Here is a 144,179-nt window from a genome sequence, read left to right as displayed (position 1 = left end):
ACCCTAAACATCACCCTAAAGCTAACTCTCACCCTCACCCTAATCCTCACTGTAACCCTCACCCTCACCCTAACCCTCACCCTCACCCTCACCCTAAACATCACCCTAACCCTAAACCTCAGCCTAACCCTAACCCTAACCATCACCCTAAACCAAACCTCAGCTTAACCCTCAACCTCACCCTAATCCTAACCCTAAACCTAACCCTTACCTAAACGAAACCCTCACCCTCACCTAAACCCTAACTCTAACCCTAACAATAACCCTAACTCTAACCCTAACACTAACCCTAAAAATCACTTTAAACCTAATCCTAACCCTAACCCTCACCCTCACCCTCACCCACATTCTAACCCTCACTCTCACTCTGACCATAACCGTCACACTAACCCTCACACTAACCCTAACCCCACCCTAACCCTAACCCTCACCCTCACTTTCACCCTCACCCTCAGCCTAACCCTAACCCTCACCCTCACCCTCACCCTCACACAAACCCTTAACCTCGCCCTAAACATCACCCTAACCCTAACCCTCACCCTCACCCTAACCCTTATCCTCACACTAACCCTAACCATAACCCTAACCCTCACACTAACCCTATCCCTCACCATAACCGTATCCCGACACCTCACCCTAACCCTCAGTCTAACACTTATCCTCACACTAACCCTCACTCTAACTCTAACCATAAACGTAACCCTCACCGTCACCCTAACCCTCACCATCACCCTAACCCTCATCCTAAACCTAAGCCTCAACCATACCCTAACCCTCACCTGAAACCAAACCTGAACCCTCACCCGAACACTAACCCTTACCCTAACACTCACCCTCACAGTAAACATCACCCTAACCATAGCTCTCACCCTAACACTAACCCTAAACTTCACCCTAAACCTAAGCCTCAACCTAACCCTAACCCACACCCTGACACTCACACTAACCCAACCCAAACACTAACACTCACCCTAACCCCTACCCTAACCTTAACACTCACGTGAAACCTAACCCTCACTCTAACAATAACCCACACACTATACCTAAACCTAACACTCATCCTCACCCTCTGCCTCACCCTCACCCTAACCCTAACTCTCACCCTAACTCTAACCCTAAACCTAATGCTGACCCTAAATCTCAACCTCAGCCTAACCTTCACGCTAACCCTTACCCTCACCCTAATCCTAACCCTAACCATCAGACTAAACCTAACCCTCACCCTAACTCTAACCTTAAACCTCACACTAAACCTAACACTCACCCTAATCCTAACCCTACCCCTCATCCTAACACTCACCCTAACCCTAACACTAACCCTAACCCTAACCCTATCCCTAAACTTAACACTAACCCTAACACTCACCCTCACCCTAAACCTAATTCTAACCCTAAGCTTTACCCTCACCCTAACCCTTATTCTAAACCTAAACCTAAATCTCACACTAAGCCTAACCATAGCCCTCAGCCTTACACTTATCCTAATCCTAAACCAAACCATAACCCTCACCCTAACCCGAAACTTAACCCTCAAACTAATCCTAACCCTAACCCTAAACCTAATGCTAACCCTAAATCTCACCCTCAGCCTAACCCTCACCCTAACCCTACCCTCACCCTTATCCTTTCCCTCACCCTCACCCTAACACTCACCCTCACCCTAACCCTCACCCTAAAACTTACCCACACCCTAAAGCTCACCCTAACACTAACCCTAAACCAAACCTCACCCTAAAACTCACCATAACCCTAAACATAACCCTAAACCTAACCCTCACCCTAACCCTCACCCTAACCCTCACTCTAACCCTAACCCTCACCCTCACCCTAACTGTCACCCTAAACTTTACCCTCATCCTAAACCTTATCCTAAACCTAAACCTAAATCTCACACTAACCCTAACTCTAACCCTCAGCCTAACCCTTATCCTAAGCCTAAACCTAACCCTAACCCTTACCATCACCATAACCCTAACACTAACACTAACCCTAATAATCACCCTAACCATAACTTTCACAGACAACCTAACCCTCACCCTCACACTCACCCTCACCCTAACAATCTCCCTAACCATAACTCTAACACTAACCCTAACTTTCAACCTCACCCTGACCCTCAAATTTAGCCTAACCCTAAAACTAACCCTAGTCCTAATCCTAACCCGCATACTCACCCTCACCCTAACCTAACCCTAAACCTCACCCTGACCCTCAAAATCAGCCTAAACCTCACCCTCACCCTAACCCAACCCTCAACCTAAACCTAAACTCATCTTAACCCTCACCATCACCCTAATCCTCACCCTAACCCTAACCCATTCCTAACTGAAACCCTCACCCTGACACTCAACCTCACCCTGACCCTCAAAATCAGCCTAAACCTCACCCTCACCCTAACCCAACCCTCAACCTAAACCTAAACTCAGCTTAACCCTCACCATCACCCTAATCCTCACCCTAACCCTAACCCTTTCCTAACTGAAACCCTCACCCTGACACTCAACCTCACCCTAACCCTCACCTAAATCTAACCCTAACTCTAACCCTAACCTTCAACCCCACCCTCACTCTAACCCTAATGCTAACACTATCGCTAAGTTTCACCCTCACCCTAACCTTAAACCTAAACTAACAATAACCCTAACCCTAACCTTAACCCTAAAACTCACCCTAACCCTAATCCTAACCCTAACCCTCATCCTCACCCTCACCCTCCTTCTAACACTACCCCTCCCCCTGACTCTCACCATCACAGTAACCCTCACACTAAACCTAACCTTCTCCCTAACCCTAACCCTAACCTTCATCCTTCAATTTCAACCTCAACCTCAGCCTAACCTTAAACCTAACCCTAATCCAAACCTAACACTCACCCTCAGCTTCACCCTAACCCTAAACGTAACCCTAACCCTCAACCTAACCCTCACCTAAACCCTAACCCTCACCCTCACCCTCACACTAACACCCAACCTCACACTAAACCGCACCCTAACCCTAACACTCACCCTAACAATTACCCTAACACTCACCCTAACGCAAAACCTCACCCAAACACTTACCCTAACCCTAACGCTAACCCTAAACCTCACCATTACCCTAAACCTCACCGTAACCCTTTTCCTCACACTAACCCTAACCCTCACCCTAACACTATCCTGACACCTCACCCTAACTCTCACCCTAACCCTAACCCTAACTCTAAACCTAACCCTAACCCTCACCATAACCCTCACCATCACCCTATTCATCACCCCAACCCTAACCCTCAACCACAACCTAACCTTCACCCTCACCCTAACCCTCACCCTCACCTGAACACTCAGCCTCACCCTAACCCTCACCCTCACAATAAACATCACCCTAAACCTAACTCTCACCCTAACCCTAACCCTAACCCTCACCCTAAACCTAACCCTCAACCTAAACCTAACACTCACTCTGACCCTCACCCTAACACTAAACCTATCCCAAACCCTTACCCTAAACCTAACCCTCACCCTAAACCTAACCCTCACCATAACAGTAACCGTCAAACTAACCCTAACACTAACCCTCACCCTCACCCTCACCCTAACCCTAAACCTCATCCTAACCCTAACGGTAAAACTAATGCTAACCCTAAAACTCACCCTCACCCTAACCCTTACCCTCAACCTAACCCTAACCCTAATCCTCACACTAAACCTAACACTCAAACTAACCCTAAACCTACACTTCAGCCTAACCCTCACGCTAAACCCAACCCTAAACCCTAATCCTCACCCTATCCCTAAACTTAACCCTAACCCTCACCGTCACCCTAACCCTCATGGTAACCCTAAATCTCACCCTCACCATAACCCTCACGCTAACCCTTACCCTCACCCTAAAACTAAACCTCACTCTTATCCTAACCCTCACCCTAAACCTTACCTACACCCTATCCCTCACCCTAGCCCTCATCCTAAACCTATCCCTAACCCTAACCCTCTCCCTCACCCTTAACCTCACCCTAACCCTTCCCCTCACCCTAAACCTAACCTTAACACTAATCATAATCCTCACACTAACCTTAACCCTTACCCTCACTCTAACCCTAACCCTAACACTAAACTTCACCCTCATGCTGACCCCTACCCTCAGCCTAACCCTAACCCTAAATGTATTTGTAATCCTAAACCTCACAACCACGCTCACCCTAAACCTAACCCTAACACTAACCCACACCCTCACCCTCACCGAACGCTCAACCTCACCCTAAACATCACCCTAAACCAAACCTCAGCTTAACCCAAAACCTCACCCTAACCCTAACCCTAACCCTCCCGTTCACCCTAAACCTCACTGTCACCCTAAACCTCCCCCTAACCCTTACCCTAACCCTATCCCTAACAGTAACACTAACCCTCACCATAACAATCACCCTAACCCTTACCCTAACCCTCACCCTAACCCTAATGCTAACCCTAACCCTAACACTAACCCTCACCCTAACCCTCACCCTAACCCTAAGGCCTAACCCTAACCCTCACCCTCACCTTAACCCTCACACTAACCCTTACCCTCCATCGAACCTAAACCTAACCTTCAGCCTAAACCTCATATTAAACTTAATCCTAACCCTAACGCTCACCTTACCCTTAACCCTAACCCTAATCCTAAACCTCACGTTAACGCTACCCCTCACACTCACCTTCTACCTCACCCTCAGCCTAACACTAACACTATTGCTAATCCAAACCGTAACCCTCACCCTCACCCTCACCCTAACTCTAACCCTAACCCTAAACAAACCCTCACCCTAACCCTAAAACTATCCCTAAACTTCACCCTAACCCTAACCCTAATCCTAAATCTAAACCTCACCCTCAACCTAACCTTAACACTAACCCTCAGCCTAACCATCATCTTAAAACTAACCCTAACCCTAAAACTCACCCTAACCTTAACCCTAGCCCTAACCTTAACCCTCACCCAAACCCTAACCCTCACCCTCACCCTCAACCTCACCATCACCCTCACCCTACCCCTCACCCTCACACTCATTCTAACCCTAACCATAACCCTAAACCTAACCCTCAATGTCACCATCACCCTCACCATCACCCTCAACCTAATCCTCACCCTCACCCTCAGCCTAACCCTAACCCTAACCCTAACCCTCACCCTAATCTTTTTTTCAAATTTAATTTAATTTTATTTGTGAACATACTGTACAGAGTGGTTACAATTACATGGGCAGGTTAATGCGTACATTTCTTACCAAGCATTGCAGCCTCCTCCTTTGGTTTACCCTTCTTACCAAACACCTAAGCCTAATCCTAAAACTAACCCTCATCTTCACCCTCACCCTAAACCTAAACCCTAACCCTAACCATAACCCTAACCCTCACATTCACCCTAACCCTCACCGTCACCCTAACACTCAGCCAAATCCTAACTCTCACCCTTACCCTACCCCAATCCTAACTCTAAAACCCACCCAAAACATAATACTAACCCTAACACACACCATCACCCTCACCCTCACACTAACCCTCACCCTCACCCTCACCCTCAGCCTAAACCTAACCCTAAACCCAATCCTAACCCTAACCCTCACCCTCACCCTAACACTAACCCTAAACCTAACCCTCACCCTCACCGTCACCTTAACACTAACTCTCAACCTCACCCTCACCCTAACCCTCACACTCACCCTAAGCAGTACTCTCACCCTAAGTCTCACCCTAACCCTAACCAAAACCCTCATCCTAACCCTAACCCTCACCCTAAACCTCACCCTAAACTAACCCAAAGCCCCACTATAACCCTCACACTAACCCTAATGCTAACCCTAACCCTAACCCTCACCATAAACCTCACCCTAACCCTTAAACTCAACAAAACCCTGACCCTAACCCCAACCCTAATATGCACTCTAACACTAACCCTCACACAAAACCTAACACTCGATTTCACCCAAATCATCAAGCGAACCCTTACAATCACCCTACCCCTAACACTAACCCTAATCCTATCCCTATCCCTCACCCTAACCTTATCCCTAACCCTAAACCTAACCATCACCCTCACCCTAAAGTTCACCCTCAACCTAAATAACAACTTAAACCTAACCATCACCCTAAGCCTAACCCTAACACTCACCCTAACTCTAACACTCATGGTAAACATCACCCTAACCCTAACACTAACCATAGCCCTCACCCTCATCTTCACCCTAATCCTCACCCTCACCCTTTCCTAACACTAATCCTAAACTTAACCATCACACTAACCCTAACCCTGAACCTAACCCTAAACCTAAACCTCACCCTAACACTAACCATAACCCTAACGCTCACCATCACCCTCACCCTCACCCTCAACCTCACTCTCACACTAAACATCAACATGACCCTAACCTTCACACGAACCCCTAACCTAACCCTCACACTAACCCTAACCCTCACCCAACTCTAAACCTCACCCTAAACCTAACACTAACCCTCACCCTCAACGTCACCCTCAACCTAACACTAAACCTAACCCTAACCCTCACCCTAAACCTAACACTAACCCTCACCCTAAACCTAACCCTAATCCTAAACCTCAACCAAAACCTAACCCTCACCCTCACCCTAAACCTAATCCTTTCCGTAACCGTAACCCCAACACTCACCCTAACGCTAACCCTAACACTAACCCTCACCCTCACCCTCAACCTAACCCTAACCCTAACCCTAACCCTAAACCTAATCCTAACCCTCACCCTCACCCTCACCCTCAACCTCACCCTGACCCTAACACTCACTCTCAACCTAACCCTAAACCTAAAGCTAAACGTCACCCTCACACTCACCCTAACCCTAACCCTAACCCTAACAATAACAATAACCCTAACCCTAACCATAATCCTAACAATAACACTCACCCTAACCCTAACCATAACACCCAACCTAACCCTAACCCTCACCATAAACCTCACTCTAACCCTTATGCTAACCCTAAACTTCAGCCTCACCCTAACCCTTATCCTCACACTAACACTAACCCTATACATAACCCTGACCCTCACACTAACCTAACCCTCACCTTAACCATAACACTAACCCTCCTCCTAACACTCCCCCTAACCCTAAACCTAACGCTAACCCTCACCCTACCCATAATATTAACCCTAACACTCAAACTCACCCTAATCCTCACCGTCACCCTAAAACTGACCCGAACCCTAAACATCACCCACACCCTAACCCTCAACCTCACCGAACCCAAACACGAACCCGAACCCTAACCCTCAGCCTCAATCTAAATATTGCCCTAACCCTAACCCTCACCCTAATCCCCACACTAACCCTCACCCTAACCCTAAACCTCAACCTAAACCTCACCCTCAGCTTACCCCTCACCCTAACCCTATCCCTCAACCTCAACCTCACCCTCACCCTAAGCCTAACCCTAACTCTAACCCTAATTCTAAACCAAACCTCACCCTCATCCTCACCCTAACCCTAAAACTAACCCTCACCCTCACCCTCAACCTAACCCTAAACCTAAACCTAACCCTCACCCTAACTCTAACCCTTACCCTAACCCTCACCCAACCCCTAAACCTAACACTCAGCCTAAACCTCATCCTAACCATCATATTAACACTAACCCTCACCCTAACCCTAACCTAACAGTTCACGCTCACCCTCACCCTCAACCTCACCGTCAGCCTAACCCTAACACTAAACCTAATCCTAACCTTAACACTCACCCTCACCCTAACCCTCACCCTAACCTTTAACGTGACACTAACTCTAACCCTAACCCTAACCCTAACCCTCACACTAACCCTAACTTTCAGCCTAACCCAAACCCTACCCCTCAACCTAACCCTAACCCTCACCCTAACACTCACCCTGACCCTAACGCCAACCCTCACCCTTACCCTAAACCTCACAGTTGCCCTAACCCCAACCTAACCATAACCCTAACCCACACCCTTACCCGAACCCTCAGACTCACCCTCAACCTCACCGTAAACCTCACCCTCACCCTAATCCTCAGCCTAAGCCTAACCCTCACCCTAACCCTAAACCTTACCCTAACCTTAACCCTAACTCTAACCCTAACCCTACCCCTAACCCTCACACTAAACATCGCCCTAATCCTAACGCTAAACCTAACCCTCATTTCACACTAACCCTAACCCTAACCCTAACCCTAACCCTCACCTTAACCCTAAACCTTACCCTAAACCTAACACTAACCCTCACCCTAACCCTCAACCCAACCGTCACCCTATCCCTAACCCTAACCCTAACCCACACCATAACCCGAACCCTCAAACGAACCCTCATCCTCACCCAAAACCTCACCCTCAACATAAACCTCACCCTAACCTTTATACTTATTCTAACCCTAACTCTAACCCTAACCCTAACCCTCACCCTTACCCTAACCCTAACCCTAACCCTCACCTTAAACCTAACCCTAACCCTCACTCTCACCCTAACCCTCACCGTCACCTTAACCCTCACAATAAACCTAACAATAACCCACACCCTAACCCTCCCCGTCACCCGAACCCTCATGCTCACCCTCACCCTCACCCTCACCCTAACCCTCAGCCTCACCCTAAACATCACCCTAATCCTAACCCTCAAACTAACCCTCACCCCCACCCTAATTGTCACCCTAACCCTAACCCTAATCCTTACCTAACCGAAAACCTCAACCTCACACTCACCCAAAACCTCACCCTCACCATAGCCCTCATCCTAAATCTAAACCTCACCCTAACCCTAACCCTAAACCTCACCCTCATCCTCACACTAAACCTAACGATAACCCTAAACCTCAGCCTAAACCTAACCCTTATGCTTACCCTAACCCTAACCCTCACACTCACCCTAAACCTCACCCTAAATCTAAACATAATCCTAACCCTAAACTTCACCCTTACCCTCACCATCACCCTCACCCTAACCCTAACCGTAACTCTAACACTAACACTAAACTTTACTCTCACCCTAACCCTAACAATAACCCTAAATCTAACCCTAACCCTAATCCTAACACTAACCCTCAACCAATTCTAAACCTAACCCTAAAAGTCACCCTAACCCTAATCCTAACCCTATCACTCACCATCACCCTCACCCTCACCCTAACCCTCACCCTCAGCCTAAAACTAACCCTAACCCTAATCCTAAACCTAACTCTCAACCTCACCCTAACCCTAACCCTAAACCTAACCCACAAGTCACTGTCACACTCACTGTCACCTTAACACTCACCTTCAAACTCACCCTCACCCTAAAACTCACCCTCAACCTAAGCAGTACACTCACCCTAACCCTCACCCTAAACCTAACCATAACACTCAACACTAACCCTCACCTTAAACCTCACCCTAATCATAACCATAACAATTAACCTCACCCTCACCCTAAGCGACACCCTAACCTGCAACCTTACACTAACCCTAACTCTAACCCTAACCCTACCCCTCTCCCTAACCCTCAGCCTAAACCTAATCCTAACCCTAAACCTCACCCTCAACCTAACCCTAACCCTCACCCTTACCCTACACCTAACCCTCAACCTCAACCTAACCCTGACCCTAACCCTCACCCTAAACCACACTCTCACCCTAAACCTCACCCTAACTCTAACCCTAACCCACAAACTAACAGTCACCATCACCCAAAACCTCTCGCTCACCCGAAACCTCAATCTCACTCCAACCCTCAGCCTCACCCTAAACATAACCCTAACACTAACCCTCACTCTAACCCTAACCCTAACCCTCACCCTAAACCTAAACCTCAACCTAAAGCTCACCCTCACCCTAATCTTCACCATAACCCTAACCCTAACCCTTACCTAACTGAAACCCTCACCCTCACCCTAACCCTCACCCTAACCCTAACCCTAACCCTCACCCTCACCCTCACAGTAAACCTAACCCTAACCCTAACCGTAACCCTAACCCTAATGCTAAACTAACCCTCACCCTAACACTGACCCTAACCCTCAGCCTAACCCTAACCCTTACCCTTACCCTAAACCTAACCCTCACACTCACCCTAACCCTCACCCTAAACCTAAACCTAATCCTAACCCTAAACTTCACCCTCACCCTCACTGGCACCCTCCGCCTAACCCTAACCCTAATCCTAACCCTAACCCTAATCCTAACCCTAATCCTAACCCTAACCCTCAATCTAAAGCTAAACCTAACGCTAAAATTCACTCTAACCCTAATCCTAAACCTAACACTCATCATCACCCACACCCTCACCCTAACCCTCATGCTCACCCTCACCATCACCCTCAGCCTAAACCTAATGCTAACCCTAATCCTAACCCTAACCCTCAATCTCACCCTAACCGTAACCCTAATCCTAAACCTCACTGTCACCGTCACCCACACCGTCACCTTAACACTCACCCTCAACCTCACCCTCATCCTAAGCAGTACTCTCACCCTAACTCTCACCCAAACCCTAACCATAACCCTCATCCTAAATCTAATCCTCACTCTAACCCTCACCCTAACCCTAACCATAACACTTAACCTCACCCTCACCCTAACCCCCACCCTAACCTTCAACCTCAAACTAACCCTAACTCTAACCCTAACCCTAACCCTCACACTAACACTAACCCTCAACCTAACCCTAAACCTACCCCTCAACCTAACCCTCAGCCTAAACCTAACCCTAACCCTAAACCTCACCCTCACCCTAACTCTAACCCTCAACCTCACCCTAACCCTAACCCTTACCCTCAACCTAACCCTAAACCTACCGCTCAACCTAACCCTCATCCTAACCCTCACTTTCACCCTAAACCTCACCCTAACCCTAACCTTAACCCACAAACTAACCGTCACCCTCACCCGAACTCTCACCCTCAACCGAACACTCAATCTCACCCCAACCCACAGCCTCACCCTAAATATCACCCTAACCCTAACCCTAACTCTAACCCTAACCCTAAACCTCAACCTAAACCTCAACCTCACCCTAATCCTCACCCGAAACCCTCACCCTCACCCTCACTATCACCCTAACCCTCACCCTAACCCTAACCCTAACCCTCACCCTCACCCTCACAGTAACCCTAACCATAACCCTAACACTCACCCTAACCGTAACGCTAACCTAAACCTCACCCTAACCCTTTCCCTAACCCTAATGCTAAACCTAACCCTTACCCACCCACTAACCCTCACCCTAACCCTTACCCTCAACCTAACCCTAACCCGAACCCTAACCCTCACAGTCACCCTAACCCTCACCGTCACCCTAACCCTCATCCTTACCCTAAACCTCAGCCACACCCAATCGCTCAACATCACCCGAACCCTACACTCACCCTAAACCCCACCCATACTCTAAACCTCAGTCTAAACCTAACCCTCATCAAAACTGTAACGCTAACACTAAACCTCACACAAACCCTCACCCTCAACCTATTCCTCACCCTAAAAATATCCCTAACCCTTACCTAACCGAAACACTTACTCTCACCCTCACCCCAAACCTCACCCTCATCCTAGCACTCACATTCAACATCACCCTCACCCTCAGGCTAACCCTAAACCTAACCCTAAACCTAAACCTACACCTCAAACTCACCCTCACCCTAACTCTAACCCTCACCCTAACCCTGACCCTCACCCTAACTCCAACCCTATCCCTAACCCTCAACCTAATACTAACCCTCACCCTTACCCTAACCCTAACCCTCACCCTAACCCTAACCCTATCCCTAATGCTATCCCTAAACCTCACCCTCACCCTAACCCTAACACTAACACTAAACCTCACTCTAATCCTCACCCTAACCCTAAACCTAAACCTAACTCTCACCATAACGCTCACCCTAACATTCAACTTAACCCTAACTCTCACCCTAAACCTAACCCTTACCCTAAACCTTACCCTCACCTTAACACTAACCCTAACACTAACCCTAACCCTGACTCTTACCCTAAGCCTAACCTGAACTCTAACCCTCACCTAACTCTAACGCTATCTCTAAACCTCATCCTCACCCTAAACCTCATCCTAACACCTACCCTCAACATAACCATAACCCTAACCCTAATCCTAATCCTCAACGCAACCCTAACCCTCACCCTCACCCTAACAATCACCGTAACGTTAACGCTCACCCTAACCCTAACCCTCACCCACACCCTAAAACTCACCCTCACCTAAACTCTCACACTCACCCTAACCTTACCCTAAAGCCAACCTAACCCTAACCCTCACCCTAAACCTAACTCTAACACTCACCCTCAAACTAACCCTAATGCTCACCTAAACCCTCACCCTATCCATCACCCTAACCCTTATCCTCAAACTAAACTTAACCCTAACCCTAAATTGCACATTAACGCTAAAACTCAACCTAACCCTAACCCTACACCTCAACCTAACCCTCACCCTAACTCTAACACTAACCCTCACTCTAAACCTAACCCTAGCCCTCACCTTCACCCTAACCCTCAACTACACCCTCACCCTCACCCTCAACATAACCCTAAACCTAGCCCTAAACCTAAATCTCACCCTAACCCTATAACTCACCCTCACCCTGACTCTCACCCTCAGCCTAACCCTAATCCTAACCCTAACCCTCTCACTCACACTCACCCTAACTCTATTCCTAACCCTAAAGCAGATTTTCACACTAACCCCAACCATATCCCTAACCCTCAAACTTACCCTAACCCTCACCCTTAGCCTAAACCTAACCCTCACCCTAACGCTAATGCTATCCCTAACCCTCACCCTCACCCGAACCCTCACTCTAACCCTTACCCTCACCCTAACCCTCACCATAACCCTAACCCTAACACTAACACTAAACCTAACCCTAAACCTCACCCTAAACCTAACCGTCACCCTAAAACTTAGCCTTACCCTAACGCTAATCCTAACCCTAACTCTAACCCTCAACCTCACCCTAAGTGTAACCTGAACCCTAAACCTCACACTAACCCTCACCCTAACTCTAACGCTGTCCCTAAACCTCACCCTCAACCTTATTCTAACCCTTGCCCTCACCATAACATTACCCCTAACCTTAACCCTAATCCTCACCACAAACCTAACCCTCAACCTCACCCTAACCCTCACTGTCACCTTAACCCTCAACCTAACCCTCACCGTCAAACACACCCTAAAATTCCCCCTCACCTACAAGCTCACCCTCACCATAAGTTTACCCTAAACCTCACCCTAAACCTAACCCTCACCCTAAACCTAACTATAACCCTCATCCTCATACTAACCCTAACCCTCACCTTAACCCTCACCCTAACCCTCAACCCTAAACCTAACGCTAACCCTAACCCTCAATCTCAACCTAAACCTCACCTTAACCCTTATCCTCTCACTAACCCGAACCCTAACCCAAACTCTCACATTAACCCTAACACTCACGCTAACCCTAACCTTACCCCTCAGTCTACCCCTCACCCTAACCCTAACACTAACCCTCACCTTGACCCTAACCCTCACCCTAAAACATACCCTCACCATAACCCTAACCCTTAACCCAACCCTCAGCCAAACCCTAGTCCTAACCCTAAACCTAACACTCAAACTAAACCTAACCCTAACCCTAAACCTAAAACTCACCCTAAAACTAACCCTCACCCTAACCATCAGCCTAACCCTAAACTTAACCCTAATCTGAACCCTAACCCTCACCATCAACCTAACTCTAACACTAACACTAACCCTGACCCTCACCCTAACCCCAACCCTCAGCCTAACCCCAATCCTCACCCTCACCCTAACCCTAGCACTAACCTTAAACCTCACCCTTACTCTAACGCTAACCCTAACCCTCACCCTCACCCTAAACCTTAACCGTAACCCTTACCTTCACACGAACCCTAAACCTAGCCGACATCCTAAACCTCATCCTAAAACTAACCCTAACCCTAATCCTCACCCTAACCTTAACCATAACCATAACCCTATCCCTCAACCTCACCCTAAGCCTCACCCTCACCCTCAACCTAAACCTCAGCCTAACCCTAAACCTAACACTTATTCAAACCCTAACCCGCACCCTCACTCTAATTCTAATCCTAAGCCTAACCAAAATTCTCACCCTAACCCTGAAACTAACCCTGTGCCTAACCCTCACCCTCACCCTAACACTTACCCTCACCCTAACCCTAAGCCTAACCCTCATCTTAACCCTAACCCTAACCCTAACCCTCACCCTAACATTAACTCTAACCCTAACCATCACCCAAACCCTAACCCTCACCCTCACCCTCAACCTCACCATCACCCTCATCCTAAAACTCACCCTCACCCCCAACCTAACCCTAACCATAACCGTAATCCTCACCCTCACCCTCACCCTCAACCTATTCCTTACCCTCATGCTAACCCTAAGCCTAACCTGAACCCTAACCCTCACCCTAACTCTAACCATATCCGTAAACCTCACCCTCACCCTAAACCTCATCGTAACCCTTACTGTCACCGTAAACCTAAACATAACCCTAAACCTAATCCTAACCAAATCCCTAAAACTCACCCTCACCCTAACCCTCACCATCACCTTAAACCTCTCTCTAACCCTAACTGCCACCCACACCCTAAAACTCACCCTAAGCCGAACCCTCACATTCACCCTAACCCTACCCTAAACCTCACCCTAACCCTAAACCTCACCCTAAACCTAACTCTAACCCTCACCCTCATACTAACTCTTGCCCTCATCTTAACCATCACCCTAACCCTTAAGCTCACCCTAACCCTCAGTCTCACCCTATCCCTCACCCTAACCCTAACCCTAACGCTCACCCGAATGCTCACCCTCACCCTAAAACTCACCCTCACCATAAACATCACCCTAACCCTAACCCTCACCCTAACCCTAACCTTAATCCTCACATAACCCTAACCTTCACATTAAACCTCACCCTCACCCTAATCCTCACCCTAAACCTAACCCTAAGCCTTTACTATCATAAAACCCTCACCCTCAACCTAACCCTCACACTCACCCAAGCCCTCACCCTAAAACTAACCCTAACCCTAACCCTCACCCTAAACGTCAACCCCAACTTCAGCCTAACCCTAACCCTAAACCTAATCCTAAACGTAACCCTAACCCTCACACTCACCCTCACCCTAACCCTAATCCCAACACTAACACTAAAGCTAACACGAGCCCTCACCCCGTCCATAACACTAATCCTAACCGTAACCCTCACCCTAAACCTAATGCTAACCCTAAACCTAAACCTCACCCTAACGCTCACGCTAACCCTTACCCTCACCCTCAACCTCAAACTAACACAAATCCTAACCCTAACCCTAACCCTCACCCTAACCCTCACCCTAAACCTAACCGTAACCCCAATCCTCACAGTATAGCTAAACCTAACCCTCACCCTCACCCAAAACCTCGCCCTCACCGTATCCCTAATGCTAACAAATAACCCTCAACCTCAACCTAAACCTCACCCTAACCCTTACTCTCACCTTAACTCTATCCCTCACCTTCACCCTAAGCTTAACCATAACCCTAACACTAATCCTCACACTAACCCAAACCCTCACCCTAAACCTAACCGTACATGTCACCCTAACGCTAACTTTAACCTAACCCTAAATCACAACCTAACCCTAACACTAAGCCTCACCCTAAACCTAAGCCTAACCTTAACCCTCACATTACACTCACCCTTACCGTTACCCTCCCCTGAACCCTAATCCTAACCCTCAGCCTAAACATCATCCTAACCCTAACCCTAACCCTAACCCTCACCCTAACCTTACCCCTAACCCTAACCCTAAACCTCACACTAACCCTAACCCTAACCCTAAACCTAACTGTAAACATCACTCTAACCCTAATTTTAACCTAACCCTATCCCTAACCCTCACCCTATCCCTTACCCTAACCCTAAACCTCAAATTCACCCTAACCCTCACCGTCACCCTAAACCTCACTCTAACCCTAAACCTCAGCCACACCCTAATCCTCACCGTAACCCTAACCCTAACCCTAATCCTAACCCTTACCCTCACCCTAACCCTAACCCTAACCCTAAATCTAAAGCTCTCCCTAACCCTAAACCTAACACTATCCCTCACCCTAACCCTTACCCGCACCGTCACACTAACCATCACCCTAACCATAACCCTCATCCCAAACCTAACCCTAACCTTAACCCTCACCCTAACACTAACCCTAACCGTAACCCTAACCCTCAACATAACCCTGAACCTCAAACTCACCCTAACCCTAACCTTAACCCTAACCCTCACCCTCACCCTAATCATTACCTTAACCCTAATGCTATCCTTATCCCTCACCCTCACCCTAAATCTCACTCTAATCCTTACCCTCACCCTAACCCTAACCCTAACCCTAAAACTAAACCTCAACCTAACCCTCAAATTAACCCAAAACATAACCTAACCCTCACCCTAACGCTCACCCTAACCCTCACCCTAACCCTAACACTCACCGTCACCCTAACCCTCAACCGAAAACTTCTCTCACCCTAATCCTAACCCTAACCATAATCCTAACCCTCACAATAACCCTATCCCTCACACTAACCCTAACCCTAAACCTCAGCCAAACCCTTTTCCTAACCTTTACCCTAATCCTCAACCTAACCCTAAAACTAAACCTTATTCTCACCCTAACCCTAAACCTCACCCTCACCTTCACCCTCATCCTCAGCCTAACCGTAACCCTAACCCTAATCCTAACCTTAACTGTCACACTCACCCTAACCCTAAACCTAACCCTGATGCTATTCCTAACCCTCACTCTCAGCCTAACCCTCACTCTAATTCTTACTCTTACCCTAACCCTCACCCTAACCCTAAACCTAAACCTACCCCTCACCCTAACGGTCACCCTATCCCTCAACCTAAACCTAACGCTAACGCTAAATCTCACTTTCACCCTAATCCTCACACTAACCCTTTTCCCCACAGCAACCCTAACCCTAACCCGCACATTAACGCTTACCTTCACCCTAACAGTAATCCTAACCTTCACCCTACCCCTCACCCTAACCCTAAACCTAACCCTCACCCTATGCTAACCCTAACTCTCACCTTCACCCTAACCCTCACCTACACCCTCACCCTCACCCTTAGCCTAACCCTAACCCAAACCCTAAACCTGACCCTCACCCTAACCCTAAACCTCACCCTCACCCACACCCTCACCCTACCCTAACACTAACCCAAACCTAATCCTAACCCTAAACCTCACACTCCCCCTCACCCTATCTCTAACGCTAATCCTAACGCTGACTTTCACCCTAACACGAAACCTATCCCTAACCCTCAACCTAACCCTAACCCTCACACTAACCCTAATCCTAAACCTCACCTTAACCCTAAACCTAACCCTAATTCTAATCCTCAACCTCAACCTAACCCTAAGGTGAACCCCAACCCTCACCCTAACACTAACGCTGTCCCTAAACTGCAACCTCACCCTAGGCCTCATCCTAACCCTGACCCTCACCATAAACCTAACCCTAACCATAACCATAATCCTATCTCAACCCTAACCCTCACCCTCACCCTCACCCTCACCATCACCTTAACCCTATCCCTAAACCTAACTGTCACCCACACCCTAAAACTCACCCTCAACCGAACCCTCACCATCACCATAACCTTACCCTAAACCTCACCCTAATCCTAACCCTCATCCTAAACCTAAATCTAACACTCACCCTCATACTAAACCTAACCCTCACCTTAACCCTCACCCTAACCCTCACCCTAACCCTAAAGCTAACCCTAACAATCAATCTCACCCTAACCCTTATCCTCACACTAACCCTAACCCTAACCCTAACCCTTACATTAACCCTAACCCTCACCCTAACCCTAACCCTACCCCTCACCCTAGCACTCACCCTAACCATAACCTTAACCCTCACCTTCACCCTAACCCTCACCCTAACACTCATCCTCACCCTAAACATCATCCTAAACCTAACACTTGTAGGGAGCCGAGGCGAGACTCCGCCCACTCCCTTGCAGCTTTGAGGTAACCACCACAGACGGTGCTTGGCGGGACGCCTGGGCTGTGCGCGTGCGCGAGCCAGGTAGAGTCCCCAGCCAATCCCATGACACCTGGTGACGGTGAAAGGCAGGCGACCAACAATAGAAAGACCCGTGTTCCTATTCCCTATATAAGTGGCCATGTTTCGGGTGCAAGCTCTCTCGTGCCCAAGCTCTCCTACAACTAAAAGGCTCTCCAATAAAGCGTGATCTGAGAAGACTCCTGGTGTGGTGGTCGTTTTTTCTCGCTGGTCGAGTAGACGGTCGCTACAAACACTCACCCTAACCCTAACCCTAATCCTCACCCTAACCCTAACCCTCACCTTAAATCTCACTCTCAACCTGATCCTCACCCTAACACTAACCCTAAGCCTTGCCTAACCAAAAACCTCATCCTCACCCTAACCCTCACAGTAACCCTCAACCTCAACCTAGCCCTCACCCTAAAATTAACCATAAACCTAACCCTCACCCTCAACCTCACCCCCACCCTCAAACTACCCCTACCCTTAACCCTAACCCTCACCCTAACCCTAACCCTAATGCTAACCCTAAACCTCAAACTCACCCTAACCCTCACCCTAACCCTTACCCTCAACCTCAACCTCAACCTAAACGTAACACTAACCGTAACCCTAAACCTAACCCTTACCGTAACACTCACCCTAACATTCAGGCTAACCCTAACCCTCACTCTCACCCTAACCCTCAACCTCACTCTTACCCTCACCCTAACCCTAACCTTCACACTAACCCTCACACTAAACCTAACCCTCACCCTAATCCTAAACTTAACCCTAGACATCAACCTCACCCTAGTCCTCACCCTAAACCTAAACCTAAAACTAACCATAACCCTAAAACTAAACCTAACTCTCACCCTCACCCTCGCTCTCACCATCACCCTCACACTAACCCTCACACTCACCCTCACCTTAACCCTAACCATAACCCTAACCCTCACCCTAAACCTAACTCTGACCCTCACCCTCACCATAAGCCTAACCCTAAACCTAAGCCTAGTCCAAAACTTAACCCTCACCCTCACCCTCAACCTAAATCTATACCTCAACCTAACACTAACCCTAAAACTAGCCCTCAACCTACCCATTAACCTCACCTTCACTCTAACCCTCACCCTAACGCTAACCCTCACCCTAACCCTAAACCTTAGCCTCACCCTCACCCTCACCCTAACCCTAACCCTCACCCTAACCCTAAACCTAAACCTAACCCTACACCTCAACATAACCCTCAATCACACCCTAACCCTAACGGTAACCGTAACCTTCACCCTAACCCTAACCCTAACACTAATATTATCCTTAACCCTCACGCTCACCATAAATCTCACTCTAACCCTTATCCTTACCCTAACACTAACCCTAACTCTAAAACTAAACCTCAACCTAACCCTCACCTTAACCCTAAACCTAAACCTAACCCTCACCCTAATGCTCACCCTAAACCTAACACTCACCATCACCCTAACCCTCAACCTAAAACTTTCCCTCACTCTAATCCTAACCGTAACCCTAAGACTAACCCTCACACTAACCCTATCCCTCACCCTAACCCTAACCCTAACCTCAGCCAAATCCTCTTCCTAACCCTAACCCTAACCCTCACCCTAACCCTAACCGTAAACCTAATTCTCACAATAACCATAAACCTCACCCTCACCCTCACCCTCACCCTCAGCCTAACCCTAACCCTAACACAAATCCTAAACCGAACCCTCACACTCACCCTCACCCTAACTCTAACCTTAATCGTAATCCTGACTCTCACCCTAACCCCAACCTTATATCTAACCCTCAACCTAACTCTAACCCTCACCCTAAACCTTACCGTAACCCTCACCCTAACCCTAACCCTAATGCTATCCCTAACCCTCACCCTCACCCTTACCCTCATTCTAACACTTACCCTCACCCTAACCCTAAACCTAAACCTAACCCTAAACCTAACGCTCAACCTATCCCTCAACCTAACCCTAACGCTAACCCTAACCGTCACTCTCAACGTAATCCTCACACTAACACTTATCCTCACAGTAACCCTAACCCTAAACCAAACACGCACATTAAGGATAACCCTCACCTTAAGTCTAACCCCACCCTTCACCCTACCCCTCACCCTAACCCTAACCCTAACCCTAACCTGCACTGTCTCCCTAAACCTCACCTACACCCTCACCCTCGCCGTCATCATAACCCTAACATTAACCCTAAACCTCACCCTCACCCACACCCTCACCCTCAGCCTAAACCTAACCCTAACCCTAATCCTAACCCTAACACTCACGCTCCCGCTCAACCTAACTCTACCCCTAACCCTAACGCTGACTTTCACCCTAACACCAACCCTATTCCTAACCCTCATCCTAACCCTAACCCTCAACCTTAACCTAACCCTAAACCTCAACCTAACCCTAACCCTAACCCTAAGGCTAACCCTAACCCTCACCATCACCCTACCCCTCATCTAACCTTTACCCTCACCGTAACCCTCCCCCAGACCTTCACCCTAACCTTAACCCTCAACCTAACCTTAACCCGAACCCTAACCCGAATCCTAACCCTAACGCTAACTCTATCCTTCACCCTCAACCGAACCCTAACCTGAACCCTAACCCTCACCCTAACCCTCACGCAAACTCTAAAGCTGTCCCTAAACCTCACTCTGAACCTAAACCTCATTATAACCCTTAACCTCACCATAACCCTAACCCTAACCCTAACCCTAATCCTACCGCAACCCTAACCTTTACCCTCACCCTAACCGTCACCGTCACCGTCACCTTTACCCTCACCCTAACCCTAACCATCACCCACACCTAAAACTCACCCTTACCCGAACCGTCACCCTCACCATAACCTTACCCTATACCTCACCCTAAACCTAACCCTCACCCTAAACCTAACTCTAACACTCACCCTCATACTAACCTTAACCCTCACCTTAACCCTCACCCTAACCCTGACCCTAACACTAACGCTAACCCTAACCCTCAATCTCACCCTAACCCTCACCCTAACCCTTATCCTCACACTAACCCTAACCCTAAACCTAACCCTCACATTAAACCTAACCCTCACCCTAACCCTAACACTACTCCTCACACTCACCCTCACCCTAACCCTAACCATAAAACTAACCCACACACTAATCCTAAACATCACCCTCACCCTCACCATGACCCTCACCCTAACCCTCACCCTCACCCTCACCCTAACCCTAACCATAACCCTAAACCTAACTCTGACCCTCACCCTCAACCTCACCCTAAGCCTAACCCTACACCTAAGCCTAATCCTGAACCTAACCCTCACCCTCACCCTCACCCAAACCTAAAACTCAGCCTAACCCTAAGCCTAACCCTAGCTCTCACCTAACCCTTACCCTCACTGTCACTCTAAACCTAATCCTCAACCTAAACCTAACCCCCATCCTAACCCTAACCCTCACCCTCACTTTCACCCTAACCCTAACCATACCCCTCACCCTAACACTCACCGTAACCTTAATCCTCACCCTAATCCTAAACTTAACCCTAGACCTCAGCCTCACCCTAGCCCTCACACTAACCCTAAGCCTAAAACAAAACATAACCCTAACCTTAAACCTAACTCTCAACCTCACCCTCATCCTCACCATCATCCTCACCCTAACCTTCACCCTCACCCTAACCCTAACCATAACCATAACCATAACAATCACCCTAAACCTGACTCTGACCCTCAACCTCACCCTCATCCTAAGCCTAACCCTAAACCTAAGCCTAATCCTAAAATGAACCCTCACCCTCAACCCCACCCTAAACCTAAACCTCACCCTACACCTCAAGATAACCCTCACACTCAACCTAATTTAACGGTAACCTAACCCTCAGCCTAAGCCTAAACCTAACCCTCACCCTCACCTTAACCATAACCCTAACCCTAACCCTCACCCTAACCCTATCCCTAACCATAAAACTAAACCTCACCATAACCCTAACTCTAACACTAATGCTATCGTTAACCCTGACCCTCACCCTAAATCTCACTCTAACCCTTACCCTCACCCAAACCCTAACCCTAACCATAAAACTAAACCTCACCCAAACCCTCACCCTAATCCTAACCCTGTCCCTAACGCTCAGCCTAATCCTAACACTCACCGTCACCCTAACCCTCACCCTAAACCTTTCTTTCACCCTAAATATAACCCTAACCCTAACCTTCACACTAACCCTATCCCTCACCCTAACCCTAACCGTAACCCTCAGCCAAACCCTCTTCCTAACCCTAACCCTAACCCTAACTCTAACCCTCACCCACACCCTAAGGCTAAACTGAACCCTAACCCTCACCCTCACCCTAACTCTAACGCTATCCCTAAACCTCACCCTCACCCTAAACCCCATCCTAACCCTTACCCTGACCATAACCTTATCCATAACCCTAACCGTAATCCTCACCGCAAACCTAACCCTCAACCTCACCCTAAACCTCACCGTCACCTTTCCCCTCACCCTTACCCTAACAGTCACCCACACCCTAAAATTCACCCTCACCCGAACCCTCACATTCAGCCGAAACTTACCCTAGTCCTCACCCTAACCCTTCCCCTCACCGTCACTCTAACCCTCACATTAACCCTAATTCTCACCCTAACCCTAACCCTCACCCTCACGCTTACCCTCACCCTAACCCTATAACTAACCCTCACCCTAACCCTAAACCTACACCTCAACATAACCCTCAACCTCAACCTAACCCGAAAGGTAACTCTAACCCTCACCCTAACCCTAACCCTAAAACTAAAGCTATCCCTAACCAACACCCTCACCCTAACACTCACTCTAACCCTTACCCACACCCTAACCCTAACTGTCACCCTAAACCTAAACCTCACCCTAACACTAACCCTCACCCTAAACCTAATTCTAACGCTCACCCTCATACTAACCCTAACCCTCAACTTAAACCTCACCCTAACCCTCACGCTAACCTTAAAGCTAACCCTAAATCTCACACTCAGCCTAACCCCCACCCTAACCCTTACCCTCACACTAACCCTAAAACTAACACTAAACCTAACCCTCACCCGAACCGAAACCCTAAACCTAACCCTACCCCTCAACATAAACCTCACCCTCACCCTCACCCTAACCCTAACCATAAACTTAACCCTTCCCCTAACTCTAACCTAAACCCTAATGCTACCCCTAAACCTCACCCTCACCCTAACCCTCACTCTAACCCTTACCCTCACCCTAACCCGAAACCTAACCCTAACAATCACCCTAACACTCACCCTAACCCTAACCATCACAGTCACCCTAACACCGACCCTAAAACTTTCCCTTACCCTAATCCTAACCCTAACCCTAACCCTAACCCTTACTCTAATCCTAACCCTCACCCTAACCATAAAATAAACCTCAGCTAAAACCTCTTCCTAACCCTAACCCTAACCCTCAACCTAACCTTAACCCTAACCCTCACCCTAAACCTAAGTCTAACGCTCACCCTCATACTAACACTAACCCTCAACTTAACCCTCACCCTAACCCTCACCCTAACCTTAACGCTAACCCTAACCCTCACACTCACCCTAACCCTCACCCTAACCCTTACCCTCACCCTAACCCTAACCCTAACCCTAACCCTCACACTAAACCTAACCCTCACCCTAACCCCTAACCCTAACCCTCAACATAACCCTCACCCTCACCCTCACCCTAAACCTAACCGTATACCTAACACTCCCCCTAACTCTAACCTACACCCTAATGCTATCCCTAAACCTCACCCTCACCCTAACCCTCCCTCTAACCGTTACCCTCACCCTAACTCTAACCCTAACCCTGAAACTAAACCTCATCCTAACCCTCACCCTAACCCTAAACCTAACCCTAACAATCACCTTAACGCTCACCCAAAACCTAACCCTAACCCTAACACTACAGTCACCCTAATACTGACCCTAAACCTTTCCCTTACCCTAATCCTAATCCTAACACTAATCCTAAACCTTACTCTAACCCTAACCCTCACCCTAATCGTAACCCTCAGCCAAACCCTCTTCCTAATCCTAACCCTAACCCTCAACCTAACACTAAATCTAACCCTCAACCTATCCCTTACCCTAAACCTAAAACTCACCCTCACCCTCACACTCACCCTCACCTTCACCCTAAATCTAACCCTAATCTTAACCCTCACCCTGACCCTAACTCCAACCCAATACCTAACCCGCAAACTAACACTAACCCTCACCCTTACCCTAACCCAACCCTCACCCTAACTCTAACGCTAACCCTAATGCTATCCCTAAACCTCACCCTCACCCTAACCGTAGCACTAACACGAAACCTTACCCTAACCCTCACCCTCACCCTAACCCTACCCCTCACCATACCCCTCATCCTAACCCTAAACCTAACCCTCACCCAAACCCTAACCTTCACCTTCACCCTAAACCTCACGTACACTCTCGCCCTCACCCTCAGCGTAACCCTAAAACTAACCCTAAATCTAACCCTCACCCTAACCCTAAACTTCACCCTCACCCTCACACTTACCCTCAGCATAACCCAAACACTAGCCCTAATCCTAACCCTAACCCTCACACTCACCCTCACCCTAACTCTAACCCAAACCCTAAAGCTGACTTTCACACTAAGCCCAACCCTATCCCTAACCCTCATCCTAACCCTAACCCTCACTCTAACCCTCACCCTAACCCTCACCCTATCCCTAACCCTAACCCTCAACCTCACCCTAACATTCACCCTTACCCTAACAATAATGCTAACCCTAACCCTCAACCTTACCCTTACCCTCGCCCTATCCCTTACCCTGACCATAACACTATACCTCACCCTCACCTAACCCTCATGCTAAACCTTATGCTCACCCTAATCCTCACCTAACCCCAACCCTAACCCTAACATTAACCCTCAACCTAACCCCCACTTTAACCTTAACCCTAACCCTCAGGCTAACCCTAACCCTCATTCTCACCCTAACCCTTATACTCACACTAACACTAATCCTAACCCTAACCCTAACCCTCATCTTAACCCTAAGTGTAAACCTCACACTAAACCTAACCCTAACCCTAATCCTCACACTAACCATAACCCTAACCCTATCCCCATCCTTCTCCCTAAACCTCACCCTAATTCGAACCCTATCCCTAACCCTCATGCTAATGCTACCCCTAACCGGAACCCACACCCTTACCCTAACACTCACAGACACCCTAACTCTCACCCTTACCATCACCCTCACCCTAACTTTAAAAATAATCCAAACCCTCACACTAACCCTAACCCTCACCTTCACCCTCACCCTCACACTCACTCTCAACCTAACCCTAACCCTAACAATAACAATAACCCTAACCCTCACCCTCACATTCACCCTTACCCTAACCCTAACCCTAACACTAACCATAACCCTCACCCTCACCCTAACCCTAACTCTAACCTAACACTCACCGTAACCCTCACACTAACACTCACGATAATCCTAACCCTCACTATCACCCTAACCCTCACCCTAATACTTACCTTCACCCTAACCCTAACCCTAACCCTCACACTAAACCCAACCCTCCCTGCAACTCTACCCCTAAACCTAACCCTAATCCTACAACTAAACCTCACACTTACCCTGACCCTAAGCCTAACCCGAACCCTCACCTTGACCCTAAACCTCACCCTCAAACTTAACATCACACTAACCCTAACCCTCACCCTAAACCTAACATTAATCCTCTCCTAAACCTATCCCTCATCCTAACCTAAACCTAACCCTAAACCTCACCTTCACTCTAGCTCTCATTCTAACCGTAATCCTAACAAAAAACCTATACCTAACCCTAAAGCTCAACCTAATAGTAACGCTAACACTCACCCTCACCCTAACCCTAACCCTAACTTCACCCTAACCCTCACCCTCACCCTCACCCTAAGCATTACCCTAAGCTTCACCCTCACCCTAACCCTCACCCTAAACCTTAACCTCATCCTAACCGTAACCCTAACCTTCAACCTCACACTAACCCTAAACTTAACAATAACCCTAACCCTTAAAGTAAACCTAAACCTCACCCTAACCCTAACCCTAACCCTCACCCTAACCCTCACCATCACCATCACCCTCAACCTAACCCTCACCCTCAACCTAAACATCACCCTAACCTTAACCCTCACCCTCATCCTAACCCTAAACCTAACCCTAACCCTCACCCTAAACTTACCCTAATCCTAACGATAATCCTAACCCTCACCCTTAACCTAAACCTCACCCTAACCCTTATCCTCACACTAACCCTAACTCTAACACTAACCCTAACCCTCACACTAACCCTAACCCTCCCGCTAACCCTAACAATACCCCTCACCCTAACCCTCACCCTGACCCTCACTCTAAATCTAACCCTCAACCTAAACTCAAACCTAACCCTCACAATTACCCTAATGCACACCATCACCCTAAAACTCAACCTAACCCTAACCCTCACCCACAACCTAACCCTCACCCAAATCCTAACCCCAACCCTCAACCTTACCATAACTCTCACACTAACCCTCAATCACAACCTAATACTCACCCTAAAAATAACGCTAACCATTACCTAACAGAAATCATCACCATCACCTTCACCCTAACCCTCACCCTCACCCTAAACCTAAACCTCAACCTAATCCTCTCCTTAACCCTAACGCTAATGGTAACCCTCACCCTCACCCTAACCCTCAACCTAATCCTATCTCAAAACCTCACAATAAATCTCACGCTAACCCTAACACTAACCCTAACCCTCACCATAACCCTAAACTTAAACCTAACCCTCAAGCACACCCTAACCCTCAATTCACCCGAACCCTCACTCGAACCCTAACACTCATCCTCAACCTAACCCTCACTGTCACAATAAATATCACCCTCAACATCACCCTCACCCTCACCCTAACCCTAATCCTAAATCTATCCCTAACCATCACCCTAAACCTAACCCTAACCCTAACCTTCACCCTCACCCTAAACATTACCCTAAACCTAACCCTCACCCTAAACCTAACACTCACCCTAAGCCTAACCCTCACACTAACAATAAACCTAACCCTCACCCACACCCTGACCCTCACCCTAACCTTAACCATAACCTTAATCTTAACACTAACCCTCAACCTCACCCTAACCCTAACCGTAACCCTAATGCTAACCCTAACCCTCATCTTCACCTTAAAACTTACCCTAACACTTACCCTCACCATAACCCAAACCCTAACCCTTACCCTAATCCTCACCCTATCCCTAACCCTCGCCTACTCCCTAACCCTCAACATCACCCGAACCCTCATCCTCACCCTAACACTCACACTAACCATAACCATAAAGCTAAACCTAAACCTAACCCTCAACCTCACCCTCATACTAACCCTAACCCTAAACCTAACCCTCACCCTCAACCTCACCCTAACACTCATCCTTAGCATAAACATAACCCTAATCCTCACCCTCACCCTAAATCTAACCCTAACCCTCACCCTACACCTTCCTCTCACCCTAACCCTCACCGTAACCCTTATCCTCACACTAACCCTAATGCTCACCCTATCCCTAACCCTAACGCTCAACCTAACCCTCACCCTCACCCTAACTCTAATGCTAACCCTAATTCTCATCCTCACCCTAACCCTCACCCTATCCCTTACAATCACCCTAACCCTCAACCTCACCCTAACCCTCGCCCTTACCCTTACCCTCAAATTAACCCTATCCCTATCCCTAACCCTAAACCTAACCATAACCCTAACCCTAACCATAAACCTAATCCTAACCCTAACGCTCACCCTAACACTCACCCTCACGCTCAACCTAATCCTAACCCTAACCCTAATCTTAACACTAAACCTCTCCCTCACCCTAACCCTAACCCTCACTCTAACCCTTATCCTCACACTAACCCTAAAGCTCACCCTATACCTAACCCTAACCCTAACGCTCACCCTAACCCTCACCCTCACCCTTACTCTAATGGTAACCCTCTCACCATCACCCCAACACACACCCTAAACTTAAACTTCACCCTCAACCTAAACCTCACCCCAACACTTACCCTCACCCTAACCCCCAAACTAAACCTAAGCCTAAGCCTAACATTCACCCTAACCCTCACCTTCACCCTCACACTTACCCTAACCCTAACCCTCATCTTAACCCTAAACCTCACCCTCAACCTGACCCTCACCCTTACCCTTACCCCTACACTAACCCTATCCCTAACAATAACCCTAACCCTAACTCTCACCAGAACACTCACCCTCACCCTAACCCTCACACTCACACTAAACATCACCCTAACCCTAACACTCACCCTAACCCTAACCATAACCCTCACCTTAACCCTAACCCTAATTATAACCCTAACCCTCACACTAACCCTAACCATAACCCTCACCCTCACACTCACCCTAACCCTTACACTCACGCTCACCCTAATCCTAACCCTAACCCTAACCTTAACCCACACCCTCACCTTAATCCTCACCCTAACCCTAACCCGAACACTTACCTGACTGAAAACCTCACCCTCAACCTCACCCTCACCCTAACCCTCACCCTCAACCTAGCCCTCACCTTAACCATAACCCTAACCCTAACCCTAACACTCATCCTAACCCTAACCCTCAACCTAATGTTAACCCTAAACCTCACACACTAAACCTCATCATAACCGTTAGAGTCACCCTAACCCTAACCCTAACCCTAACCCTCACACTAAACCTAACCCTCACCCTAACCCTATCGCTAATCCTTAGCCTAACCCTCAGCCTAACCCTAACCCTAACACTAATCCTCACCTTATCCTTAACCTTAACCCAAACACTCACCCTAAACTTCACCCTAACCCTCAACTTAACCCTTACCCTCACTCTAACCCTAACCCTCACCCTCACCCTAACCCTCACCCTAACACTTACCCACATCCTAAACCTCACCCTAACCCTACCCCTTCCACTCTCCCTAATCCTCACCCTAACCCTAACGCTAATCCTAACCCACCCCTAAACCTCACCCGAACCCGACCCCATCCCTCACCAGAACCCTCCTCCTCACCCTAAGCCTCACCCTACCCTGAACATCACCCATAACCTAACACACACCCTAACCCCAACATTAAACCCTAAACATCATCCACAACCTAAACCTCACCCTAACCCTAAAACTAACCCTAACCCTAAGAATAACCTTCACACTAAACGTAACCCTCACCCTAACCCTAACCCTAACCCTAAGCTTCACTCTCACACTGACCTTCAACCTCAGCCCAACCCAAACCCTAACCCTATTCCTATTCCTAACCCTCACCCTCAACCTCACCCTAAACCTAACCCTAACCGTAACCCTCACACTCACCCTCACCCTATACATCACACAAACCCTAACCCTCATCCTCACCCTGACCCTAACCCTCACCCTAAACCTAACCTCAGCTTAACCTTCACCCTCACCCTAATCCTCACCCAAAACCTAACCCTTACCTAACCGAAACCCTCACCGTCACCCTAACCCTCACCTTCACCCTCACCCTCACCCTCACCCAAACCCTAATCCAAACAATTATCCTAACCTAACCCTAACCCTAAAATTCACCCTAAACCTAATCTTAACCCTAAACCTCAACCTCACCCTCACCATCACACTAACCCTCCCCCTAACCCTAACCCTAACCCTCACACTTACTTTCAACCTCACCCTCAGCCTAACACAAACCCTAAACTTAATCCTAACCCTAAACCTCACACTCATCCTAACGCTAACCCTAAGCCTCACCCTCAACCTCACACTCACCCGCACCCTCAACCTAACCCTCACCCTCCCCCCACCTTCACACTAACCCTCAACCTCACACTAAACATCAACCTACCCCAAACCCTCACCCTAAACCTTACCCTCACACTAACCACAAACCTAACCTTAAACCTCACGCTAACCCTATCCCTAACCCTAACCCTGACCCTAACCCTAAACCTAAAGCTGACGTTCACACTAATCCCTACACTAAACCTAACCAGAACCATAACCATAACCCTAACCCTAACCCTCACCCTAACCCTCACCGTAAACCTAAATGTAACCCTCATCCTAACCGTAAACCTCAACGCAAATTTTGCCCTCAATCTAACCAAAACACTAACCCTAAGCCTAACACTCACACTAACACTAAGCCTAAACCACATCCTAACCCTAACCCTAACTGAAACCCTCACCCTCACCCTAACCCTCCCTAACCCTAACCCTCACCATAACCCTTAACTTAACCCTAACACTCACCATACCCCTAACCCTAACGCTAACACTAATCCTCACACTAAACCTAACCCTAACCCTCAGCCTAACCCTCATCCTAACCCTAACCCTAACCGTAATCCTCACCCTCACCCTAACACTAACCCTAACCCTAACCCTCACAATAACCCTAACCCTAACGCAAACCCTAACCCTCAAACTAACCCTCACCCTAACCCTCAGCCTAAACCGCATCCTAAACCTAACCCTCACCCTAAACCTTACCCTCAACCTAATCCTATCCCTAAACATAAACCTAAACCGAACTCTCACCCGAACACTCACCCTCACCCTAAACATCACCCTCACACTAAAAATTGCCCTAACACTAAAACTCACCGTAACCCTCACCAGAACCCACACCATAACCCTAACACTAACACTAACCCTAACCCTAACCCTCACCCTCACCCTCACCCTCACCCTAACCCTCATCCTAACACTATCCCTCACCCTAACCCTAACACTAAAACTCACCCTCAACCTCACCTTAACCCTAAACCTAACCCTAACCCTCATCCTAACACTAACCCTAAACCTAATGCTAACCCTAAAACTCACAATCACACTAACCGTCACCCTAAACTTTACCGACACCCTAACCCTAGCCCAAACCCTCACACTAAACCGAACCCTCAAATTAACTCTAACCCTACGCCTTAGCCTAACACTCACCCTAAACCTAACCCAACCCTAATCCACACACTATCCTTAACCTTAATCCAAAACCTCACCCTAACCCTCACACTCACCCTAACCCTAATGCTAACCCTGACCCTCACACTCACCCTAACCCTAACCCTAACCTTTACCCTGACCCTAAACCTAACCCTCACCCTAACACTTACCACACCCTAAACCTAACCCTAACCCTAACCCTCACCCTCACCGTAACAATAACCCTAACCATCACCCTCGCCCTAACCCTCACCCCAAACTTTTCCCTCACCCTAAACTTTATCCTAACCCTAAACCTAACCCTCACACTAACCCTAACCCTAACCTCAGCCTATAAATTATCCTAACCCTAATCCTAACCCTAAACCTAACCCTAACCCTAAACCTAACCCTCACACTAACCCTAACCCTAACCCTCAGCCTAAGCCTCACCGTAACCCTAACCATAACCCTAACCCTTACCCTCACCTTCACCCACACCATAACCCTAACCCTCAGCCTCACACTAACCCTCAACCTAACCTTTATCCTCAAACTAACCCAAACCCTAAGCCTAAACCTAACACTCACACTAACCCTAACCATCAGCCTAACCCTTATCCTAACCCTAAACCTAACCCTAACCCTCACCCTAACCGTAACCATAACCCTAATACTAACATTAACCCTCACCCTAATCCTCACACTCACCCAAACCTCACCCTAAACCTACCCCTACCCCTCTCCATAACCCTAACCCTAACCCTAACCCTCAAAGTAAGCCTAACTCTACCCCTAACCCACACCCTCACATTAACCCTAAACCTCACGCTAACCCTCACGCTAACCCTAATCCTCACCCACACCCTAACCCTTACCTTCACCCTCACCCGAACCCTCACCCGAACACTCATCCTCATCCTAAACCTAATCCTCACCCTAAACATCACCCAAACCCTAACCCAACAATACCCCTAACCATATCCCTAAGACTCACCCTCACCCTCACTCACACCTTAAACCTTACCCTCAACTTAACCCTAACCATTAACCTAGCCATAACCCTCACACTAACCGTAAACCTAACCCTCACCCTAACCCTAACCCTAACCATCCCCCTCACCCTGACCGTCACCCTCAGCCTAAACCTAACCCTAACCCTATTCCTAATCCTAACCCTCACCCTCAACCTCACCCTCACCCTAAAACTAAACCTAAACCTAACCCTCACCCACACCGTCACCCTCACCCTCACCCTGAACTTAAACCTAACCCTAACCCTCACCCACACCCTTACCCTCACCCTCACCCTAACCCTAACACTCACCTTAACCCTCATCCTCACCCAAAACATCACCCTAAACCTAACCCTCACCTTAACCCTAACCCTATCCCTCACCCTAAACCTAAGCTCAGCTTATCCCTCACCCTCACCCTAATCCTATCCCTCACCCTAACCCATACCTAACCGAAATCCTCACCCTCACCGTAATCATCACCCGTACCGTAGCCCTCACCCTAAACCTAACCCTAATCCTAACCCTCACGCTCAACCTCCCCTTCCCCTTCAACCTTACCCTAAACCTAACCTTAATCCTAACCCTAACACGCAACACCACCCTAACCCTAACCCTAGCCCTAACCCTAACACTAACACTAACCCTCACCTGCACCCTCAACCTAACCCTAAACCTAACCCTAACAATAACCCTAACCCTAGCCCTAACCATAACCCTAACCCTAAAACTCACCCTAATTCTAATCCTAACCCTAACCCTCACCTTCACCCTCATCCTAACCCTCACCCTCACCTTGACCCTCACCATCACACTAACCATCACACTAACCCTAACACTCACCCTAAACCTAAACCTAACCTAAATCCTCACCCTATCCTTAAACATAACCCAAACCACCACCACAACCCTCACACTCACCTAACCCTAATGCTAAACCTAACCCTCAACCTCACCCTAAACCTCACCCTAAACTTACCTTCGTCCTAACCCTAACCCTCACCCTCAAACTAACCCTCACCTAACACTTACCCATACCCTAACCCTCACCTTAACCATAATGCTAACCCTCACCCTAACCTTAACCCTAACCCTAAACCTCACCCTCTCCCTAACACTCAACCTGACCTTTATCCTCATCCTAAACCTAATGCTAAACCTTACCCTAACCCTCACACTAACCCTAACCCTAACCCTCAAACTAACCCTCATCCTAACCCTAATCCTAACCCTAACCCTAACCCTCACCCTGCCCTAAACCTAACCCTCACCCTAACCCTAACCGACACCCACACCCTCCCCATCACCCTCAGCCTAATCCTTATCCTAACCCTAATCCTAAACCTCACCCTCACCCTCACCCTAACTCTAATGCTAAACCTAACCCTAACACTCACCGAAACCCTCACCCTAAGCCAAACCTATCCCTATCCCTCACCCTTACCCTAACACTCTCCCTATACCTCACCCTCACCCTAACCCTAAACCAAAGCCTAACCCTCACCCTAAACCTCACCCTAACCCTAACACTAACCCTAACCCTCATCCTCACACTAAACATCACCCTAACCCTTACTCTCACCATAACCCTAACCCTTACCCTAACCCAAATCCTCACCCTAACCCTAACCCTCACCCACACCCTAACTCGCAACCTGACCCGAACCCTTACCCTCAACCTAACACTCTCCCTAACCCTAACCCAACCCTAATCCTAAACCTAACCCTCACCCTCAAACTCACCCAAACCCTAACCCTAACCCTAACCCTAACCCTCACCCTAACCCTAACCCTCACAATCACCCTACAACTCTCCCTAACTCTAACCCTACCCCTTTCCCTAACCCTAACCCTAACCCTCAACCTAACCCTGACCTTACTCCTAACCCTCACCCTCACACTAAACCTAAACCTAACGCTAACTCTCAACCTAACCCTAATCCTCACCCACACCCTATCCCTCACCCTCACACTCACCCTCAACCTCACCCGAACCCTCATCCTCTCCCTAAACCTCAACCTCACCCTAAACATCACCCAAAACCTAACACCCTAATCCTAACCCTAACCCTAACCCTCACCCTAACCTCACCCTAATCCTTACACTCACCCTTTCCTTAATCGTAACCATAACCATAACCCTCACACTAACCATAACTCTAATAACTCTAACCCTAATGTTAACCCTAACCCTAACCTTCACCCTCACCCTGACCCTCACCCTCAGCCTAACGCTAACCCTAACACTATTCCTAATTCTATCTTTCACCCTCAACCAGACCCTAAACTTAACCCAAACGCTCACCCTCACCATGACCCTCACCCTAACCCTCACCCTCACCCTCACACTTACCATCAACATCACCCTAAACCTCACACTAACCCTAACCCTCACCGTAATGCTAACCCTCACCCTAACCCTCACACTAAACCTAACGCTAACCCTAAACCTCACCCTCACCCTAACCCTCAACCTAAATCTTATCCTCACAGTAACCATAAGTCTCACCCTAAGCCTAAACCTAACCCTAAACCTAACCCTAAACCTAAACATCACCCTCACCTTAACACTCACCGTCACTCTAACCCTCACCCTAACCCTCAAGCACACCCTAAACCTTACCCTCACCCGAACCTTCACCCTCACCCCAATACTCCCCCTCACCCTAACCCTCACCCTCACAATAAACATCACCTAATCCTACACCTCAGCCTAAACTGAACCCACTACCTAACCCTAACCCTCACCCTGACCTTCACCCTCAACCTAACCCTGACCCTAACCCTCACCCTAACCCTAAGCGTCACCCTAAACCTAACTCTCACACTAACCCTAACCCTCACACTAACCGTAACCCTAATCCTCACCCTCACCTCACCTTCATCCTAACCCTAAACCTAATCCTAATCCTAACACTAACCTTAACCCTCAACTTAACCCTAAACCTCACCCTAACCCTTACCTTCACCATAACCCTAACCCTAAACCTAAACCTACCCCTCAGCCTTACCCACACCAAAAACCTAACCCTGACCCTAAGCCTAACCCTAACCCTCAACCTAACCCTTACCCTAACCGTAACCCAAACCCCCACACTAATCACCCTCACCCTCACCCTAACCCTCAGCCTCACCCTAAACATCACCCTAAATGTAACCCCCAATCTAACCCTAACCCTAACCCTCACCCTAACCCTAACACTCAAACTAAACCTCACCCTCAACCTAAGCCTCACCCTAAACCTAACCCTAATCCTTACCTAACTGAAAACCTCACCCTTACCCTCACATTCACCCTAACCCACATCCTCACCATAGCCCTCATCCTAAACCTAAACCTCACCCTAACCCCTACCCTAAACCTCACAATCCACCTCACCATAACCCTAACCCTAACCCAAACTCTTACCCTAACCCTCACCCTCACCCTAAACCTCACCCTAAACCTAAATTTCAACCCAAACCTCACCCTAACCCTAAACCTCACCCTAAACATAACCCTAACCCTTACCTAACGGAAACCATCACCCTCGCCCTCACACTCACCCTAACACTCACCGTCAGCGTAGACCTCACCCTAAGCCTAAACATCACAATAAACTTTACACTCAACTTCAACCTAACCCTAACCCTAACCCTAACCCTCACCCTAAACCTCACCCTAACCATAACACTAACCCTAACGATAACCCTCACCCTAACTCTAATCCTTACCCTAACCCTAACTCTAAATCTCACCCTCACCCTAACCCTCACCATCACCCTAAACTTCACCCAAACCCGAATCCGAACCCTAACCCTAATCCTAACACTAACCTTCACACTCACCCTAACCCTCACCCTCAAACTCACCCTCACGTTAACCCTCACCATCACCCTAAAATTCACCCTAAACCTAACCCTCACTCTCACCATCACCCTAACATTAACCCTTACGATCACCCTCACCATCACCCTAACCCTAAAACTCAACCTAACCCTAACACTTACCCTAACCCTTACACTAACCCTCACAAAAACAATCACCCTGACCCTAACCCTAAACCTAACCCTCACCCTCACCCTCATCCTCACCCTCACCCTAAACCTAATCCTCACCCTAACCCAAACCCATAACCTAACCCTAACCCTACCCCTCACCCTAACCCTCACGCTCAGCCTAACCCTAAACCTAAACCTCACTCTAACACTAACCCCAACACTAACCCTTAGCCTCAACTTAACCCTAACCCTAACCCTAATCCTTACCTAACTGAAAACCTCACCCTCACCCTCAGACTCACCCTAACCCACACCCTCACCCTAAACCTCACCCTCACCATAGCCCTAACCCTAAACCTCACCCTCACCCTCACCCTAACCCTAACGCTAACCATCACCCTAACGCTCACCCTCACCCTAAAACTAACCCTCACATTAATCCTCACCCTAAACCTAATTCTAACCCTAACCCTCACACTCACCCTAACCCTCAACCTAACCCTTAACCTCAACCTGACCCTAACCCTAACCCTAACCCTAACCTTTACACTAACCCTAACCCTTACACTAACCCTAACCCTACCTCTCACCGTAACCCTCATCCTCACCCTAACCCTAAAACTAAACCTAACCCTAACACTAACCCTCATCCTAACTCTGACCCTAACACTCACCCTAACCCTAACATTCACACTAACCCTCACATTCAACCTAATCCTCACCCTAACAATAACCCTGACTCTTACCTAACCGAAACCCTCAAGTTCACCCTCATTCTCAACCTAACCCTCACACTCACACTAGCCGTCATCTTAACCCTAACCCTAACCCTAACCCTAATCTTCACACTCACCCTCAACGTCACCCTTAGCCTTACCATAACCCTAACTCAATTCGTAACCCTTACTCTCACATTCACCCTCAAACTCACTCTATACCTCACCCTCACAATAGCCCTCACCCTGAACCTAAACCTCAACCTAACCCTAAACCTAAACCTCATTCTTACACTAACCCTAACCTTAACCCTAATCTTAATTCTAACCCAAATCCTAACCCTAACCCTAAACCTAAAACTCAACCTGATCCTAATCCTAACCCTAACCCTCACCCTCACTGTCACCGTCACCTTAACCCTGACACTCAACCTCACCCTCACACTAACCCTCACACTAACACTAACCCTCACCCTAACCCTAACCCTAACCCTCATCCTGACTCTCACATTCAGCCTAACACTTAACAAAACCCTAATGCTAACCCTAACGGTCACACTCACCCTAACCCTAATCCTGACAATAACCCTCACCATCACCCTCACCCTCACACTCACCCTCAACCTCATCCTCACCCCAACCCTCACCATCACCCTAAACTTCACCCCAACCCTAACCCTAACCCTAAACCTAACCCTAACCCTCACCCTCACCCTAAACCTAACCCTAAACCTCACTCTAAACCTAACCCTAACATTAACCCTCACCCTAAACCAAACACTCTCACCCTAACCCTAACTCTTACCCTAACCCTAGCCCTAATCCTAACCCTCAACCTAACACTAACTCTAACCCTCACTCTAAACCTAACGCTTACCCTAACCCTATACCTAAACCTTACCCTAACCCTAAACCTAACCCTAACCCTAACCTTCAACCTCAACCTCACCCTAAACTTAACCCTAACTCTCACACTCACCCTAACCCTAATCCTAACCCTAACCCACACCCTCACTGACAAACTCACCCCAGCACTCACCGTCAACCTCACCTTCACCCTAACCCTCAAACTAACCCTAACCCTCACCCTCATCCTCACCTTAAGCCTCACTCTAAAACTAACCCTCATCCTCACCCTAACTGTAATTCTCACCCTAAACCTAAACCTCAAGATCACCCTCACCCTCACCTTCACCCTCACCCTCATCCTAACCCTCACCCTCAACTTCACCCTCAGCTTAACACTCACCCTTACCATAAACATCACCCAAACCCTAAACCTCACCCAAAACCTAACCCTAACTCTAACTCTATACCTAACCCTAACGATAAACCTTTCCCTCATGCTCACACTAAAACTCACCTTAAGCTTTATCCTCATACTAACCCTAACTCTAACCCTAACACTAACCGTCACACTAACCCTAATCCTCTCCCTAACCCTAATTCTACCCCTCAACCTAACCCTCATCGTAAAGCTAACACTAACCCTAAACCTCACCCTAACCCTAATCCTAACACTCAACCTCACACTAACCCTCACCATCACCCTAACCCTCACCATAAACCTAACCCTAAACGACACCCTAACTCTCACTCTCACCTTCACCCCAACTCTCACCCTCACCATAACACTGAGCCTCATCCTAAACATCACCCTAAACCTAACACTCAATCTAACCCTAACCCTAACCCTCACCCTAACCCTAACACTCAAACTAACCCTCACCCTCAACCTAAACCTTACCCTAACCATAACTCTAACCCTTACCTAACGGAAACCCTCACCCTCACACTCACACTCAACACTCACCATCACTGTAGCCCTCACCTTAAACCTAAACGTCACACTAACCCTCACCCTCACCTTCACCCTAACCCAAACCCTCACTCTAACCCTCAACCTAACCCTAACCCTAACTATAACCATAACCCTCAACCTAACTCTAACCCTTACCCTAACCCTAACCCTAAGCTAAATCTCACCCTAACCCTAAACCTAACCCCAACCCTCACTCCAAACCTAAACCTAACCCTCACCCAAACCCCCACACTCACCCTAACCTTAACCCTAAACCTAACCCTCACATTAATTAATCCTCACCCTAAACCTAATGCTAACCCTAACCCTCACCCTCACCCTAACCCTCAACCTAACCCTTACCCTCAACCTGGCCCTAACCCTAACCCTAACCCTAACCCTCACACTAACCCTAACCCTCACACTAATCCTAACTCTCCCTCTCTCCGTAAACCTCACCCTCACCCTAACCCTAACCCTAACACTCTACCTAACCCTAACGATAAACCTTACCCTCATGCTCACTCTAAAACTCCCTCTAAGCTTTAGCCTCATACTAACCCTGACTCTAACCCTAATTCTAACCGTCACACTAACACTTACACTCTCCCTACCCCTAAACCTACCCCTCAACCTAACCCTCATTGTAAACATAACCCTAAACCTAACCCTATCCCTCACCCTCACCCTAACCCTCATCGTCACCCTAACCCTCACCATAAACCTAACCCTAAATGACACCCCAACCCTCACCCTCACCCTCACACCAACCCTCACCCTCACCGTAACACTCAGCCTCACCCTAAACATCATCCTAAGCCTAACCTTCAATCTAACCCTAATCCTAACCCTCACCCTAACTCAAACACTCAAACTAACCCTCACCCTCAACCTAATGCTCACCCTAACCATAACCCTAACCCTTACCTAACGGAAACCCTCAACCTCACCCTCACACTCAACCTAACACTTACCATCACTGTAGCCCTCACTCTAAACCTAAACGTCACACTAACCCTCACATTCACCTTCACCCTAACCCTAACCCTAACCCCAACCTTCACTCTAACCCTCAACCTAACCCTAACACTAACTATAACCATAACCCTCGACCAAACTCTAACCCTTAGCCTAACCCTAACCCTAAGCTAAATCTCACCCTAACCCTAACCCTAACACCAACCCTCAACCTCACCCTAACCCTCACCTTAACACTAACCCTAACACTAACCCTCACCCTATACCTAACACTACACCTAACCCGCACCCTCACCCTAACCCTCACCCTAACCCTTATCCTCACACTAAGCATAACCCAAACCCTAACCCTCACCCTCAACATCACCCTAACCCTAACCCTTACGCTCACCCTCACCATCACCCTAACCATAACCCTAAATGTAACACTCACCCTAACCCTAACATTTACCCTAACCTTAACCCTAACCTTCAAAATAACCCTCACCCTAACCCTAACACTAAACCTAACCCTCAACCTCACCCACACGCTCACCCGAACCCTAATCCTAACCCTCAAAATAACCCTCTCCCTAACACTAACCCTAAACCTAACCCTCACCCTCACCCTCACCCTCACCCTAACCCTAACCCTCACCCTAACCCAAACCCTCACCCTAACCCTAACCCTACCCCTCACCCTAAACCTCACCCTCAGCCTAACCCTAAATCTATACCTCACTCTAAAACTAACCCTAACCCTAACCCTTACCCTCACCTTAAACCTAACCCTAAACCTAACCCTGATCCTTACCTAACTGAAAACCTCACCCTCACCCTCAGACTCACCCTAACCCACAGCCTCACCGTAGCCCTCACCCTAAACCTCACCCTCACCATGGCCCTCACCCTGAAACTAAACCTCACCCTAACCCTAACCCTAAACCTCATTCTTACCCTAACCCTAACCCTAACCCTAACAATAACCCTAACCCTAACCCTAATCCTAATTCTAACCCAAATCCTAACCCTACACCTACACCTAAAACTCACCCTGATCCTACTCCTAACTCTAACCCTCACTCTCACTGTCACCGTCACAGTAACCCTGACACTCAACCTCACCCTCACCCTAACCCTCACACTAACCCTAGCCCTCACCCTAACCCTAACCCTCACCCTCACACTCACACTCAGCCTAACATTAACCAAAGCCTAATCCTAACCCTAACCCTCACAATCAACCTAACCCTAATCCTAACAATAACCCTCACCATCACCCTCACACTCACCCTAAACCTCACCCTCAACCTCACCCTAACCCTAACCCTCAACATCACCCTAAACTTCACCCCAACCCTAACCCTCACCCTCACCCTAACCCTAACCCTAACCCTCACCCTCACCGTAACTGTAACCCTAAACCTCACTCTAAACCTAACCCTAACTCTAACCCTCACCCTAACCCAAACACTAACCCTCACCCTAACCCTAACTCTTACCCTAACAGTAACCGTAGCCTTAATCCTCACCCTAACCCTAACTCTAACCCTCACCCTAAACCTAACGCTTACCCTAACCCTAAACCTAACCCTTAACCTCATCCTAACCCTAACCCTAACACTCAACCTCATACTCATCCAAAACTTAACGCTTACTCTCACACTCCCCTAACCCTAATCCTAACCCTAACCCACACCCTAACTGTCACCCTCACCCCAGCACTCACCGTCAACCTCAACTTCACCCTAACCCTAACCTTAACACTAACCCTCACCCTAAACCTAACACTAACCCTAACCCTCACCCTCATCCTAACACTCACCCTAACCCTTATCCTCAAACTAACCCTAACCTAAAACCTAACCCTCACCCTAACCCTAACCCTAAACCTAACCCTCACCCTAACCCTAACACTTACCCTAACCCTAACCCTCACAATAACCCTCACCCTAAACCTAACCCTAAACCTAACCCTCATATTAATCCTCACCCTAAACCTAATGCTAATCCTAACCCTCATCCTCACCCTAACCCTCAACCTAGCCCTTACCTTCAACCTGACCCTAACCCTAACCCTAACTCTTACACTAACCCTAACACTCACACTAACCCTAACCCTAACTCTCACCGTAACCCTCACCCTCACGCTAACCCTAAACCAAACCCTCACCCTAACTCTAACCCTAACTCTGACCCTAACACTCACTCTAACTTATCCTAACATTCACACTAACCCTCACATTCAACCTAATCCTCGCCCTAACATTAACCCTAACTCTTACCTAACCGAAACCCTCACGTTCACCCTCATTCTCAACCTAACACTCACACTCACGCTAGCCATCACCTTAAACCTAACCCTAACCCTAACCCTAATCTTCACGCTCACCCTCATTGTCACCCTCAGCCTTACCAAAAGCCTAACCCAATTCGTAATCCTTAACCTCATACTCACCCTCACACTCACCCTAAACCTCACCCTCACCATAGCCCTCACCTTGAACCTAAACTTCACCCTAACCCTAACCTTAACCCTAACCCTCACCCTCACACTCAGCCTAACACTTAACCAAACCCTAAGCCTAACCCTAACCCTCACACTCACCCTAACCCTAATCCTAACAATAAATCTCACCATCACCCTCACCCTCACCCTAACCCTCTCCCTCAACCTCAACCTCAACGTAACCCTCACCATTACCTTAAATTTCACCCTAACCCTAAACCTCACCCTAACCCTAAACCTAACCCTAACCCTAAACCTCACCCTAACCCTAATTCTAAACCACACTCTAAACCTAACCATAACCTTAACCCTCACCCTAACCCAAACATTAACCCTCACCCTAACCCTAACTCTTAGCCTAACCCTAACCCTAACCCTCACCTTAACCCTAACTCTAACACTCACCCTAAACCTAATGCTTACCCTAACACTAAACCTAAAGTTTACCCTCACCCTTACTAAACGCTAACCCTTACCCTCAACCTTACCCTCACCCTAAACTTAACCCTAACTCTCACACTCACCCTAACCCTAATCCTAACCCTAACCCACACCCTCACTGTCACCTCACCCTAACACTCACCGTCAACCTCACCTTCCCCCGAACCCTCAAACTAACCCTAATCCTCACCTCACCCTCACCCTAACCCTAACCCTAAAATTAACCCTCATCCTCACCCTAAACCTAAACCTCAAGGTCACCCTCACCCTCACCCTCACCCTCATCCTAAACCTCACCCTCAACTTCACCCTCAGCTTAAACCTCAACCTCACCGTAAACATCACCCAAACCCTAAACCTCACCCTAAACCTAACCCTAACCTTAACCCTCACCCTAACCCTAACGATAAACCTTACCCTCATGCTCAACCTAAAACTCACCATAAGCTTTATCCTCATACTAACCCTAACTCTAACCCTAATGCTAACCGTCACACTAACCCTAACACTCTCCCTAACCCTAATCCTACCCCTCAAACTAACCCTCATCGTAAACATAACCCTAACCCTAACTCTAAACCTAACACTAACCCTAATCCTCACCCTCACCCTAACACTCACCGTCACCCTAACCCTCACCATATACATAACCCTAAACCACACCCTAACACTCACCCTCACCCTCAGCCGAACAGTCACGCTCACTGCAACCCTCAGCCTCACCCTAAACATCACTCTAACCATAACCCTCAATCTAACCCTAACCCTAACCCTAACACTGAAATTAACTCTCACCATCAACCTAATCCTCACCCTAACCATAACCCTAACCGTTACCTAACAGAAAGAATCACCCTCACCCTCACATTCAACCTAACACTCACCATCATCCTAGCCCTCACCGTAAACCTAACCGTCACACTAACCCTCACCCTCACCTTCACCATAACGCTAACCCTAACCCTAACCCTCACTCTAATCCTCAACCTAACCCTAACCTTAAACATAATCATAACACTCACCCTAACTCTAACCCTTATCCTAACCCTAATCCTAACCCTAAATCTCACCCTAAACCTAACCCTAACTCAAACCCTCACCCTCACCATAACCCTCACCTTAACACTAACCCTAACACTAACCCCCAACCTAAACTTAAAACTAACCCTAAGCCTCACCCTCACACTAACCCTCACACTAACCCTTATCCTCACACTAACCCTAACCCAAAACCTCACCCTCACCCTCATCATCACACTAACCCTAACCCTTACCCTCACCCTCACCATCACCCTAACCCTAACCCTAAACCTAACCATCACCCTAACCCTAACACTTACCCTAACCCTAACCCTAACCCTCACAATAACCCTCACCCTAACACTAACCCTAAACCTAACCCTCACCCTCACCCTCACCCTCACCTTCACCCTAATCCTAACCCTCACCCTAACCCAAACCCTCACCCTAACCCTACCTCTACCCCTCACCCTAAACCTCACCCTCAGCCTAACCCTAAACCTATACCTCACTCTAAACCTAAACCTAACCCTAACCCTTACCCTCACCCTAACCCTAACCCTAAACCTAACCCTAATCCTTACCTAACTGAAAACCTCACCCTAACCCTCAGACTCACCCTAACCCACACCCTCACCGTAGCCCTCACCCTAAACCTAAACCTCACCCTAACCCTAACCCTAAACTTCCCACACTCCCTCACCCTAAACCTAACCCTAACCCTAACCTAACCGTCACCTTTACCCTCACCCTCACCCTAACCCTACCCTAAACCTAACCCTCACATTAATCCTCACCCTAACCCTAACGCTAACCCTAACCCTCACCCACACCCAAATCCTCAACCTAACACTTACCCTCAACCTGACCCTAACCCTAACCCTTTACCCTAACCCTCACACTAACCCTAACACTCACACTAACACTAACCCTACCTCTCACCATAACCCTCAACCTCACCATAACCCTAAACCTAACCCTAACCCTAACCCTCACCCTAACTCTGACCCTAACACTCACCCTAACCCTAACCCTCACACTAACCCTCACATTCAACCTAATCCTCACCCTAACAATAACCCTAACTCTTACCTAACCGAAATCCTCGTCGTCACCCTCATTCTCACTGTAACACTCACACTCACGCTAGCCCTCACCTTAATCGTAACCCTAACCCTAACCCTAATCTTCACTCTCACCCTCATCGTCACCCTCAGCCTAACCCTAACACTTACCCTAATCCTCAACCTAACCCTCAACCTCACCCTCACCCTAACCCTAACCCTAAACCTAACCTTCACCCTCACTCTCACTGTAATCCTCAGCTTTACCATAACCCTAACCCAAATTATAACCCTTACCTTCACTGTCACCCTCACACTCACCCTAAACCACACCCTCACCATAGCATTCACCCTAAACCTAAAATTAACCCTAAATGTAACCCTAAACCTCACTCTTACCCTAACCCTAACCCTAACCCTAACAATAACCCTAACCCTAACCCTAATCCTAATTCTAACCCAAATCCTAACCCTACACCTACACCTAAAACTCACCCTGATCCTAATCCTAACTCTAACCCTCACTCTCACTGTCACCGTCACAGTAACCCTGACACTCAACCTCACCCTCACCCTAACCCTCACACTAACCCTTGCCCTCACCCTAACCCTAACCCTCACCCTCACACTCACACTCAGCCTAACATTAACCAAAGCCTAATCCTAACCCTAACCCTCACAATCAACCTAACCCTAATCCTAACAATAACCCTCACCATCACCCTAACACTCACCCTAAACCTCACCCTCAACCTCACCCTAACCCTAACCCTCAACATCACCCTAAACTTCACCCCAACCCTAACCCTCACCCTCACCCTAACCCTAACCCTAACCCTCACCCTCACCGTAACTGTAACCCTAAACCTCACTCTAAACCTAACCCTAACTCTAACCCTCACCCTAACCCAAACACTAACCCTCACCCTAACCCTAACTCTTACCCTAACCGTAACCGTAGCCTTAATCCTCACCCTAACCCTAACTCTAACCCTCACCCTAAACCTAATGCTTACCCTAACCCTAAACCTAACCCTTAACCTCATCCTAACCCTAACCCTAACACTCAACCTCATACTCATCCAAAACTTAACGCTTACTCTCACACTCCCCTAACCCTAATCCTAACCCTAACCCACACCCTAACTGTCACCCTCACCCCAGCACTCACCGTCAACCTCAACTTCACCCTAACCCTAACCTTAACACTAACCCTCACCCTAAACCTAACACTAACCCTAACCCTCACCCTCATCCTAACACTCACCCTAACCCTTATCCTCAAACTAACCCTAACCTAAAACCTAACCCTCACCCTAACCCTAACCCTAAACCTAACCCTCACCCTAACCCTAACACTTACCCTAACCCTAACCCTCACAATAACCCTCACCCTAAACCTAACCCTAAACCTAACCCTCATATTAATCCTCACCCTAAACCTAATGCTAATCCTAACCCTCATCCTCACCCTAACCCTCAACCTAGCCCTTACCTTCAACCTGACCCTAACCCTAACCCTAACTCTTACACTAACCCTAACACTCACACTAACCCTAACCCTAACTCTCACCGTAACCCTCACCCTCACGCTAACCCTAAACCAAACCCTCACCCTAACTCTAACCCTAACTCTGACCCTAACACTCACTCTAACTTATCCTAACATTCACACTAACCCTCACATTCAACCTAATCCTCGCCCTAACATTAACCCTAACTCTTACCTAACCGAAACCCTCACGTTCACCCTCATTCTCAACCTAACACTCACACTCACGCTAGCCATCACCTTAAACCTAACCCTAACCCTAACCCTAATCTTCACGCTCACCCTCATTGTCACCCTCAGCCTTACCAAAAGCCTAACCCAATTCGTAATCCTTAACCTCATACTCACCCTCACACTCACCCTAAACCTCACCCTCACCATAGCCCTCACCCTGAACCTAAACCTCACCCTAACCCTAACCTTAACCCTAACCCTCACCCTCACACTCAGCCTAACACTTAACCAAACCCTAAGCCTAACCCTAACCCTCACACTCACCCTAACCCTAATCCTAACAATAAATCTCACCATCACCCTCACCCTCACCCTAACCCTCTCCCTCAACCTCAACCTCAACGTAACCCTCACCATTACCTTAAATTTCACCCTAACCCTAAACCTCACCCTAACCCTAAACCTAACCCTAACCCTAAACCTCACCCTAACCCTAATTCTAAACCACACTCTAAACCTAACCATAACCTTAACCCTCACCCTAACCCAAACATTAACCCTCACCCTAACCCTAACTCTTAGCCTAACCCTAACCCTAACCCTCACCTTAACCCTAACTCTAACACTCACCCTAAACCTAATGCTTACCCTAACACTAAACCTAAAGTTTACCCTCACCCTTACTAAACGCTAACCCTTACCCTCAACCTTACCCTCACCCTAAACTTAACCCTAACTCTCACACTCACCCTAACCCTAATCCTAACCCTAACCCACACCCTCACTGTCACCTCACCCTAACACTCACCGTCAACCTCACCTTCCCCCGAACCCTCAAACTAACCCTAATCCTCACCTCACCCTCACCCTAACCCTAACCCTAAAATTAACCCTCATCCTCACCCTAAACCTAAACCTCAAGGTCACCCTCACCCTCACCCTCACCCTCATCCTAAACCTCACCCTCAACTTCACCCTCAGCTTAAACCTCAACCTCACCGTAAACATCACCCAAACCCTAAACCTCACCCTAAACCTAACCCTAACCTTAACCCTCACCCTAACCCTAACGATAAACCTTACCCTCATGCTCAACCTAAAACTCACCATAAGCTTTATCCTCATACTAACCCTAACTCTAACCCTAATGCTAACCGTCACACTAACCCTAACACTCTCCCTAACCCTAATCCTACCCCTCAAACTAACCCTCATCGTAAACATAACCCTAACCCTAACTCTAAACCTAACACTAACCCTAATCCTCACCCTCACCCTAACACTCACCGTCACCCTAACCCTCACCATATACATAACCCTAAACCACACCCTAACACTCACCCTCACCCTCAGCCGAACAGTCACGCTCACTGCAACCCTCAGCCTCACCCTAAACATCACTCTAACCATAACCCTCAATCTAACCCTAACCCTAACCCTAACACTGAAATTAACTCTCACCATCAACCTAATCCTCACCCTAACCATAACCCTAACCGTTACCTAACAGAAAGAATCACCCTCACCCTCACATTCAACCTAACACTCACCATCATCCTAGCCCTCACCGTAAACCTAACCGTCACACTAACCCTCACCCTCACCTTCACCATAACGCTAACCCTAACCCTAACCCTCACTCTAATCCTCAACCTAACCCTAACCTTAAACATAATCATAACACTCACCCTAACTCTAACCCTTATCCTAACCCTAATCCTAACCCTAAATCTCACCCTAAACCTAACCCTAACTCAAACCCTCACCCTCACCATAACCCTCACCTTAACACTAACCCTAACACTAACCCCCAACCTAAACTTAAAACTAACCCTAAGCCTCACCCTCACACTAACCCTCACACTAACCCTTATCCTCACACTAACCCTAACCCAAAACCTCACCCTCACCCTCATCATCACACTAACCCTAACCCTTACCCTCACCCTCACCATCACCCTAACCCTAACCCTAAACCTAACCATCACCCTAACCCTAACACTTACCCTAACCCTAACCCTAACCCTCACAATAACCCTCACCCTAACACTAACCCTAAACCTAACCCTCACCCTCACCCTCACCCTCACCTTCACCCTAATCCTAACCCTCACCCTAACCCAAACCCTCACCCTAACCCTACCTCTACCCCTCACCCTAAACCTCACCCTCAGCCTAACCCTAAACCTATACCTCACTCTAAACCTAAACCTAACCCTAACCCTTACCCTCACCCTAACCCTAACCCTAAACCTAACCCTAATCCTTACCTAACTGAAAACCTCACCCTAACCCTCAGACTCACCCTAACCCACACCCTCACCGTAGCCCTCACCCTAAACCTAAACCTCACCCTAACCCTAACCCTAAACTTCCCACACTCCCTCACCCTAAACCTAACCCTAACCCTAACCTAACCGTCACCTTTACCCTCACCCTCACCCTAACCCTACCCTAAACCTAACCCTCACATTAATCCTCACCCTAACCCTAACGCTAACCCTAACCCTCACCCACACCCAAATCCTCAACCTAACACTTACCCTCAACCTGACCCTAACCCTAACCCTTTACCCTAACCCTCACACTAACCCTAACACTCACACTAACACTAACCCTACCTCTCACCATAACCCTCAACCTCACCATAACCCTAAACCTAACCCTAACCCTAACCCTCACCCTAACTCTGACCCTAACACTCACCCTAACCCTAACCCTCACACTAACCCTCACATTCAACCTAATCCTCACCCTAACAATAACCCTAACTCTTACCTAACCGAAATCCTCGTCGTCACCCTCATTCTCACTGTAACACTCACACTCACGCTAGCCCTCACCTTAATCGTAACCCTAACCCTAACCCTAATCTTCACTCTCACCCTCATCGTCACCCTCAGCCTAACCCTAACACTTACCCTAATCCTCAACCTAACCCTCAACCTCACCCTCACCCTAACCCTAACCCTAAACCTAACCTTCACCCTCACTCTCACTGTAATCCTCAGCTTTACCATAACCCTAACCCAAATTGTAACCCTTACTCTCACTGTCACCCTCACACTCACCCTAAACCACACCCTCACCATAGCATTCACCCTAAACCTAAAACTAACCCTAAATGTAACCCTAAACCTCACTCTTACCCTAACCCTAAACCTAACCCTAACAATAACCCAAACCCTAACCCTAATCCTAACCCTAACCTTCACCCTAACCCTAACGGTAACCATCACACTCACTCTAACCCTATCCCTTAACCTAACAATAACGCTCACCATCATCCTCACCCTAACCCTCACCCTAACCCTAACCCTAACCCTACCCCTCACCCTAAACTTCACCCTAAACCTAACCCACTCCCACACCCTAAACCTCATGCTAACCTGAACCTTTACCCTCACCCTAGCCCTCACCCTCACCTGAAACATCACCCTCACACTCACCCTAATCCTAACCTTAATCCTAACCCTTAACCTAACCGTAAACCTCACCCTCACCCTCACCGTCAACCTAACACTCACCCTAAACCTAAACCTAACCCCCAACCTAACCCTCACCCGAACCCAAACCCGAACCCTCACCTGAACCCTCACCCTCACCCTAACACTCAGCCTCACACTAAACATCACCCTAACTCTAACCCTCATTCTAAACCTAACCCTAACCCTAACACTAACCATAACCCAAACCCTTACCTAACTGAAAACCTCACACTCAACCTCACACTCACCCCAACCCTCACCCTCACCGCAACCCTGACCCTAAACCTAAACCTCAACATAACCCTAACCCTAACCCTCACCCTAACCCTAACCATAACCCTCACACTAAACCTCACCCTAACCCTAACTGTAACCGTAACCCTAACCCTCACCCTAACCCTCAACCTCACCCAAACCCTAACGCTAACCCTCACCCTCACCCTCGCCCTCATCCTCATCCTATCCCTTACCCTAACCGTAACCCTAACCCTAACCCTCACCTTCACTGTAACTCTAACCCTAACCCCAATATTCACCGTCACTGTAACCTTCACCGTCACCCTCACCCTAACACTCACCGTCACCCTAAACATCACCCTAACCCTAACCGTCACCCTAACCCTATCCTTTACCCTAATGCTAACACTAGCCCTCACCCTCACCCAAACCCTAACCCTAACACAAACCCTCACCCTATCCTAACCCTAAACCTAACCCTAACCCTCACCCTAACCCTCACAATAACCCTAACCCTAACCATATTACTCTGCCTAACCCTCACCCTACACCTTACCCCAACACTAATCCTCACCCTATCCCTAACCCTAACTCTAACCGTCACCCTAACTTCACCCTCACAGTAACCCTGATGCTACAAATAAACCTCAACCTCACCCTAAACCTCGCCCTTACCCTTACCCTCACCTTAACCCTACCCTCACCCTCACCCTAACCCTCACCCTAACCCTTACCGTCACACTAACCCTAACCCTCACCCTAACCCTAAACCTACCTCTCAACCTAACCCTCACCCTAACCCTAACCCTTTCCCTAACGCTAACCATAACATTAACCCTCACCCTCATACTAAACAACACTCTAACACTACCCCTCACCCTAACCCTAACCCTAGCCCTCACCCTAACCCTACCCCTCAACGTAACCATCACCCTCCCCTAATCCTCACCCTAAATCTAACCCTAACCCTTACATAAACGAAAACCTCACCCTCAACCTAACCCTCCCTATAACCCTTAACCTCACCCTAAACCTAACTCTAAACCTCAACCTAAACCTAACCCTCAACATAACCCTCAACCTACCCCTCACCCTAACTCTCACCCTAACCCTCACCGTCACCCTAACCCTCAGACTTACCCGAAAGCTAAACCTTACCCTAACCCTAAACCTCACCCTAAACATCACCCTAACCCTAACCTTCACCCGAACCCTCACCCTCACAATAAACATCACCCTAACCCTACCCCTCAGCCTAACCCTAACACTCTACCTAACCCTAAACCTCACCCTGACCCTCACCCTAACCCTTAGCCGAACCCTAATCCTCAACCGAAAACTAACCCTCACCCTAACCCTAACCCTCACACTAACACTAACCCTAAACCCACCCTCACCCTCACCCTCACAATACCCCTAACCCTAACCCTAATCTTTACACTGACCCTCACCCTCACCCTCACAGTAAACCTAAGCCTAAACCACAGCTTGACTCTCACACTTACCCTCACATTCACCCTAAACCTCATCCAACCCCTACCCCTAGCATTCTCCCTAACCCTCATCCTAACCCTAACCCCAACCCTAACCCTACCGCTAACCTTCACCCTCACAGTAACCATAAACCTAACGTTAGCCTTCACCCTAACCCTAATCCTCACCCACACCCTAACCCTCAACCTCACCTGAACCCTCACCCTCACCCAAACCCTCATCCTCACCCTAACCCTCACCCTAAACATCACCCAAACCCTAACCCTAACCCTAACCCTAACCCTAAACCTTACTCTCACCCTCACCCTAAACCTCACAGTCACCCTAACACTCACCCTAAACCTAACCCTCAACCACACACTATACTTAACTGGAACCTGAACCCGAACCCTCACGTGAACACTCACCCTCACCCTAAACCTCACCTCACAATAAACATCAACCTCACCCTAACTCTCACCCTTTCACTAACCCTAACCCTCACCCTAACCCTTACCCTCAACCTAACCCTAACCCTCACCCTGACCCTCACCCTACCCCAACCCTAACCCTCACCCTAAAACTACCCTAACACTAAAGCTCACCTTAAACCTAACCCTCACACTAAACCTTACCCTAACACAAAACCTCACCCTCAACCTCACCCTTACCCTAATCCTAACTCTCATCCTAACCCTAACCCTAATTCTAATGATAAACCTAAACCTCAACATCACACTAACCCTAACCCTGACCCGAAATCGAACCCGAACCCGTACCCTCACCCTAATCTTCACCCTCACACTAACCCTAAACCTAACACTCACCCTCACCCTCTCCCTCACCCTAACACTCACCCTAACCCTAACCCCCCACCATCAACCTAAACTTAAGCCTCAACCTCACCCTAACCCTAACTCTAACCATAACCCTCACCATAACCCTCACACTAACACTCACGCAAATCTTAACCCTCTCTCTCACCCTAATCTTCACCCTAATATTTACCCTCACCTAACCTTAACACTAAAACTCACACTAAACCTAACCCTTTCCCTAACTCTAACCCTAAACCAAACCCTAATCCTAAACCTAACCCTCACACTCACCCTCACCCTAAGCCTCACCCTCACACTCAACCTCACCCTAAACATAACCCTCAAACTAAACATCACCCTTACCATAACCCTCAACCTAAACCTAAACCTAACACTCACAAAAATCATAACCCTCATCCTAGTTCTAACCCTAACCCTCATCTTCACACTAGCCCTCATCCTAACCCTAATCCTAACAATAACCCTAACGCTAACCCTAAGACTCACCCTAACCCTAAACAAAACTGTAAAACTCACCTTCTTCCTCACCCTCACCCTAACCTTCAACCTCAACCTACCCCTCACCCTAACCCTCACACTAAGCCTAACTCTCAACCTAAACCTAACCCTAACCCTCACACCTAAACCTAATAACCCTCACCCTCACCCAAACCCTCTACCTCAGAAAAACCCTAAATTTAAACCTAATCCTAACTTAACCCTAACCCTAACCCTAACCCTAAATTTAACCCTCACCCTCAGCTTAACTCTAGACCTCATCGTCACCCTAACCCTCACCCTAACTCTAACCCTTAAACTCATCCTACCCCTAACCCTAACCCTAACCCTAACCCTAACGCTAACCCTCACCCTCAAACTAACCCTAACTCTAACAATAACCCTAACCCTCACCATATCCCTAACCCTCACCCTCACCCAAACCCTAACCCTAACCGTAACCCTCAACCTCAACCTCACCCTCAACCTAACCCTCAACCTAACCCTCACCCTAACCCTCACCCTCACCCTAAACATCAACCAAACCCTAATCCTCACCCTAACCCAAACCCTATCCCTAACCCTAACTCTCACCCTAACCCTCACCCTAACCCCAACGATAGACCTAACACTCACACTCAACCTAACCCTCACCCTAACACTTATCCTAACACTAACCCTAACTCAAAACCTAAGCCTTAACCACACACTAACCCTAACCCTCACCCTAACCCTAAAACTAGCGTTCACCCTAACCCTCACGCTAACCCTAACCCTAACCCAAAACCTTTCCCTAACGGTAACCCTAATATTAGCTCTCACCTTCATACTAAACATCAAATTAACGCTAACTCTCACCCTAAACCTAACGCTAACCCTCACCCTAACCCTATCCCTCAACCTAACCCTCACCCTCCCCTAATCCTAACCCTAACTCTAACCCTAACCCTTACCAATATGAAGCCCTCAATCTCACCCTCAACCTAACCATCACCCTCACCCTAGCCCTCACCCTAATCCTAACCCTACCCTTAACCCTCACCCTAAACCTAACCCTAACACTCACCCTCACCCCAAACCTCACCGTCACCATAACACTCAACCTAATCCAAACTCTCACCCACACCCTAACCCTCACACTCACCCGAAGCATAAAACTTACCCTAACCCTAAACATCACTCAAACCCTAACCCTCACCCAAAACCTCACCTTCACCCTAACACTCACCCTCACCCTAAACTTCACCCTCAAAATAAGCATCACCCTAACCCTACCCCTTAGCCTAAACCTAACCCTCTACCTAAACCTAACCCTCACCCTGACCCTCACCCTAACCCTAACCCTAACCCTAACTCTCACACTCACCCTAACCCTTACCCTAACCCTAACCCTCAGCCTAAACCTAACTAACCCTTACCCTCACCATAACCCTAAACCTAAACCTAACACTAATGCGAACCCCAACCCTCACCTTCACCCTAATCCTCACACTAACCCTTACCCTCACCATAACTCTAACCCTAACCCAACCCTAATCCTCAACATAAACCTAACCCTCGCCCAAACCTAACCCTCACCATCACCCAAACCCTCATCCTCACCCTAACAATCACACTAACTGTAACCCTAAATCTTATCATAAACTTAACCCTCACCCTCACCCTCATCCTAAACCTAAACCTAACCCTCATCCTCACCCTAAACCTAACCCTCACCCTAACGCTCACCCTATCCCTATCGCTAAACATACAGCTCACCCTCACCCTAACCCTCACCCTATCCCTTATCTTCACCCTAAGCCTCACCCTAACACTAACACTAACACTCATATTAACCCTAATCCTCACCCTATACCTCACCCTAACCCTAACCCTAACCCAAAACCTAACCCTCACCCTCACCCTCAGCCCAACACTCACCCTCACCATAAACATCACCCTAACCCTAACCCTCATCCTAAACCGAACCCTAACCCTTACCCTAAAACTAAACTTAACGTCACCCTATCACTAAAACTAACCCTAAACCTCACCCTCACCCTAACCCTCACCATAACCCTTATCCTCACACTAAACCTAACCATAACCCTAACCCTAACCCTCACACTAACACTAATCCTCACCCTATCCCTAACCCTCACCCTATCCCTCACCCTCACCCTAACTATAATGCTAACCCTTACCCTCAAACTCACCCTAACCCTCACCCTAACCCTTACCCTCAACCTCACCCTAAATCTCACCCTAACACTCACACTCACTCTAACCCACAAACTAACCCTAACCCTAAGCCTAATGCTCACCCTAACCCTCACCCTCACCATAACCCTAAATCTAACCCTAACCCTCACCCTAACCGTAACCCTCACCCTCACCCTAACCATCACAATAACCATTACCCTCACACTAACCCTAGCCATAACCCTAACCCTAACCCTAACCCTCACCCTAACTCTCACCCTCACACTAAACATCACCCTAAACCTAAACCTCACCCTAAACCTAACCCTAACCTTCACCCTAAACCTAACCCTCACCGTAACACTAACATTCACACTAACACTAACCTTAACACTCACCCTCACCCTAACCCTAACTCTAACCCTCATCCTAACACTCACCCTCACCCTCACATTCACCCTCACCCTAAGCCTAACCCTAACCCTCATCCTAACACTCACCCTCACCCTCACCCTCACCATAACCCTAACACTAACCCTAATTCCAGACCCTCACCCTAATCCTCAACCTAACTCTAACCCTAAAGCTTACCTAACCAAAAACCTCACCCTCACCCTCACCCTCACCCTTACCCTTACCCTCACCCTACCCCACACCTAACAATAAACCTCAAACTAACCCTAACCCTAAACCTCACCCTCAACCTAATCCTAACCCTAAACTTAACCCTAACACTCATCCTAACTCTAACCCTAAACCTAATGCTAACCCTAAACCTAACCCTCACTCTAACCCTTACTGTCAGCCTTACTCTAACCTTATCCCTCACACTAAACCTAAGGCTCACCCTAACCCTAACCTACCCCTCAGCCTAACCCTCACCCTAAACCCAACCCTAAACCAAATCCTCATCCTATCCTTAACCTCAACCCAAACCCTCACCGTAACCTTCAACCTCATCCTAACCCTCACTCATATCCTTACTCTCACCCGAACCCTAAAGCTCACCCTCAGCCTAACCATCATCCTAACACTTAGCCACACCCTAACACTCACCTTAACACGAACCATAAATCTAACCTTCAGCCTAACCCTCAACCTAACCCTAAACTTCACTGTCACCCTAATATTCACCCTAAACTTTACCCTCTCCTAGCACTTACCCTAACCCTCACACTAATCCTAACCCTAAACCTTAGCCTAACCCTTATCCTAACACTAAACCTAAACTTAACACTCAACCTAAACCTAAACCTAACCCTAACCCTAACACTAACCCTCATCCTAACCCTAACCCTTACCCTCACCCTCCACATCACCTTCAGCCTAACCCTAATCCTAACACACACCCTCATCCTCACCCTAACTCTAAACCTAAACCTAACCCTAACACTCACCATCACCCTCACCCTAAACCTGACCGTATCCCTAACCCTCACCCTAACCCCAAGCCTGACCCTATACCTCACCCTAACCCTAACCCTAACCCTCACCCTAACACTCACCGTAACCCTCACCCTATCCCTAAAACTAACCCTCACCATCATCCTCACACTAAACCTCAGCCTAATCCTTAAGTTCACCAGAACCCTAACCCTAATCCTAACCCTAATCCTCACGATAACCCTAACCCTATTCCTCACCATAACCCTAACCCTCATGCACAACCTAACCCTCAACCGAACCCGAACCCGAACCCTCACCCTAACACTCACCCTAACTCTAACCTTAACCCTAATCTAAAAACTAACCCTCACCTTCAAACTCACCCTAACTCTAACGCTAACCCTAAACCTAAACCTCACTCTCACCCTCACCTTAATCCTCACACTCACCCTAAAACTCAACCTACCCTAACCCTACCCCTCTCCATTACTCTCAACCTAACCCTAAACCTAACCCTAATCTTCACCCTCACCCTGACCCTCAAACTCAGCCTAACCTTAACCCTAACAATATTCCTATTCCTAACACTTACCCTCACATTCAACCTAAAACTCACCCTAAACCTAACACTCACCCACACCCTAACCTTACCCTAACCTCACCCTAACCTTACCCTTACCCTCACCCTAAATGTAACCTCAGCTTAACCCTCACCCTCAGCCTAATCCTCACCCTAACCCTAACCCTTACCTAAAGGAAAAACTCATCCTCACCCTCACCCTAACACTAACCCTAACAATAACCCTAAATCTAACCCTAACCCTAACCCTAAAACTCACCCTAAAACTAACCCTATACCTCACCCTCACCCTCACCCTCATCTAACCCTCACACTAATCATAACCTTAACACTCAGCCTAAACCTCATCCTAACCCTAACCCTAAACCTCACCCTAACCCTAACCCTCACCTTCACTTTCACCCTCACCCTCATCCTAACCCTAATTCTAACCCTAACCCTCACTCTCACCCTAACCCTCACCCTAAAAGTTACCCACATATTAAACCTCACCCTAACCCTAACCCTAAACCTAACCCTCACCCTAACCCTAACCATAACCCTAAACCTAACACTCACACTAACCCTAACCCTCACACTCTCCCTAAACCTCACCCTAAACATTACCTTCAATCTAACCCAAACCCTAACCCTAAACCTAACATTCACACTAAACTTAACCCTAACGCTCAGCCTAACGCTTTTCCTAACCCCAAACCTAACCCTAACCCTCACACTCACCCTAACCCTAACCCAAACCCTCACCGTAACCCTAACCATCAACCTCACCCTAACCCTCATCCTAACACTTACCCTCAACCTAACACTATCCGTAACACTCACCCTAACCCTAAACCTCAACCTAAACCTAAACTTGACCCTGACTCTCACCCTAAGCCTAAACCTAACCCAAACCCTTACCCTAACCCTAACCCTCACCCTAAACCTAAACCTCACCATAACAGTAACCGTCACACTAACCCTAACACTAACCCTCATCATCACCCTCACCCTCACCCTTACCCTAACAATATCCCTCATCCTAACTCTAACGGTAAAACTAATGCTAACCCTAACCCTCACCCTAAACCTATCCCGACACTTCACCCTAACTCTCAACCTAACCCTAACCCTAACCCTCAACCTAACCCTAAACGTAAACCAACCCTCACCCTCACCCTAACACCCCGTGACCCTAACCCTCACCCTAACCCTAAGCCTCAACCAAACCCTAACACTCACCCTCACCCGAACCCTCACCCTCAGCCGAACACTCACCCTTAACCTAAACCTCACCCTCACAATAAACATGACCCTAACCCTAACAATCACCCTAACACTAACCCTAACCCTCACACTAAACATAAGCCTAACACTCATCCTCACGCTCTACCTCACCCTTACCCTAACCCTAACACTCACCCTAACCCTAACTCTAAACCTAAGGTTAACAATAAAACTCAACCTCAGGCTAACCCTCACCCTAACCCTTACCCTCAACCTAAACCTAACCCTAACCCTCATAGTAAACAAAACCCTCAACTTAACCCTAACCCTAAACCTCACAGTAAACCTAACCCTCACCGTAAACCTAACCCTACCACTCAGCCTAACCCTCAACCTAAACCTAACCCTAACCCTAATCCTCACCCTATCCATAAACTTAACCCTAACCCTAACCCTCACCCACACCCTAACCCTAATGCTCACCCTAACCCTAACCCTAATGCTCACCCTAACCCTTACCCTCACCCTAACCCTAATATTAACCCTAACCCTCACCCTAACACTTACCCACACCCTAAACTTCACCCTAACCCTAACCCTAAACCTAACCCTCACCCTAACCCTCACCCTAAGCCTAACCATAACCCTAAACCTAACCCTCATCCTAACCCTCACCCTCACCCTAACCCTCACCCTTACACTAACACTCACCCTAAACTTTACCCTCAACCTAACCCAAACCCTAACCCTAAACCTAACACTCACACTAACCCTAAGCCTAACCCTCAGCCTAATCCTTATCCTAACCCTAAACCTAACCCTAACCCTAACCCTCACACTCACCCTAACCCTAACCATAACCCTAAACCTCACCCTAACCCTCACCCTAACCATCAGCCTAACCCTCGTCCTAACCCTAACCCTAACCCTAACCCTAACGCTCACCCTCACCCTAACCCTAAAACTTAACCTCACCCTAACCCTAACCCTAACCCTCACCCTAAACCTAACCATCACCCTCACCCTAACCCTCATCTAAAAACTTACCCTCAACCTAACCATATCCCTTACACTAAACCTAACCCTAACTCTCACCCGAACACTCACCCTCACCCTAAGCCTCAACCTCACACTAAATATCACCCTAACCCGAACCCTCAACCTAACACTAACCCCAACCCTCACCCTAACCCTAACCTCACCGTAATCCTAACCCTCACACTAAACCTAACCCTAACCTTCACACTCACCCTAACCCTAACCCTAACACTAATCCACACCCTCACCTTATCCTCACTCTAACCCTAACCATAACCCATACCTAAACGAAAACCTCACCCTCACCCTCTCCCTCACCCTAACCCTCACGCTCACCCTAGTCCTCAAACTAACTCTAACCCTCAACCTAACCCTAATCCTAACCCTCATGGTCACCCTCACCCTAACAGGAAACCTCACCCTAACCCTCATCCTAACACTAACCATAACCCTAATTCTAACCCTAAAACTTACACTCACCCTAACCCTCACCTTAACCCTTACCGTCACCCTAACCCTAACCCTAATCCTCACACTAAACCTAACACTCAACCTACCCTATACCTACCCCTCAGCCTAACCCTCACCCTAAACCTAACCCTAAACCTTATCCTCACCCTATCCCTAAACATAATCCTAACCCTCACACTCACCCTAAACCTTCCCCTCACCCTAACCTTCACCCTAATCCTCACCCTAACCCTAAACCTCACACTAAACCTAACCCTCACCCTAACCCTAACCCTCAAACTAACCCTAAACATAACACTCATCCTCACCCTCATCCTCACAATACCCCGAACCTTAACCCTAATCCTAACACTGACCCTCACCCTCACCCTCACCCTCAGGCTAACCTCAACCATAAGCTTAACCCTCACCCTCACTCTCACCCTAACCCTCACACTCACCCTAAACCGCACCCTAACCCTAACCCTGCCCCTCTCCCTAACCCTCACCCTCACCCTCACCTTAAACCTAACACCAATCCTAACCCACACCCTCAACCTAATCCTCAACCTAACCCTAACCCTGAACCTTACCTAACCAAAAACCTCACCCTCACCCTCAACCTCACCCTTACCCTCACCCTAGCCCACACCTAACACTAAACCTCAAACTAACCCTAACCCTAAACCTCACCCTCACCCTAATCCTAACCTTAAACTTAACCCTAACACTCATCCTAACCCTAACCCTAAACCTAATGCTAAACGTAAACCTCACACTCACCCTAACCCTCACTCTAACCCTTACTGTCACCCTAACCCTTACCTTAACCCTCACACTAAGCCTAAGCCTCACCCTAACCCTAAACCTCCCCTCACCTTAACACTCACCCTAAACCTAACCCTAACCCAAATCCTCATCCTATCCTTAACCTTAACCCAAACCCTCACCCTAACCCTCACCCTCATCCTAACCCTCACACTTATCCTTACCCATAACCGAACCCTAAAGCTCACCCTCAACCTAAACATCACCCTAACACTTACACACACCCTAACACTCACCTTAACCCGAACCATAAACCTAACCTTCAACCTAACCCTCAACCTAACCCTAACCTCACCGTCACCCTAATATTCACCCTAAACTTTAACCTCACCCTAACACTTACCCTAACCCTTAACCTAACCCTCACACTAACCCTAACCCTAAACCTCAGCCTAACCCTTGTCCTAACCCTAAACCTAACCCTAACACTCAACCTAAACCTAAACCTAACCCTAACCCTAACACTAACCCTCATCCTAACCCTAACCCTTACTCTCACCCTCCACATCACCATCAGCCTAACCCTAATCCTAACACTCACCCTCAACCTCACCCTAACTCTAAACCTAAACCTAACCCTAACACTCACCATCACCCTCACCCTAAATCTAACTGTATCCCTAACCCTCACCCTAACCCCAAGCCTCACCCTATACCTCACCCTCACCCTCACCCTAACCCTAACACTCACCGTAACCCTCACCCTATCCCTAAAACTATCCCTCACCATCATCCTCACACTAAACGTCAGCCTAATCCTTAAGTTCACCAGAACCTTAACCCTAAACCGAACCCTAATCCTCACCATAACCCTAACCCTCATGCACACCCAAATCCTCACCCTCACCCTCACCCGAACCCTCACCCTAACACCACCCTACTCTAACCTTAACCCTAATCCTAAAACTAATCCTCACCTTCAAACTCACCTTAACTCTAACCCTAACCCTAAAGCTAACCCTCACTCTCACCCTCACCCTAAAACTAACCCTAACCCTAACCCTACAGCTCTCCATAACTCTCAACCTAACCCTAACCCTAACCCTAACCTTAACCCTCACCCTGAACTCCACCTCAGCCTAACCTTAACTCTAATCCTATTCCTATTCCTAACACTTACCCTCACATTCAACCTAAAACTCACCCTAACCCTAACCCTCACCCACACCCTAATCCTCACCCTAACCCTCACCCTCACCCTAACCCTCAACCTCACACTAAACATCACCCTAACCCTAACGCTCACCCAAACCCTAACCCTAACCTCACCGTAATCCAAACCCTCACACTATCCCTAACCCTAACCCTCACACTCACCCTAACCCTAACCCTAACACTAATCCACACCCTCACCTTATCCTCACTCTAACCCTAACCATAACCCATACCTAAACGAAAACCTCACCCTCACCCTTTCCCTCACCCTAACCCTCACGCTCACCATAGACCTCAACCTAATGCTAACCCTCAGCCTAACCCTAATCCTAACCCTCATGGTCACCCTCACCCTAACAGGAAACCTAACCCTAACCCTCATCCTAACACTAACCATAACCCTAATTCTAACCCTAAAACTTACACTCACCCTAACCCTCACCCTAACCCTTACTGTCACCCTAACCCTAACCCTAATCCTCACACTAAACCTAATACTCAACCTATCCTATACCTACCCCTCAGCCTAAACCTCACCCTAAACCTAACCCTAAACATAATCCTCACCCTATCCCTAAACGTAACCCTAACCCTCGCACTCACCCTAAACCTATCCCTAACCCTAACCCTCACTCTAATCCTCACGCTAAGCCTAAACCTCACATTAAACCGAACCCTAAGCCTCAAACTAACCCTAAACCTAAAATTCACCCTAACCCTCACCCTCACAATACCCCTAACCTTAACCCTCATCCTAACATTGACCCTCACACTCACCCTCAGGCTAACCCTAACCATAAGCCTAACCCTCACCCTCACTCTAACACTAACCCTCACACTCACCCTAAACCGCACCCTAACCCTACCCCTACCCCTCTCCCTAGCCTTCACCCTAACCCAAACCCTAACCCTAACACCAACCCTAACCCTACCCCTAACCCTCACCCTCACACTAACCCTAAAGCTAAAGTTAACCCTCACCCTAACCCTAAGGCTCACCCACAACTTAACCCTCAACCTCACCTGAACCCTCACCCTCACCCGAAATCTCATCCTCACCCTAATCCTCAACCTAAACATCACCCAAAAACTAACCATCACCCTAACCCTAACCCTAATCCTAACCCTCACCCTAACCCTTATCCTCACCCTACCCCTAACCCTAACACTAACCATAACCGTCACACTAGCCGTAAATCTTACACTCACCCTAACCCTAAATATAACCTTCACTCTCACCCTAACCTTCACCCTCACCCTAAATATTACCCTAACTCTAAACCTCACCCTAACCCTAAAGGTGAACCTAACCCTCACCCTCCCCTAACCCTCACACTAACCCTAATCCTCACACTAACCCTAACCCTCACCATCACTTTCACCCTCACCGTCAGCCTAACAATAACACTAAAACTAATCCTATCCCTAACCTTAAACCTCACCCTAAACCTAACCCTATCCATCACCCTCAACCTCAACCTCACCCCCACCCTCAACCTAACCCTCACCCTAACACCCTCACACTAACCCACAACCTCACCTTAAAAATCACCCTAACACTAACCCTCACCCTAACCCTAAGCCTAAACATCATCCTCAACCTCAACCTCACCCCACCCTCAACCTAACCCTCACCCTCACACTCACCCACACACTAACCCACAAACTCACCTTAAACATCACCATAACACTAACCCTCACCCTAACCCTAACCCTAAGCCTCATCCTCACACTAACCCTAACCCTAACCCTAATCTTCACCCTAACCCTATCCCAACACCTCAACCTAACTCTCACCCGAATCTTAACACTAACCCTACCCTAACCCTAAACCTAACCCTCACCCTCACCCTAACCCTCACCATCACCCTAACACTCACCCTAACCCTAAGCCTCAACCACACCCTAACCTTCACCCTCACCCGAATCCTCACTCTCACTCGAACACTCACCCTCAACCTAAACCTCACCCTCACAATAAACATCAACCTAACCCTAACTGTCACCCTAACGCTAACCCTAACCCTCACCCTAACCCTAACCCTGAACCTAACCCTAACCCTCACCTGAACCTCACCCTACGCCTAACCCTAACCCTCACCCTAAACCTACCCTAACACTAAACCTCAACTTAAATCTAACCCTCACCCTAACACTAACCCCCACACTAAACCTAACCCTAACACAAACACTCACTCTCAACCTCACCCTTCCCCTAACCCTAACTCTCATCCTAACTCTAACCCTAATCCTAATGCTAAAGCTAAACCTCCAGATCACACTAATCCTAACGCTGACCCTCACCCTAACCCTAACCCTCACCCTCACCCGAACCCGAACCCGAACCCGAACCCTAACCCGAACCCTCACACTAACACTAAACCTAACCCTCACCCTCACCCTCTCCCTCACCCTAACCCTCACCCTAAACCTAACCCCACACCATAACCCTCACCCTAACCCTCAACCTCACCCTAATCCTAACTCTAACCCTAACCCTCACCTTAAAACTCACACTAACACTCAAGCAAATCCTAACCCTCTCTCTCACCCTAAACTTCACCCTAATATTTATCCTCACCCTAACCTTAACCCTAACCCTCACACTAAACCTAACCCTCACCCTAATTCTAACCCTAAACCTAACCCTAATCCTAAAACTAACCCTCACACTCACCCTCACCCTAAGCCTAACCCTCACCCTCAATATCACCCTAACACTCACCCTCAAACTAATCATCACACTAACCCTAACCCTCACCCTAAACCTAACCCTAACCCTCATCCAAAACCCTAACCCTCATGCTACCCCTAACCCTAAACCTCATCTGTAGAGAGCTTCGAGAGGCCGCACCTGGAAGATGGTGCCGGTTTCCGCCCTCCGCCTTCCCGATGGCGAGTGCTCTCGTGGTAAACAACTCCTGATATGGCTAAGGCAAAGAATCTGGCTTGCTTCCGCGCACCTGAACCTATTGGTGGTTCCCACGTGGCGTATCAGGGTTGGCTACCCAGCGGGTACTTAAGGCTGTGGGGAATTCTCCCCGGGGTTGGGGTCACAAGATTAAAAAAGGTCCTGAATAAACGGCAGAGAGAAGAGTCCAGTGTCGCCTCTCCTTGCTGGTCGAGGCGGTAGTGACACGTGGTGGCCCGTACGGGGACTCAGCCATAACCCCAACGAGGACTCAGAACTCTCTGCGGTCAGGGTGGTGCACCGGTAAGTCCCCAGGTAAAAGGGAAATCCGCGACAAAAGCGGGGGTAAGTCCCCAGGTAAAAGGGGAATCCTCCACAAGAGCGGGGAGTAAGTTCCCAGGTAAAAGGGGAATCCGCCACAAGAGCGGGGAGTAAGTTCCCAGGTAAAAGGGGAATCCACCACAAGAGCGGGGAGTAAGTTCCCAGGTAAAAGGGGAATCCGCCACAAGAGCGGGGGGATTTTTGCTCTTCTCGGTAGATAGAGAGTGAGAACCCGGGGCTAGTCAATAGAGTAGCCAAAAGTGAAAGTAAAAGTTTGTTTACCAGCTTTAAATGTTTAAAACATGGGCGCTTCTTCTTCGCACCCAATTTTTTTGGCTCTCAATGAGCTACTGCACTCAAAAAAGTTAAAAATAAAAAAGAGTACTTTAGAGAGATTTTTGAATGAATGTGACACCGTTGCCCCATGGTTCGCTGTCTCTGGAAGCCTCATGGTGGCCTCTTGGGAGAAACTAGGGAGGGACCTAGATTTTGCCTCTGAACAAGGAACGCTTAAGAGCGGAGTGAGACCAATATGGAAACTGATAAGAGGCTGTCTCGAGGACCAGCGTTGCAGTGAGGCGGTAGAGAATGGTCAGGCCGCCTTAGAAATGCTGCAGGAAGAAAGATCAGAAAGGGCAGACAGCGAAAAGGAGGAGAGCAGGGGGGGGGTCATGCCCTGATTTTGCCGAACTAGAGACCTCTGAGTCTACAGACTCAGAGGAACTACAATCACTCATAGAACAAATAGAAAAAACAAAGATAAGAAAGAGGAGGAAAAGGAAGGAGAGAGAGGACCCAGATAAAGACGAATGCACACCCTCCGTGCACCGCCCCACACCTTCGGCCCCTCCGCTCTATGCGGAGGACCCCGGAAGTGGCAGCCCCGGCTGTTCTTTCAGCCCAGGCGTGTGGAAAGCGGTCAGAACCGAGTTACATCTAGCCTGTCCAATATTTCAGGATCCACAGGGACAGCGGTATCATGAACCCTTAGATTTTAAGGTGATAAAATCTTTAGCTGAGTCTGTGCGGACATACGGAATCACGGCCTCCTTTACTGTAGCCCAGGTGGAGGCCCTAAACAGACACTGCATGACACCCGGTGATTGGAGTGGGCTCGCACGAGCTTGTTTGAGCCCAGGTCAGTATTTAGATTGGAAGGCTTTTTTGATTGAATTTGCTAGTGAAGAGGCTGCGGCCAATCAGGCTGGGGGAAACCCAGCTTGGGACAGAGATATGCTGCTTGGACAGGGGAGATTCGCCAATCAGCAGATAGGCTACCCGGTTCAAGTTTATGAACAAATCAATAAAATTGGCATAAAGGCATGGAAGGCCTTACCAAATAAAGGCGAGGTGAGTGGCAATCTCACCAAAATCCTGCAGGGCTCTATGGAGCCGTTTTCGGACTTTGTTGCCCGTATGGTCGAGGCTGCTGGCAGAATTTCTGGTGACCCAGACGCAGCCATGCCATTAATTAAACAGCTTGTTTACGAGCAGTGCACTAAGGAATGCAGAGCCGCCATAACCCCATATAAGAACAGGGGACTAGAAGCATGGATGAAAGTTTGCAGAGAGCTGGGCGGACCACTAATTAATGCTGGATTAGCTGCTGCTGTGGTGCAATTAACCCAGAAGAAAAGGGGCTGGGAAGGTGGCTCAGTGGTAGAGCGCTTGCCTTGCATGCCTGAGGCCCTGGGTTCAATTCCTCAGCACCACATAAGCAAAAAGAAAAAGCTGGAAGTGACGCTGTGACTCAAGTGGTAGAGCGCTGGCCTTGAGCTGAAGAGCTGAGGGACAGCGCCCAGACCCAGAGTTCAGGCCCAGGAAAAAACCTATTTAAAAAACGTTGCAAATTTGTCTAAACAGTTGTTTAGTTATCTTTTAGGTAATTGAACTGGGGAGTTCGACAGCCTGATGGAACAGCTCAGGGTTGCCATCGTCATGGTGAACTCGACCCGAGTGGATGCCGGATTGGCGGAGGGGTTATCTTCATGGATCTCCGCTGCTATGATTCATCTCAAGGAGGGGGCGGGTTTGGGAGCCCTGATAGGCCTTCTGGTGTTAGCCTCCTTGGTATGTCTGTGGTGCATTTGCCAAATTAGAGGTTCTCAGCGTCGCAGTGCAGCCATGATTATCCAAGCCTTTACAGTCATTGGAGCAGGTCAGTCCCCCTAAGCGTGGCTTGCCACCCTAAAACAATGAACACAGATTCCAAAGCCAAAGTACTGCAGTCGAGAGGCATGAGTTTTGCCCTCGAGGAGAGCATGTTTGATTGCACACGGGTTCGATTCGCCTTTTCCCGTCCTTGTGAAAAACGAATCAATGGACAGGCTGAGTCATCCCTAGAGAAGGCGCCCTCTGGGAGAAGGCTTGTATGCAGTCCTTGCAATTGCACAACAGGCATCAGACCTCTGTTCTCATCTGTGTTCTTTAAACAAAAAAGGGGGAACTGTAGAGAGCTGCGAGAGGCCGCACCTGGAAGATGGTGCCGGTTTCCGCCCTCCGCCTTCCCGATGGCGAGTGCTCTCGTGGTAAACAACTCCTGATATGGCTAAGGCAAAGAATCTGGCTTGCTTCCGCGCACCTGAACCTATTGGTGGTTCCCACGTGGCATATCAGGGTTGGCTACCCAGCGGGTACTTAAGGCTGTGGGAATTCTCCCCGGGGTTGGGGTCACAAGATTAAAAAAAGGTCCTGAATAAACGGCAGAGACAAGAGTCCAGTGTCGCGTCTCCTTGCTAGTCGAGGCGGGTAGCGACACTCATCTTCACCCTAGCCCTCATCCTAACCCTAATCCTAACAAAACCCTAACCCTAACCCAAAAACTCTCCCTAACCCTAATCAAAACGCTAAAAATCACCCTCTTCCTCACCCTCACCCTAAACTTCACCCTCACCCTAACCCTCACTCTAACCCTAAGCCTCAACCTAACCCTAACCCTCACCCCTAAACCTAACCCTAACCCTCACCCTCAAACTCACCCTCACCCTAACCCTCACCCTCACCATAAACATCACCCAAACCCTAACCCTCACCTTAACCCAAACCGTAACCCTAACTTAACCGTCACCCTAATCCTCACCCTAACCCCAACGATAAACCTAACACTCACACACAACCTAACCCTCACCCTAACACTTATCCTCACACTTACCCTAACTCTAACCCTAACCCTTACCCTCACACTAACCCTAACCCTCACCCTAACCCTAACCCTAATCTAACCCTTTCCCTAACGCTAACCCAAATAGGAATCCTCACCCTCATACTAAACATCAAACTAACCCTAACCCTCACCCTAAACTTAACACTAACCGTCACCCTAACCCTATCCCTCAACCTAACCCTCACCATCCACTAATCCTCACCCTAACTCTAACCCTAACCCTTACCTAAACGAAGCCTCACCCTCACCCTCACCCTCATACTAACCCTCACACTCACCCTAGCCCTCACCCTAATCCTAACCCTACCCCTCACCATAACCCTAACCCTCATCCTAAACCTAACCCTAACCCTCACCCTCACCCCAAACCTCATTGTCACCCTAACACTCAACCTAACCCAAACCCTCACCCAAACCCGAACCCTCATATTCACCCGAAGCCTAAAACTTACCCTAACCCTATAACTCAAACTAAACATCACCCTAACCCTAACCCTCACCCGAACCCTCACACTCACCCTAACACTCACCCTCACCCTAACCTTCACGCTCACAATAAACATCACCCTAACCCTACCCCTGAGCCAAATCCTAACCCTCTACCTAAACCTAACCCTCACTCCGACCCTCACCCTAACCCTAAAACTTGCCCTAACCCTTACCCTAACCCTTACCCTAAACCTAACCCTGACCCTAAACCTAACCCTAACACTTACCAACACCATAACCCTAAACCTAACCCTAACCCTAACGCTAACCCTAACACTAATCCTCACCGTAAACCTAACCCTCGCCCACACCCTAACCCTCACCATCACCCGAACCCTCATCCTCACCCTAAAACTCACAGGAAAGCTAACCCTAACTCTTATCTCACAGGAAAGCTAACCCTAACTCTTATCATAAACTGAACCCTCACCCTCACCCTCACCCTAAGCCTAACCCTAACCCTAACCCTAAACCTCACCCTCAGCCTAAACCTAACCCTCACCCTAACGCTCACCCTATCGCTAACGCTAAACCTACACCTCACACTAACCCTCACCCTAACACTAACTCTAACCCTCACATTAACCCTAATCCTCACACTATACCTCACCCTAACTCTAACCCTAACAGAAAACCTAACCCTCACACTCACCCTCACCCCAACACTCACCCTCACCATAAACATCACCCTAACCTTAACCCTCATCCTAAACCGAACCCTGACCCTAACCCTAAACCTAACCCTAACCCTCACCCTAACGTCACCCTATCACTATCGCAGACCCTACACCTCATCCTCACCCTAACCCTCACAATAACCCTTATCCTCACACTAACCCTAACCATAACCATAACCCTAACCCTCACACTAAACCTAAGGCTCACCCAAACCCTAACACTACCCTTCAGCCTAACCCTCACCCTAAACCTAACCCTAACCCAAATCCTCATCCTATCCTTAACCTTAATCCAAACCTTCACCCTATCCCTCACCTTCACCCTAATCCTCACCCTTATCCTTACCCTCACCCGAACCCTAACCCTCACCCTCAACCTAACCCTAAGCCTAACACTTACCCACACGCTAACACTCACCCTAACACGAACCATAACCCTAACCTTAACACTAAACCTCAACCTAACCCTAAACTTCACCGTCTCACTAATATTCACCCTAAACTTTACCCTCACCCTAACACTTACCCTAACCCTAAACCTAACCCTCACATTAACCCTAACCCTAATCCTCAGCCTAACCCTTATCCTAAACCTAAACCTAACCCTAACACTCAACCTAAACTTAAACCTAACCCTAACCCTAACACTAACCCTCATCCTAACCCTAAACCTCACCCTCACAGTCCACATCACCCTCAGCCTAAACTTAATTGTAACCCTAATCCTAACACTCACCTTCACCCTCACCCTAACTCTAGCCCTAAACCTAACCATAACAGTCACAATCACCCTCACCCTAACCCTAACCGTATCCTTAACCCTAACCCTTACCCTAACCCTAACACTTACCGTAACCCTCATCCTACCCCTAACACTAACCCAACCCCTCATCCTCACACTAAACCTCAATCTAGTCCTTAAGCTCACCAGAACCCCAACCCTAATCCTAACCCTAATCCTCACCATAACCATAACCCTCATGCACACCCTAACCATCAACTGAACCCTCACCCTCACCCTCACCCTAACACTCACCCTAACCCTAACCCTCGACCTAACCCTAACCCTCCCCCTCACACTCACCATCAGCCTAAACCTCACCATAAACCCTAACCCTAACCCTAACCCTAACACTCAACCCCACCCTCACCCTAACCCTAACCGTAACCCTAATGCTAACCCTTGTCCACACCCTCTTCGTAACCATAACTGTAACCCTAACAATAACCTTAACTCTAACCCTAACCCTAACCCTAAAACTCACCCTAAACCTAATCCTAACCCTAACCCTCACCCTCAACCTCACCCTTGTTCTAAACCTCACCCTCACCTGACCCTAACCCTCACACTAAACCTAAAACTCACCCTAATCCTAACCTTAACCCTAAACCTTACACTCACTTTCAACCTCTCCCTCAGCCTAACCCTAACCCTAACCCTAATCCTAACCCTAACCCTTTCCCTTCCCCCCAAAACTAACCCTAACCCTCACCCTAACCCTCGCCCAAAACCTCACCCTCACCTGCACCCTCACCCGAACCCTCACCCTCAACCTCACCATCATCCTCACACTAACCCTCAACCACAGCCTAAACATGACACTAAACCTAACTCTCACCCTAAACCTAACCCTAACCGAAACCCTAAACCTAACCCTCAACCTAACCCAGACGCTAACCCTAACCCTCACCCTCACCCTTACCTTCACCATAACCCTTATCCTCACACTAACTCTAACCTTAACCCTAGCCCTAACCCTCAACCTAACCCTAAACCTCACCCTAACCCTATCCTGACACCTCACCCTAACTCTCACCCTAACCCAAACCCTAAACCTAACCCTCAACCTAACCCTAACCCTGCACCTAACCCTCACCCTCACCCTAACCCTAACCCTCACCCTCAACCTCCCCTTCCCCCTCAGCCTTACCCTAACCCTAACCCCAATCCTAACCCTAACCCTCTGCACCACCCTCACCCTAACCCTCACCCTCACCCTAACAATAAGCCTAACCCTAACCCTAAACCTAAACCTAAAACTCAACCTAACCCTCATCCTAACCCTAAACATCACCCTCAACCTCACCCTCATTCTAACCCTCACCCTCACCCTGACCCTCATCATTACACTAAACCTAACACTAACCGTAACACTCACCCTAACCCTAACTCTCACCCTCAATTTCACCGTCACCATCAGCCTAAACCTAACCATAAACCTAATCCTAACCCTAAAACTAACCATCAACCTAATCCTCACCCTAACACTTATCCTCACACTAATCATAACTCTAACCCTAACCGTTACCCTCACACTAACCTTTACCCTCACCCTAACCTTAAACCTACCCGTCACCCTAAACCTCACCCTAATCCTAACCCTAACCCTTTCCCTAACGCTAACCCTAACAGTAACCCTCAACCTCATACTAAACATCATTTTAACGCTAACCCTCACCCTAATCATAACCCTAACCCTCACCCTAACCCTAACCCTCAACCCAACCCTCACCCTCCCCTAACCCTCATACTAACCCTAACCCTCACCCTAACCCTAACCATAACCCTATTCCTAACCCTAACCCTAAACCTCATCCTAACCCTAACCCTAACCCTCACTCTCAACCTCAACCTCACCCGCACCCTCAACCTAAGCCTCACTCTCACACTCACACTCACACTAACCATCAACCTCACTTTAAAAATCACCCTAACCCTCACCCTCACCCTAACACTTTATCCTCACAATAACCCTAACCCTAACCCTAACCCTCACCCTAACCCTACCCCAACACCTCAACCTAACTCTCACACTAATCCTAAACCTAACCCTAACCCTCACCCTAACCTTACCCCTAAACCTAACCCTCACCCTCCCCTAACCCTCACTGTCACCCTAAAACTCACTCTAACGCTAAGTTACAACCACACCCTAAACTTCAGCATCACCCAAAGCCTCACCCTCACCCGAACACTCACCCTCACCCTAACACTCACCCTCACAATAAACATCAGCCTAACCCTAAGTCTCACACTAACACTAAGTCTAACCCTCACCCTAACCCTAACCCTCAGCCTAACCCTAACCCTCACCCTGACCCTCACCCTACCCCTAACTCTAACCTTCAACCTAACCCTTACCCTAATCCTAAACCTCACCCTGAACCTAACCCTCACCCTAACACTAACCTTCAGGCTAAACCTAACCCTAACACTCACCCTAACCCTCAAACTCACCCTCAATCTAAACCTATCTCTCATCTTAACCCTCACACTAACACTCAGGCTAATCCTAACAGTCACTCTCACTCTAACCCTCACCCTAATATTTACACGAACCCTAACTTTAACCGTACCCTCACATTAAACCTAACACTCAGCCTTACCCTAAACCTCACCCTCAAACTAAACATCACCCTAACCCTAAACCTCACCCTAATCCTAACCTTAACCCTCACCCAAAACCCTAATCCTCATCCTATCCCTAACCCTAAGCCTCATCTTCACCCTAGCCCTCATCCTAAACCTAATCCTAACAATAACCCTAACCCTGAGCCTAAAACTCACCCTAACTTTAATCCTAACGCTAAACCTCACCCTCTTCCTCACCCTCACCCTAAACTTCAACCTCAACCTCACCCTCACCCTAACACACACCCTAACCCTAACAATCAACCTAAACATAACCCTAACTCTCACCCCTAAACCTAACCATAACCCTCACCCTCACCCAAACCCTCAAGCTCAACCTAACCCTAACAACTAACCCTAATCCTAAACCTAACCCTAAAACTCACCCTCACCCTAACCCTCAACCCCACCCTCAGCCTAACGCTAAACCTTATCCTCCTCCTAACCCTCAACCTAACACTTACCCTCATCCTTTCCGTAACCCTAACCCTCACCCTCACCCTAATCATAACCCTAACCATCACCCTAACCCTAACCCTCACCCTCAACCAAACACTAACCCTCATCGTAACCATCACCATCACCCTCACCCTCACCCTCAACCTAACCCTCAACCTCACCCTCACCCTAACCCTCACCCTCACCCTAACTCTCATCCTAACCCTCACACTAACACTCACGCTAATCCTAACACTCACTACAACTCTAAAACTCACCCTAATATTTACCCTCACACTAACCCTCACACTAATCCTAACCCTCACCCTAACTCTAACCCTTAACTTAACCCTAATCCTACACCTAACCCTCACACTCACCCTCACCCTAAGCCTAACACTCACCTTCACCCTCACCCTAACACTCACCCTCAAACTAAACATCACCCTAACCCTTACCGTCACCCTAAAACTAACCCTAACCCTCACCCAAAAACCTAATCCTCATCCTATCCCTAAACCTAACCCTCTTCTTCACCCTAGACCTCATCCTAACCCTAATCCTAACAATAAACCTAACCCTAACCCTAAAACTCACCCTAACCCAAATCCTAACGCTAGCCCTCACCCTCTTCCTCACCCTCACCCTAAATTTCAACCTCAACCTCACCCTCACACTAACACTCACACTAACCCTAAAACTCAACCTAAACCTAACCCTAACCCTGACACCTAAACCTAACCCTAACCCTCACCCACAACCAAACCCTCAACCTCAGCCTAACCCTAACCCTAACCCTAACCCTAATCCAAAACCTAACCCTAAAACTCAGCCTCACCCCCACACTCAGCTTTAAGCCTAAACCTTATCCTCACCTTAACCTTCACCCTAACCCTCACCCTCATCCTTTCCCTAACCCTAACCCTCACCCTCACCCTAACCCTAACCCTAACATTAACCCTAACCATCACCCTAACACTAACCCTCACCCTCACCCAAACCCTAACACTAATCGTAACCCTCACCCTCACCCTCAAAATAACCCTCAAACTCACCCTCACCCTAACCCTCACCCTCACCCTAAACATCACCCTAACCCTAACCCTCACCCTAACCCAAACCCTAACCCTATCCCTAACCCGCACCCTAATATTTATGCTCACACTAACTCTAACCCTAACCCTTACCCTCACACTAACCCTAACCCTCACCCTAACCCTAAACCTACATCTCACCCTAACCCTCACCCTAACTCTAACCCTAACTCTTTCCCTAACGCTAACCTTAACCTTAACTCTCATCCACATACTAAACATCATCCTAACTCTAACCCTAACCCAAACCCTAACCCTAACCTTAACCCTAACATCACCCTAACCCTACAACTCAACCTAAACCTCACCCTCCCCTAATCTTCACCATAACTCTAACCCTAACCCTTACCTAAATGAAACCCTCACCCTCAACTTCACCCTCAACCTAACCCTCACCATAACCCTTATCATACCCTAAACATAACAGTAACCCTCACCCTGAACCTAACCCTCAACCTAAACCTAAATCTACCCCTCACCCTAACCCACACCCTAAAACTAAAACTCACCCTAAACCTAACCCTAACCCTGAACGTCACCCTAACCCTCACCGTCAACCTAACAATCAACGTAACCCAAACGCTCACCCACACCCTAACCCTCAGACTCACCCAAAACCTAAATATTACCTTAACAATAAACCTCACCCTAAACATCACCCTAACCCTAACCTTCACCGCACCTGAACCCTCACAATTAACATCACCCTAAACCTACCCCTCAGCCTAACCCTAACCCTCTACCTAACCCTCACCCTAACTCTTAACGTAACCCTAACCCTAACCCGCACACTAACCCTAACCCTAACCCTCACCCTCATCCTCACAATACCCCTAACCCTACTCCTAACACTGACCCTCACCCTCACACTCACCCTCACCCTAACCCTAACCCTCACCCTAACCCTCATCCTAAACCTAACGCTAACCCTAACCCTCAACTTCACCGTAAACCTCACCCTAACCCTTTCCCTCACCATAACCCTAACCGTAACCCTAATCCTCACACTAACCCTAACCCTCGCCCACACCCTAACCCTCAAGATCTGACGAATCCTCATCCTCACCCGTACACTCACACTAACTCTAACCCTAACCCTTATCCTAAACATAACCCTCATCCTCAGACTCACCCTAAGCCTAACCCTAACCCTAACCCTAAACCTAACCCTCATCCTCATCCTAACCCTCACCCTAACCCTATCCCTAACCCTAACCCTAACGCTAACTCTGACCTGAACACTCACGGTCACCCTAACCATCACACTAAACATCACCCTATCCCTATCCCTCACACTAACCCTTACCCTAATCCTAACCCTCGCCCTAACCCTAACCCTCACTGAAACAATAACTCATATTAACTCTAACCCTAAGCCTCACCATCACCCTCACCCTCACCCTAACCCTAACCCTCATCCTAACACTAAGCTTCACCTTCACCCTCACCCTCAACCTCAACCTAACCCTAACCCTAACCCTAACCCTAACCCACACCCTCAACCTAATATTCACCCTAAACCTAGCCCTAACCCTTATCTAAGCAAAAACTTCACCCTCACCCTTACACTCACCCTAAATTTCACCCTGACCCTAGCACTCACCCTAACACTAACCCTCACCCTAATCCTAACCCTAACCCTCACCCTAACCCTAACCATAAACCTAACCCCAACACTCATCCTAACCCTAACCATAAACCTAATTCTAACCCTAAACCTCACACTCACCCTAACCAACACCCTAACACTTATCGTCACCCTAACCCTAAATCTAACCCTCACACTAAACCTAACCCTCACCCTTAACCTAAAACTTCCCTCAGCCTAACCCTCACCCTAAACCTAAACCTAATCCAAAACCTCACCCTATCCTTAACCTTAACAAAAACCCTCACCCTATCCCTCACTGTCACCCTAACCCTCACCCCTACCCTTCACCTCACCGGAACCCTAACACTCACCCTCACCCTAACACTTACCCACAACCTAACACTCACCCTAAATCTAACCATAACCCTAAACTTCACCCTAAACCTCATTCTAACTCTAAGCCTCACCCTCACCCTAACCCTCACCCTAACCTTTACCCTCACCCTAACACTTACCCTAACCCTAACCCTAACCCTCACACTAACCCTAACTCTAACCCTCTCAGCCTACCCCTTATCATAAACTTAAACCTAACCCTAAACCTCACTCTAACCCTAACCCTAATCCTAACCCTAAGTCTCACAATAAAACTAAACCCTAAACCTCAGTCTAAACCTCATGCTAACCCTAACCAGAACCCTAACCCTAACCCTAACCCTAACCCTCATCCTAACACTAACCCTCACCCTCACCTTCCCCATCACCCTCAGCATAACCCTAATCGTAACACTAATCCTAAACCTCACCCTCACCCTCACACTAACTCTAAACCTAAACCTAACGCTAACACTCACCCTCACCCTCACCCTAACCCTAAACGTATCCCTAAACCTCACCCTGATTGTAACCCTCATGCGATACCTCACCCTCACCTTCACCCTAACCCTAACCCTAACCCTCACCCTAACCCTCACCCTAACCCTCATCCTCACACTAAACCTCACCCTAATCCTTACCCTCCCCATAACCCTAAACCTAACCCAAACCCTAATCCTAACACTAACCATAACTCTCACCCACACCCTAAATCTCTCTGTCACCCTAACTCTCAACCTCATCCTAACACTCACCCTAACCCTAACCCTAACCCTAACCTAATCCTAAACATAACCCTCACACTCAAACTCACCCTAACTCTAACACTAGCCCTAACCCTCACCCTCACCCTCACCTTCATTCTAAACCTTACACTCACCCTTAAACTCACCCAAACTCTAACCCTACCCCTCTCCCTAACCCTCACCCTAACCCTAACCCTCAACCTAATCCTAACACTTCCCCTAACCCTCACCCTCACACTAACCCTAAACCTAATGCGAACCCTCACCATAACCCTAATCCTCACCCAGACCCTAACCCTCACCCTCATCCGAACCCTCACACTCACCTGAAACCTCATACTCACCATAACCCTCACCCTCACCCTAAATATCACCCAAACGCTAACCCTCACCCAAAACCTAACCATAACCCTAAACTTCACCCTCACCCAATCCCTCACCCTAACCCTAACCCTAAGCCTAACCCTCAACCTAACCCTAAAACTTCCCCTAAGCCTCACCCTCACACTCACCCTAAACCTAACGCTAACCCTCACAATAACCCAAAACCTCACCCACACCCTAACACTCACCCTCACTCGAACACTAACCCTCACCCGTACCCTAATGTTCACCCTAACCCTAACCCTTATGTAAACATAATCCTCACCCTCAACCTCACACTATCCCTAACCCTCACCCTAAACCTAACCCTCAACCTCACCCTCACCCTAATCCGAACCCTAACACTAACCATAACCTTCAATCTCACTGTAACCCTTACCCTAACCCTTACCCTCATCCTCACCCTAACCCTCACCCTAACCCTCACCCCAACCCTAACCCTAACCCTCACACTAAGCCTAACACTCACCCTAACCCTCATCCTCACCCTCACCATCACTCTAACATTTACCCTAAGACTTGCACTTATCCTAACCCTAACCCTAACCCTAACTCTAAACCAAACCCTCACACTAAACCTAACCCTCACCCTAACCCCAACTCTACTCCAGAGGCGAAACCTCACCCTAACCCTAACCCTAATCCTGACCCTATCCCTAACCTTAACTCTAACCCTCACACTAAACCTAACACTCACCCTAACCCTAACCCTACCCTCAGCCTAACCCTCAACCTAACACTAACCCTAAACCTAAGCTTCACCCTATCCATAACCCTAACCCTAAGACTCGCACTCACCCTAGCCCTCACCTTAACCAAACTCTATCACTATCCCTAACCCTGAATCTCACACTCAACTTAACCCTCACCCTAACCCTTTCCTAATCCTAACCCTAACCCTTACCCTAACCCTAAAACTCACACTACACTAACCCTCACACTAACCCTAACCCTAATCCACAGCCTAACCCTCATCCTAACCCTAACCCTAAACCTAACCCTCACCCTCAACCTAACCCTAACCCTCACCCTCACCCTAACCCTAACCCTCACCCTCACCTTCACACTCACCCTTAGCGTAACCCGAAACCTAACCCTAATCCTAAACATAACCCTTACCCAAACCCTCACCCTAACTCTAACATTAACCCTAACCCTAAACTTCACACTCCCCCTGACCCTCACCTGAAACCTCATCCTCACCCTAACGCTCACACTCACCCTAACCCTAACCCTAACCCAAACTCTCACCCTAACCCTAACCCTCACCCTCACCCTCACCATCACACTCACCCTAACCTTCACCCTCACCCTCACCCTAACCCTAAACCTAAAGTAACCCTCACACTAACCCTAACCGTAACCTTCCACCTCACTCGAAACTTCACCTCACCAAAAACATCACCCTAACCCTCACCCTCAGCCTAATACTCATTCTAACCTAACCCTAACCCTTACTTAAACTAAACCCTCATCCTCACCCTAAACCTCACCCTCACCCTAGACCTTACCCTAACACTAACCCTAATCGTAACTCTCACCCTCACCCTAATCCTAACCCTAACCCTCACCCTAACCCTAAGCTTCACCCTCACCCTAAACCTAATCCTAACCTTAACACTAATCCTAACCCTCACCCTCACCCTACCCCTCACTCTAACCCTAACCCTAACACTAACCCTCACCCTAATCCTAACCCTCATCCTAAACCTAAACGTCACCATCACCCTCATCCTAAAGCTAACCCTAACACTAACCTAAATCCTCACCCTCACCCTAACCCTCACCTACCTTTATCCTCACCGTATCCCTAACCGTAACCCTAATGCTAACTCTCACACGAACACTAACCTTCACCCTAAACCTAACCCTAACCGAAACCCTCAGCCTAGCCTCACTCTAACCCTAACCCTTACCCTCACCGTAACCCTAACCATAAACCTAACCCTCACACTAACCCTAACACTCACCCAACCCCTAACCCACATCCTCACACAAACCTTCACCCTAACAATAACCCTACTCCACAGCCTAAACCTCACCCTAACCCTAAACCTAATCCTTACCATTTCCCTAACCCTTACACTAACCCTCACACTAAAACTCAGCCTAAACCTCAACCTAACCCTCACCCTCACCCTAAACTTCAGCAATCCCTTACCGTCACCATAACCCTATAACTCACTCTCACCCTAACCCTCACCCTAACCCTGATACTCACCCTAACCCTCACCCTACCCCAAACCCTAACACTAACCCTAAACTTCAACATAACCCTCACCCTAACCTTATCCCTAACACTCATGCTAACCCTCACACAAACCCTAACCTTAACCTGAACACTCTCCCTGAAACTAAACCTCACCTTAACCCTAACGCTAACCCTAACCCTAACCCTCACCCTAACCCTAACCCTAACCTTAACCCTCACCCTAACTCTAACCCTCACCCTCACCCTAACTCTAACCCAAACCCTCAGCCTAACCCTCACCCTAATGCCCACTCTCACCCTAAACATCACCTTAACCCGAACCCTCCGACTAACCCTAACCCTAACCCTCTCCCTAACCCTCAACCTTACACTTATCCTCACCCTACACCTAACCCTATCCCTTACCTAAACGAAACCCTCACCCTCACCCTTATTCTCACCCTAACCTTCACCCTAACACTAATCCTCACCCTATCCCTAAACTAAACCAGAATCCTCACCCTAACCCTCACCCTCACCCAAACCATAATGCTAACCGAAACCCTCAACCTCACCCTAAACTTCACCCAGCCCTTACCTTCAACATAATCGTATCCCTCACCCTAACCCTAACCTTCACCCTAACTCTCATGCTCACCCTAATAGTAACCCTAATTCTAACCCTCACCCTAACCCTAAACCTCATCCTAACCCACCCCCTAAGCCTAAACGTCAACTACACCATAATCCTAAACCTCAACTTAACGCTAACCCTCACCCTCAAACTAAACATCACCCTAACCCGAACAATCATCCTAACCCTAACCCTCAACCTCAGGGTAACCCTAACCCTCACCCTCACTCTAAGACTAAACCTAACCCCACCCCTAATGCGAATCTTAACCCTCACCCTCAGCCTCAACCTAAAACTAAACCTAACCCGAACCCTCATCCTCACCATCACCCTCAGCCTCACCCTAACCCTAACCATAACCCTCCTCCTAATCCTAAAACTTACCCTAATCCTAATCCTAACCCTCACCCTAATCCTAATCCTAACCCTAAGCCTCACCCTAAACCTCACCCTCACCCTAACCCTCACCCTAACACTTATCCTAAACCTAACCCTAATCTTAACCCTAACCCTCACACTAACCCTAACTGTCACCATAACCTTAACATTACCACTCACCCTACCCCTCACCCTAACCCTAACCCTAACCCTAACCCTCAACCTATACCAAACCTTAACACTCAGCCTCACCCTAACCCTCACCCACACCCTAACCCTCAAACTCACCCGAAACCTAACCCTCACCCTAACTCTAACACTAACCTCCACTTTAATCCTAAGCCTCACATTAACACTCACCCTCAACCTAATCTACATCCTAACAAAAACCCTAAACCTTCCTTAACCGAAAAACTCACCCTCAATCTCACCCTAATCCTAACCCTCACACTAGCACTGACCCTAAACCTAATCCTAACCCATACCCTCACCCTCTCCCTCACCCTAAGCCTAACCCTATACCTAACCCAAATCTTAAACCTAACCCTCACCCTCACCCTCACCCTAACCCTAACCATAACCCTAATTCTAACCCTCACCCTCACCTTCACCCTAACCCTAATCCTAACCCTAACAATTACCCTAAACCTTACCCTAACACTAATCCTAATCCTAACCCACACCCTAATCCTAATCCTAACCCTAAAACTCACCATAATCCTAATCCTAATCCTAACACTCACCCTTAACTTCACCCTCACCCTAACCGTCACCCTCCCCCTCCCCCTCCCCCTAAACCTCACACTAACCCTAAGCCTCACCATAACCCTGACCCTAACCCTGACCCTAACCCTAACAGTCACCATCACCCTCAACCTCACCCTAAACCTAAAGCTCACTCTAATTCTAAACCTAACCCTAACCCTCACCCTAACCCTCACCCTCACCCTAACCATCACCCAAACCTTTATCCTCACAATTACCCTAACCCTAATCCTAAACCTAACCCTCACACTAACCCCAACCCTCACCCTCACACTCACCATCACCCTCACACTCAGTAAACCTAACTCTTACCCACACCCTATAAGCCCGACGCTCCCCCGACCCCTCACCCTCATGTGAACCCTCACCCTATCCCTAACCCTCACTCTAACCCTATCCCTAAGCCTAACCCTAACCCTTACCTAACTGAAACCCTCACCATCACCCTCACACTCACTCTAACTCGCACCCTCACCATAGCCCTCACCCTAAACCTAAACCTCACCCTAACCCTAAGCCTAACCCTAACCCTCACCCTTAACCTCACCCTAACCCTAAGCCTAACCCTAACCTTAACCCTTACCCTAACCCTCACCCTCACCCTAACACTAACACTAACCCTAAACCTAAACTTCACCCTCAACCTAACCCTCACCCTAACCCTTACCATCACCATAACGCTAACCCTAACACTAACCCTCAACCTAACCCTCACCATCACCCTCACCCTAACCCTCACCATCACACAAACCCTCACCCTAACCCTCACTCTAACCCTAACCCTCAAACACACCCTAACTCTCACCCTCACCTGAAACCTCATCCTCACCCTAACCCTCACACTTACACTAACCCTAACCCTAATCCTAAACCTAAACCTCACCCTCATCCTCACCATAACAGTAACCCTAACACTAACTCTCACCCTCACCTTAACCCTCACCATAAACATAAACCTAACCTTCAACCTCACCCTCACCCTAACCCTATCACTAACCCTAACCCTCAACCTAACCCTAAACCTTACCACAACCCTAACCCACACCTTAAAACTAACGGTAAACCTAACCCTCTCCCTCACGTTCCCCTCACTTTAACCCTCACCATAACCCTTATCCTCACACTAACCCAAACCCTAACACTAATCCTAACCCTCACAGTAACCCTAAACCTCAGCCTAACCGTAATCTTAACCTCACCCTAACTCTCAACCTAATTCTTACCTTCACACTAACGCTAACGCTAACCCTAAACCTCCCCTCAAACTAACCATCACCATCGCTGTAAACCTCACCCTAAGCCTAACCCTCACCCACAAGCTAACCCTAATCGTCATCCTCACCCTGAACATCACCTTAACCATAACCCTCACTCTAAACCTAAGCCTAATCCTCATCCGAAACCTAACACTCACCCTCACCCTAACCCTAAGCCTAACCCTAACAATACCCTAATCCTAAACCTATCCCTCACCCTCACTCTCAACCTAAGCCTAACGTTAACCCTAACCCTAATCTTAACACTAACCCTCACCCTAACCCTGAAGCTAACCATAAAACTCAACCTCACCCTCATTCTAACACTTATCCTAAACCCAAACCAAACCCTAATGCACACCCTCACCCTAAACCTCACCCAAACCCTTATCCTCACACTAAGTCTAATCCTAACCCTCACACTTACCCTCAACCTAATATTAACCCTAAATTTAAACCTCACTTTAACGCTAATTTTTACCATAACCCTAACCCTCACACTAACCCGCACCCTAACCCTTACCCTAACAGTAACCCTAACCCTAACCCTCAACCTCAGCCTCACCCTACCCCTCACCCTAACCCTAAACCGCACCCTAACCCTAAACTTAACCCTCAGCCTAAACCTAACCCTCACCCTCACCCTAATCTGCACCCTAAGCGTAAGACTTACCTGACAGAAACCCTCACCCTCACCCTCAACATCACCCTAAACCTAACCCTCACCCGAACCCTGACCTCACCCTAACCCTAACCCTAATCCTAACCCTAACAGTAAACCTAACCCTCACAATAACCCTAACACTACCCTTCAGCCTAAACCTCACCCTAAACCTAACCATAAGCCTAATCCTCAACCTATCCCTAACCCTAAGCCGAAACCTCACCCTAACCTTACCCTCACCATAACCCTAATGCTAAACCTAAACCTCACCTTAACCCTAAACCTCAACCTCACCCTAACCCTCAATCTAAGCCTTACCCTTACCCTAACTCTAACACTAACCCTCACCCTAATCCTAACCCCAACCCTAACCCTAAACTTCAACCTCACCCTAAACCTCATCCTAACCCTTACCCTCACCCTAACGCTAACCCAAACCCAAACCCAAACCTTAACCCTCTCCATCACCCTAACCCTCACCCTAAGCCTAAACCTCATCGACACACTAATTCTAACCCTCACGTGAACCCTCACTGTCAACCTAATCCTCACCCTCACCCTAAACATCACCATAACACTCTTCCTCACCCTCACCCTAACCCTCACCTTAACCCTCAACCTCATCCTAATCCTCACCCTAACACTAACCCTAACCCTTACCTAACCGAAACCCTCTTCCTCAACCTCACCCTAACCCTCACCCTCACAGTAGCCCTGACCATAACCCTAACCCTAACACTAACTCTCACCCTCACCCTCACCCTCCACCTCAGCCTAAACCTAATCCTTAACCTAACCCTAATCCTCTCCCTCACCCTCACTCTCACCCTCACCATAACTCTAACCCTAACCCTAACTCCCATCCTCACCCTCACCCTAACCCTAACCCTATCCCTAACCCTCACCCTAAGCCTAACCCTCACCCAAACCCTAACCCTAACACTCACCCTCACCCTAACCCTAAACCTAAACCTAACCCTCAACCTAACCCTTATTCTAAACCTAAAACTAACCCTAACCCTCACCCTCACCCTAAAGCTCACCCTAACCCTTAACTTCACCATATCCCTAACTCTAACACTAACCTGACCCTCACACTAACCCAAACAATAACCCTAACCCTAACGCTAACCCTCACCATAACTCTAAATCTATCCCTAAACCTAACCCTCACCCTAACCATTATCCTCACACTAACCCAAACCCTAACACTAACTTAACCCTCACAGTAACCCTAACCCTCAGCCTAACCCTAAACCTAACCTCACCCTAACCCTCACCCTAACCCTTACCCTTACCCTCACCCTAACCCTAACCCTAACCCTAAACATCCCCTCACCCTAACCCTCACCATCGCCCTAACCCTCACCATAAGCCTAACCCTCAGCCACAACCTAATCCTAATGCTCAACCTCACCCTGAACATCACCCTAAACCTAACCCTCACCCTAAACCTAATCCTCACCCTAAACCTAACCCTCGCCCTCACCCTCACACTAATCCTAACCCTAACCCTAACCCTAATCCTAAACCTATCCCTCACCCTCACTCTCACCCTAAGCCTAACATTACCCCTAACTCTAATCCTATACCTAACCCTCACCCTCAAACTCACCATAAGCCTAACCCTAACCCTAACCCTAAACCTAAACCTAACAATAACCTGCACCCTCAACCTCACGCTAACCCTAACCCTAACAATAACCCTCACCCTAAACCTCACCGTAACCCTAACCCTAACCCTCACCGTAAACCTACTGCTAATCCTAAACCTCACACTCACCCTAACCCTCACCCTAACCCTTATTCTCATACTAACCCTAACCCTAACCCTCACCCTCACCCTCACCCAAACCCTAACACTAAACTTACCCCTCACCCTAAACCACACCCTAACCCTAACCCTTTCCGACAACATAAATCTCAACCTAACCTGAACCCAAACCCTCACCCTAGCCCTCTCCATCACCCTAAACCTCACCCTAACCCTAACCCTCACCCTAACTCTAACCCTAACACTCCCTAAGCCTAACCCTCACATTAACCCTCACCCTCAACCTAATCCTCACCCTAACAATAACCCTAACCCTTACCTAAGCTAAACCCTCACCCTCACCTCAAATCTAAACCGCACCCTCAAACTAGCCCTCACCCTAACCCTAAACCTAACCCTCACACTCACCCTCACCCTCAGCTTTACCATAAACCTAAATCTAATCCTAACACTAACCTTCACCCTCACCCTCACCCTTACCCTAAACCTAACCCTAAAGCTAACCCTCACCCTCACCCTAACCCTCACTCTAACCCTAACACTATCCCTAACCCTCACCCTCACCCTCACCCTCACCCTAACCCTAAACCTAAGCCTAACCGTCAAACTAAACCTAACCCTCAAACTCACACTCACTGTCAGCCTAAACCTCACCGTAAACCTAACCCTAACCCACACCCTAACCCTCACACTCACCATAACCCTCCCACTCACCCTAGCCGTCACCCTAAACCTAAACCTCACCCTAACCCTAACCCTAACCGTTACCCTCACCTAAACTTCACCCTAACCCTAACCATAACCGTAACCCTAACCCTCACTCTAATCCTCACCCTCACCATAACCCTAAAGCTAACCCTAAAAGTAACCCTCACCATAACCCTCAACCTAACCCTTACCCTCAACATGAAACTAAGCCTAACCCTAACCCTAACACTCACTCTAACCCTTACCCTAACCCTAACCCTCACCCTAACTCTAACCCCAACTCTCATCCTCACCCTAAACCTCACACTAACACTCACCCTCAACCTCAATGTCACCCTAAACCTTACCCTCACCCTAGTCATCACCCTAAAACTAACCCTAAAGCTAATCAGAATTTTCAATCTCACCCTCACCTGACCCTAAACCAACCATAATCCTAACCCTAAACCTCACCCTTACCCTCACCATAACTGTAATCCTAAACCTAACCCTCACACTAAACCTAACCCCCATTCTTATGCTAACCCTAAACCTAACCATAACAATAACTCTAAACCTAACCCTAACCCTAATCCTAAAACTAACCCTCACCGTAACCCTAAACCTAACCCTAAAACTCACCCTAATCCTAGTCCTAACCCTAATCCTCACTCTCTCCGTCATCCTCACCCTAAACCTGACACTCAACCTCACCCTAACCCTAACACTCACACTAACCCCAACCCTCACCCTAACCCTCACCCTCACCCTCACCCTCACCCTCATCCTAAACCTTACCCTAAACCCAATCCTAACCCTAAACCACACCCTCACCCTAAACCTCACCAGAACCCTTATCCTCACACTAAGTCTAATCCTAACCCTCACCGTCACCCTCAACCTAAACCTAACCCTAAACTTAACCCTCAATCTAACCCTAATTCTTACCCTAACCCTAACCCTCACACTAACCCTCACCCTAACTCTGATCCTAACAATAACCCTAATCCTAACACTCAACCTCAGCCTCACCCTCACCCTACCCCTCACCCTAACCCTAAACCTCACCCTAACCCTAAATTTAACCCTCAGCCTAAACCTAACCCTCACCCTCACCCTAATCTGCACCCTAACCCTAAAACTTACCTAACCGAAACCTTCACCCTCACCCTCAACAGCACCCTAACCCTAACCCTCACCCTAACCCTGACCTCACCCTAACCCTAACCCTAATCCTAACCCTAACAGTAAACCTCACACTACCCTTCAGCCTAAACCTAACCATAACCCTAATCCTCACCCTATCCCTAACCCTAAGCCGAAACCTCACCCTAACCTTACCCTCACCCTAACCCTAATGCTAAACGTAACCCTCACCTTAAACCTAAACCTCACCCTCATCCTAACCCTCAATCTAAGCCTTACCCTTACCCTAACCCTAACCCTAACCCTGACCATAATCCTAACCGTAACCCTAACCCTAAACTTCACCCTCACCCTAACCCTCACACTAACTCGTACCCTCACCCTAACGCTAACCCTAACACTAACCCTCACCCTAAAACTCACCATCACCCTAACCCTCACCCTAAGCCTAAACCTCACCCACACCCTAACCCTTACCCTCACGTGAACCCTCACCGTCACCCTAATCCTCACCCTCACCCTAAACATCACCCTATCCCTAAGCCTCACCCTAACCCTCACCCTAGCTCTCAACCTCACACTAATCCTCACCCTAACACTAACCCTAACCCTTACCTAACCGAAACCCTCTTCCTCACCCTCACCCTAACCCTCACCCTCACCCTAGCCCTGACCATAACCCTAACCCTAAGCCTAAGCCTCACCCTCACCCTAACGTTCACCCTCACCCTCAGCCTAAACCTAACCCTTAACCTAACCCCAACCCTCACCCTCACCCTCACTCTCACCCTCATCGTAACTCTAACCCTAACATTACCTCTCACCCTCACCATAACCCTATCCCTAACCCTCACCGTAACCCTATCACTCACCCAAACCCTAACCCTAAACCTCACCCTCACCCTAACCCTAACCCTAATCCTAACCCTCACCCTAACCCTTACCCTAAACCTAACACTAACCCTAACCCTCACCCTCACCCGAAAGCTCACCTTAACCCTTACCTTCACCATATCCGTAACCCTAAACCTAACCCTAACGAAACCATAACCCTAAACCTAACCCTCACCCAAACGCTCACCCTAACCCTCACCCTCACCCTAACCCTCAACATCACCCTAATCCTCACCCTAATACTAACACTCAGCCAAACCCTAAACCTCAACCTCACCTGAACCCTCACCCTCACCCTAACCCTCACCCTTACCCTAACCATAACCCTAATCCTCAACCTAACCCTCACCCTCATCTTCACTGTAACACTAATGCTAATACTAACCCTCAACCTCACCCTAACCCTCACCCTCACCCTAAACCTAACCCTCAGCTACACCCTAACTCTCACCCTTAGCTCAACCCTCACGCTCAACCAAACCCTCACCATTACCCTCACTCTAACCCTAATCCTAAACCTAAACCTGACCCTCATCCTCACCCTAACACTAAAACTAACACTAACCCTCACCCTCACCCTAACCCTCAACCTAAACCTAAACCTAACCCTTACCCTCACCCTCACCATAACCCTTATCCTCACACTAACCCAAACCCTACAACTAACCCTAACCCTCACACTAACCCTAACCCTCAGCCTAACCCTAAACCTAACCTCACCCTAACCCTCACCATAACCCTTACCCTCACCCTAACGCTAACCCTAACCTTAAGCCTTCCCTCACCCTAACACTCACCATCTCCCTAACATTCACCCTAAGCCTAACCCTCACCCACAACCTAACCCAAAACTCACCCTCACCCTGAACATCACCCTCAGCCTAACCCTCATCCTAAACCTAAGCCTAACCTCACCCTAAACCTAACCCTCACCCTCACCCTCAGCCAACCCTAAACCTAATCCTAAACCTAACACTAAGTCTATGCCTCACCCACACCCTAAGCCTAAACTGAACCCTAACCCTCACCCTCACCCTCACCCTCACCCTAACTCTAACGCTATGCCTAAACCTCACCCTAACCCTAAACCGCATCCTAACCCTTAATCTCACCATAACCCTATTCATAACCCTAACCCTAATCCTCACCGCAAACCTAATCCTCACCTCACGCTAACACTCACCGTCACCTTAACCTTCACCCTTAACCTAAAAGTCACCCACACCCTAAAACTAACCCTCACCCAAACCCTCAGATTCACCCGAAACTTACCCTAGTCCTCACCCTAACGCTTACCCTCACTGTCACTCTAACACTCACATTAACCCTAATTCTCACCCTAACACTAACCCTAACCCTCACCCTAACCCTAACCCTAAATCTATCCCTAAACTTCACCCTCACCCTAACACTCACTCTAACCCTTACCCACACCCTAACCCTAACCCTCAACCTAAACCTAAACCTCACCCTAACCCTAACCCTCACCCGAAACCTAAGCCTAACGCTCACCCTCATACTAAACCTAATCCTCAACTTAACACTCACCCTAATCCTCACCCTAAATTTAACGCTAACCCTAACCCTCACACTCACCCTAACCCTCACCCTAACCCTTACCCTCACCCTAACTCTAACCCTAACCCTAACCCTCACACTAATCCTAACACTCACCCTCACCCTAACCCTAACCCTTACCCTAACCCTAACACTAACCCTAACCCTCAACATAACCTTCACCCTCACCCTCACCCTAAACCTAAATGTAAACCTAACCCTCCCCCTAACACTAACATAAACCCTAATACTATCCCTGAACCTCACCCTCATCCTAACCCTCACTCTAAGCCTTAACCTCACCCTAACCCGAAACCTAACCCTAACAATCACCCTAAACCTCACCCTAACCCTAACCCTCACAGTCACCCTAATACTGACCCTAAAACTTTCCCTTCCCCTAATCCTAACCCTAACCCTAATCCTAACCCTTACTCTAACCCTAACACTCACCTTAACCCTAAACGTAACTCTCAGCAAAACCCTCTTCCTAACCCTAACCCTAACCCTCAACCTAACCTTAACCCTAACACTCACGCTAAAGCTATGTCTAACGCTCACCCTCATAGTAACACTAACCCTCAACTTAAACCTCACCCTAACCTTAACGCTAACCCTAACCCTCACACTCACCCTAACTCTCACCCAAACACTTACCCTCACCCTAACCCTAACCCTCACACTAAACCTAACCCTCACCCTAACACTGTCCCTGACCCTAACACTCAACATAACCCTCAACCTCACCCTCACCCTAACCCTAACCGTAAACCTAACCCTCCCCCAACTCTAACCTAAATCCTAATGCTATCCCTAAACCTCACCCTCACCCTAACCCACACTCTAACCATTACCCTCACCCTAACTCTATCCCTAAAACTTAAACTAAACCTCATCCTAACCCTCACCCTCACCCTAAGCATAACCAGAATCCTAACCCTCACCCTAACTCTAACGCTATCCCTAAACCTCATGCTCACCCTAAAGCTATTCTTAACCCTTACACTCACCATAACCATAACCCTAACCCTAACCCTAATCATCACCGCATTCCTAACCCTCACACTCACACTAAACATCACCGTCACCTTAACCCTCACCCTAACCCTAACGATCACCCACACCCTAAAGCTCACCCTCACCCGAACCCTCACACTCACCCTAACCTTAGCCTAAACCTCATCCTAATCCTAACCTAACCCTAATTCTAACTCTAACCCTCACCCACATACCAACACTAACTCTCACTTTAACCCTCATCCTAACCATCACCCTAACCCTAACGCTAACCCTAACACTCACTCTCACCCTAAGCCTCACCCTAAACCTTATCCTCACCCTAAACCTTACCCTAACCTTCACCTTCACCCCGACCCTCACCTACACCCTCACCCTCACCTTCAGCCTAACCCTGAACCTAACCCTCAGCCTAACCTTAACGCTAACCCTAATCCTAACCCTAACCCTCACACTCACGCTCACCCTAACTCTAACCCTAACCCTAAAGCTGACTTTCACACTAACCCCAGCCCTATTCCTAACCCTCAACCTAATCCTAATCCTCACCCTAACAATAACCCTAACCCTCACCCTAAACATAACCGTAACCCTAATGCTATCCCTAATCCTCAACCTCACTCTAACCCTTACCCTCACCCTAACCCAAGCCTTAACCCTAAACCAAACATTAACACTAAACCATACCCTAACCCTCACCCTAACCCTAAAAGTAAACCTAACACTCACCCTAACGCCCACCCTAACCCTCAACCTAACCCTAACCCTCACCCTCACCCTTACCCTCACCCTAAACCTAACCCTCACCCTAACCCTAACCCTAAACCTAACTCTAACCCTCACCCTAACCCTCACGCAAAATGTAACGCAGTCCGTAAACCTCACCCTCAACCTCAACCTCAACCTCATTCTATCCCATAACCTCACAATAACCCTAACCCTAACCGTAACCCTAATCCTCACCACAACCCTAAACCTCACCCTCACCCTAACCCTCACCGTCACCTTAACCCTCACCCTAACCCTAACCGTCACCCACACCCTAAAACTCATCCTCACCTGAACCCTCATTGTCACCATAACCTTACCCAACACCTCACCCTAAACCTAACACTCACCCTAAACCTAACTCTAACCCACATCCTCATACTAACCCTAAAACTCACCGTAACCCTCACCCTAAACCTTACCCTAGGGGCTCGGAAGGTGGCTCAGTGGTAAAGTGCTTGCCTTGCATGCATGAGGCCCTGGGTTCAATTCCCCAGCACCACATAAGAATAAAAGCCAGAAGTGGCGCTGTGGCTCAAGTGGTAGAGTGCTAGCCTTGAGCTGAAGAGCTGAGGGACAGCGCCCAGGCCCAGAGTTCAGGCCCCATGACTGGACTCAAAAAATAAAAATACAAAAAAAAAAAAAAAAAAAAACCTTACCCTAAACCTAACGCTAACCCTAACCCTCAATCTCACCCTAACCCTCACCCTAAACCTTTTACTCACAGTAAACCTAACCCTAACCCTAAACCTCACATTAACCCTAACCCTCACCCTAACCCTAACCCCATCCTTCACCCTACCCCTGACCCTAACCGTAACCCTAACCCTCGCCCTAACCCTAACCCTAGCCCTCACCTTCACCCTAACCCTCACCGTCACCGTACCCTCACCCTAACGCTAAACCTCACCTACACCATCACCCTCACCATCACCCTCAACCTCACCCTAACACCCACCCTCACCCTAACCCTAATCCTAATCCTCACCCTAACCCTAACCCTCACCTTAAACCTCACCCTCACCATAATCCCTACCCGAACCATATCCCTAAGCCTTTTCTAACTAAAACCCTCACCCTCACCCTAACCCTCACCATCACCCTCACCCTCACCCTCACCCTCAACCTAACCATCACTCCATCCCTTACCCTCACCCTAAACCTCACTCTAACCCTAATCCTAACACTAACACTAAACCTCACTCTAACGCTCACCCTCACCCTCAACCTAAAACTAACCCTCACCCTAATGCTCATCCTAACCCTCAACCTAACCCTAATCCTCACCCTTACCCTCACCCTAACCCTCACCCTAAACCTTACCCTCACCATAACCCTAAACCTAACCCCAACCCTCAGCCAAACCCTCTTCCTAACCCTAACCCAAACACACAACTAACCCTAAAAATAACCCTAAACCTAACCCTCAACCTAAACCAAACCCTCACCTTAACCCTCAGCCTAACCCTAACCCTAACCCTAATCTGAACCCTAACCCTCACCATCACCCTAACTCTAACTCTAACACTAACCATGACACTCATCCTAACTTCAACCCTCACCCTAAACCTAAACCTCAACCTCACCCTAACCCTAACACTCACCTTAAACCTCACCCTTACTCTAACGGTAACCCTAACCCTCACCCTCACCCTAAACCTCACCCTAACCCTTACCTTCTCCATAACCCTAAACCTAACCCTAATCCTCACACTAAGCCTCACCCTAACACTCACCATAAAAGTGACCCTAACCCTCACCTTCATCCTAAACCCCACCGTCACCCTAAAACTCAACCTAAACCTAACCCTCACCAACACCCTAAGCTTCACCCTAAACCTTACCCTCACCCTCAAACTCACCCTCAACCTAAACATCACACTAACCCGAACCCTGATTCTAACCCTAAACCTAATCCTCACCCTAACCATAACCCTCACCTTAAAACTCACCCTCACCCTAATCCTCACCCTACACCTAACACTAAACCTTTCCTAACTGAAACCCTCACGCTAACCCTCACGCTCACCCTAGCCATCACCCTAATCCTAGCCCTATCCCTAACCCAAACCTTAAGGCTAACACTAGCACTCACCCTCACCCTCACCCTAACCCTAACCCTAACCCTAACCCTCACCCTCACACTCAACCTCAGCCTCAGCTGAAGCCTATGCCTAAACCTAATCCAAACGCTAAACCTCACACTCACCCTCAACCTAACTCTGAACCTAAATATAACCAAAACCCTCACCCTAACCCTATCCCTAACCCTCACCCTAACCCTAACCCTAATCCTAATCCTAACCCTCATCTTCACCCTAACCCTTACCTTAACCTTACTCTAACCCTCACCCTAACCCTTACCCTCCCTTGAACCCTAACCCTAACCCTCAGCCTAACCCTCATCCTAACCCTCACCCTAACCTTAACCCTCAACCTAAACTTAATCGTAACCCTAACCCTAATCCTCACACTAACCCTAACCCTCACCCTAAACCTAACCGTACATGTCACCCTAACCCTAAGTTTAACCTAAACCTAACCCTAACACTCATCCTAACCCTAACCCTAACCCTAACCCTAAACCTCAACCTCACCCTAAACCTCACCGTCACCCAAACCCTCACTCTAACCCTCAACCTAAACCTAATCCTAACCCTAATGCTATCCCTAACTCTCACTCTCACCCTAACCCTCACTCTAAATCTTACCCTCACCCTAATCATTACCCTAACCCTAAACCTAAACCTAACCCTCAACCAAACGCTCACCTGATCCCTCAACCTAACCCTAATGCTAACCCTAACCCTCACTCTCACTCTAATCCTCAAACTAACCCTTATACTCACAGTAATCCTAACCCCAACCCTAACCCTCACATTAATGCTAAAACTCACACTAACCCTAACTTTACCCCTCACCCTACCTCTCCCTAACCCTAACCCTAACCCTCATGCTAACCCTAACCCTAACCCTGCCCTTCAGCCTCAAACTCACCCTTACCCTCAGTCTAACCCTAACCCTAACCCTAAACCTGACCCTCACCCTAACCCTAAACCTCACCCTAACCCACAGCCTCACAATCAGCCTAAACCTAACCCTAACCCTAATCCTAACCCTAACCCTCACACTCCCACTAACCCTAACTGTAACCCTAACCCTAAAGCTGACTTTGATCCTAACACCAACCCTATCCCTAACCCTCAAACTAACCCTAACCCTAACCCTAAACCTCACCCTAACCCTAAACCTAACCCTAATGCTTAACCCTAACCCTCACCCTTACCCTAACCCTCACTCTAACCCTTACCCTCACCCTAACCCTCATCCTAAACCTAACCCTAACACTAACACTAAACCTCACCCTAACCCTCAACCTAACCCTAAACCTAAAATTAACACTGTCCTTAAGGCCCACCCTAATCCTCAAACTAACCCTTACCCGTACCCTCTCCCTAACCCTCATCCTAAACCTTAACTTATCCCTAACCCTAACCCTCACCCTAACTCTCACCCTAACTCTAACGCTGATCCCTAAACCTCACCCTCACCCTAAACCTCATTTTATCCCTTACCCTCACCATAACCCTAACCCTAACACTAACACCAATCCTACCACAACCCTAACCCTCACCCTCACCTTCACTCTAACCCTCACCATCACCTTAACCCTTACCCTAACCTTAACCGTCACCCACACCCTAAAACTCACAATCACCCGAACTCTCACCCTCACCATAATCTTACACTAAACCTCACCCTAAACTTAACCCTCACCCTAAACCTAACTCTAACACTCACCCTCATACTAACCCTAAACCTCACATTAACCCTCAACCTAACGCTCACCCTAACCCTAACACTAAAACTAACCCTCAATCTCACCCTAATCCTCACCCTAACTCTTATCCTCACACTAACCTTAACCCTAACCCTAACCCTCACATTAACCCTAACCCTCCCCCTAAACCTAACCCTAGCCCTCACCCTCACCCTAACCCTAACCCTCAACTTCACCCTAACCCTCACCGTCAACCTACCCTCAACCTAACCCTAACCCTCAACTATACCCTCACCTTCACCATTACCCTCACCCTCACCCTAAGCCTTTCCTAACAGAAACCCTCACCCTCACCCTAAACCTAACCATAACACTCACCCTAACCCTAACCCTAATCCTAATGCTATCCCTAATCTTCACCCAAACCCTAACCATCACCGTTAACTTTACTCTCACCCTCACCCTAACGCTACCCCAACCCATCAGCCTAATGCTCACCCTAACCCTAACCCTATCCATAAGCCTCACCCTACCCCTAACACTAATCCTAAACCTAACCTTCACCCTCACACGCACGATAAACCTAACACTCACCCAAAACATAAGCCTAACCCTAGCACTCACCCTAACACTTACTCTCACCCTCACCCTCACCCTAACCCTCAACGTAACCCTAAACTTCACCCTAAGCCATATCCTCACCCTAACTCTAATTCTAACCCTTACTCTAACTCTCACCAGAACCCTAAACCTATCCCTAACCCTCATCCTAACCCTAAACCTCACACTAACCCTAACCCTAACTTTCACCCTCAATCTCACCCTAACCCTAAACCTCACCCTAACCTTCACCCAAACCCTAACACTAACCCTAACCCTCACCCTCACCCTAAACCTCACCCTAACCCTTACCCTCAACATATGCATAACCCTAACCCTACCCGTAATCCTCACACTAACCCTAACCCTCACCCAAACCCTAACGCTCACCCTAACCCTATCCTCACCCTCACCCTAACCCTTACTGTCACGTGAACCCTCACCCTAACCCTAACCGTCACCCAGACCCTAACCCTCACCTACACCCGAACCCTCACCCGAACCCTCAAACTAAACCTAACCCTATCCCTAACCCTCAACCAACCCTAACCCTCACAGTAATACTAATTCTAACCCTCACCCCCACACTAACCCTAAATCTAACCCTAACCATCACCATAACCCTCACCCTAATCCTAACGCTAACCCAAACCCTCATTCTCACCCTGACCCTCAACCTAACCCTTATCCTCACACTATCCCTAACCCAAACGCTAAGCCTCACACTAACCCTAACCCTCACACTAAACCTAACCCTGCCCCTCACCCTAACCCTCACCCTAACCCTCACGTTAACCCTAACCCTAACCCTCACCCTCACCATAACCCTCACCCTAACCCTCACCGTCACCCTAACACTCACCCTAACCCTAACCCTTACACTAACCCTAACCCTCACCGTCACCCTAACACTCACCCTAACCCTAACCCTCACACTAACCCTAACCCTCACTATCACCGGAAACTTCACCCTAATCCTCAACATAACCCTAACCGTAACCCTTTTTTAACCAAAACTCTCACCCTCACCCTAACCCTAACCCTACCCCTCACACTGACCCTCGCCCTCACGCTAAACCTATCCCTTACCCTAACCCTCATCCGCACCCTCACCCTCACTCTCAGCCTAACCCTAACCCTAACCCTAATCCTAAACCTAACCCTCACCCTCACAGTCAACATAAGCCTAACCGTAAACCTCACCCTAACCCTAACCCTATCCCTAATGCTAAACCTAAAGCTCACACTCACCCTAACCACAACCATAACGCTAACCCTCAACCTAACCCTAACCCTAACCCTAATGCTAACCCTAAACCTCACCCTCACACTAACTCTCACCCTAAAACTTAACCTCTACCTCACCCTCACCGTCATCCTAACCTGACCCAAACCATAACCCTCACCCTAACTCTCACACTAACCCTAACCCTAACCCTACCACTTAGCCTAACCCTCACCCTAAACGTAACCATAACCCTAATCCTCACCCTATCCCTAACCCCAACCCTAAACCTCACCTTAACCTTCACCCTCACCCTAATAAAAATGCTAACCTAACCCTCAACCTTACCCTAACCCTCGCCCTAACCCTTACCCTGACCGTAACCCTTTACCTCACCCTCACACTAACCCTCATGCTAAACCTTACGCTCACCCTAATCCTCAACTCTAACCCTAACCATAACCCTCACCCTAACCCCCACTCTAACCTTCACCCTAACCCTCACGCTAACCCTAACCCTCACTCTCAAACTAACCCTCACCCTAACCCTTATACACACCCTAACCCTAATCCTAACCCTAACCCTAACCCTCACACTAAGCCTAACCCTCACCATAACCCTAACCCTACCTATCACACTAATCCTCACCTTAACCCTAACTCTAAACCTCTCCCTAACCCTAACCCTAACCCTAATCCTCACACTAACCATAAGCCTAACCCTATCCCCATCCTTCTCCCTAAACCTTACCCTAATTCGAACCGTATCCCTAACCCTCATGCTAATGCTACCCTTAACTAGAACCCTCACCCTTACCCTAACCCTCACAGACACCCTAACTCTCACCCTTACCATCATCCCCACCAGAACCCTCATCCTCACCCTAATCCTCACCCTCACCCTAACTCTAAAAATAATCCAAACCCTCACACTAACCCTAACCCTCACCTTCACCCTCACCCTCACACTCACACTCAACCTAACCCTAACCCTAACAATAACCCTCACCCTCACCATAACCCTAACTCTAACCTAAACCTCACACTAACCCTCACACTTACACTCACGATAATCCTAACCCTCACTCTCACCCTAATACTTAACTTTACCCTAACCCTAAACATAACCCTCACACTAAACCTAACCCTCACCTCAATGCTAACCCTAAATCTAACCCTAATCCTAAACATAACGATCACACTTACCCTCACCCTAAACCTAACCCAAAACCTCACCTTGACCCTAACCCTCACCCTCAAACTAAACATCACACTAACCCTAACCCTCACCCTAAACCCTCACACTAACCCTAAACCTCACCTAAACCTAACCCTCATCCTAACCCTAACCCTAACCCTAACCCTCAACTTCACCCTAGCTCTCATCTTAACTGTAATCCTAACAATAAACCTAAACCTAAACCTAAAGCTCAACCTAACCCTAACGCTAACACTCACCCTCACCCTAACCTTAACCTTAACCCTAAACCTCACCCTCACCCTAAGCCTTACCCTAAGCCTCACCCTCACCCTAACCCTGACCCTAACCCTTAACCTCATCCTAACAGTTACCCTAACCTTCACCCTCACCCTAACCCTAACTGTAATCATAACCCTAACCCTCACAGTAAACCTAATCCTCATCCTAACCCTAACCCTCACCCTCACCCTAACCCTGACCCTAAATGTAACCCTCACCCTCACCCTCACCCTCAAACTAACCCTCACCCTCATCCTCACCCTAACCCTCACCCTCACCCTAAACATCACCCTAACTCTAACCCTCACCCTCACCCTAACCCTAAACCTAACCCTCACCCTATACTTACCCTAACCCCAACTATAATCCTAACCCTCACCCTCAAACTAAACCTCACCCTAACACTCAACCTAACCCTAACCCTCACCCACACCCTAACCCTCACCCAAATCCTAACCCCAACCCTCACCCTAACCCTAACACACACACTAACCCTCAACCTCAACCTAATCCTCACCCTAAAAATAACGCTAACCCTTACATAACAGAAACCCTCACCCTCACCTTCACCCTAACCCTCACCCTCACCCTAAACCTAAACCTCAACCTAACCCTCTCCCTATCCCTAACGCTAATGCTCACCAGAACCCTCACCCTTAAACTAACCCTATCCCTACACCTCACAATAACTCTCACCCTAACCCTAACCATAACCCTAACCCTCACGCTAACCCTAAACCTAAAACTAACCCTCAAGCACACCCTAACCCTCAACTCCCCAAACCCTCACTCTCACCCTAACACTCATGCTCACCCTAACCCTCACTCTCACAATAAATATCACCCTAACCCTAAACCTCAGCCTAACCCTAACCCTCAACATAACAGTAACCCTCACCCTGACACTCACCTTAATCCTAACACTAAACTTAATCCTAACCCTAACCCTTACCCTAAAGCTAACCCTCACCCTAAACCTAACACTCACCCTAACCCTAACCTAAATCTTAACACTAACCCTCACCCTCACCCTAAACCTAACCCTAACCCTAACACTCACCGTAACCATAACGCTAACCCTAAACCTCATCTTCACCTTAAACCTCACCCTAAACCTTACCCTCACCATCACCCTAACCTTAACCCTTACCCTAATCCTCACGCTAATCCTAACCCTCGCCTACACCCTAAACCTCACCATCACCCAAACCCTCATCCTCACCCTAACACTCACACTATCCATAACCATAAAGCTAATCCTAAACCTAACCCTCAACCTCACCCTCACACTAACCCTAAACCTAACCCTCACATTCAACCTCACCGTAACCCTCACCCTAAACCTAAGCCTAAACCTCACCCTACACCTTATCCTCACCCTAAACCTCACCCTCACCCTTATCCTCACACTAACCCTAATGCTCAACCTAACCCTAACCCTAACCCTATCGCTCACCGTAACCCTAACCCTCACCCTAACTCTAATTCTAATCATAACTCTCACCCTCACCCTAAGCCTCACCCTATCCCTTACACTCACTCTAACCCTCACCCTCACCCTCACCCTCACCCTAACCCTCACCCTTAACCTTACCCTCACACTAACCCTAACCCTAAACCTAACCGTAACCCTAACCTGCAAACTAAACCTAATCCTAACCCTAACGCTCACCCTAAACCTCACCCTCATGCTCAGCCTAATCTTAACCCTAACCCTAATCTTAACACTAACCCTTAACCTCACCCTAACCCTAACCCTAACCGTAACTCTAACAATCACCCTAACCCTCATCCTACCCCTAACGCTAACCCTAAACCTCACCTTCACCCTAAACTTCACCCTAACCCTTACCCTCACTATAACCCTAACCCTAACCCTTACCCTAATCCTCACCCTAACCCTAACCCTCGCCTACACCGAACCCTCACCATGACCCGAAACCTCATCCTCACCCTAACACTCACACTAACCATAACCATAAGGCTAACCCTAAACCTAAGACTCACCCTCACCCTCACACTAACCCTAACCCTAAACCTAACCCTCACCCTCACCCTCACAATAACACTCATCCTTACCATAAACATCACCGTAACCCTAACCCTCATCCTAAACCTAACCATAACCCTAACCCTAAACCTAACCCTCACCCACACCCTAACCCTCATCCTGAACCTCACCCTCACCATCACCCTAACACTCTGCCTAACCCTAACCTAAACCTAATCCTAAACCTAACCCTCACAATCAAACTCACCCTAACCCTAACCCTAACGCTCACCCTCACCCTCACCCTAACCCTCACAATCACCCTAAAACTCCCCCTAACCCTAACCCTACCCCTCTCCCTAACTCTAACCCTAACCCTCAACCTAACACAAACCCTACCCCTAACACTCATCCTCACCTTAAACCTAAACCTAACGGTAACTCTCACCCTAACCCTAATCCTCACCCCCACTGATCCCTCACCCTCACCCTCAGCCGAAACCTTACCCGAACTCTCATCCTCTCCCTAACCCTCAACCTCACCCTAAACATCACCCAAACTCTAATACTCACCCTAATCCTATCCCTAACCCTAAACCTCATCCTAAACCTCACCCTAATCCTTACCCTCACCCTATTCCTAATCATAACCCTAACCATAACCCTCACACTAACCATATCCCTCACTCTAACCCTAATGCAAGCCCTAACCCTAACCTTCACCGTCGCTCTGACCCTCACCCTCAGCCTAACGCTAACCCTAACACTATTTCTAATTCTAACTCTCAACCTCAACCTCAACCTAACCCTAACCCTAACCCTCACCCTCACCATGACCCTCACCCTAACCCTCACCCTCACCCTCCCACTTACCATCAACATCACCCTAAACATCACCCTAACCCTGACCCTTACCCTAACCCTCACCCTAACCCTCACCGTAATACTAACCCTCACCCTAAGCCTCACCCTAACCCTATTACGGCACCTCAACCTAACTCTCCCCCTAACCCTAACCCTAACCCTAACCCTAAACCTCACCCTAATCCTTACCCTAACCCTAACCCTCACCCTAAACGTAACCCTCACCCTATCAATATCCCTCAAACTAAACTTAACCCTAACACTCTCCCTCACCCTCAACCTCACCCTCACCCTAATCCTAACCCTCGGCCTAACCCTAATCCTTACCCTAATCCTAATCCTTACCCTCACCCTCACCCTAAACCTAACACTAACCCTAACCCTCTCTCTAACCCTAACACTCACCTTCAACCTAACACTCACCCTAAACCTTACACTCAATCTAACCCTATCCTTGACCCTAAACCTAACCCTAACTCTCACTCGAACACTCAACCTCACCCTAACCCTCAACCTCAAACAAAAAATCACCCTAACACAAACTCTCACCCTAATCCTAACCCTAACCCTCACCCTAACCCTCACAGTAACCCTAACCCTCACACTAACCCTATCCCTAACCCGCACCTCACCCTCACTCTCACCCTAACCCTAACCCTCAACCTCATCCTAACCCAAACCTCACCCTCACCCTCACCCGAAACCTAACCCTAACCCACACCCTCACCCTAATCCTCACCCTAACCCTAATTCTAACCCTAACCTAACCGAAAAACTCACCCTCACCCTCAACCTCACCCTAACCCTCAACCTCACACTAGCCCTCACACTAACTCTAACCCTCACTCCAGCAGTAACCCAAACCCTCACCCTCACCCTCAACCTAACACTAATACTTACACTAACCCTCATCCTAACACTAACCCTAACATAATGCTAGCCCTAACCCTCACCCTAAACCTCAACCTAACCCTTACCCTCACCTTAACCCTATCACTCACCCACAACCTAACCGTCACCCTAACCCTAATGCTAACACTCACCCTAACTTAACCTCTAATCCTAAACCTCACCCTCACCCTAACTCTCACTCTGACTTTTACCCTCACCCTAACCCGTATCCTAACCCTAAAACTAACCCTCAAACTAACTCTAACCTTAACACTAACACTCAACCTAACCCTCATCATAACCCTAATCCTAACCCTAACCCTAACCCTCACCATGCCCTAACCCTAACCCTCACAATAACCTTAAACCACACCCTCACCCTCCCCAGCAGCCTCAGCCTTACCCTAATCCTAACCCTAACCCTAACCCTAACCCTAACCCTAATACTAACACTCACCCTCACCCTAACCCTCACCCTAATCCTCACACTCACCCAAACCTCACCCTAACCCTACCACTACCCCTCTCCATAAACCTCACCCTAAACCTAACCCTCAACCTAACCCTAACTCTACCCCTAACCCTCACCCTCACACTTACCCTAAACCTAACTGTAACCCTCATGCTAAGCCTAATCCTCAACCACACCCTCACCCTCACCAGAACCCACCCCTGAACCCTCATCCTCACCCTAACCCTCACCCTCACCCTAAACATCAACCAAACCCTAACCCAAACACTAACCCTAATCCTATCCCTAACCCTCACCCTCACCCTCACCCTAACTCACAACCTAACCCTTACCCTCAACTTAACCCTAACAATTAACGTAACCATAACCCTCACACTAACCGTAACCCTCACCCTCACCCTAACACTAACACTAACCTTCACCCTCACCCTGACCGTCACCCTCAGCCTAAACTTAACCCTAACCCTATTCCTAATCCTAAATCTCACCCTCACCCTCACACTCACCCTAAACCTAAACCTAATCCTATCACTCACCCACACCCTCCCCCTAAACGTCACCCTAACCCTGACACTCACGCTAACCCTCATCCTGACCCTAAACACCCTAAACCTAACCCTCACCCTAACCCTAACCCTATCCCTCACCCTAAACCTAACATCAGATTAACCCTCACCCTCACCCTAATCCTATCCCTAACCCTAACCCTTACCTAACCGAAAGCCTCACCCTCACCTTTACCATCAACTTAACCCTAGCCCTCACCCTAAACCTAACCCTAATGCTAACAATCACCCTCAACCACACCTTCCACCTCAGGCTTACCCTAAACCTAGCCTTAATCCTAACCCTAACACTCAACACCACCCTCACCCTAACCCTAACCCTAACCCTAACACTAACCCTCACCCTCACACTCACCCTCACCCTAACCCTAACCCTAACCCTAACCCTCACCCTCCCACTAACCCTTATCCTAACACTAAGCCTAATGCTCAGCCTATCCCTAACCCTTATCCTCACCCTCACCCTGACCCTCACCATCACACTAACCATCACACTAACCCTAACCGTCACCCTAAACCTAACCCTAACCCTCACCCAAATTTTCATGCTCACCCTCAGCCTAACCCTTACCCTAACCCTAATCCTAACCCTAAACCTCACCCTCACCCTAACCCTAACCCTAACACTCACCCTTAACCTCAACCTCAACTGGACCCTCAACCAAACCGTCACCCTCACACTCACCCTCACACTAACCCTCAACCTCACCCTAACACTAACACTCACCCTAAACCTAATCCTAACCTTCACCCTAACCCTAACGTAAAACCTAACCCTCACTCTCACCCTAAACCTCACCCTAAACTTTATCCTCATACTAAATCTAACCCTAACCCTAACCCTCACATTAACGCTAACCCACCACCTAACCCTATCCGACACCTCACCCTAACTCTCACCCTAACCCTAAACCTAACCTTAACACAAACACTCACCCTAACACTCACCCTAAACCTAACCATAAAGCTAACTCTCACCCTCACCATATTCCTCACCATCACTCTAACCCTCACCCTAAACCTAACGCTCAACCACACCCTAACCCTGACCCTCAAACTCACCGTCACCCTCACCCTAACCCTCACCCTCACCCTAACCATCACCCTCAACTTTACCCTCAACCTAACCCAAACCCTAACCCTAAACTTAACACTCACACTAAACCTAACCATAACCGTCAGCCTATCCCTTATCCTAAACCTAAACCTAACCCTAACTCTGACCCACACCATAACCCTAAACTTAATCCTAACCCTAACCCTAACCCTCACACTAACCCTAACCCTAACCCTCACCCTCAACTTAACCCTCACCCTAATTCTTACCCTCAACCTAACCCTATTGCTAACCCTAAACCTAGCCCTAACTCTCACCTGAACACTCACCCTCACCCTAACCCACACCCTAACACCAAAAATCACCCTAACACTAACCCTCACACTAACCCTAACCTTAACCGTCACCCTAACCCTACCCTCACCGTAACCCTAACCCTCAAAATAAACCTAACCCTAACCATCACCCTCACACTCACCCTTAACCTAACCCTAAAACTAACCCTTATCCTAACACTAACCGTCACCCTAATCCTCACCCTAAACCTAATCCTTACCCTTACCTAACCGTAAACCTCACCCTCACCTTCAACCTCACACTAACCCTCATATTAGCCCTCACCCTAAACCTCACCATAACCCTAACCCTAAATCTAACCCTCAACCTAACCCTCCCCTCACAATATACTTCACCCTAAAACTAAACCTCAGCCTAATCCTAACCCGAACCTAACCCTAACCATCACCCTCACCCTCACTCTCACTCTCACCCTAAGCCTAAACCTAACCCTAACTCTCACCTCACCCTCACCCTCAGCCTAACACTCACCTTCATCCTCACACTAACACTAACCCTAACCCTAACCCTCACACTCACCCTCACACTAACCCTACCACTAACCCTAAACCTCACTAGAACCCTAATGCTAAATCTAAACCTCACCCTCACCCTAACACTCACCATCACCCTAACCCTCACCCTAACCCTAACCCTCAACCACACCCTAACCCTCACACTCACCCGAACCCGAACCCTCACCCTAACACTGACCCTCACAATATACATCCCTCTAACACTAACCCTCATCCTAACCCTAACCCTAATCCTAATCCTAACACTAACTCTCACCTTCACCCTCACCATAAACATAACCCTATCCCTATCCCTAAACATAACCCTCATCCTAACCCTCAGCCTCACCCTAACTCTAATGCTAACCCTACCTCTCAACCTCACCCTAAACCTCACCCTAACCCTTACCCTCACCATAACACTAACCCTAAATCTAACCCTAATCCTCACACTAACCCTAACCCTCACTCACACCCTAACACTCAGCATCATCCGAACCCTCATCCTCACCCTAACACTCACACTAACCCTAACCCTAACAATAATCCTAAACCTAACCCTCACCCTCACCTTCATGCTCAATCTAACCCTATCCCTAACCCTAACCCTAAACTTAATCCTCACCCTCACCCTCACTCTCACCCTAACACTCACCCTCACCATAAACATCACCCTAACCCTTACCCTCACTCTAAACCTAACCCTAACCCTAACCCTAAACCTAAACCTCACCCTAACGGTCACCCTATCCCTAACTCTAACCTTACACCTCACGCTGATACTAACCCTCAGCCTAACACTTATCCTCACACTAAACCTAATCCTCACCCTATCCCTAACCCTCACCCTAACCCACACCCTCACACTAAATCTCACCCTAACGCTTACCCTCACCCTAACCCGCAAACTAACACTAACCCTAACCCTAACGCTCACCCTAACCATCACCCTAAACCTAACACTAACCCTAACCCTCAGCCTCACCCTAACCCTCACCCTAACCCTATCCCTAAACCTAACCCTAACCCTAACTCTGACCTGAAAACTCACGCTCACCCTAACCCTCACACTAAATATCACCCTACCCCTAACTTTCACCCTAATACTTACCCTAATTCTAAACCTCCCCCTAACCATAACCGTCACCGTAATCCTAACCCGCACATTAACCCTAACCCTAACCTTCTCCCTCACCCTCACCCTCACCATCACCCTAACCCTCATCCTAACACTAACCCTCACCCTCATCCTCACCCTCAACATAACCCCAACCCAAACCCTAACCCTAATAGTCACCGTAAACCTAGCTCTAACCCTTACCTAACCCAAAACTTCACCCTCACCATTACCCTCCCCCTAAACCTCACCCTCACCCTAGCACTCACGCTTACACTAAACCTCACCCTAACCCTAACCCTAACCCTCGCCCTCACCCAAACCCTAACAATAAACCTAACCCTAACACTCATCCTAACCCTAACCCTAAACCTAATTCTAACCCTAAATCTCACACTCACTGTAACCCTCACCCTAACACTTACCGTCACCCTAACCCTAATCCAAACCCACACACTAAACCTAAGCCTCACCGTTAACGTAACCCTACCCCTCAGCCTAACTCTAAACCTAAACCTAAACCTAACCCAAATCCTCACTCTATTCTTAACCTTAAACCAAACCCTCAACCTATCCCTCACTCTCAACCTAACCCTCACAGTTAACCTTACCCTGACCTGAACCTTAACACTCACCCTCACCTTAACCCTCACCCTAACACTTACACACACAATAACACTCACCCTAAATCTAACCATAAACCTAACCTTCACCCTAACCCTCAATCTAACCCTTAGCCTCACCCTCACCCTAACACTCACCCTAAACTTTACCCTCACACTAACATTTACTCTAACCCTAAACCTAACCCTCACACTTACCCCAAATCTAACGCTCTGCCTAACCCTTATCATAACCCTAAACCTAACTCTAAACCTCACCCTAAACCTAATCCTAACACTAACCCTAAACGTCACACTAAACCTAACCATAACCATTAGTCTAAACCTCACCCTAACCCTAACCATAACATTCACCCTAACCATAACCATAACCATAACCATAACCCTTAACCTCCTCTTAGCCCTCAGCCTTACCCTAAACCTAACCCTAATCCTAACACTAACACTCAACACCACTCTCACCCTAACCCTAAACCTAATCCTAAAACTAACCCTCACCCTCAGCCTAACCTGAACCCTAATCCTATCCATAACACTCACCCTCACCCTCACTCTCAACCTCACCCTAAGTCTAAACCTAAACCTAACTCTCAACCTCACACCCACCCTCAGCCTAACTCTCACCTTCTTCCTCACCCTAACACTAACCCTAACCCTAACCCTCCCCCTCACGCTCACACTAACCCTAACCTTAACCCTAAACCTCACCATAAACCTAAAGCTAACTCTAAACCTCACCCTCACCATAACACTCACCATCACCCTAACCCTCATCCTAACCCTAACCATGAACCACGCCTTAACCATTACACTCACCCGAACCGTCACCCGAACCCTAACACTCACCCTCACCCTAACCCTCAACCTCACAATATACATCACCCTAACCCTAAACCTCAGCCTAACCCTAACCCTCACCCTAACACTAAAACTAATCCTAACACTAACCATCAACCTCACCCTATCCCCATCCCTAAACCTCAACCTAACCCTCATCCTAACCCTAACCCTCACCCTAACTCTAATGCTAACCCTACCTCTCACCCTCACACTAACCCTCACACTGAACCTCACCCTACCCCTTACTCTCACCATAACCCTAACCCTAACTCTAACTCTAAGCCTCACCCTCGCCCTCACCCTCACCTTAACCCTCATCCTAACCCTAACCCTCATCCTTACTCTAATGCTAACGATACCTCTCACCCTCACACTAACCCTAACCCTAAACCTCACCCTGACACCTCATCCTTAACCTAACCCTATCCCTATCCCTAACCCTCACCCTAAACCTAACCCAGACCCTAACTCTAACACTCACCCTAACCCTCACCTTAAACCTAACGGTAACCCTAACCCTCACACTAAACCTAACCCTCAGCATAACCCTAAACATAACCTCACCCACACCCTAAACCTAACCCTAACACTAACTCTAACCCTCACTCTCACACTCACACTAACCCTAACCGTAACCCTAACACTCACCCTACCACCAACCCTAACCATAATCCTCACCCTAGCCCTAACCCTCACCCTAACCCTAACACTAACACTCACCCTAACCCTAACCCTCACGCGAACCCTCACCCTAACCCTTACCCTCACCCTAACGCTTACGTTAACAAAAACCCTCAGCCTCGCCCCCACCATCACCCTAACCCTAACCCTAAACCTAACCATAACCCTAACGCTAAACCTAAACCTCACCCCCACCTTAACACTCACCATCACACTAATCCTCACCCTAAACCTAACCCTCAACCACACCCTAACCCTCACATTCACCCTAACCCTAAAACTCACCCTAACACTCACCCTAACCCTAACGCTAACCCTAACACTCAACCTCAACCTAACTCTCACCCTAACCCTTATTCTCATACTAACACTAACCCTAACTATAACCCTCACACTAACCCTAACCTTCACCCTAATCCTAACCCTCAACCTCACCCTCACCCTCACCCAAATCCTAACCCTAACCCTAACCCTAAACTTCACCCTCAACCTAACGCTCACACTAACCCTTACCCTCACCCTAATGCTAACGTTCTCACTAACCCTCACGCTAACCCTCACCATCACACTAACCCTAACCCTAAGCCTAAACCTCACTCCCAACCTAACCCTAACCCTAACGTGAACCCTCACCCTAAAACTTATCCTCACACAATCCCTAACACTATCCCTCACCCTTACCCTCAACCTCACCGTAACCCTAAACCTAAACCTAACCCTCACATTAATCCTCACCCTAACCCTAACGCTATCCCTAACCCTCACCCTCACCCTAACCCTCAACCTAACCCTTACCCTCAACCTGACCCTAACACTAACCCTAACCCTAACCCTCACACTAAACCTAACTCTCACACTAATCCTAACCCTACCTCTCACCCTAACCCTCACCCTCACCCTAACCCTAACCCTAACCTTAAACCTCACCCTAAATCTAACCCTAAACCTCACCCTAACCCTAACCCTCACATTAACCCTCACATTCAACCTAATCCTCAACCTAACAAGAACCATAACTCTTACCTACCCGAAAGCCGCACCTTCAACCTCAGTTTCACAGTAACCCTCACACTCACCCTAGCCCTCACCTTAACCCTAAACTTAACCCTAATCCTAATCTTCACCCTCACCCTCACCAGCACCCTCAGTCTAACACTAAACCTAACCCTAATCCTAAACCTAACCCTCAACTTCACCCTCACACTAATCCTAACCCTAAAATTCACCATCACCCTCACCGTCACCCTCAGCCTTACCATAACCCTAACTCTAATCCTAACCCTTCCCCTCACCCTAAACTTCACCCTAACCCTAACCCTCTCCCACACCCTAAACCTCACCCTAATCTGAATCCTAAACCTCACCCTAGCACTCACCCTCACCTTAAACATCAACCTCACCCTCACTCTAACCCTAACCCTAACCCTCAACCTAACACTAAACCTCACCCTCACCCTCACCATCAGCCTAACCCACACCCTAAAACTAACCATAACCCAAAACCTAATTCTCTACCTCACCCGAACTCTCACCCTAACCTGAACCCTCACCCAAACCCTAACCCTTAGCGTCACCCTAAACATCACCCTAACACTAACCCTAACCCTCACTCTAACCCTAATCCTAACACTAACATTAAACCTAACCCAAACCCTTACCTAACCGAAAATCTCACCCTCACCCAACACACACCCTATCCCTCATCCTCACCGTAGCCCTCACCCTAAACCTAAACCTCACCCTAACCCTAAACGTAACCCTAACCCTCACCCTAACCCTAACCCTAACCCTCACCCTGAACCTCAAACTCACCCTAACCCTCACCCTCACCATAACCCTAACCCTAACCCAAATCCTCACCCTCACCCTAACACTAACCCTAACCCTCAACCTCACCCTCACCCTCACCCTCATCCTAAACCTTACCCTAACCATAAACCCAACCATAACCCTCACCTTAAACCTAACCCTAACCGCAACATGCACCTTCACCCTCACCCTCATACTCACCTTCACACTAAACCTCACCCTCACCCTCACCCTCACACTAAACCTCACTGTCACCCTAAACATCAGTCTAACCCTAACCCTCAACCTAACCTTAACCCTTACACTAAACTTAACCCTAAACCTAACCCTCACCCTAACTCTAAACCTAACCCTCACAATCAGCCTCACACTAACCCTAACCCTAACACTAAACCTCAGCCTAACCCTAAACATTACCCTAAACCTAATCCGAACCCTCACCCTAACCCTAACCCTAAACCTAACTCTAACCCTCACCCTAACCCTAATGCGAACCCTAACCCTCACCCTCACCCTAAACCTCACCCTAACCCTTATCCTCACACTAACACTAACCCTAAACCTCACCCTCACCCTCAATCTAACCCTAACAATAAATTTTACCCTCACTCTAACCTTAACACTTACCCTAACCCTAACCCTAACCCTCACACTAACCCACACCCTAACACTTATCCTCACACTAAACCAAACCCTAATGCTCAATCTCACCCTCACCCTAACCTTAAACCTATCCCTCACTCTAACCCTAACCCTTACACTAACCCTAACCATAACCCTCACACTCTTACCCTAACCGTAACCCTAACCCTAACCCTCATCTTCACACTCACCCTCAACCTAAACCTAAACCTGAACCAAACCCTCACCCTAACCCTAACCCTACCCCTCACGCTAAACTTCACCCTCAGCCTAACCTTAACACTAAGCTAAATCCTAATCCTCACCCCTAATCCTAATGCTAACCCTAACCCTCACCCTCACCCAAAACCTCACCCTAACCCTTATCCTCACACTAACACTAACCTTATCCCTCACCATCAGCCTCACTCTAAACCTAACACTAAACTTAACCTTCACTCTAACCTTAACACTTACCGTAACCCTAACCCTAAACCTCACAATAAACCACACCCTAACCCTTATCCTCACACTAACCCTAACCTTAAACCTAACCCTCACCCTTACACTAACCCTAACCATAACTGTCACACAAACTCTCACCCTAACCGTAACCCTAAACCTAACCCTCACTTTCACCCTCACCCTCAACCTAAACCTAACCCTGAACCAAACCCTCACCCTAACCCTAACCCGTACACTAACCCTAACCCTACCCCGCACCGTAAACCTCACCCTAACCCTAACCATAACCCTAACCCTAAACCTAACCCTAACACTAATCCTCACCCTAACACTAACACTATCCCTCACCCTATACCAAAACCTAACCCTCACCATAAACCTAACCCTAACTGAAACCTCACCCTAACCCTAAACCTAACCCTCACCCTAACCCTAACCCTTACCCTAAACTTAACCCTAACCCTAACCCTCCCCCCAACCCACCCTTAACGCTAACCCTTACTATAACTATAACCCTCACCCTTACCCTAACCCTAACCATCACCCTGACCCTCACCCTAACCATAACCCTAAACTAACCCTCACCCTACCCTAACCCTAATACTAAACCTAATCCTCACCCTCACCGTCACCCTCACCATCACCCTCACCCTCAAACTCACCTTCACCCTAACTCTCAAACTAACCTGAACCCTCACCCTAACCCTCACCCTAACACCCACCCTCACCCTCACCCTCAGCCTAAACCTCACCCTAACCCTAATCCTAACCTTAACCCTCACCCTCACTCTAAACATAACCCTCAACGTCACCCTCACCCTCACAATCACCCTAACCCTCACCCTCAACCTCACCCTCACCCTAATATTCAACCTCACCCTAAACATCACCCTAAACCTAACCCTAACCCTCACCCTCACCCTCACCCTAACCCTAACCCTAACCCTAACCCTCACCCTAACCCTAACGATAAACCTTATGCTCACGCTCACACTAAAACTCACCCTAAACTTTATCCTCATACTAACCCTAACTCTAACCCTAACGCTAAACATCACATTAACCCTAACCCTCTACCTAACCCTAATCCTACCCCTCAAACTAGCAGTCACCCTAAACCTAACACTAACCCTAACCCTAATCCTCACCCTAACCCTAACCCTCACCCTCACCCTAATCCTCACCGTCACCCTAACCCTCACCATAAACCTAACGCTAAACCACACCATAACCCTCAACCTCACCGTCCACCTCACCTCCACCTCACCTCAACCTAGCCCTAACACTCAGGCTCACCCTAAACATCACCCTAACACTAATCCTCAATGCAACTCTAACCCTAACCTTCACCCTAACACTAACACTCAAACTAAGACTCATCCCCAACCTAATCCTCATCCTACCCTTAACAGTAATCCTTACCTAACTGAAAACCTCACCCTCACCCTCACACTCACCCTAAAACACACTATCACCCTAGCCCTCACCCTAAACCTAAACCTCACACTAACCGTAACCCTAAACCTCACCCTCATCCTCACCCAAACCCTAACCCTAACCCTCACCCTATCGCTAACCCTAACCCTAACCGTAACCCTCACATTCAACCTAATCCTCACCCTAACAATAACCCTTACTCTTACCTAAACGAAACCCTCACGTTCACCCTCATTCTCACCCTAACACTCACACTCACGCTAGCCCTCACTTTAACCCTAACCCTAACCCTAACCCTAATCTTCACACTCACCCTCACCGTTACCCTCAGCCTAACCATAACCTAAACCTAATCCTAAATCTAACGCTCAACCTCACCCTCACCCGAACCCTAACCCTAAACCTAACCTTCACCCTCACTCTCACCGTCATCCTCAGCCTTACCATAACCCTAACCAAAATCGTAACCCTTACCCTCACCCTCACCCTCACACTCACCCTAAACCACACCCTCATCATAGCCCTCACCCTAAACCTAAACCTCACCCTAAACCTAACCGTAAACCTCACTCTTACCCTAACCCTAACCCTAACAATAACCCTAACCCTAACCCTAAGCCTAACCCTAACCCTCACCCTAACACAAACCCCAAACCTAAAATTCACCGTAACTCTAATCCTAACCCTAACCCTCACCCTCACTGTCACCATCACCCTAACACTGACCCTCAACCTCACCCTCACCCTAACCCTCAAACTAAACCTAACCCTCACCCTAACTCTAATCCTAACTCTCACACTCACGCTAACCTAACCCTTACCCTAACAATAACGCTCACCATCATCCTCACACTAACCCTCACCGTAACCCTAACCCTAACCCTACCCCTCACCCTAAACTTTACCCTAACCCTAACCCATTCCCACACCCTAAACCTCACGCTAACCTGAACCCTAATCCTCACCCTAGCATTCACCCTCACCCGAAACATCACATTCACCCTCACCCTGATGCTAACCCTAATCCTAACCCTCAACCTAATCGTAACCCTCACCCTCACCCTCACCTTCAGCCTGATCCTAACCCTGAATCTAAACCTAACCCACAACCTAACTCGAACCCGAACCTGAAACCGAACCCGAACCTGAACCCTCACCCTCACCTTAAACCTCAGCCTCACACTAAACATCACCCTAACCCTAGCCCTCACTGTAAACCTAACCCTAACCCTAAAACTAACCATAACCCAAATCCTTACCTAACCGAAAACCTCACGTTCACCCTCACACTCACCCCAACCCTCATCCTCAACGAAGCCCTCACCCTAAACCTAAACCTCAACATAACACTAACCCTAACCCTCACCCTAACTCTAACCTTAACCCTAACCCTAAACCTAACCCTCACCATCACCTTAACCCTCACCCTAAGCCTAACCATCACCCACACCCTAAAACTCACCCTCACCTGAAACCGAACCTGAACCCTAACCCTACCCTAAACCTCAACCTAACTCTAACCTTCACACTAAACCTCAACCTAACCCTAATGCAAACCCTAACCCTCACTCTCAGCCTAACCCACACCCTAACCCTTATTCTCACACTAAAGCTAACCCTAACCCTAACCCTCACATTAACCCTAACCCTCACCCTAACCCCTCACCTTACCCCTCACCGTAACCCTAAACCTAACCCTCACCCTCACCCTAACCATAACCCTGAACCTAACCCTCAAGCTAACCCTAACCCTAATGCTAACCCTAAACCTCAACCTCACTTTAAACCTCACCCTAAATTTTACCCTCACCCTCAACCTCACCCTAACCCTAACCTTAAGCATAAACCTCACCCTAACCCTCACCCTAACCCTAACCATAATCATACCTCTCAGCCTAATCCTCAACCTAAACCTAACCCTAACACTAATCCTCACCCTATCCCTAACCCTAACCCTAACCCTCACCCTAACCCTCACCCTCACCTTAACACTAATACTAACAATAACCCTCAACCTCACCCTAAGCTTCGCCCTAACCCATACCTTCAATTTAACCCTATCCCTCACCCTCACCCTAACCCTCACCCTAAACCTTACACTCACCCTAACCCTCACGCTAACCCTAACCCTAACACTAACACTAAACCTCACCCTAACCCTCATCTGAAACCTAAGCATAAACCTAACCCTAACACTCACCCTAACCCTTACCCTTACACGAACACTAACCCTAACCTTCAGCCTAACCCTCATCCTAAACCTAACCCTAACCCTAACCCTCATACTGATCTTAGCCCTAAAACAAAATACAACCCTCACACTAACATTAACCCTCACCCTCAACCTCAACCGCACCCCCAGCCTAACCCTAACCCTAACCATAATCCAAACCCTAAACCTCATCCTCACCCTCACCCTAACTCTAAACCTAAACCTAAGCAAATCCTTCACCCTAACCCTAACCCTATGACTAATCCTCGCCCTAACCCTAAAGATAATCCAAAACCTAACCCTCACCCTCAAACTAACCCTTACCCTCACGATAACCCTAACCCTAACCCTCAGTCTAACTCTTATCCTAAACCTAACCCTAACCCACACCCAAAAGCTATCCCTCTCCTTCATTCTCAACCTCACCATCACTCTCACCCTAACCCTCACCCTCACCCTCACCGTAACCCTAACCATAACCCTAACCCTCACCCTAAACCTAACCCTCACCCTCACCCTCACCATCACCCTTAACCTAACAATCACCCTCACCCTCACCCTAACCATAACCATAACCATAAACCTCACCCTAAACCAAATTCTGACCCTCACCCTCAGCCTTATCCTAAGCCAAACCCTAAACTTAAGCCTAATACTAAACCTAACCCTAATCCTCACCCTCACACTAACCCTAATCCTCACCCTAACCCTAATCCTCACCCTAACCCAATCCTCACCCTAACCTTAACCCTCACGCTCACTCTCACCCTAACCCTAACACTAAACCTAACGCTCACCCTAATCCTAACCCTAATGCTATCTCTAACCCTCACCCTAACCGTAAACCTCACTCTAACCCTTAACCTAACCCTAACACTCACCCTAACCCTAATCCTAACATTAACACTAAACCTCACCCTAACCCTCAGCCTAACCTTAAACTTAAACCTAACCGTCACCCTAACGCTCACCCTAACACTCAAACTAACAGTAACCCTCACCGTTACCCTAACCCTCACCCTAAACCTTACCCTCACCATAACCCTAACCCTAACCCTCACCATCAACCTAACCCTAACCCTAACCCTAAACCTAACTCTCACCAGGACACTAACCCTCACCCTCACCCTCAGCCTAACCCTAATCCTAAACCTAATCCTAACCTTAACCCTCACCCAAAACTTAACTCTAACCCTAACACTATGCTGACCCTCAGTCTAGCCCCAAACCTCACCCTATCCCTGACCCTCACCCTCACCCTAATCCTAACCCTCACCCTAACCCTAACGCTAACCCTAACCCTCTCCCTCACCCTAAATATCACCCAAAACCTAAACCCCACCCCAACCCTAAACCTAACCATCACCTACAACCTAAACCGCACACTCACTCTCACCCTCACTCTCACCCTCACCCTAATCATAACACTAACCCGAACCGTCAACCTAACCAAAACCCTAATCCTCACCCTATCCCTAACCCTCACCTTAAACCTCACCCTCACCCTAACCCTGACCCCAACCCTAACCCTAAGCCTTTCCTAACTAAAAAACTCACTCTCACCCTAATCCTCACCCTAAACCTCCCCCTCCCCCTAGTCCTCACCCTAAAACTAACCCAAACACTAACCCTCACCTCACCCTCACACTCAACCTCAGCCTAACCCTAACCCTAACCCTATTCCTAACCCTAACCCTAAACGTCACCCTCACCCTAAGCCTAACTCTAATCCTAGCCCTAAACCTAATGCTAACACTAGACCTCCCCCTCCCCCTAACCCTAACCCCAACCCTAACCCTCACCCGAACCCTAACTCTAACCCTAATGCTAATCCTAAACCTCAACCTCACCCTAACCCTCACCCTAACACTTACCCTCACCCTCAACCTCACCCTACCCTCACCCTATCACTTACCCTCACCCTCAACCTCACACTAACCCTAACTGTAACCCTTACCCTAACTCTCACCCTAACCCTAAACCTAACCCTCAACCTAACCCTAACCCTCAGCCTAACCCTCACGCTAAACCTAACCCTAACCCTAATCCTTACCCTGTCCTAATCCTAACTCTAACCCTCACACTAACCCTCACCCTCACCATAACCCTATTTCTAACATTAACCCTCAACCTCACCCTTAACCTCGCCCTAACACTTACCCTCACCATAACCCTATTCCTTACCCTCACCCTAACTCCCACCCTAACCCCTACCCTCACCCTAAACCTCATCCAAACCCTAAGCCTAACCCTAAATCTCACCCTCACCCTAACCCTCACCCTAACCCTTACCCTCACCCAAACCCTAACACGAACCCTCAGCCTAACCCTCATCCTAAACCTATCCCTCATCCTAACCATATCCCTCACCCTAACCCTCACACTCACCCTTACCCTAACCCTAACCCTCACCTTAAACCTCACCCTCACCCTAATCCTCACCCTAACCCTAACCTTAAGCCTGTCCTAACTGAAACCCTCAGCCTCACCCTAACCGTCTCCCTAACCCTCAACTTGAACTTCACCCTCACCCTAAACATAACCCTACACCTATCCTAACTGAAACCCTCACCCTCACCCTAACCCTCCCCCCTATCCTCACCCTCATCCTAGCCATCACCCTAAACCTAAACCTAACCCTAACCCTCATCCCCACCCTCACCCTAACTCTAACCTTAACCCCAAACCTCACCCTAACCCTAACTCTAACACTAACACTAACCCTCACCCTAAACATCACCCTAACTCTAAACCTAACCCTACCCTTCAACCTAACGCTCACTCTCACCCTAACCCTAAATCTAACCCTAATCCTCACCCTCAGCCTAACCCTCACCCTCACGCTAACCCTCACCCTAACCCTTATCCTCACCCTAAACTAAACCCTAATCCTAACACTAAACCTCACACTAAACCTAACCCTCACCTTAAACCTAACCCTAACCCTCAGCCTAAACTTCATCATAACCCAAACCCTAACTCTCAACCTAAACCAACCCTAACCCTAACCCTAACTGTCACCCTAACCCTCACCCTCACCCTCACCCTCAGCCTAAACTTCAGCCTCACCCTAACCCTAACCCTTATCCTAAAGCTAATCCTCACCCTCATCCTCACCCTAACTCTAACCCTAATCCTAACCCTGAACCTCACCCTAAACCTAAACCTATCCCTAACCCTCACCCTAACCCTAACCCTCACCCTAAACCTAACCCTAAACCTCACCCTCACCCTAACCCTAACCCTCACCCTAACCATCACTCTAACCCTAATGCTAACCCTAAACCTCAATGTCACAATAAACCTCACACCAACCCTTACCTCAACATAACCCTAACACTAATCTTAATTCTCACACATATCCTAATCCTAACCCTCACCATAAACCTAACACTAACCCTAACATGAACCCTCACCCTAACCATCACACTAACCCTAGTCCTCACGCTAACCATTACCCTCAACCTCACCCTAACCCTAACCCTCACCCTCACCCTAACCCTAACCCTAACCCTCAACCTCACACTCACCGTAACCCTACCCTAAGCCTCACCCTCAACCTAACCCTAACCATATCCCCAATGCTAAATCTAAATATCACCCTCACCCTAACACTAACCATAAACCTAAACCTAATGCTATCCCTAAACCTCACCGTCACCCTAAACCTCACCTTACACTTAACCCTCACCCTCACCCTCAGTCTATCCCTAACACTAACCCTAATCCAAACTTTAACCCTCACCCTCACTCTAACTCTAACCCTGACCCTCACCCTAACACTAAAACTCACCCTAACCCTAACTCTATCCTTAACCCTCACCCTAAACCTAACCTTAATCCTAAACTTAACCCTCACCCTCACCCTAACAATAACCCTAAAACTCAATTTAACCCTAACCCTAATCCTAACCCTAATGCTATCCCTAAACCTCATCCTCACCCTAACATTCACACTAACTTTAACCCTCACCCTCACCCTCACTCTAACACTAACCCTAAAGCTAACCTTAACACTCACCCTAACCCTAACGCTATCCCTAACCCTGACCCTAACCCTAACCCTAACCCTAATCCTAAACTTAAACCTCAGCTTCACCCTCACCCTCATCCTCAGCCTAAACTTAACCGTAACCCTAATCCTAAACCTAATCCTCACCCTCACCCTCACCCTAACTCTAATCCAAACCCTAACCCTAACTCTCACCCTAACCCTAACCCTAACCCTATCTCTAACCCTCACGCTAAAACTAACCCTCACACTCACCCTAACCCTAAACTTCACCCTCACCCTAAACCTCACCCTAATCATTACCCTCACCATAACCTTTACCCTAACCCTAATCCTCATAATAACCCTAAACCTAACCCTCAACCCTTACCCTAATCCTCACCATCACTCTAATCCTCATCCTCAACTTAACCCTCCACCTAACCCTAACCGTCACCCAAACCCTAAAACTCACTCTCACCCTCACCCTCACTCTCACTGTAATCATAACCCTAACCCTCACCCCAATCCTAATACTCACCCTAACCCTAACTCTAACCCTCAGCCTAACCCTAACCCGAACCCTCACCATAACCCTCACCCTAAACCTAACGCTAACCCTAAAACTCACTCTCACCCTAACCCTCACCCAAACCCTAACTGTCAACCTCAGCATCACCCTCAGCCTAACCCTCACCCTCAGGCTCACCCTAACCTTAACCATAACCTTAACCCTCACCCTAAACCTAAATCTGACCCTCAACCTCACCCTCACCCTAAGTCTAAGCCTATACCAAAGCCTAATCCTAAAAATGACCCCCACCCTCACCCTCACCCGAAACCTAAACCTCACCCTAACCCTAACCCTAAATCTAGCCCTCACCCTAACCCTTACCCTCACCTTCACCCTAAACATAACCCCCACCCTAATCCTAACCCTCACCCTAACCCAAAACCTCACATTCACCCTCACACTCACCCTAACCCTCACCCTAACCCAACCCTCACCCTAACTCTAACCCTAACCCTAATGATAACCAAAACCCTCACCTGCACCCTAATCCTAACCCTAACCCTAACCCTCACCTTAAAGGTAACACTTACCCTAATGCTATCCCTTACCCTCAAACTCAACCTAACCCTGACTCTAACCTTTGCCCTCACCCTAACCCTCACCCTAACCCTATCCCTAACACTAACATAAAACCTCACCCTAAAACTCAGCCTAACCCTAAACCTAACCCTAAACCTCACCCTAATGCTCATACAAACCCTCACCCTAACCCCAACCCTCACCCTCACCCTAACCCTCACCCTAAATTTTATCGTCACCCTATCCCTAAACCTAACCCTCACCCTAAACCTAACCCTCACCCTAACCTTCTCCCTAAACCTAACTCTCACACTAACACTCACCCTAACCTTCACACGAACCCTAACCATCAGCCAAACTCAAACCCTAACCCTCAGCCAAACCCTCTTCCTAACCCTAACCATAACCCTCAACCTAAATCTACCCATAACTCTCACCCTAACCCTCACCCCATCCCTAACCCTCACCCTCACCCTCACACTCTCCCTCAGACTAACCCTAACCCTAACCCTAATCCTAATTCTAACCCTCACCCTAATCCTAACTCTAACCCTCACCCTCACCCTAACTCTAAACCTAACCCTAACCCTGACCCTGACCCTAACCCCAAAACTATGTCTAACCCTCACCGTCACCCTAACCCTCACCCTAACTCTAATGCTAACCCTAACCCCCACCCTCACCCTAAACCTCACCCTAACCCTTACCCTCACCATAACCCTAACCCTAACCCTAATCCTCACAGTAACCCTAACCATAACCCTCACCCTAATGCTCACCTTAACCCTAACCCTCAACCTCACCCAAACACTCACTGTCACCTTAACCCTCACCCTAACCCAAACCTTCACCCACATCCTAACACTCACCATCACCCAGACCCACACCCTCACCCTTACCCTACCCTAATTCTCAACCTAACCCTAACCCTCACCCTAAGCCTAACTCGAACCCTCACCCTCACCCTCACCTTAACCCTCACCCTAACACTCACCCTAGCCGAAATGCTAACTCTAACCCTCACTCTCACCCTAACCCTCATCCTAAACCTTATTCTCACTCTAACCCTAAACCTAAACCTAAAACACACATTAACCATAACGCTCATCCTAAATATAACGCTACCCCTCATCCTATCCCTCACCCTAAGCATCTCCCTAACTGAAACCGTCACCTTCACCCTAACCCTCACCATCACCCTAACATTCACCCTAACCCAAAACCTCACCTACACCCTAAGCCTCACCCTTACCCCCACGCTCAGCCTGTCCTAACCCTAACCCTAATCTTAACCCTAACCCTAATCCTCAGCCTCACCCTCACCCTCACCTTAACCCTAACCCTAACCCTCACCTTAAACCTCACCCTCACTCTAATCCTCATACTAACCCTAACCCTCAGCCTTTTCTAACCGAAACACTCACCCTCACACTAACCCTCACCATGACCATAGAATTCACCCTAAACCTAACCCTAAACCTAACCCTCTATCTCAATGTCACCCTATACCTAACCATAACACTAAAACTAACCCTAAGCCCAACCCTATCCCTAACCCTAATGCTAACCCTAAACCACAACCTCACTCTAACCCTCACCCTAAACCTTACCCTCATCCTTAACCTCACCCTAAACCTAAACCTAACATTAAACCTCACCCTAACCCTCACACTAAACCTTACACTAAACCTAACACTCAGCCTAACCCTCACCCTAACCCTAACCCTAACCCTAATCCTCACCCTCTCCCTAACCCTAATCCTACCCCTCACCCTAACCCTCACGCTCACCGTAACACTAATGCTAACATTAACCCTCAACCTCACCCTAAACCTCGCCCTAACCGTTACCCTCACCATATCCCTATCCCTCACCCTCACCCTAAACCTCGCCCTAACCCTCACCCTCACCAAAAACCCTATCCCTCACCCTCACCCTAAACCTCACCTAAGCCTTACCATCACCCTCACCCTCACCCTAACCCTAACAATCACCCTAACCATCACCCTAACCCTAAACCTAACCCAAACTCTAACCCTCACCCTAAACTTCACCCTAACTCTAAGCCTAATCCTAACCCTCACACTCAACCTAAACCTTTCCCTCAACCTAACCTTAACCCTAACCCTCAGCCTAAACCTCATCCTAACCCTAACCCTAACCCTCACCTTAACCTTAACCCTAACCCCAATCCTAACACTCACCCTAACCCTAACCCTCACACTCACACTCAAACTCACCCTCAGCCTAAACCTAAACATAAAACTAATCCAAATCGTAACCCTCACCCTCAACCTCACCCTAATTCTAACACTACCCCTACCCCTAAACCTATCCCAAAACCTCACACTGACCCTAACCCTAATCCTAAACCTAACCCTCACCTTCACCCTCACCATAACCCTAACACTCACCCTAATCCTTACCCTCATCATAACCCTATCCCTCACCCTCAACCTCACCCTAACACTAACCCTCACCCTAACCCTAACCATGACCCTAACCCTAACCCTAACGCTCACTCTCACACTCACCCTAACCTACCCTAACCCTAACCCTCAACATAACCTTAACTGAAACACTGATGTTAAATCTACACCTCACCCTCACCCTCACCATGACCCTAACCCTACCCCTCAACCTAACCCTCACACTAACCTTAACACTAACTCTAATCCAAACCCTAAACCTCACCTCCCCCTCACTCTAAATCTAACCCTAACCCTAAACTTCACCCTAACCCTAACCCTAACCCTCACCCTTCCCTACCCTTAACCCTAATGCTATCCCTAACCCTCACACTCACCATACCCTCACCCTACCCTAAACACCCACCCTCACCCTCACCCTAACCCTTATCCTCTCCCTAATCCTCACCCTAACCCTTATCCGAAACCAAACTCTAAACCTCACCCTAATGCCCACACTAAACCTAACCCTAACCCTATCCCTCAAACTCACCCTAACCCTCACCCTAACCCTTACCCTCACCCTAACTCTAACCCTAACTCTAACCCTAAACCTAACTCTCAGCCTAACCCTCATCCTAACCCTAACCCTATCCCTAATCCTCACCCTAATCCTAACCCTCACCCTAACCCTAACCCTAACCCTCACCCTCACCCTGACCCTAACCCTAACCGTCACCCTAAACCTCACCACATTAACGTTAACCCTAATCCTCACCCTCACCCTAAACCTCACCCTAACTCTTAACCTCATCATAACCCTAACCCTAACCCTAGCCCTCACACTCACCTTCACACTCCCCCTAACCCGAACCGTCACCAACACCCTAAACCTCACCCTCACCCTCACCCTCACCCTCACCCTCACCGTTACCTTAACCATAAACCTAACCCACACCTTAAACCTGAATCTAACCCTCAACGTCACCCTAACCCTAACCCTCACCACAAACCTCCTCCTAAACCTAATGCTAACCCTAACCCTCACTCTCACCCTAAACCTTCCCCTAACCCATATCTTCACACTAACCCGAACACTAACACAAAGCCTCCAACTAACCCTAACCCTCACCATAACCCTCACCGTAACATTAAATCACACCCTAACCTAACGCTAACGCTAACCCTCACTCTCACCCTAATCCACACCCTAAACCTTATCCTCACAGTAATCCTAACCCTAAACCTAACCCCCACATTAAACGTAAACCTCACCCTAAACTTAGCCCTTACCCTCACCCTAACCCTAACCCTAACACTCACCTTCACACTAACCATCACCGTCACCCTAACCCTCACCCTAAACCTAACCCCAACCTACAACCACACCGTCACCCTCACCCTCAACCTTACCCTAAACCTCACCCAAACCCTAAATATCACCCTAACCCTAACCCTCACCCTCACGCTAACCCTAATCCTCACACTAACCCTAATCCTCACCTTAAACCTCACCCTCACCCTAAACCTCACACTAAACCTAACACTAAGTCTTTCCTAACCGAAACCCTCATCCTCCCCGTAACCCTCAGCTAAACCCTCCCCCTCACCCTAGCCCTCACCCTAAACCTAACCCTAACCCTTAACCTCATCCTCACCCTCCCCCTAACCCTAACCCTAACCCTCACACTAAGCCTAACCCTAACCCTAATGCAAACACTAACCCAATCTTCACTCTAACGCTAAAACTTCCTCTAAACCTCACCCTCACCCTAACCCTTACCCTCACCCTCACCCTCACCATAACCCTCACCCTAACACTAACCCTCAACCTAAGCCTCACTCTAACCCTAAACCTAACCCTAACCCTAACCCTAAAACTCACCCTAACCCTAACCCTAACCCTCACCCTCACACTCACCCTAACCCTACCCTAACCCCAACCCTCAACTTAAACCTAACCTTAACCCTAATGCTAACCCTACCCCTCACCCTAACCCTAACCCTAATCATAACACTCACACTAAACCTAACCCTAACCCTAATGCTAACGCTAAACATCACTCAAATCCTAACCATCACAGTCAACTTTATCCTCACCCTCACCCTAACCCTAACCCTACCCCTCAGCCTAACCCTCACCCTAACCCTTACCCTAACACTAATCCAAACCTTAACCCACACCCTCACCCACACCCTAACTCTAAACCTAACCCTAACCCTAACCCTCACCGTAACCCTAACCCTATCCATAACCCTCATGCTAACAATAAAACTCAGCCTAATCTTAACACTCACACTCACACTCACCATAACCCTAACACTCACCCAAACCCTACCTATAACCTAGCCCTCACCCTAGCACTTACCCTCACCCTCACCCTAAGCCTAACCCTAAACATCACCCTATCCCTCAACCTAAGCCTTAAAATCACCCTAACTCTAATACTAAGCCTAACCCTAACTCTCACACTAAACCTAACCCTATTCCAAACCCTCATGCTAAACCTAACCCTCACCCTCACCTTAACCCTAACCCTCACCCTCACCCTCACCCTAACCTAACCCTCACCCTAACCCTCACCCAAACCCCAACCCTCACCCTAACCCTCACCCTCACCCTAAACCTCACCCTAATCCTTATTCTCACCATATCTCTAAACCTAACCCTAAACCTAATCCTCACACTAACCCTAACCCTAACACACACCCTAATGCTAACCCTAACCCTAATCCTCACCGTTACCCTAACACTTACCGTCACTTTAACATTCACCCTAACCCTAACCGTCACCCACACCCTAACCCTCACCATCACCTGAACCCTCACACAAAACCTAACCCTGCCTCTCACGCTTACCCTCACCCTAAACCTCACCCTAACCCTCACCCTAAACCTAACCCTAACCCTAGCCCTCACCCGAACCCGAACACTCACCCTAACCCTAACCCCAAACCTAACCCTAACGCTAACCCTATCCCGCACTCTCACAATAACTCACACGCTAAACCTTATCCTCACACTAACACTAACCCTAACCTTAAACCTCACATTAACTCTCACCCTCACCCTAATCCTAACACTAGCCTTCACACTATCCCTCACCCTAAATGTAATCATAACCCTCAACCTAATCCTAACCCTAACCCTCACCTTCACCCTCACCCTCACCCTCACCCTCATATTCACCCTAACCCTTAACCCTCACCCTAAACATCAAGTTAAAAATAACCCTAAACCTAATGCTCACCCTAACCCTAATCCTCACCTTAAAGCTCACCTTCACTCTAATCCTCACCATAACCCTATCCGTAAGCCTTTCGTAACCGAAACCCTCACCCTCACCCATATCCACATCCTAACACACACCCTCACCCTAGCCCTCACCCTAAACCTAACCCTAACCCTAAACCTCACCCTCACCTTCACCCCCACCCTCAGACTAACCATAACCATAACCCTACTCCAAACCCTAACCCTTACACTATACCTAATCCTAAGCTTAATGCTAACACTACCCTCACCCTCACTCTAAGCCTAACCCTTACCCTAACCCTCACCCTAATCCTAATCTGAATGCTAAATCTAAACCTCAAACTCACCCTAAACCTCACCCTAACCCTTATCCTCACCCTCACCGTCACCCTAATCCTTACCCTGACCCTAACCCTCACACTAACCCTCACCCTAACCCCAATCCTAACCCTAACCCTCATCCTAACCCTCACCCTAACCCTAACCCTAACACTAATCCTCACCCTATCACTAACCATAACCCTCATCCTCAACCAAACCTTAAATCTAACCCTAAACCTAACCCTACCTCTCACCCTAACCCTCACCTTAACCCTAACGCTAACCCTCACCCTAACCCTAATGCTAACCCTAATACTCACACTAACCATAACCCTAACCCTATCCCCATCCTTCACCCTAACCCTCACCCTAATCCTAACCCTAACACTAACCCTCAGGCTAATGCTACCCCAATCCTGAACCATCACACTTACCCTAACTCTCAGAGGCACCCTAACTCTCACCCTAAATATCACCCTCATCCGAACCCTCACCTTCACACTAACCCTAACACTAACAATAACCCTAACCCTCACCCTCAAATTCACACTTACCCTAACCCTAACCCTAACCCTAACCCTCACCCTCCCATTCACACTCACTCTAGCCCTAACCCTAACTTTCACCCTCAGCCTAAACATCACCTTAAACCTAACCCTCACCCTAAACCTAACCAGAACCCACACACTCACCCTAACCCTAACTCTAAACCTAACCCTCACCCTAAAACTCACACTAACACTCACGCTAATCCTAACCCTCACTCTCACCCTAACCCTCACCTAAATACTTACCCTCAACCTAACCCTAACCCTAACCCGCATACTAAACCTAACCCTCACCCCAAATCTAACCCTAAACCAAACATAATCCGAAACCTAACCCTCACATTCACCCTCACCCTAAACCTAACCCAAACACTCACACTCACCCTAAACCTCACCCTCAACCTAAACAACACACTAACCCTAACCGTCACCCTAAACCTAACCCTAACCCTCACCTAACCCTAACCATCATCTTAACCTTAACCCGAACCCTCATTTTCACCCTAGCCCTCATCTTCACCATAATCCTAACAATAACTGTAACCCTAACCCTAATCCTCACACTAACCCTAACCCTAACACTCACCCTAATGCTCACCCTAGCCCTAATACTCGCCCTCACCCTAACGCTTACCGTCACCTTAACACTCACCATAACCCTAACCGTCACCCACACCCAAACCCTCACTCTCACCCGAACCTTCACCCAAAACCTAACCCTGCCCCTAAAGCTTACCTTCACCCTAAACCTAAACAAAACCCTCACCCTAAACCTAAACCTAACCCTAACCCTCACCCTCACCCGAACCCTCACCCTAACCCTAACCCCCTCCCTAACCCTAACACTAACCCTAACCCTCACTCTCACCATAACACACACCCTAAACATTATCCTCACCCTCACCCTAACCCTAACCCTAGCCTTCACCCTACCCCTCACCCTAAACCTAACCGTAACCCTCACCCTAACCCTAACCCTAACCCTCACCTTCACCCTAACCCTCACAGTCACCCTAAACCTTACCCTAACCCTAAACCTCACCTACACCCTCACCCTCACCCTCACGCTCACCTTCACCCTAACCCTCACCCTCACCCTAAACATCAATCTAACAATAACCCTAACCCTAACCATAATGCTCAACCTAACCCTAATCCTCACCTTAAAGCTCACCCTCAGGTTAACCCTCACCCTAACCCTAACACTCACCGTAACCCTAACAGTCACACTAACCCTAACATAACCCTCACCCTCACCCTCACCTTCACCCTAATCCTAACCCTAACCCTCATCCTAACACTAACTATCAGCCTCATCCTCACCCTCACCCTAACCCTAACACTAACCCTAACCCACATGGTCACCCAAATCCTCAACCTAACCCTAACCCTAACCCTTACCTAACCGAAAAACTCACCCTCAACCTCACCCTCACCCTAAACTTCACGCTCAACCAATCCCTCACCCTAACACTAACCCTCACCCTAACCGTAACACTCAAACTCACCCTCAAACTCTCCCTAACCATCAACCTATCTCTAACCCTCATCCTAACACTAACCCTAACCCTACTGCTAACCCTAAAACTCACACTCACCCTAACCCTCACCCTAAACATTACCGTCACCCTAATCCTAACCCTAAACCTCACACTAAACCTAACCATCAGACTAACTCTAACTCTACCCCTCAGCCTAAACCTCACCCTGAACCTAACACAAGCCTAATCCTTAACTTATCCTTAAGCTTAACCCAAACCCTCACCCTAAACCTCACCCTCACCATAACACTAATGTTAACCCTAACCCTCAAATTCACCCTAACCCTCACCCTAAACCTTACCCTCACCCTAATCCTAACCCTCACCCTCAAACTAATCCTCACCCTAACACTTACCCACACCCTAACCCTCACCCTAACCATAAACTTAACCATAAACTAAACCTAACCCTAACCCTAACCCGCACACTAACCCTACACCTAACCCTCAGCCTAACCCTCATCCTAACCCTAAACCTAAACCTAACCCTAACCCTAACCCTAACCCTAATCCTCACCGTAATCCTAACCCTCACCCTCACCCTCACCCTAACCCTCACCCTCACACTAACTCTCAACCACACCCTAAACCTCACCCTAACCCTAACTCTCACGCTAACCATAACATTAAACCTCACCCTATCGCTAACCCTCACCCTAAATCTCACCCTAACCCTAACGCTAACCCTAAACCTCACCCTCACCCTAACACTCACTTTAACACTTATTCTCACACTAACCCTAAACCTAATCCTAACCTTCACTCTAACCCTAACCCTCACACTTATCCTATCCCGACACTTTACCCTAACTCTCACCATAACCCTAACCTTAACCCTCACTCTAAACCTAACCCTCACCCTAAGCATAACACTAACCCTCACTCTAAACCTAACCCTCACCCTCACCCTAACACTCACGGACACCCTAAACCTCACCGTAAACCTAACCCATAACCACACCCAAACCCTCACCCTCACCCGAACCCTAACCCTCACACGAACACTCACCCTCACCCTAACACTCAACCTAACCCTTACCCACACCCTAACCCTAAACCTCACCCTCACCCTAACCCTCACCCTAACCCTTACCCACATCCTAACCCTCACGCTAACCCTAACAATAAACCTAACCCTCACCCTCACCCTCACCCTAACGCTAACCATAACCCTAACCCTTAGCTCACCCTAACCCTCACCCTCACACTAACACTCATCCTAAACTTTATGCTCAACCTAAACCAAACACTAACCCTAAACCTAACACTCACACTAACCCTAACCTTAACCCTCAGCCTAACCCTTATCCTAACCCTAAACCTAACCCTTACCCTCACCCTAACCCTAACCCTAACTCTAATCCTAACACTAACCCTCACCCTCACCTCACCCTAACCCTCACACTCACCACAACCTCAACCTAACCCTACCCCCACCCCACTCCATAATTCTCACCCTAATCCTAACACTCAACCTAACACTAACCCTACCCCTAACACTCACCCACACACTAACCCTAAACCTAACGCTAACCCTCATCCTAACCCTAATCCTCACCCACACCCTAACCCTCATGCTCACCCGAAAACTCAACCTCACCCGAAACCTCATCCTCACCCTAACCCGAACCCTCACACTAAACATCACCCAAATCATAACCCAAAACCTAACCCGAACCTTAACCCAAACCCTCACCCTCACCCTCACCCTAACCCTCACCCTAACCTTAACCATAAATCTAACCATAACCCTCAAACTAACCGTGCCCCTCATACTAACCCTAACTCTAAGCCTAATCTTCACCCTCAACCTGACCGTCACCCTCAGCCTAAACATAACCCTAACCCTCTTCTTATCCCTAACCCTCACCCTCACCCTCAGCCTAAACCTAAACCTAAACCTAACACTCACATTCACCCTCACCCTCACTCTCATCCTAACCCTCACCCTCACCCTAACCCTCACCCTCACCCTAAACATCACCCTAACCCTAACCTTCACCCTAACCTTAACCATAACCCTCACCCTAAACCTAAACTCAGCTTAACCCTCACCATCACCCTAATCCTCACCCTAACCCTATCCCTTACCTAAATGAAACCCTCAGCCTGACCCTCAACCTAACCCTAACCCTAACAATAACCCTAACACTAACTCTAACACTAACCCTAAAACTCACCCTAAAACTAAGCCTAAACCTCACCCTCACCCGCACCCTAGCCCTAACCCTCACACTAACCATAACCTTAACACTCAGGCTAAACCTCATCCTAACCCTAACCCTAAACCTAACCCTCAACCTCATCCTAACCCTCACCTTCATTTTCACCCTCACCCTCACCCTAACCCTAACCCTAACCCTCATCCTCAACCCCACCCTCTCCAGCACCCTCACACTAACCCTCACCCTCACCCTCACACTCACACTAACACTAAACCTCCCATTAAACAGCACCCTAACCCTAAACCTCACGGTCACCCTAAACCTAACCCTAACACTAACCCTAAGCCTCACTATCACCCTAACCCTCACCCTAATCCTTAAAATCACACTAACCCTATCCCGAACTCTAACCCTCAAACTAACCCTAACACTCACCCTAAACCTATCCCGACACCTCACCCTAACTGTCACCCTAATCCTAACCCTAACCCTAACCCTCACCCTCACCGTCACCCTAACCTTCACCCTAACCCTAAGCCTCAAACACACCCTAACCCTCACCCTCACCCGACCCCTCACCCTCACCCGAACACTCACCCTTACCCTCAGCCTCACCCTCAAAATAAACATCACCCTAACCCTAAATCTCACCCTAACACTAACCCTAACCTTCACCGTAACCCTAAGCCTCAACCTAACACTAACCTTCACCCTGAAACTCACCCTAACCCAAACGTAACCCTAAACCTCACCCTAACCCTTACCCTAACCCTAACACTCACCCTAAAACTAACCCTCACCCTACCACTAACCCTCACACTATACCTAAAACTAACACTCTTCCTCAACCTCTACCTAACCCTAACCCTAACCCTCATCCTAACCCTAACGCTAAACATAATGCTAACCCTAAATCTCACCCTCAGCCTAACCCTCACCCTAAACCTTACACTCACCCTAACCCTAACCCTAACCCTCAGACTAAACCTATCCCTCACCCTAAACCTAACCCTAAACCTCACACTAAATCTAACCCTCACCCTAATCCTAACCTTACCCCTCATCCTAACCCTCACCCTAAAAGTAACTCTAACCCTAATCCTCACCCTATCCCCAATCTGAACTCTAACCCCAACCCTCACCCTCCCCCAACCCTAATGCTAACCCTAACCCTCCACCTCTCCCTAACCCTCACCCTAACCTTTTCCCTCACCCTAACCCTCACCGTAAAAGTTACACACACCCTAAACGTCCCCCTAACCCTAACCCTATACCTAACCCTGACCCTAACCATAACCCACACCCTTACTGTCACACTCACCCTCATCCTAACCCTAATACTTACCTATTCCTAACCCTCACCCTCACCCTCACCCTAACTCTAAACCTAACACTCACCCTCACCCTCACCCTAACCCTATCCCTAACCCTCACCTTAGCGCTAACCCTCACCCTATACCTCAACCTCACCCTAATACTAAATGTAAGCCTAAGCGTCAACCTAACCCTCACCCTAAACCTAACACTAAACCTAACCTTTATCCACACACCATACCTCACCCTAACCCTTACCTTCACTATAATCCTAACCCTAACCCTCACCCTAACACTAAACCTAACCCTAACCCTCAACCTAATTCTAACCCTATCCCTAACCCTCACCCTCCCACTAACCCTAACCCTAACACTAACCCTCACCCTAACACTAATCCTCACCCACACCCTAACCCTCTCCCTCACCCAAACCCTCACCCTTCCCCGAACACTCATCCTCACCTAACCCTCAACCTCACCCTAAACCTCACCCCAACCCTAACCCTTACCCTAAACCTAACCCTTACCCTCACCCTAACCATAACCCTCAACCTAACCCTCAACCTCACGCTAATCCTCACCATAACCCTAACCCTTACCTAAAAGAATCCCTCGCACTAACCCTCACACTAACCCTCTCCTCACCCTAGCCCTCAGGCTAAACCTATCACTAACCCTAACCCACTCCCTCACCCTTAACCTCATCCTAACCCATACCCTCTGCCTAACACTGAGGCTAACCCTATTCCTAATCCTAACCCTCATACGCACCCTCACCCTAAACCTAACCCTAACACTAACCCTCACCCTCACCCTCACCCTCACCATCATCCTCACCCTCACCGAATGCTCACCATCACACTAAACATCACCATAACCCTAACCCTCACCCTAAGCCTAACCCTAACCCTCACCCTAGCAATAAACTCAGCTTAACCCTCACCCTCAACCTCAATTTCACCCTAAACCTAACCCTAAGGTAAATGAAACCCTTACCTTCACCCTCACACTAACCCTCACACTCACCCTAGCCCTCACCCTAACCCTAAACCTAACCCTTACCCTCAACCTCTCCCTCCCCCTACCCCTCAGCCTAAACCTAACCCTAAACATAACCATAAACCTAACCCTCCCCATCACCCAAACATTCACACTAACACTTACCCTCAAAATTACCCTAACCCTAACCCTCACCTTTACCCTCACCCTCACCCTAATCCTAACCCAAACCCTAAACCTAAACCTAACCCTAACCACTAACCCTCTCTCTCACCCTCACCCTAATCCAAATCCTAACAATAACCCTAAACCTCACCCTCACCCTAACCCTCACCCTAACATTTACACTCACCCTCACCCTTACCGAAACCCTCACCCTCACCATCACCCTAAACCTAACCCTTACCCTCACCCTACCCCTAACCCTAACCCTAAACCTAACCCTCACACTAACCCTAACCTTCACCCACACCTTAAAAACCACTCTCATCCTCACCCTCACCCTAAACCTTACCCTCACCCTAAACCTAACTCTAACAATAACCCTAATCCTAACCCTAAACCTAACCCTAATCCTAAACCAAATGCTCACCATAACCCTCACGCTCACGCTAACTCTAACCCTAATCGTCACACTCATCCTAACCCTCAGCCTCACCCGAACAATCACCTAAACCCTAAAACTCACCCTCAGAATAAACATCACCCTAACCCTAACCCTCACCCTAACGCTAACCTTAACCCTCACCCTCACCCTGAATCTCACCCGCACCCAAAACATCACCCTAACCTTAACCCTCTCCCTAACCCTCACCCTAAACCTAACCTCAGCTTAACCCTCAACCTCACCCTAATCCTCACCCTAAACCTAACCCTTACCTAACCGAAACCCTCACCCTCACCCTCACCTTAACCCTAACCATAACCCTAACAATAACCATAACTCTAACCATAAACCTAACCCTAAATATCAACCTACACCTAATCCTAACCCTAACGCTCACCCTCACCATCAAACTCACCCTAACCCTAAACCTAACGCTCACCCTAAATGTCACACTCACCCTAAACCTCACCCTAATAGTACCCCTACCCCTCTCCCTAACCCTCACCCTAAGCCTAACCCTAACCCTAACCCTAACCCTAAACCTAATCCTCACACTAATCTTAAACCTAAGGTTAACTTCAACCTAACCCTAATCCTCAACCACACCCTCACCCGAACCCTCACCCGAACCCTAACCTTCACCTAAACATCACCCAAACCATAACCCTCACCTTATCGTCACACTAACCCTAACCCTAACCCTAACATTAACCCTCACACTAACCCTCACCCTCACCCTCACCCTAACCCCAAACCTAACCCTCACACTAACAATCACCCTAACCCTTACCCTAATACTAACCCTCACCCTAAACCTAACCCTAAGCCTAGCCCTCACCCTCACCCTCAAGCTTATCCTAACTCTCACCCTCACCCTGAATATCACCCAAACCCTATCTCTCACCCTAAACCTAACCCTAACCCTGACCCTCACACTAACCCTCATACTCAATCAAAACCTCATCCTAATCCTCAACATAACACTAACCCTAACCCTTACCTAACAGAAACCGTCACCCTCAACCTCAGCCTCATCATAAACCTCACCCTCACCCAAGCCCTCACCCAAAACTTAACCCTCACCATAATCCTAACACTAACCCTCACTCTCACCCTAAACCAAACCCTAACCCTAACCCTAACCCTAAACCTAAACCTCACCATAACCCTAATACTAACGCTAACCCTCAATCTCACCCTACCACTCACCCTCACCCTGAACCTCACCCTCAACTTAACCCATATCCTCACAATATCCCTAACCCTAAACCTAACCCTAACATTCACCCTCACCCTCATCCTAACCTTAACACTAACCCTAATCCTAAAACTGACACTCACCCTCACCCTAACTCTAACCCTAACCCTAACCCTCACCCTCAACCTCACCCTAACTCTAACCCTAAACTTAATCCTATTTCTAATCCTCACCCTCACCCTAAATCTAACCCTAACCCTAACCCTATTCCTCAACCTCACCCTCACCCTAAACGAAATCCTCACCCTAACCCTCAACCTAAAACTCACCCTCACCCTAATCCTCACCCTAACATTAACCCTTACCTAAACAATCCCTCACTCTCACCCTCACTGTCACCCTAACTATTACCATAAACCTAACCCTAACCCTCACCCTCACTCTCAGCCTAACCCTAAACCTAACCCTAACCCTCACCCTACCATCACAATAACCCTAAATCTAACCCAAACCCTAACCCTCACCCTAACCCTACCCTCAACTTCACCCTTACCTTAACCCTAACCCCCAAACTCACCCTAACCCTCACCCTAAAACTAAATCTAATCCTAACCCTAAACTTCACCCTCACCCTCACTGTCACCCTCCGCCTAAACCTAAACCTAACACTAATCCTAACCCTAACCCTCACCTTCACCCTCACCCTAACCCTAACCCTAACCCTAACCCTAAACTTTACTCTCAACCTAAACCTAACAATAACCCTAACCCTAACCTGAACCTTAATCCTAACCCTAACCCTCAAGCTAAAGCTAAACCTAACGCTAAAAGTCACCCTAACCCTAATCCTAACCCTAACATTCACCATCACCCACACTCTCACCCTAAACCTAACCCTCGCCCTCACACTCACCCTCAGCCTAAACCATAACCCTAACCATAATCCTAACCCTAACCCTCAACCTCACACTAACCCTAACCCTAAACCTAAACCTCACCATCTCGGTCACCCTCACCGTCACCTTAACACTCACCCTCAACCTCACCCTCACCCTAAGCATTACTCTCACCATAACCCTCACCCTAACCCTAAACATAACCCTCATCCTAACCGAACCCTCACCCTAACCCTCACCCTAACCATAAACATAACACTTACCCTCACCCTCACCCTAACCCCCACCCTACCCTTCAACCTTAAACTAACCCTAACTCTATCCCTAAGCCTAACCCTCACACTGACACTAACCCTCAACCTAACCCTAACGCTACCCCTCAGACTAACCCTCAGCCTAAACCTAAAACTAACCCTAAACCTCACCCTCACCCTACCCCTAACCCTCACCTTCACCCTAACCCTAACTCTCACCCTCACCCTAACCCTAACCCTCACCCTCACCCAAACACTCATTGTCACCCTAATCCTCATCCTAACCCTAACCCTAACCCACAAACTAACCATCACCCTCACCCGAACTCTCAGCCTCACCAGAATGCTCAATCTCACCCCAACCCTCAGCCTCACCCTAAACATCACCCTAACCCTAACCTTCACTCTAACCCTAACCCTAACCCTCACCCTAACCCTAACCCTGAACGTAAACCTCAACCTCACCCTAAACTTCACCCTAAACCTAACCCTAACCCTTACTTAAACGAAATCCTCACCCTCACCCTCACTGTCACCCAAACCCTCACCCTAACCCTAACCCTAACCCTAACCCTCACCCTCATCCTCATAGTAACCCTAACCCTAAACCTAACCCTCACCCTAAACCTAACCGTAACACTAACATAACCCTCATGCTCACCCTCTCCCTAACCCTAATGCTACCCCTAAACCTTACCCTACCCGTAACCCTCACCCTAACCCTAACCCTCAACCTAACCCTAACCCTAACCCTCACAGTCACCCTAAACCTCACCATCACCCTAACCCTCATCCTTACCCTAAACCTCAGCCACACCCGATCGCTCAACATCACCCGAACCCTAACTCTCACCCTAAACCTCACCCATACTCTAAACCTCAGTCTAACCCTAACCCTCACCAAAACCGTAAGGCGAAACCTCACCCTAATACTAACCCTCACACAAACCCTCACCCTCAAGCTAATCCTCACTCTAAAAATATCCCTAACAATTACCTACCCTAAACTATTACCCTCACCTTCACCCTCACCCAAAACCTCACCCTCATCCTAGCACTCAGACTAACCCTAAATCTAACCCTAACCCTAATCCTCACCCACACCCTCCACCTCCCCCTCAGCCTAACCCTAACCCTGACCCTAACCCTAACGCTAAACCTCACCCTCACCCCAAACCTAACCCTAAACCCAACCCTAACAATAACCCTAACTCTAAAGCTCAACCCAATCCTATCCCTAAGCCTCACTCTATACCTAAACCTAACGCTAAAACTCACCCTAACACCAATTCTAAACCTAACCCTCACCCTAAACCTAACCCTCACCCTCACGCTAACCCTAACACTCACCCTAATCCTAAACCTCACACTAACCCTAACGCTATAACGCTAACCCTCACCCTCAACTTAACCCTCACCCTAACCCTTATCCTCACACTACCCGTAACTCTAACCCTAACCCTCACACTAACCCTAACCCTCACCCGAACCCTAACCCTACCCCTCACACTAACCCTAACCCTAACCCTGACCCTAATGCTAACCCTCAACATAACCCAACACTAACCCTAATCCTCACACCCAACCTCCCCCGGACCCTCACCCTCACTCAAAACATCACACATAAACCTAACCCTCACCCTAAACCTAACCCTAACCCTCACCCTAACCATAACCCTCAACCTAATGCTCACCCTCACCCTAATCCTCACCATAACCCTAACCCTAACTCTTACATAACCGAAAACCTCAACCTCAACCTCACCCTCACCCTAAGCCTCACCCTCACCCTAGCCCTCACCCTAACCTTAACTCTCACCCTAAACCTAACACAAAATCTCACCCTCACCCTAAACCTAAGCTTAACCCTAAAGCTCATCCTATCCATCAACCTAAATCTAACCCTAACCCTAACGCTCACCCTAAACCTCAAATTAACCCTAACCCTCAACCTCAACATAACCCTCACCATCACCCTCACCTTAACCCTCACCCTAACGCTTATCCTCACACTAATCGTAACCCTAATCCTGAAACTAACCCTAACATTCACCCTCACTCTCACCCTAACCCTAACCTTAACCCTAAGCCTAACACTAACCCTCAACCGCACACTCACACTAACTCTAACCCTAACCCTAACCCTCACTCTCACCCTCACCCTAAACCTAAACCTAACCCTAACCCTAAACCTAAACCTAAACCTAACCCTAACCCTAACCCTAATCCCCACCCTATACCCAACTCTAACCCTAACGCTCACCCTAACACTCACCCTCAAGCTAACCCTAATGATAAACCTAACCCGTACCCTCAACCTAACCCTCACCCTTATCCTTGCCCTCACCCTAATCCCAAACCTCATCCTCACCCTAACCCTCACCCTAACCCTTACCGTCGCCCAAAACACTCACCCTCACTCTAAACCTAAACCTAACCCTAAACCTCACCCTCAACCTCCACCTCCCCCGCAGCCAAAACCTAACCCTAACAGTAATCCTAAACCTATCTCTCACACCCACCCTCACCCTAAACCTAACCCTAAACTTAAAGCTAAACCTCACCCTCACCCTCACCCTCACCCTAACACTAAACTTAAAAATAACCCTAACCCTAACCCTAATCCTAACCCTAAACCTCACCTAAGCCTAACCCTCACTCTAACCCTAACCCTAACCTTCACCTTAAACCTAATCCTCACCCTAAAACTCACCCTAACCCTAACGCTAACCCTAACCCTCAACGTAAACCTAACCATCACCTTAAAACTTATCGTCACACTAACCCTAACCCTAACCCTAACATTAACCCTCACACTAACCCTCACCCTCACCCTCACCCTAACCCTAACCCTAACCCTCACACTAACAATCACCCTAACCCTAACCCTAATACTAACCCTCACCCTAAACCTAAACCTAAGCCTAGCCCTCACCCTCACCCTCAAGCTCACCCTAACTCTCACCCTCACCCTAAATATCACCCAAAACCTATCTCTCACCCTAAACCTAACCCTAACCCTCACCCTCACCCTATCCCTCATACTCAACCAAAACCTCATCCTAATCCTCACCATAACACTAACCCTAACCCTTAACTATCAGAAACCCTCACCCTCACCCTGACCCTCACCATAAACCTCACCCTCACCCAAGACCTCAACCTAAACTTAACCCTCACCATAATCCTAAAACTAACCCTAACTCTCAACCTAAACCAAACCCTAACCCTAACCCTAACCCTAAACCTAACCCTCACCATAACCCTAAACCTAACGCTAACCCTCAACCTCACCCTACCACTCACCCTCACCCTGACCCTCACCCTCAACTTAACCCATATCCTCACAATATCCCTAACCCTAAACCTAACCCTAACATTCACCCTCACCCTCATCCTAAACTTAACACTAACCCTAATCGTAACACTAACACTCATCCTCACCCTAAGTCTAACCCTAACCCTAACCCTCACCTTCAACCTCACCCTAACTCTAACCCTAAACTTAATCCTATTTCTAATCCTCACCCTCACCTTAAATCTAACCCTAACCCTAACCCTATTCCTCAACCTCACCCTCACTCTAACCGAAACCCTCACCTTAACCCTCAACTTAACCCTCACCCTCACCCTAATCCTCACCCTTACCTAAACAAATCCCTCACCCTCAACCTCACTCTCATCCTAACTATACCATAAACCTAACCCTAACCCTCACCCTCACTCTCAGCCTAACCCTAACCCTAACCCTAACCCTCACCCTAACCATCACAATAACCCTAAATCTAACCCAAACCCTAACCCTCACCTTCACCCTCACCCTAACCCTAACGCTACCCTCACCTTCACCCTTACCCTAACCCTAACCCTCAAACTCACACTAACCCTCACCCTAAACCTAAATCTAATCCTAACCCTAAACTTCACCCTCACCCTCACTGTCACCCTCCGCCTAAACCTAACCCTAACCCTAATCCTAACCCTAACCCTCACCTTCACCCTCACCCTAACCCTAACTCTAACCCTAACCCTAACTCTAAACTTTACTCTCAACCTAAACCTAAAAATAACCCTAACCCTAACCTGAACCCTAATCCTAACCCTAACCTTAACCCTCAAGCTAAAGCTAAACCTAACGCTAAAAGTTACCCTAACCCTAATCCTAACCCTAACATTCAACATCACCTACACTCTCACCCTAAACCTAAGCCTCACCCTCACCCTCACCCTCAGCCTAAACCATAACCCTAACCATAATCCTAACCCTAATCCTCAACCTCACCCTAACCCTAACCCTAAACCTAAACCTCACCGTCTCGGTCACCTTCACCGTCACCTTAACACTCACCCTCAACCTCACCCTCACCCTAAGCATTACTCTCACCATAACCCTCACCCTAACCCTAAACATAACCCTCATCCTAACCGAACCCTCACCCTAACCCTCACCCTAACCATAAACATAGCACTTACCCTCACCCTCACCCTAACCCCCACCCTACCCTTCAACCTTAAACTAAGCCTAACTCAATCCCTAACTCTAACCCTCACACTAACACTAACCCTCAACCTAACCCTAACGCTACCCAACAGACTAACCCTGAGCCTAAACGTAAACCTAACCCTAAACCTCACCCTCACCCTACCCCTAACCCTCACCTTCACCCTAACCCTAACTCTCACCCTCACCCTAACCCTAACCCTCACCTTCACCCTAACCCTAACTCTCACCCTCACCCTAACCCTAAACCTCATCCTCACCCTAACCCTCACTGTCACCCTAACCCTCACCCTAACCATAACCTTAACCCACAAACTATCCGTCACCCTCACCCGAACTCTCAGCCTCACCAGAACGCTCAATTTCACCCCAACCCTCCGCCTCACCCTAAACATCACCCTAACCCTAACCTTCACTCTAACCCTAACCCTAACCCTCACCCTAACCCTAACCCTGAACGTAAACCTCAACCTCACCCTAAACTTCACCCTAACCCTAACCCTAACCCTTACTTAAACGAAATCCTCCCCCTCACCCTCACTGTCACCCAAACCCTCACCCTAGCCTTAACCCTAACCCTAACCCTCACCCTCATCCTCACAGTAACCCTAACCCTAAACCTAACCCTCACCCTAAACCTAACCGTAACGCTAACATAACCCTCATGCTCACCCTCTCCCTAACCCTAATGCTACCCCTAAACCTAACCCTACCCGTAACCCTCACCCTAACCCTAACCCTCAACCTAACCCTAACCCTAACCCTCACAGTCACCCTAAACCTCACCATCACCCTAACCCTCATCCTTACCCTAAACCTCAGCCACACACGATCACTCAACATCACCCGAACACTAATACTCACCCTAAACCTCACCCATACTCTAAACCTCAGTCTAACCCTAACCCTCACCAAAACCATAACACTAACCCTCATCCTAAGACTAATCCTCACACAAACCCTCACCCACAACCTAATCCTCACCCTAACAATATCCCTATCCCTTCCCTAACCGAAAAACTTACCCTCACCCTCACCCTCACCCAAAACCTCACCCTCATCCTAGCCCTCACACTATCCCTAACCCTAACCCTAACCCTAAACCTCACCTACATTCTCCCCCTTCCCCTCAGCCTAATCCTAACCCTGACCCTAACCCTAACGCTAACCCTCACCCTCACCCCAACCGTAACCCTAAACCTTACCCTAACAATAACCGTAACCCTAAACCTAAACCTAATCCTAACCCTAACCCTCACCCTATACCTAAACGAAACACCAAAACTCACCCTAACACCAATTCTAAACCTAACCCTCACCCTAAACCTAACCCTCACCCTAACCCTAACCCTAACTCTCACCCTAACCCTAAACCTCACCCTAACCCTAACGCTAACTCACACCCTCAACTTAACCCTCACCCTAACCCTTATCCTCACACTAAACCTAACCCTAACCCTAACCCTCACACCAACCCTAACCCTCACCAGAAACCTAACCTTACCCCTCACACGAAGTCTCACGTAACTCTGACACTAATGCTAACCCTCACCATAACCCAACCCTAACCCTAACCATCACACCCACCCTCCCCCTCCCCCTCACCCTAACCTTCACCCTCACCCTAAACATCACGCAAAACCTAACCCTCACCCTAACCATAGCCCTAACCCTCACCCTAACCCTAACCCTCAACCTAATGCTCACCATCACCCTAATCCTCACCATAACCCTATCCCTAAATCTTACATAACCGAAACCCTCACCCTCAACCTCACCCTCACCCTAAGCCTCACCCTCACCCTAGCCCTCACCCTAACCTTAACTTTCACCCTAAACCTAACACTAACTCTCACCCTCACTCTAAACCTAAGCTTAACCCTAAACCTCATCCTATCCATCAACCTAAATCTAACCCTAATCCTAACGCTCACCCTAAACCTCAAACTAACCCTAACCCTCACCCTCACACTAACCCTCATCCGAACACTTATCCTCAAACTAAACCAAACCATAACCCTAACCCTTACACTCACATCAACCCTAACCCTCACCCTAACCATAAACCAACCCCTCACCCTAAACCTCACCCTCACCCTAACACAAAACCTAACCGTCACCTGAAACCTAACCCTAACCTGCACACTCACACGAACGCTCACCGTCACCCTAAACCTCACCTTAATCTTAACCCTCACCCACACCCTAACCCTCACTCTCAACCGAATCCTAACCCTCACCCTAAACCTAAACCTCACTCTCACCCTAAGCAACACCCTAACCCTCACAATAACCCCTATCCTAACCCTCACCCTAACCCTAACTCTCAAGCTAAACCTCAACCGAAACCTAATCTTCACCCTAATCCTAACCCTAACCCTTACCTAACCGAAAACCTCACCCTCACCCTCACTGTAACACTCACCCTCACCCTAGCTCTCAGCCTTACCCTAGCCCTCAACAAAACCTACCCTTAACCCTCAAACTCACCCTCACCCTAACCCTCAACCTCACCTTCAACAGTTCCCTCACCCTAACCCTCAACCTAACCATAACCCTAACCCTCACCCCAAAACTAAACCTCACCCTAACTCTAAGGATAACCCTACCCAAAACCTCACCCTAACCCTCACGCTAAGCTTAAATCTATCCCTAACCCTAACCCTCACACTAAACCTAACCCTCACCCTAACCCTAACCCTAACCCTCACCCTAATCCTCACCCTAACCCTAACCCTAACCTTAACACTGACCCTCAACCTAACCCTCACCCTCACCCTAATCCTCACACTCACCCTAACACTAACCCTTACCTAACCGAAAGCCTCAACCTCACCCTCACTCTCACCCTAACCCTCACCCTAAACATAACCCTAAGCCTTAGACTCACTCTTAGCCTAACCCTAAACCTAACCATTTCCCTAACCCTCACCCTAAAACTAACCATAAACCTAACCCTCACCATAAACTTCACCATAACCCTAACGCTAACCCTAACATTTACCATCACCCTAAACCTCACCCTAACCCTTACCCTCAACCTAACCCTAACCCTAACACTCACACAAACCCTAAACCTCACCATAACCCTAACCCTACCCGTCACCCTAACCTCAGCATAAACCTAACCCTAACCCTCACCCTAAACCTAACCCTAAACCTCACAGACACCCTAACACTCGCTGTCACCCTAAGCCTCACCCTAAACCTAACCCTCACTGACAACCTAACGCTCACCCTCACCCTCACCCTAACCCTCACCCCAAACGTCACCCTCACCCTAAATCTCAACCTAAACCTAACCTTCACCAAAACCCTAACCCTAACCCTAACCCTTACCCTAACCCTCACAGTAACCTTAAGCCTCAACCTAATCCTCACCCTAAGAATAACACAAACCCTTACCTAAACGAAACCCTCAGCCTCACCCTAAACCTCAGCCTCAAACTCACCCTCACCCTAAACCTAAACCTAACCCTAAACCTAAACCTCACCCTCAACCTCCCCCACACCAGCAGCCTAACCCTAAACCTAACAGTAATCCTAAACCTAACCATCACCCCCACCCTCACCCTACACCTACCCCTAAACATAACACTAACCCTCACCCTCACCCTCACCCTCACCCTAACCCTAACCCTAACAATAACCCTAATCCTAACCCTAATCCTAAACCTAACCGTCACCCTAACCCTAAGCCTAAACCTAAAACTCACTCTAACACTAATCCTAACCATAACCCTCACCCTAAACCTAATCCTCACCCTAAACCTCACCCTAAACCTAACGCTATCCCTAAACCTCACCCTAAACCTAACACTCACCCTAACCCTTATCCTCACACTAACCCTAATCCTAACCCTAACATTAACCCTCACACTAACCCTCACCCTCACCCTAACCCTAACCCTAACCCTCACACTAACCCTCACCCTAACCCTAACCTTAATACTAATCCTCACCTTAATCCTAACCCTAAGCCTAACCCTCACCCTCACCCTCAAACTCACCCTAAATCTCACCCTCACCCTAAACATCATCCAAACCCTAACTCTCACCCTAAACCTAACCCTAACCCTCACCCTCACCCTAACCGTCAAACTAAACCAAAACCTCATCCTAATCCTCACCATAACACTAACCCTAAATCTTACCTAAAAGAAACCCTCATACTCACCCTCACCCTCACCATAAGCCTCACACTCACTCAAGCCCTCACCCTAAACTTAAACCTCACTGTAACACTAACACTAACCCTCACTCTCACCCTAACCCAAACCCTAACCCTAACACTCACCCTAACCCTATACCTCACAATAACCCTAAGCCTCACCCTAACCCTTAACCCTAACCCTCAACCTAACCATAACCCTAATCCTCAACCTCACTCTACCACTCAGCCTCACCCTCACCCTCACCCTAACCCTCAATTTAACCCTTATCCTCACAATAACCCTAACCCTAACCCTAACATTCACCCTCACCCTCACCCAAACCCTAACCCTAACCCTAATCCTAACACTAACCCTCACCCTCAACCTCAC

This window comes from Dipodomys merriami, unplaced genomic scaffold (genome assembly GCF_024711535.1).
Source record: "Dipodomys merriami isolate MVZ:Mamm:240054 unplaced genomic scaffold, mDipMer1.0.p SCAF_127, whole genome shotgun sequence".
Taxonomy (NCBI): Eukaryota; Metazoa; Chordata; class Mammalia; order Rodentia; family Heteromyidae; genus Dipodomys; species Dipodomys merriami.
This window is presented reverse-complemented; position numbering follows the sequence as displayed.